The sequence below is a fragment of the Populus alba genome, chromosome 1, assembly GCF_005239225.2.
Source record: "Populus alba chromosome 1, ASM523922v2, whole genome shotgun sequence".
In the NCBI taxonomy this organism is placed as follows: Eukaryota; Viridiplantae; Streptophyta; class Magnoliopsida; order Malpighiales; family Salicaceae; genus Populus; species Populus alba.
In genome coordinates, this window is record NC_133284.1 from 2,810,765 (window position 1) to 2,954,007 (window position 143,243).

Genomic DNA, 143,243 nt, shown 5'->3' on the forward strand with positions numbered 1-143,243 from the left:
TTTATAAACTTAAATTATGAGTAAAAAGGTTCATAAATATTTAATTTGTTTATAGAATTCTATAAATATTTAGTTTTGATACATGGAAGAATATTTTTAAAGAAATTATAATTGAAGTTGTAGTATTGTTTGAGAATGTTATGCAAACCATGTTCTTAAAAAAATTAATTTTTTTTATTAAAATTTTTTTTGTATGTTTTGGATTGTTTTGATGTGTTAATTTCAAAAATAATTTTTAAAAAATAAAAAAATATATAATTTTAATGTATTTTAGCATGAAAATTACTTTAAAAAATAACCATAACTATACTTCTAAATATGTATTTTGATATATGAAAATATATGAAAGTTTAATGGAAACAATCTCGTATTAATTTTGGTATATAAAGAAATAATTAAAACAATTTTAAAAAAAAATCATTAATGAGAGTTAACTTTCCTGTAGTAAAACTATATTATTACTAAATATTCATGTTCAAAACAACAAATAATGTACTCATTAAAAAAATATTTTCTTATAATTTCCTTGTCCTTACTCGATAGGGATATTCCAACTAAAATATACTTCCATAAAAAATATTATGTACTCACAACCTCGGACTCCAATTTGAAGCACGTGGACACGCAGAACATGCCATTGCCTTGGGTCAATTCATTTATTTATTTATTTATTGAACTGACTTTAGTCAACGATGCTGACTTCTTAGTGTTTGTCGCGTGGTCATGAGACCATCGAGATTTTTGCCATGTGAGACTGGGGCCTATCGAGGAACTTTTCGTTCATTTTACGGTACCGTTTTGTTTTGTCGTCTTGTGAGTTTGCTACCAATATTTCCCCATCAAATCTAATTTATTGTATTATTTTTTAAAATATTTTTTATGTCAAAATATATTAAAATAATATTTTTTAATTTTTAAAATTATTTTTAACATCAGTATATTAAAATAATTCAAAATATATAAAAAAATTAAAATTTTTAAAAATATAAGTTAAACATGTTCCAAAACAGGGTTTTACTTAATGGTAAGATTCATATCAAAATGTTTTTTTGAAGAAAAAAAAATAATGATCGAGAAAAACAACAGAGCCCTACAACTGAGCTTATGGGCCCGGCAAAGCTGCATGCAGTTTGGAACTAGCCCTCTAAGGTTAAATCAAGTGAGGCCGGGCCACCTTATAAATGAAGACCCAGAGCCATTCTGTTAGGAAACAGAGAAAAAGTAATTTTGGGCCCCAAAATAATTTTATGTTTTCACAACCAAAGGCAGCAGAACACAAATGGGTCCTGTGAATGAAATCTCTCTCCTCGAAGATGCCCTTCTTGACCCTAAAGACTACTACAGTCATTGCATCAAAAAATCTAATGACATCCACGAATTATTATTTTTTTGGATAATGATCATAGAGAATGTTGAATTCAAATATTATTTCAATTAATACACCTTTTCTAATATATTTTTATGGTTTTTTTTGTTGGACTTTGACCACGTAAGATTAAGATTAGTTTGCAGTGAAGAATAATATTCATGGCACCATTTTTTTTTATTAATAAAAGTGTTTGAGTTAATTTTCACGTAACTCGACTAATCTTACAAATTTTGAAGTTAATAACCATGTAAAGTTACAATAACTATTATATTAATAACCACAGGACTCGAACTTAAAACTACAAGGGTTTCATGGCACCATGTTGTTGTAAAAAGAGATGGTTTAGAATAATAATAATAATAAAAAAAAAAAAATTAATCAACCAAAGTTGTTCAAGTTTAGCATGTTTGGTAGTATGATTGCGATTATTTTTTTAAAGTGTTTTTTACTCAGAAATGCATCAAAATGATATTTTTTTATTTTTAAAAAATTATTTTTGATATCAACGTATTAAAATGATATGAAAACACAAAAAAATATTAAATTGAAATAAAAAATTTTCAAAATTTTCTAAAAATATTTTTTAAAATGTAAAAACAAATAGGATCAAGTGATTAAATATATGGCTAGGTAAATAAACAGACTTTAAACCAATTACCATAACTGATTGATGATATAAAACATGTATCGTTACCAAAGTGTTTGAAATTTTTTAAAAAAATATTGCGTTCTATATCATCATTATTAGATAGAGTTTAGTCACCGTGTGTTGATAAAAAAGACCAAATAGTTGGATACAGAGAAAATACACTTATATCATCTTTATGTTTTGTAATGATAAAAATTCATTTAAAATTTGTTTTGTAGACAAATTATATACATGTTTCTAAAATAATTTTAAAATGAATTTTTAATTTTTTAAAAAAATATATAAGAAAACATGGTATCTGTTTTTATCGTCTTCATCTCTAAGTTCCATGATGAAATTTGAAAAGGCAAAAAAATCAATAAAGCAATCTGTTGTGTTTCGTTTTAAATGGAATCTTTCTCTTAAAAATAAATAGAAGTGGTTGGGGTGAATTGAACTATATTCTTTAATGGCGTGATGCGACAGTATAGAATTTAAGATTTATAAAACAGTTCTCGAGTTTGGGTAAAAATATGTATTTTTTATAAAAATTTGGAATAAATAGTGTTTTATTCGTTCATTTAGATTCACAAAATATACTTTTTAAAGAGTGGGGTTTCCTCAAATCTTAGAAAAAAAAAATGAATTGAACTAGGCTTTTTTAGCCCAACATAAAGTATTGAAAAATTATCAGTTTCAAATTTTCTAAAGCTCCTGTGGATGCCAAAAATCTCAAACGAGAAGACGAAACATGACCTAGACGGGAATGCCATAAATAAAAACTAGAAGATGAAATACTCAAACGAAAGGAAGACAAATCAACTGTAGTAGTAGCAGCGGCAGCAGCATCAACTGTCACTTTTAACTCATCCAAAATATATAGTCCATTCTCCCTATGGCCTGTCCCAATCAGCTTCTGAGACTGCAGATCCTGTATACAACAAAAGGAACCAGAAAACATGACTAAATAATCACCAGAATCACATATTTGACCAACAGACGCAAGATTCAATTTGAGTTGTGGAATAAGATAAACATTAGGGAGAGACATGTGAGGTGTGACAACAGAACCAACATCTGCTAAGGGCATTTGAGTGCCATCAGCAGTCATAACAGGAATGGAGGATAAAGGGGATACAAAGGTAAAAGATGAGGAATCTGGAGACATATGATGAGAAGCACCAGAATCCAAGACCCATTCAGAATGTGACATACCTGAGGAACTATGAGGCAACTGACCTATGGAAGAAGAAGCGGACATTGCTTGTGGCTGCAAGGAGAGAAACTTCTGAAATTGCTCAGCCAAAATATTAGGATCGGTAATAGAACTCGAGGAAGCTACTGCTGCAGTATTGTGGTGTTGTGGTTTATAACCCTGAGGTGGTCTATGAGCATTAGATTGTGACTGATTTTCAGGCTTCCAAGATTGATTCTGATGTCTCAACTTAGGACACTAAGCCTTCCAATGACCTTTCTGCTTACAGAAGCTGCACTCATCGAAGCCAACCCTTGTGTGAGACTTATTCTGATGATTAGAGAATGACCTAGAAGGTACTGCTAGTACTGAAGGATTTGAAGCATAAAGAATTCCTTTTTCAGAATAAGACTGAAAACGTATTTCTTCAGCCAATAACTCACTGACAACAGAGTCAACAGAAGGCAGTGGAGAACGATGCAGAATTGAACCTCTAAGTCCTTCGAAATCACTACGAAGTGCTGTTAAAAACTGTACCAATCTTTGCTGCTCTCTACGCTCAATATAGGCACCACATGCTTTTAATTTTGTCGATTCAGTAAGAGCCAATTGATCCCAAAGATCTGTCATAGCAGAATAAAACTCTTGAATACTCATATTCTTCTGATGAAGAGCTCGTATATCATTCTCTAATTGATACTGTTTTGCAAAATTTGATTGTGTGAATAACCTTTGCAGATGATCCTAAACCTCTTTTGCTGTCTCATATTTCGCCAACTGCGTACCTATTGAATGCTCAACAGAATTGTTGATCCAAGTAATGATCTTTGCATTATTTGCTTCCCATGTATCTATCAAACCAGCATCCCCCTCCTCAATATTCTTAGGTATCACATAAGTTCCACTAACATACCCCCACATCTTCTTACCCTTAAGGAAATTTCTCATTACATAACTCCAATATGAATAGTTCTTCCCATCCAACCTCACACTCACAGACTGAAGCGAATCATCTCTTTCAGTAGCCATAATCAACAATCACAAATAACCAGAATGCAAAAGCAGCGGAAGACAAAATACTCAATTGCAGAAACTAAACAAATATCTTCTCGAAATTATACGATTACTCCCAAAACACAAAACAAATTTGCAAAAACTGAACGCAGATACCAAATTGCAGAAGCTAAAGGGAAGACGAAATACCAAAATAATTGCAGAAACTGTCGAAATACCAAAATAATTGCAGAGACTGTCGAAATACCTAATTTTGCAGAAGCGGAAGACAAAATATCACTCCAAAAAAAAATTTGGGATTAAGCTTCGTTCCATAAAACCAGCTCTGATACCATGTTAAACTAATTGAGATCAAACACAAAAAGGAGGCTAGAATTCTGAATAAACTGTATATTATGAATGCATAGTCTTAACCTAATTAGAAATAAAGTATATATAGGTTAAACTGAAAGTACTATTCTACCCTTAATAAATAAGACAATATAAATATTATTTAACAAAAAATTCATTTAAAATTTGTTTTGTAGACAAATTATATATATGTTTCTAAAATAATTTTAAAATGAATTTTTAATTTTTTAAAAAAATATATAAGAAAACATGGTATCTGTTTTTATCGTCTTCATCTCTAAGTTCCATGATGAAATTTGAAAAGGCAAAAAAATCAATAAAGCAATCTGTTGTGTTTCGTTTTAAATAGAATCTTTCTCTTAAAAATAAATAGAAGTGGTTGGGGTGAATTGAACTATATTCGTTAAGGGCGTGATGCGACAGTATAGAATTTAAGATTTATAAAACAGTTCTCGAGTTGGGGTAAAAATATGTATTTTTTATAAGAGTTTAAAATAATTGATGTTTTATTCGTTTATTTAGATTTACAAAATATATTTTTTAAAGAGTGGGATTTCCTCAAATCTAAAAAAAAATATGAATTGAACTAGGCTTTTTTAGCCCAACATAAAGTATTGAAAAATTATCAGTTTTATATTTATGAAGGTGAGATGTTAGGTTTATTAGTCTATCTTGAATTTATATATATATTTATATATATATTTGAGTTTAATATATAGCTAAATTTAAAAATATTAGATATAACAACTCACTAAATTAAAATATATTTAGATTTAATATAATATATCTACAAAACACGCAAGCAATACCTTATTCATCAATGTATTGGATGAACATAAGATATAATTGTTGATTAGTTTTAGCAAAGCAAAAATGAATGCTTCCTGTGGTAATTCACAACGGGACTAATAATGGATAAATCCTATTAGCTTGATTTCCATCTTTCACAATTAATCTATAGAGCATGTATGCGTCAAAAATAATGAAAAAAAAAAAGAAGAAAAAAAGTTGGAAGATCTACTGGGATCAGACAACTTCCAAGCCATCATTGTATCTTGTTCTTGTTCGATCTGGAGAGTTAACAATTTCTTCCATGCCCTTTCTCTTGTTATTGGGTTGATCTTCTTCTTCTTCTTCTTCTTCTTCCTTGCATCTTCCCTTCATTAGATGGGGTCTAAGCTTGTTGACATCTGATAATTGAACCGGCTTCAAGAAGAACTCTTCAGCTCCTTCTTTTAGGCATCTGATCAATAAAAACCATCCATAACCCAAGTCAGACTGGTGTTTAAATATTCCAAGTTTCATCTTTGAAACTGGAAAAAATCATCAATCTGAGTTGCCTCACCTGTTGATTCTTGATGGAACATTCTCTGAGGACATGATCACAACTGGGATGTCCTTGAAATATTTAGATTCCTGAAAAAATATGCAGCCACATAGTCAGATTCTAGCATAAGATCAATTGGACAAGAACAGATTAATACCTTGAAGCACAATCAGATTGATTACCTTGATCTTTTTTAGAAGATCATAGCCTGTCATTCCTGGCATACAGTAATCTGTAATGATCATATTAATTTCAAGGTGCTGGTGATAGGGGTCAGGGGAAACAGAGGCAGGTTTTGAATCTCTCAGCTCATTTTCTCCATTCAAACCCAAAAACTCCAAGGCCTTGCTTCCTGAATCCACTGCCGTGACTGTAAAAATGACCCAAAACCAAAAAAATTGTCAGCAATCAAGAATCCAAGATCAAAATAATATATAATCCAAGAAACCCATGTACATGGCTGTGGTTGTACCTTGATAAGAAGAGGTTTTAAGGAGCCTTTCAATCAACTTTCTGTCAATAAGGCAGTCGTCAACAGCAAGAACATGAAACTGAGTCTCAGTAGCCATGGTAGTAGCCAGAGCCATTTCCACAGCCATTACAATTCCACTGGCGATGTGTCAAGCCAAGAAGAGACGGAGAAGAGGAGAGAATATTGAGACCAATAAAGCGGATGAGGAGAAAGAAGGGAAGGTAAGGGACTTTTAAATGGGAAGCCATAGGAGGTGCGAGTCACTGTAGAAAATCTGGACAGTTTGGAAAGCAAGATCCGGCAGATTTCCTAGAGAATCTTAAGGATCTTCTACGTTGATTTTTGAATTAGACAACAAGCAAAGATGATATGTGTTTTATTTTTTCCATTTTAATAATTGGACCTCACTCGTTTTATTCTTTTTAAATTTTGACCCTTCGATTGTTAAAGTTTGAGACAAACTATTCCAGGAAGGTGCCCCCAACTTGACCCTTTCAATTACAGACAAGGTACGGTTTGAAAGTTCCATGCACGTGCATAAACTGCTGCCAGATATGCAATTGTTTTTTTGCCAATAATATTATTTCACCCTATTTTGCCCATTTTCTAAGTTGCGGAAAAAGACCGTAATTATCGAGTTAATCAGATGAATTAATTTTATTATAAATTTCTTTTAATTGACTCGGTTAGATGAACCAAATTTTATTCAAATTAAAATAAGGTTTCGGTCAAATTTTGAGTTATAAATTTTCTAGATCAACCTATAATTTAAAATTAGTATTGTGGTGAATGTTAATGTATAAGAAAATATTTGAAGGATCAAATGGTTTTGAAAGAAGATTTTCATGTTCATCTAACTTGATTTATTTTAGATAAAATCAACTAATTTGATTCTATAAACAATCACACATTGAATATTGTTTAGCATGTGTTTGATATTGTATGAAATGTTTTTTAAAAGTATTTTTTATTTTAAGATATATTAAAATAATTTTTTTTATTTTTAACATTAGAACATTAAATCCATAAAAAAACATTTAATTTAATATTTTATATATTAAATGCATTTTTAAAACACATCTTACTACAAACACGAGTTGAAACTCAATGCCATGATTTTGGCAAGTGAAACTTCACATCTTAATCATGTTTGTTGCATAAAAACGTAATTAATTATGATCCATGGGAATTAATTTGTGGGGTCTTTCTAACTGTTCTTTCTTTGGATTTATTTATGTTTTTTTTTTTTTTGAAGACATTGCATCTTGCCTTGCTGTGTTTTGTTTTGTTTTGTTCGGTGTACCAAATAAATTAGGCACTCGATTGACCCTAATCTTCTATTACCCTCAATAAAAGCAATTTGTAGCTTTCTTTCTCTTTCTACATTGAAAATCAGATTTGCCTGTGGTTTTTTTTCTAGGGTTTGGCATTTGTGATCAAGGCTATAATTATATCATCAAAATTCAAAAGCAACGGGCAAACCACCATCATAAAAGAAGCTCCTTCAAATATACAAGTGTCAGCACGAGCAATAGGCAAATCGCAAGCAACCAACAATGACACAAAGTTTAGAACCCACAAGCGAGGCTCGTTAGTTGAGAAGAACTTGTAAAACATAATTCAATCCTCAACCTCTAGCAAATATATCAAAATCCTCTAAATTTTAGTATTAGATTATCATAAATCTATAACCTGAATTACAAATTTAATAAATTAAAAAATATTAATCCCAATAAATCTAATATATTATCGTTATAATTTTTTTAAAATAAAATTGTATTGATCATTTGAGTCAAACTATATTTTTAACAATTATTTAAATTATCTCTAAACTTGCCAAATCAACCTAGTTATATTACCTTAATCCTTATATATATATATATATATATATATATATATATATACTACAAAATGTTAGTAGTGTTTAACTTTTATATCTAAAATCCTTCATGAAATCAATTCTAAAATAATCCCATCAATTGAGTGAATGGATTGCACAAAATCCAATGATTGAAATTTCTGGAGAGTGATTCAAGGAACAATTTTTTCAAACAATCAGCATCATTCATAAAAATTTAATAAAGACATGAATCGGTGATGCTGCAATAATAATCCAAATTTAAAAAGAAAATTAAATAAGAGACTTTCTACGTTTTAAAAATATTTTTTTTAAAAATTAAATTTTATTTTATTTTTTTATTAACTTCAAATTAATATATTTTTAGTATTTTCATATTATTTTAATGTCATAATGTTAAAAATAATTTTTTAAAAAATTAAAAAAATATTATTAACATATATTTTAAAATAAAAAATTATTTAAAAAACAACGCAATTACATAACAATCAAACTCAACCCCCTATTTGGAAACAGCTATACGGATTACAAATACCAGATTTTGGGCCAAAATCAAATACAACGTGAAGATCTCCATTATTCTATGGGCGGAAGATTTGTTTCTCACACATATAATAATATCCTGGTTGCTTTTAAGGAGATTTCTGGATAAAGGGTTGATTGCTATCTTGCTTGGGATCTGCTTTGGTTGTGTTTGGATTCTATGAGGTAACACTTTGGCTGCCATGCTTTTATGCATGATCATAACTGGAAACCCACCAGCGCAGAAATCGACACCGAGGGCCACCTAGCTACAAAGAAGTACAAGGAATTTTGCTAATTAAATGCTAATCACCAAAGTTAATCACCTTTAGTTAAGCATAAAGCAAGCATCTTGTTTGTGTTTTGTTCTTCTTAATTCTTTGGTGCTTGCCTTTTCCTTAATTTAGAGTATTAAAGTTGAATCATCTTTCTCTCCTACCCATTCCTCTTCTATTTACATTGTATTTTTTTTATACTTATTCTAGTTTAATTCACATGCAAACTAAATTAAAAGTTAACGTCAATTAATTTAATTGGTATGATAATCAATAAAAATTATAAAAAAACAAATAAATATACATCACTATAGATGTAAGACTCAATATAGAATTGATCCAATCTAATTTTCGGATCACGAGTTAAGTCATAAGTGATCAGATAAACTGATTTAAAAAATAATTTTTGAAATAATATTGTTTTAGTTGTTTTTAAAAATAAAAATAATTTTTTTTGGTAAAAAAAAGGGGTTTAAAGTAAAACTCAAACTCTAGATAAACAAATAATTGATACAACTTATCAGGATTTTATAACTTGAATTTCTTATAATAAGTATAGAAATATAATCCTACTACACTGGGATTATGTGACATCATGAGAAGTGGGTTTTTAATATATAAAAAATGACAACTAGTAGATAAAAAAAACATTAAATCCTCGGTGGATGCGAAGTAGTTGTATGTTGCACCAATTTTTTTATTTGGAGGTGGAAAGAACAGAGCCTGTCCAGTTATAACCAATGTAAAATTCAGAAAATGGCAAGAGATAGAGCCCAGGGGATGGGAGGTGGGGGACGTGGACCCACCAAATCACCATGGGAGATATGGAGCCACCATTCTCCAGTGGCAAATCATGTGTTCTTATCTTCTTCTTCACTGGTAATGCTGATTTTTCTTTAATTAAAGAGCTCCTTCGTACCTACGGAATCCCTTCGTCACTGTTGTTTAGAAATTCGCAGTATCTTCATGGCATCAAGGATCTTGTTCTTGTGAGATTTCACGTGCTTCATTTCTTTTAATCTTCCACTTTGCACCGCACAAGTCTTTTGTTTTGTTTACTAGCTTCTTGATCAATGTGTGAGTGTGTGACCTTGTTTGGCTTTATTAGTATTTTCTTTTTTCTCTTTTTTGCTTATCAATCAACTTTGGAGTTGCATCTTAAGGGAAAAAAACCTTATCATTAATTAAAGTTTGTTAAAAGACCATAATATCCTAGAAAAAACAACTACGACACAAAAAATCAATTTAAAAAGAAGTCTAACCATGTATTTATAAATAAATAAATAACTGAAATTATCCCTAAACATCAAATGTATATATTTTTGTATTCAAAATATTTTTGCTCTTCATAAAATGTTTTTAAAAAAATTATTACCTTCGTCAACTAAGTTAAATGTTATTTGATTAAGAGACAAAATTATCATTTTAATATTGTAATTTATAATAAAATAGTTTGGTGATACAATAAAAATACTATTTTGAACCCCCTTTCTTATAGTTTATTTTGTTATGTTATTTAATTATTGTTATAAGCAAGAGGTTAATTAATCAACTTGTTGCTTCCAAGTCTACATTTTAAAATTTAAGCAGTGCTTTTAATTAATTGTGGAGGTCCACTATGTCCACTAACTAATAAAAGGAGGAGTGGGAAAATGCAGTTGCTTAGAGGGAGGCGTCGAAGACGGAAGGACATGGTCTATATTTTATAATTATATTTAGAATTATGGTAGAATTTATTTTTTAAAAATTTATTTTTAATATTATCATATCAAAACAATTTAAAATATAAAAAAATTAATTTTTAAAAAACTCACAATAACAAACACAACATACAACGTTGTCTCAGGTGCCAGTAAGAATTCATGTGATTGTTGTCTTACTAATTTTTTATTTTGGCTTGGATTAAACTACTTTATTTAGTCCCTGTATTTTAGAAAAATAACTAGCTAGTCCCTCTAATTGAATAAATCCAATATTTAATGCCTCTCTCTCTCTCTCTCTCTCTCTCTATGTATATGTATATGTGTGTGTGTGTGTTAATTTAGTCATTCTGTTGCTTTCCATCATGAAAATATATATTTTCGCTAAAATGTTCTTTATTTCAAGTCAAATTTCTTAATTCATCTAATACAAAAAACACTAAAGGGCATTAAAAAGGGCAATTTAGATATTTTCAAAAAAATAACAGTCGACTCTAGTTAAGGGGCTAATTTATGATTCTCAAAACTCAAAGGAGTAACATAAAAAATCATAAGAAGACATGGATTAAATCATAAGCTATCCTTTATCGTGTAAAGAAAATCCTTTAAGAATAAGTATATATTTGTCATCCAGCTATTAGACCTCGACCAATTAGGTCAGCCACTACAATATTTAACAGTTTTATCGACGAACATAGTCCGTCAATGTAAGATTGCCACTTCATTGGTAAATTTTTTACCGACTAATTTACTGATGAAAAATGTCCATCAGCATATCTTTTGTCGGCAATTTCATATTCTGTCACTAATTATGTCGATAATAAATAAAATAAAATATTAATGGTTTTACAGACGAAAAATGTGCGCAAAAAAAAAAAAATACTGACAAAAATATTTCGTCGACGATGGTGGCATATGAAGTAAATATTTTTCAACTCTTTGTAAAATACCAATGGAAAAATTATGTCTAGAAATCCATCGGTGGTGTTTTTAATTTTTTTTTATAAAATATTTAGAATAAATAATATAAAAATTATATAAATTAATAGTAAAAAAACCAATAATGCAAAGAAAATTGTATTAAACATAAAAAATGTAAAAATAAAGTTAATTAATATTCATCCAAATATTCATTACAAATTTAATGTGTTTTCAAAAAAAAAAAAAAACTAGAACAATGGCGGAGCTTGAAGAGGAGGAGGTTAGTTGTTCATGAGACCATAAGGCCAAAAAAGGGTTGCACATGTACATCCATATGTGATCTAATATCCATGATCATTTGGCGAAGTTGTTCATAATCCGCCGAGAGTCAATCGTATTGTTGTTCAAGGCCATGAACTCCTTAGATTAGGTGATCGATACTGATTGGGAGCTCTCAATGATATAGACACTACGAGCTTGCCGAAAGTTCTCGGTTGTAGTGTTGGAGAGCCCATATATCTTATTTTTATCGGGTCCACCAGACAATCCTATCTTCATCCATAAATTTAGATCAAAATCTGAATGGGTCAAAGGATCGTCCTCATATCTCTTCTTTAATCGGCTATTATAGGTCTCCTGAAAATTAAAAAAAAAACCATCATATTCAATTCAAGAAAATAATAACTTACAAAATAAAATGGTTGAATGACCATACCACAAAGTGTTAAGCATGGTTGTCAATGAACTGTTGCACCTCCTTTTAGCGGTATTCACTTCGCACATACATCTCTACAAACACCCCCTTAAAGAAAGATGGCTTGTGATGAGAAGATGGGGATATTTTTAGGGGGTGGTTCTTTGGAATTTGGGAGGGGAGAGTTAGGATACGGAAGAAGAAGGAGAAATAAGGAATGAAAAGATTGGTAGAGTAGTGATATATTAACTTTTATTGATGAAATCATTGACAAAATACTTCCATCGGTAATGCTGACGGTGAATTGATCACGTCACTGTATGGATATCCCAGTTTGAATCCCTCGGTCATCTGTCGATAAAATCACCCTAAAAAACTTCCATGTCGTCGAACTGCTTTTTTTTTTTTTTTTAATTCTATATAGTTCGTTTGTAATTCAGCCGATATATACCGACTAAATTACAGATGGAATAGTGGCCGTCGGCAATGATCACCATAATTTACCAACAAAATTATTCTTTTGGTAATTCCGTTGGTTTTAGGTGAATTTCTGGTAGTGACCAATCAATTAATTTCGTAAATTTAATCCTTAATGTTTGTAATTGATCCTTTCTTTTCAATTATTTTTAAAATTTGATTAATGGAATATATTATGAAAAAGAATAACAATTTATAATTTTATATGATATTCAAATTTTACAAAAGTCTCTTAATCAAAATGATTGAGTAGCATTATCATATTTTATATGTAATTTAAAATATTGAAGTCAACTTCATGTTTTCAAAATATAAATAAATATTAATTAGTAAATATGTGGTATAGTAGTATTCTTATAAAAGCAAAAACAGTGAGATCATGACTGAAAGGCTAAGTTTTATTAATCTATAGCTTAGCAATAAAAAGAAAATTCACGATAAGTATTATTATATCAAATTATATTTAAATTTAGGCCTATTTTGGATAAAAATTTAGAGTACAGAAAAGTTTTGTTTTTCACAAAATAAAAGGATTTCTTTTATTAAAAAGTAGGAGCATTTATAAATAAATAAAACATATATATATATCATGAAAGACAAAACTGGACTAATTGCATAATTACATTCTATTATTAAAGTCTATTGACAAAAACATTTGTGGAGCTAACAAATACTAATACAACCTCAAATTTCTATATACTATTTAGTCAGGCAACAAATTCCTCGAATTTCCCTTCAATTGCAAATTGCAAATCAGTACCATTCAACTTAGTTTAAGACATAAATGATATTTGGTACAAGATTAAAAAATGAAAATTAATTATTACAAGAGTAATCATTACAAAAGTAATTTTTAAAAGTATAAAAACTTATTCTTAAAAATATTTGGCAAAACCAAAGGGTAAGCTGCATTACAATATTGATAGTAACTTGAGAGAGAGAAATAAAAATTATTTGATTGTGTATTTTGATTTAAAAAGTAAGAAAAGAAAAAAAAATAATTGAGGATGTTGAAATTTAACCTAAAAAGAAGGGGTGGGCATTTTCGGTTTGGTCTGGTTTTGGGCCAAAATAAACAATCAAACTGAAATTATTTTTTTTTCAAGTTTTTGAATCGAACTGAACTAAAAACCAGTTTGAATCGACCATATTCAGTTCGGTTCGGTTTTTTTCCCTTCCAAACCAATTTAAACAAAAAATTATTTCTGGGTTTTTTCACTAATTATATTTTTTCAGGGATTCTATTTTCGTTTTATTTCTAATTTCACAGATAGTGCTTTCTGTGCTTATTTTCTGAGAAATCTTGGCTTTCTCAACAAATATGGCTCTTTTTTTAACTGGTTGGGCATGCATGATATCCAGAAATTCAATCCTGATTTTCTTTTTGTTAAATCTTTTCCAAAGAATTAAACTTTGCAAAAAGATACACAAAACAAAATGAAAGAGTAGAAGTCATTTGATTGGAGGGGAAAAAAAAAAAGAACAGATGAAAAGATATCTGTTATTAAAATGTAAAACCGTCAAAACATTATTATTTGAACAAGAGGAAACAAATCAAAGAGGAAGGGCTAAACCCTTACATGCTAGTTAAAAAAATTCCCTCTTTTCCTCTTCAATCTTCCCTCCAATTTGTTTTTGAGCCGCCACCACACACCTGCAAAGAAAAAACCCTAAACTCGCTCTTAATGACGACCGATCCAACTCTATTGCACCAACTCATTCTCCTTCTCCAATCAAAGAGGAGAGATGCAAAGAGTAAGGGAGGGGAGAGATGCAGAGAGAAAGGAAGGGGAAGGGGAGAGATGCATAGAGAAGAGGGGGAGGGGCGGTTGCTTTTGTGTTTAGGGAATGCAAAGAGCAAAGTTTAAGCTTTAGGTTTAGGGTTATAAAAAACATCCTATTTATATTTGTTTTTTTTTTAAGTGCTGGTTTGGTTGAACCAGTTCGGTTCAATTGGTTTCAGACTTTAAAAATCAAAACCGAACCCAACCAGAATTTTTTTGTGATTTTTTAATTAGTTAATTCAGTTTTTTTTTTTTCAGTTATTTTTTTTCCAGTTTTTTCGGTTTATCGGTTTTTTTGTTCACCCCTACTAAAATGATCCATTTAATTAGAGAGTACGAAGGGTCTATTTGGGAGTGTGGTTGCGATTGCTTTTCAAAGTACTTTTCTTGCCAAAATGCATCAAAATAATATATTTTTATTTTTTAAAAAAATTATTTATGAAATCAGCGTATCAAAAAAATTCAAATTATATAAAAAAAAATTTTAATTTTCAGCAAAAAAAAATTAATATTTTTAAAAACAAGGGGTACAACCATGTTTCCGAAGGCTGACTTGCCCTCCTTGCTTTATCTTTATACCAAACATATTCATCAAGTTAAAATATATCTTTTTCTAAACATATTTTAGTTAAATATATTCTATAATTTTTCATGATAGTAAAATGAAATTTGTTATTTACTATCTCCAATATCTCTTGTTTTAATGACTATGAAATATAATTTGATGATATATAATATTTAATTAGATTAGAGTATCATATTTCTTGAGATTCAAGAGTTTAATCTATATGGAAATTGAGTTTTGCATAATTTTATTTACATAGTGTTATGTGTTTCAATTTGCTGTTTTAAAAATCAGTATTTTTCATAAACGAAAGAGGAGCAATATCGATGCCATGTACTTATGATATTAATTAAAAACGAAAACTATGTGAACAATAAGCACTCCATGAACTAAGTTCACGGGAGAACAATGCAAGAGATAAAAGGAAGGAAATCTATGTGCTAGTGCTCAAGAAAAAGAAATTAACTAATCTCACTTCATTAAGCTACAACACACACAAAAAAGAGTTTATATAAGGAGTTAAATTTGGAAAATTCATGTTTCAACAAATACAAAACAAATCATTATTACGGTTTACATTAATAACTCAAAACATAACTTAATTTAATTTTTATTTTGAATTGATTTTTGATATTAACACGATCAAATCTTTGCTGACTTAGCCAAACCCAATGGGAACTCTGTCAAGTCAAAATCATGTAATTAAAAAAATAATTAAAATAACATCATTTTAAATAAAAATAATAGACTCAAGTTGATTCAACAACTCACAAATTAATATGATAACAGAATGATTCGAGTTCTAAATCAAATAAGATGATCACGGAAAAGTTTGACAATCACAATAATTAAAACTCAATGTTATTAATCAAATTAGCACTTGTATTTTTATTTGGCATAATGGTACGGTGTGGTTGGAGATGTTTTTGAGTTGATCATAACTTTAAAAATTACTTGATTTTTATTGTTTAAACCTGTTTTTTAAATTTTCACCTGGTAAGAGTTTGAGTTTAAAAAAATCTATAATCTATAATTTTTTTTAACCTGTTTCTTTAAAAGCAACCATAATAATTAACAATATCATACAGTCTTATTACAAGACTTTAACACACCCATTCATCGTATAATCAAACAATGAGACGATAATAATGATAAGATTATATATAGAAGTATATGATCATGTGGTGATCAATCCCATCTTGGTTGTGCTTTGGATCGAATTAAGACTCGGCAGTGGTTGAAACTAGCTGGCAGTAATTTCAGAAATTAAATTAATGCAACTTGAAAGTTTAATTATATGAGAGAGTTGATGAGGGTGTAATTGCAGTCAAACGTAAAAATAGCCCTTAAACTATAACTCAAATTTCAACCAGATCCTTTAAGAATTTTTGTTTTAATTGGATCTCCAAGCATAAAAAATAAAACATGGCACCAATTTTCAACGAGAAACATCAAGCTCATTAAGAAAAGCTATGGATTTTCAAGTATTAAACCACAATGTTCCTCACACAAACATTGATGACATCTTATAACACTATCTATTCAAGCTTTAACATAAACATAAACATTAACATGCATGTAGTTTGAATTTCTACTAGATTTAGCACCATTTATATGGTCCCATGACCTCATGTTTTCGCATCTAAATGCTCAGCAAAGGCCAATTCCCTGCCCTCTTGTGGTTTCTCACCTTCAACTTTTTTGTACACAAAACCATGAGCAACCCATAAATAAACACAAAAATTTAGAGCACTCAATGCAGCCAAGATCCAGTAGAAGTAGTCAACATGGGCACGGTTAAGATTGTTGCCAAGCAAAATGCCACTGGACCTCGCTGTAATGGCCTGCACCACGGTTATAATTGCAGTGTTGAAAAAGCTCCCAAGCCCAGTTACACTTATATACGCTGCGGCTCCCATGCTTCTCATCGATTCCGGCATTTGATCATAGAACAATTCTTGTAATCCAACGACCGTGAACACATCTGATATTCCACTGATCATGTACTGCGGAAGTATCCACCAGACACTCATTGGTATTGTTGCTTTTGGGATGTCCATGAGGCCATGTTCTCTTGCAATGCTAACCCTCTTAGCCTCGACTAGAGCTGCCACTACCATTTCTACAATAGACAGAAACAGGCCAACGCCAATCCGTTGCAGCATTGTTATACCGGAGCTGTGCCCGGTTATTTTTCTCGCTGCTGGGATGAAAACACGCTCGTAAAACGGGACAGTAAAGAGGATCGTGAGGCCTACGAGGCTTTGAAATGATGCCGGTGGAACTTGGAAGTTTGGTCCTATGGACCTGGTCATTGTGCTACCTTGCTTGATGAAAAGAGTGTGTGTTTGAACTATCACTACAGTGAACATTAAGCAACTTAACCAGATGGGGAGGAGGCGCAGGACAAGCTTTACTTCTTCCACTTGGTTGAGTGAGCATAGCCGCCAAGGGTTCCTTGTTTTGCTCGAGGCATCTAAATCGTCAATGATCGTGGCCTTGTCCAAGAACCTGAATGATCAACATGTTATTTATGAGCACAACAACTCTAGAAATTGTGGATATAAATGATATGCAGTTCTCAGCAATTTAAAATGAGATTTCCTTAATTTTCATACCACTACGATTTTCTATTATTAACCTAATCTCAGCAAGTCATAATTGATCGCATATATTTTTTTATATATAGTTTTCGGTGTTATATAGTCTGGCGTATCTTTCGGCCAACCTACGCGCAAAGACTAGCTAGGTCCCTCTCTGATCTGGAAGGTCTTGATTTCACTGGAGGTTGCCCTTGATTCTCTTTAAGAGAAAGCAGAGAAGCAAACCTGGAAAGTAAGCAAACAAAAAGGACTTGATTCTACCTAATGGAAAGAAAGAAAGCTATCAGTGATTCTATAGATTGCAGGGCTTGATTCTGTTTTAGAGAAAGAAAAGATTAAAGTTGCTAATGGTTTTTGCAGAAGCCAGGCTTGATTCTATTTAAGAGAAAGCAAGGCAAAAGGGCTTGATAGCTGAATCTACCATAAAAATGAAAGTTTTAGCATCTTTGGCTGAAGGGAGGATAGGAATATTTGCTTGCTGTAAGCGAGTGTTCGACAATCCAAAAAAATATATAAATATAAAAAAGAAAAGGATTAACAGGCTAGAGTCTTAAACTTAAACTCGAGGATTCAACTGAATTTTTATTGTTACGTAAACTTTTTCGTCGGCAGTGACAGACGCTTGGTCTTGAAGAAATTATTATGTTTTTGTAGTGTTTGAAGTCAGAACAGTGAGTCATTATGCAGGCAGTGAATCTCATCAATCCATACATAAGATGCTCTGCATGGTTGCGTTTTTTTCGCCTACAAAGCAGCAGCACCTTTTCTGATCAGAAAATCCAAATAAATCGCTGCCTGCACCCTTACTATGAGAATTTTTAGGCCAATGAATCTAGCCTGTTTAATCCCAGTCAAACCCATTAAAGGTAGCCATGTTCACTGATATGACCCCAACCAAAACCATTACCCCCATTGTTCTTCAATTCAACATAGCAATTGAGGATGAGAGCATACTCTTACACTAAAATAAGAAAATAAAATATGCTTGCCTTTTGATGAATGGACCCATACCTGAATTGATTAGTGGCTGCCAAAGTTCGTTTCCGGGGTTGACCCTCGATGTCGGTCCCACCTGCCTCACAACATATGCCCCACCCTTGTCGCGTCTGGCCCACGCGCCGCTTCCTCGTGGCTGCCACAAATACTTGTGCCACCATTGTGAAAGGGCTTCCCACTGGAGCTTGTTTCCTGTATCTCTTAATTCCTATCAAGAAAATAAACAGTGCCACCCCTAAAGCTCCTGTCAGGATTCCAATCCCTGCTGTCCATCCGATGTTGTCCTATTCACGTACTCACATTTGAAAACATCGATTATTAATCAATTGCACGCATTTGGAACATTAATGAATTTAGTTCAAAATGTCGGAAAACTTGACAGAACTCGAAAGATTAATTTCCGCCGATAGAATGAATGTGTTAGAAGTCAAGTGACACTCTCATTTTGAACCGGAAACCTTGAAATAGTTCAAGAACTTGGTTACCTGGATATAAATAACCACCAATATAGCTGAAGATGCACCGACCACTATGCCTAAGTACCACCAGTTGAAGAATGAGCTCTTGGCTGCCTTCTCCTCTGGCTCCCCCTCATCAAACTGATCCGCGGCGAAGGTCTGCACACTTGGCTTGTGACCACCTTCACCAACAGCTAGTATGTAGAGAGCGATAAAGAACACAGCCTCCCTGTAATGCGTAGGAATCACTGACACTGATAGGGTCAACAGAACCATCCCCTGTGATATAAAGTCATGTGAGCAAAATCATCAACGAAATCAACTACACAAATGAACATAATAAAGAATAAACCTAGAAAACAAGGTCAGTGAAGTTAGCTAGCGGATGTGCTTTGTACATTATGACTAGGTTTTAAATCCATATGCACAAGGAACAGTTAGTTTAGGCAGGAACTGTCACGCACCAAGATTCTTCAATGCAAAGAGATTTATTTTTTGTTTGACAGTGATCAGCTTATTTCTGGGTTACAAAGAATCATCAATTCCTCAAAATCAGGGGAGTTAAAAGTGGTAGCTAGCTAGCTAGCGAACATACGATGAAGTAAATGGTTGAAGACAGAAGGATGGTCTTGAAGCGGCCAAGTAAAGAGTCAGCTACAATAGCTCCAAAGATAGGGAAGATCGCCGAGACACCAACCCATGTATTGATGTTCTTGATGGCCGTAGAAGTGGACTGATGAAGATCATTTGTGAGGTATGTTATGAGGTTACCAGCCAAACCATAGTAGGCAAATCTCAGAGCCGCTTCAACAACTGCAGACATACATAAATAATGAAATGAAAATCTTAAATGTTAAGAGAGGATGAAATTTTATTCAAAGAAGAGAAAGATGATGAAGTAGTGAGCTTACAGATAATGAAGATGGCAGCATTCCAGCCACCTTTGGAGGGTTTTCGTGGGGTGGAGACAACCTTGGTCTCTGCTCGGCCATTTTGTGTCATGATGAGAGCAACGGTGCTATCCACAGAAGGTTGTGAGAATTTGGACATGGCTAGGTGGGGGATTGATGGTGTTGGGCAGCTAGGCCTTAATTTTACATGGAAACTCTACCTCATTACTTTAGTATTTATAGATGTTTTCAAACTTATTGCCACCAAGATGGGGGTGTCTGGAATAATTTTTGTTTTTATTTTTAGGTATTTTTTAAAAGTATTTTCAGCTTGAAAATAAATTAAATTGATTTTTTTAACTTTTTTTTTATGATTTTGATGTATTTATATTAAAAAATAATTTATTTTGATATATTTTTCAAGTGAAAAGTTATTTTAAAAAAAACTCATGCATTATAATTCCAAACATCTTTATAATCAGACTAAGAACTTATTTGTTTGATGAAAAATATTTTTTTAAAAAAAGTATTTTTCTGAATTTTTTTACTATATTATTAACTTCTCAATGAAATTCACTTTACGTTTAAAAAAAAATATAAGATTTAAATGGAGAAAAATGTTTTTCAATTTAAAACAACGAAAAACAGATTACATGAAGGATTAAAAACTAAAGTTGTATAATATTTTATTATTCTTTTATATATATATATATATATATATATATATCTAATACTTTAAAATGTAATATTATTAGAAAATAATAAATTATGGTATATTTATATAAGAAATAATATATTAGGATATATTGATACAATATAAAAGTATATTAATTTGATATATTAGTACATATAATACTTTAATTTAGATAATATTACCAAAAAAATATTTTCAAGTGCAAAACAATTTATATTATACAATAATCAAACATTTTGAATCATATAAATTATATTATAAAAATTAGGATACTATAGAAAAAAAAATATTTTCAATGTTCTACAAATAGAACAAATGTTTAATAAAAATGAAAATTCTACTATTTTTTTTTTAAAGTAATAACTCAAAATGTATTATTTTCCAACTTATTTTTTTTATATGTTCAAAATAAAAATGATTTCTAACTCACTTTTCATTAAACATTGGAAAGTAATTTATTTTCTTAGATTTGTTTTATGATGTTTTCAAATATTAAAAAATATATATATATTTTTCAAGAATTTATAAATTATTTTCCTACAAATAAACGAAAACAAAGGAAATTCCATTTGATCACAACAAAATATGAAGAAAGTGACCATCTAACAGCTGGCAAGAGCTTGGTTCCAGTGGTAAGATCAGGACACCATCCAATCTAGATTATATATATATATATATATAGTAATAAAACTTGAGTAACTTAAAACATAAAATTGAGAGGAAAAAAAAGATCGAAAAGAACATGAATCGACATTAATTTGTAAGGAAATGAAAAATGAAATAAAATAGGAAATAGATTTCTTTTTAATTTGAGTACGTAACTCAGAACATATCATTTGATCAAATGATTTTCTTTTAATTTTTCCCTTACATTTATAGAAAATTAATGGATTGAATTAGGGTATGGATTTGCTATCAATCTCATATATATATATATATATATATATATATAGCAACATGATCCACAAAAAGGGGATCTTGTATGGTGATATTTTGAATTATCCAAGTAATTTCTATAATTATATATATAAAAAAATGTTCAATCTCTCTGAGGTTTTAGATTTGAATTCTTCCACTATTTAATTCATTAAGAGAATATTGACCTATATATATTTGTGAATATATCTTTATAAGCTTTGACTTCATCACGGATGAAATCCTTATAAATCTCTGGACGGGAAACAGACAACACTTTACTTGGCATAGACAACACTTTACTTGGCATACAATCATCCTATTTAATTTCTACCCAAAAAAAAATGTTTGAAAGTATATTTACAGTTATGTTTTAAAATATTTTTTATATTAAAATAATATATTTTTTATATTTTTTTAAATTATTTTAAAATGATACAAAACATATAAAAATTATTTTTTAATAAAAAAATTAATTTTTTAAAAATCATTGATACAATTATATTTACATACGCTCACTGAGACATGGAAAAGTTTAAGATTTCGAGCGGTATTTCGATACTTTTCTCTGCCATTTTTTGTTAAAGGGTATTTATAGGTTAACTTGTGTGTTAACAAAGATTAAATATTTTCTTAAACAATTTTATGATCGTACATCTCGCAATGACTTGGTGTATTAAAAACATTTAGGTGGTGGTCCAGTGATAAGAGTTTTGGACCAAGAGGTTTGCTCCCTTTCTGGTCTTAGGTTCGAGCCCTAGATTACTCATATGATGGCCACTGGAGGCTTACATGGTCGTTCACTTCAGGGCCCGTGGGATTAGTCGAGGTGCGCACAAGCTGGCCAGGACACCCACGTTAAACGAAAAAAAAAAATATTTAATAAATTTATCCGAGTGTTTTCCTCGTGACTTAAACCTAGAAAAAAAAAGAGAAAGAGAGAACAAACTTATTTAACCATCACGCCAACCCTTAAAAATTGTTTATATATAATTTTGAGGGGTTACTTAATTAGTCGGATTTTGAATTTGTTTTTTAATAATTACGAGTTTGAATTTTCTTAGAATTACTGGAGATTTTCATGGTCGTTAACTTCAAAACTTTTGAAATTAGTCGAGATTCGCACAAGCTGGCCCAAACACTCACATTAATAAAAAAATTATTAATATATACCTAATAATCGAACCCTTCTCATTAATTATGTAGTGTTTTGTATTTGGTAAACAATTAGATATATTTATGTGTTTATGTGTGTTTGGTATTATAATATAATATGTTTTTATTTTAAGATTATTAAAATAATTTTTTTTCATAATTTTTTATTTTTAATATTAATCAATTAAAACGATAGAATCACATCAATTTAATATTTTTTAAATTAAATATATATTTAAAATGCATTGAAATACAGTTTTAAACGCAAAAAACAGATTGTGCTTATGTCCGATAAGATACTTTTAGATTAATATCAGATGCAATTCATGATACATTATTTTCTTTTTGTATTTTGGTTTAAATTTGTTTATATTTTAATGGGTGAATGAACTATGAGCATATTATTTCAATTTGTTGACCGTTAATCAGGTGGAGTGGGCATGAAACCGATGGGGACGTTGGACCATAGGGTTTTGGTCTAAATACATGTAGTGTATATGAAGAAGCATATGTTAAACAGATTCTTTTTGGTCTAAGTGGGATGTGTATCGTCCCATTAAATCAATTTTTTTTATATAAATAATTAATGGTATTTTAAACTAATTTCTTACATCAAAATTTTTCAATGCCATAAAACAGTAGATACATTGATGTGAAGACCAATCTTTTTATAGTTCATTTGAAAGTATGGTTGTGATTATTTTTTAAAATATTTTTTATTTTTAAAAATTATTTTTAATATCAGCATATAAAAATAATTTAAAAATATTAAAAAAATATTAATTTAAATAAATAAATAAAATAAAAAAATTTAATTTTTTTTACAAACAATTTTAAAATACAAAAACAACCATTACATTAGTCCATTACATCACATCAAAAGGGGGCTATAGTACAAAAAGTTTTTTGGGCTATCCCAAAATCCTGCCCTTAATTATGGTTGGTATATTTATTATGTTGATTTTTTTAATAAGGTAAGAAAACGATTGTTTATGAGTACAATGGCTAATGGCGAAATGACTTTTTTGCTCTCCCACGAATAACGATGTTTTCTGTGTTTAGATTAAAATGCAATATATTTTTTAAAATATTTTTTTATTTAAAAATATATTAAAATAATTATTTTTTAAATTTTTTTATTTTTAATATTAGTTCATCAAAATTATTAAAAAAACTTAAAAAACACTATTTGCAATATTTTTTTAAGCTAAAAACAGTTTTGAAAATAATCTAAAAGCAAAATTATTCTCAATAATTCCTAATAGTAATCTTGTTGCATTGCCCTGTATTATTGAGAGTTTGGTATTATCCTGCAGGTACTTTTTAAAAGTTTTTTTATTTAAAAATCATTAAATTAATGTATTTTTAGATGTTTTTAGATAATTTTGATGTGATGATATAAAATATAAAAAAAATTAAAAAAATTATTTTGATGTATTTTTAATTAAAAATCACTTTTAAAAAGTAAATTGCGTCTCACTTTGCCAAAAAGCTACTACAATTTTTTATATAGAAAAAAACTATAAAACCTTATTAACACTAAATGAGAAAAAAAGATATTCATTTCAAATAGAAAAATTAAAAAATTCTAGCAATAATAAATAAGAAAAAAAAATTCTAAACTGAAAAAGAAGAAATTAAAACAATTAAATAAAATATTTGTTTTCCTAAAAATCTCATGCATTTGTATTTTTGGGTTAGAAAACACTTGTCTTTAAGTTCAAATTATTCGTGCGATAGATCCTTGTTAGTTGAAAACCATCATCCATCATGAAAATATCCAACATGATGTTCTTTAAGCACAACCTCTCTAATCGAAAAACCAATAATCTTTTGGTGTATAGGTTGCTCCATCATAAATCTCATCACTAGAATTTTTAATAACAACACATAATAGTTAACCACTAGCTAAGTAAAAAAACAATATGAATCTTTATTAGATTATAAAACCCATGATCTAAATCATTTGATCGAAAATATCAAATATATAAAAACCACAAAGTTCAATTTTCAAAAAACTTTAAATGTCAAAGGATAAAATTAAAAAAAAAATTTATTCACACAAAATGATTCAAAATAAAAAAATAACAATTAAAAACAATAAAATTAGAAAAATAATTAAAAAAATATTTCCTACAAATAGAAAAACTATAAAAATCTATTAATACTGAATAATAAAATAAAATTTCTAAATTAAAAAATTAAAAAAATATTTATTTTTCCAAAAGCTCTTATATCAATTATTAATATCAAAATATGTATTTTATAAATTAATTAAACAGATATGTATTTTCTCTCTCTTAATTATGAGTTTGTCTTCTTATTTTACAATGGAATAAATTTTGTATATTGAACTTTTATTTTTTTTTCAACACAAAAATTATTCTTATTCTACTTTTAATATTTTTTTAATAGGAAGAGTCATATGTAGTTTGGAAAAAAAAAAACGATTATGTGCTTTTTTTATAACACTAATTAAATTTTTATTTGCGTTATTAGAATAGTAAATATTTTATGAAACATTAAAATACTAAAATTTATTAACATGTAAGAACATTAATAGTGAGATGCATTTTTTATATATATAATACTGATAAGTTATTAAATGACTTAACTGGAAAATTAAAAAGTATTTTTAAATCCTCCACGGATGCCATGTAAGATTGAGGTTAAGAAATAAAAGAAAACTAGAGTAAATGTGAATCAAGTCATCTCCCTCCTTACCCCACCCCCCTCTCGTCTTCATTGCCCACCATATTTCTTCTTCTGCTTAAGCTACTTTCTCATTGCCAATGACTACAACCCAGTAATTTAGGTCAACATCTCTGACCATCCACATCAGAAATGAAAATTATAAGAGAAATCAACTTCTTCTAGTGGGGTCTAACATTTCTTGATGGATCACTTTTATATATATATATATATATATATATATATATATATATATATATACTAAAAATAAAGTTATTACACGGGTTTGATCCATGACTCAATTCAAAACTATCAATCTAAAATGATATCTTTTTAATTTTTCTAAAATAAAAATATCAAACTAAATTTTTAATTGAATTGATCCAATCTGACTAGATTAAGTTTTATTGACATAATTTGAAAATCAATTTAAACTAGGTTATAAGATATTGTTTGGGAACACGGTGCAAACGACATTCCCAATAAATTCATTTTTTTTGCTAAAATTTAATTTTTTTTATGTGTTTTGGATCGTTTTGATGTGCTGATCTCAAAAATAATTTTTTAAAAAATAAAAAAATATCATTTTAATATATTTTAACATAAAAAATATTTTAAAAAATAACTACAACTACACTTCGAAACAAACCCCGTAATGTTGAAAATGACCAAAATTTCATTATCTTATTAATAAAATGCTCCCCAGCGTGCTTGCCGACATGTCTGTGGAGGTTCATATTTTGCTCTCTAATCTTAAAAGATTTGTGTAGAAATCCTTGATAACCACGTCAGAGTTAATGACATGCTTCAAATATGTATATGTGGACTTTTAGACTTTGGTCAAGTAATTAATTCTCCATATATCTCTGTCTGCACAAGTCAAAAGATCAGGATAATGGAAGCCATCAAAATTAAGATTTTCCTTCACTCTTTTCTTTTTTAGTTTTATTAGCTGGTTAAGTTTTAATTAAACATGTAATCCACATTCTGAATAGCACACGAGATAATGACTTATTTGTGATAAATTAAAACAATGATGCCGAATTTGTATATAAGGTTTAAAATTAATCCAACACTTCCCAATATATACCTTCTTATAGCCACAACTAATTGAATGCATGTTTTCATTTTAACATATAGAGTGTTGAAGGACCATGCATTTTAAGATTTAGGGTTTATAGCAGACTCTTACACAACTTGAATTTAATAGATAATGAATAGAAGGAAAATAGAAAAAAGAAAAAACAGGTGAAAAACCCTAGAAATGATTTTTTTTTCTCACACACGAGGAGAAAGATTGCGCTCAATTTTATTTTGTCAAAATTGATATGAAAAATACATAACAAGTTGTTTTTATTTTATTTTATTTACATAGGTGTCCAGACTAATTTATACGCACCTTGATTAATCTTACATGCCCTAAAATTAATGACAATATGAGTCTCTAGTAGTCTTGAGATTTGTGAGACTCGAACTAGTAATTTTTAGAGAGTAAATCTAGAATCTGATCAATTAAATTATACTTTTTCAGAATTACATAACAAGTTGTTTGTGTAAATACACGTTGAACCATTCTATTCTAAACATAAAAAGACAAACCCTAGAATATATTAAAAACTAAAAAACAAAATCTTTCGAGTGTAGTTTGAGAAAGTTTTAGACCTTAACTGGTTATAACACATTGAATTACAATAAAACAACGTGTAAAATGAAATTTGAGTGTGATTTAATAATTAAATATAAAATTATATTCATTTGTTTTTATGAAAACAATGTTTGATGGATGTGTCTTTCTTTTGTTCTTAGACTTTTACGTAGTTTAATTATAACAAATTCATACCTGACAGCTGAGTTCCCCAAAATCTCCTGCATTAAGGACTTATCCATAAAAAGAAATGATTGAAGTATATATATATATATATATATATATATACACTATTTTCTCGGTTACAAAATGGTGTATTAATTCTTGAGAATTTCTTTATCGCGACCATGAATTCTGTAAGTAGCAAACCAAGCAAGCACCCGAGCAGCTCTTGGAAGATTACTAGATAATTACGTTTACCCTATCTGGGATACTATAGGTCGACAGAACTCCTAAAGCACCACTCCTAAGTGAGTGCTGCGATTTTACTAGTGGAAAATGCACTCCTTTTTGTAGATGACGATAAGCTCTAAGAAATATTCTATACCGACTGCACTACCTTTGCGTGCATCATCGATGACAAGATCAGCAAGAAATTATTCCAACATTTAAGCAATAATTTTAAAATCTAGCTTTCCATTTGGCAAGGATCGAGCATTTAATTCATAGAGCTCATGATTTGGACGATTGATGATCATCTCACGGATCACTAAATTAACAGTTGAAGAGGTGCGTGATTACCAACAATCCGAAGTGCAAATGTTTTGAGCAAATGGTCATATAATTATAAATTGGGGAGAAGCTAGCTGCTAGCTAGCGTCTTCTCTTTGATGATATCCTAGTCAATCGCCATTAAAGTACCCTTGTTGTTGTCAAAGGATGGAAAGCAAGAGTGCTAGCTAGTAGGGGTTCATTTTTAGCACCATTGGGCCAAAACGAGTAGTGAGATTAGCTTTGATATCACTGAAAAATGTTGGGTTGAAGTTATTTTAGGATCATTGGCCTACAGCAAAAACTACAATATATATATATATATATATATATATATATATATATATATATATATATATATATATATATTGCCCCATTTGCGTTACTGATGTGAATCATCATAATAATGATATGCTTTAGAAGAAAAAGAAAAAAAAAAAGAGCACCCATTAGTCATATTTCAACTCAAAACTTGTTGAGTTTATCCCACGTTGGTTGTGGAGATTAAGGGCCGGTGAAAGGTTTGTGAGTGTAAAGGAAATCCCCACCTTGCAAGTTGGCTTTTGAAGCGGAGATAGGCTCAAGAACACCGAACAATTGGCATCTGAGCTGATTTGCCGACAGGTTTGGACCCTACAATCAAGGCGAGTAATGGATTATCGCAGCTCCGACTCCTTTTTCAGGGGAAAATATGCTCGACACCACCTAACAAAACTTTCTTTACATTTTTTCAATCTAGCATGGCTTGCCCAACCAAGTCACAGCAGAAAACAAGGGGGGAAAATGATACGGACTTTGAACTTTAGGATCACCAAAACAATTCACGAAGCATTGATGAACTCTTCCACTACTGGTCTCCTGACTACCAGGAAGCACTCTAATAACATTACTCTGTGAATTTATGCTGTAAGTTATTGATGAAAAGATTAATCATATTGTAAAGAATTGTATCTAATTGGCCAGGGATATACCGACGTGCACAGAGGAAGATTGACCCCACCACGAAAGAATGAGAGTTAAATAATTTAAGGGAAAATTTTTCAAAATGATGGAATGTTTCTGAAGAACAACTTCCACTATCTTGGAGGTCAAAAAAATTAAATAAATGATCACTCTAGTTGAAGATGATCTAATTACAAATCATCATGGCTTAACCTACCAAATCTATTCAGAAGAGTCTGCAATTTATTTTGGGTTGAAAGGAAAGGTGATGTGAATTATCACTAAATTATATGTAATATTAATAATAATAAAAAATACACAATTCACATCAAAGGTTCATGCATGTGCATAAAAGCTGGTGGTGAATGAAGTTACATAGTAATGACATGAATCGCATTTAGTACTGGCTACTGTAAGTTGGTCATGATAGAAATATACTCTCAGGTGAAAATTGTTTGAATTTAAAATTTATTAAGATTTATATTATTTTATATTTAATATTTTTAAAATAAATAGAAATAAGAAAATTCAATCTTGTAAATTATTTGATTATTAAAATTTTAATATTATATTAAAAAATTATCTCAATCTAATAATTTAAACTATTAAATAAAATTTATATTATTTTTTATGATCCGCAACATTATATTGCTCACAAGCTGTTCATGTAAGCTTTAGGAATTTTGGATTGAGCAATGCACAATTCCACAGTATATTGTACTTCTGGCAACAAAAATACCAAGCATCCGGCAATGTTCCCCCAGCTTTTGTGGTACATAAAAGTAAATAGACGAAAAACAACATAAGAAGATAGCAGGCAAAAGAAAAATAGAATTGTGGCTGAAAATGGTTAACAACATGACAACTCTAACTCTTATTTTATTGTTGAATTTTTTTTTTAATGTAGTATGTTTTTTTAAGAGGTTTATAACTTCAATAAATCAAAAACTTATAAAAAAAATCACAATTTCAAGTCAAATAAGCAAAAACAAATAATTAAAATTGAGCTAAAAATCCTAAAATAAAAAAAAAATAACAAAATTAACTCAAATATTATTTTTTAAACCCAATTTAAAAATTTTTCAGACCTCGATCGTGTAGTTATAACACAGTCCAAGTCCTTTATAGAACCATGACTATAAAATCTTTTAGTAAAATTTAATCACAGTCTAAAATAATCAAATTGAAAGCTATGAGCTTTTGTTTATTAAGTTGTTTATCTAGTATAACTCTCAAACTCAACTCTCTCTCACTGATTAATAAATAAATATGCAAGACTTTTTGCATAATCTACGGGCAAGATTCGTTTCATTATAAGATAAATAATTTTTTTTAATATAAAAGAATTAATATGTAGGTATTATTAATGTGTTTTTTTATATTAAATAAACAATATAATTGTGAATCAAAGAATCAATGCTTACATATTATAAAATATAATAAAGATCATATGCGTCAATAAAAATATGTAACATTTCAAGTTAGTTTTTAACAAAGCAGAAAAAAAAAAAACAATGTTGCAATTGCTACAGTGAAATATTATTTTTTTTAATCTTTGTATAATAATTTCTAAAAATAAGTGTGGAGAAAAAAAAAATTACAAAAGAATAAAGATAGAAACAAAAAAATTGTGAAAAATAATTTTTTTTCCAAAAAAATTGTAAAGCAAAAAAAAAGGAAAAACTAAAAAAATATTATTAAAAATAGTAATAAATATGTCAAGTGCAAAATAATAAAAATATCAAATATAAAAAAAAAATCATGAAAAATTTTTTTTTCTTAGTAAAAAAATAAAATATTATAATTTTATCACCGTAAAAATATAGTAAAATTTTATAATTATACCATTTCCTTTTATTACATGTATAATTAGTTTTAATTCATCTCCTGATACAGGATCACTCCGAGCAGTAATTGAATAGCAATTTCCTGAAGAAGTTGGCATCTGGGTTGGACTGGAAACAGCTTCAAAATTGCTGTGCAGAATCTGTCCACGTTTCCAAGTCTTTATTCACACAAGCTTCGAAAGCAAGTCAAAACGCAGTGATGCATTAAGCTTTTTGAATTTAAGCAGGAGACTTTGACGATGCCTTTTGTCAAGTTGTGGCCTTGACAATCTACCACTACTGTCACCCTGCAGACGAGGGCCATGGAATGAGGAAACTGCATTTCAGAATCGTGTTTTCAAATGAAAGCATTCTGGTTTTTTCACGACTGTTTCTTGCACACTATCATGATTCTATCTCTAGCTAGCCTCCATGAAAACTATATCGCTGTTGATAATGCCCACATTGTTTCGCGATTTAATTTCTTTTTTCTCTTACAAACTATATATAATATGTCTGTGCATGATTCCGTAAGAGTTCTTAATTACTATTTAAATCAAGCAGTTATATCATCAGAAATATGAGGAAAAAATGACTTAAAGAAAGATAAAATTGATGCCGAAAAAGGTTATCACCGCAAGAATCCTAATTATGTGTTTTATTACTCAATAAATTTGTTTTTTTAAGCGGTTAACAACTCCATACAAATATCAAAAACTAATCTTTACAAGGTATAAAATTCAGAATTCTGAGTCAAGCAGAGAAAACGGTATAAAATCTAAAAGTAAGATAAAAATTTAAAAATAATGAAATTGATTTAAATAATATATTCTGTGCATAATTTGAGGATTTTTCAGATTTCAGCCGGCTATAATCTACCAACCCTATATATATATAACTAGGAATGTAGAATTATCTGGTAAAATTTGAGCTTAATCCGGCTATGAGATCGAATGTTATAGACTTTTCTTGATATATTTTTTATTTGGCATGAACAAATCTTTTATTAGGTTTAGTTCTGTTCTACGAGTTCATAAACAAGTTTGCTATACTTTTTGCATGATTTGCAACCGACAAATCTATAGTTAGCTTTTCAGAACTATTAGATTTTACAAATTTGGCTCCATCACAAATTAATCAATCAGCCTTTTAAGAAACAAATTAATCAATCAGCCTTTTAAGAAAAAATAATCATAATTTTAATATATAAACTTTATCAAGAATTTCAGGGGTTGTTTTATCATTTTACAGCATTATTGATCAATTATCAACTCAATTGGTAACAATCCACTCAACAAATGGAAAATTAATGCTATCAATAGAAAAATAAAAGGTGGAAAGTATAAAGTTTTCAAAATAGAGAATGTAAAGTGTAATTATATCCAAAACAGAGAACGGCATTTTAGTTAATTTATTATAAATATTACTAATAATAATAAACAAGAGCAGAGACTATCGGCATTTACTTTATAGGCCTTAATTCAACCTATAATGTTGAATAGAAAATTGAAGCCTCGAACATGATCATTCAAATAAATCCATTCCTTCCTGAATGTAAGCCAATACCCTATGCTAGCTAGTCGTCGTAGGCAGTGGTTTTCATCTAATTCATCACTGTACATCAAAAGTGGAAGACTATGACGTTAATGGTTTTAATAAAAAGCTTGGTATAGCTTGGATCGACCCGATAATCAAGAAAATATTTCTTCATTATCGTCATTGAGATCTAAATCTCATTGGAAAATAAGAGAAATAGTTTTTCTGATAGCTGTTGTAAGATGATTTGCCTTTGATTGGACTGAAAGGTCCAGCACTATAACACTGGATTGTATAGCAAAGATAAATTATATGACCTGCCTTTGATTGGACTTAAAGCCATGGATCACATACCATACCATTTTTCTTCCATCACTCTGGTATGATTTTTTGAATTTAAGGTGAACAGTTGAAGAGTTTGGTTAGATTTTTTTAATTGCGCGTGTTCCTTGAGTTGGGAAAATATCAGAATATCTGTTTGAATTATCACCCTAAAGAACATGAAAGAGATTCCTGAAATTGAAGTTGTTGGTTCGTATCAATGTCGAAGGGTCAACATGACTCAAGAGAAGGGGACATCTATGGCTATTCCCAAATCATTAGACGAGTTGAAGAAAGAAATATGGCCATATAAATGGGGTTTATAACTCAAAGTAGCCTAAGCTTTATGGCTTAAACAAGACATCCAGTACAAGGTTTCTGATCATGTTGAAATGGCTACCTTGGATGTGTGCCTGCGTCACTGTGGATGGAAGGGCCACACACAGAGAAAACTGCAGCCCATCAGGTGGCTTGTCACAAAATAGTGTGTTTTGAATTGACTCCATTATAGTTTTCAAAAACGAGAGTTTCCATGGTGCACAGTTTCTTTATAATTTAAAAGTGAAGTAAACGAGTGCAAGGCAAGTGGGCTGGGCTAGAATCGTGGGACACATGACTGATCAACCATGGAAATGACTACCTATGGAGCTCATGGCTGATGGCAAGCTCATTTATGTTCTTTCTGGGCACGGGTATAGTCTTCACGTGACAGACCAATACCTGCAGTGCTTTTCCTATTGATTATCATGTGATGATGTGAAAGCTTTCAGTTCTTCTCAAATATTGTAATAAGTGGCATCTTTTGCAATGGTGGGTTCGATTTCAGCCTATGAAAGGTGGCAAATTTCTGATACAGAACCTAGCTACTTCTTCCATGGCGCTGGAGCTCACTTGCAAGAGACAACTTGATGATATATAGAGGGACTTGTAGAGCAAGCCTATGGCCACCATGGGATTTTTTTGTGGCAAATTAATGGGTGCTGAGCCATTTTTGGCATTAACTTTGCCACTTAAACCAGCCCCATACGCTCCCAACACAACCACCCTTCACTTGCAGGCAATAACCTTGGATGCTCTAGAAATTCACTTTAATAGAAGATGATCCCACCATTAATGAAATTAATGTTGTTTTCTCCATAAAAAAGGGAGAAGAGAGTGGAATTGTGGATTCACTGTCATCCCAAGCTTTGAACATTATTTTTATGATGTGCATCGAGGAATTTACAGGTTTGATGAAGTAATAATGTTGGGGGGCTACTTTTTAATTGCCTGGAGACTTGAGAGTATGCATGCAGTGTGCCTACAGTGTGATATTGGAGGGCCATATCCTGAGAACTCTGCAACTCGTCAGGTGGCCTGTCTCCCAGTAATGTTTTGAACTGACTGCACCAGAAAGAGTGAACTAGCTAGAGACTTCATACACTGTAATGAATCATAACTCGACTGTTGAAGATTCTATTCCATGACATGCACCTAGTTTTCAATTACACAGTCCATGACTTGAATATAGTTCTTTTCCTCAATTTTAATTTTCTTCATCTAGAGAATTCTAGGTATACAAGACACTCTAAGGCAACGGATCATGAAAAAGAAAAATTATAACTTGTTAGTGTTTAATTTTATGAGGAGGAGAAGGATACGAGCCTGGGAAAGCGAAAAACTAGCACAACCCAAGAGCCAAATCCAAGGGAATGGAAGCCCATGAAACTTGTCGTAAAAGAAGAATATTAGATCACCTATCAATAACAAATTAGGGTTTTGAGAACATCCAATAATTTTCATAAAAAAAAAAACCTAGCATAATAATAAAAAAAAGACTAATCTTGGTCGCTTGGATCCATTTTGGAGCCATTCTGCGGCGTAATCCCATGAAACACAGAGATCAATTGTTTCCACGGCTGCAACCACCATCACCAGCAGCCATAACAGGAGACAGAATTGAAAATTCTGCTTCCTTGTCTACAATATCTTCTTTGGTTGAACCTCAAGACAAACAACCTTCTACACCGTACATGTTATGAAAAATGGCAGCCATTACACGATTTGTTAGAACTTCTACAGCCTCAAAGACAGAAAGATTTTATAAAAGAAGACAACACGTATTGTTATTTCTCCCTAAGACATGAAGCTGTTGGCCGGGAGGAGTAATATAAAATTATTTTTAGAAAATCACTCACGAATTAAGTTTTTTAGCTATGATAGTCTTTTGAGATGATATTATACATTTAAATTGAAGCATTATGAGTATGAGTTCAATAACTTTCACTTGACAATTTTTTATAATTAAACTTGAATTTTTATTTTTTTAATAATAATTCAGTTCATTGGTTAAATTAAATAAATAAATCAACCAATTGAAAAATGATCGACCGGTTCAGTCAGTAGAATATAATTTTTATTTAGATTATGATTTTCTTGTCTTAGTTTAATTCTTTAATTATCTAGGACTTGATGTCCTAATAAAAAAAAAAACTTGTAATTCATCATTATTAAGCAGCATACAAAGAGAGATAATAGCTAGAGAGTTTAGAGAGAAACACTTAATAAAAGTATGCTTTTCTCTTAATGTTCTTCTTATTATTGAGTTTTTGACTTTGTATTACTGTTTTTGATCTTATATCACACCTATCTTTCTTCCAACAAGTAGTATCAAAGCTTAAATTTGATTATTTAATATGGTCAATCCAAACTTCTCACTTCAATATCCTAGGTTGATAAAAAAAAAAACTATAAAACTTGGTGTATTTGAGTAAAAGCTTGGTAAGGTTCCTTAGACATATGGGAGATGGTTGAAAAGGGCTTTAAAGAGCCTATAAATGAAGCAATGTTAACTTCAGTCCAAAAGGAGACCGTGCAAAAGGCAAGAAGGAATGATCAACAAGCACCAACAATTATCCACCAATGTTTGGATGATGCCATTTTTTAGTGGACAACGCAACCACCATTAGGTAAGAATGAGAAGTTTTGCAAGAATCAAATTAAGAAACTAACAATGTGAGAAAAGTATGTTTACAAAAGCTACGTGGTGATTTTGAAAAGTTACATGTACTTGAATCAGAGAATGTTTCAGAATACTTTGCAAGTGTGTTGACTATATTCAATCAAATAAAGAGATATGAGAAGAAGATTGAAGAGACGCATGTGGTAGAGAATATCTTACGCTAACTATAAAAGAAGTTCCATTATATGATGGTCACAATAAAGGAGTTACAAAATATGAATGTTATTTCAATACAAGGTCTCATGGGAAAATTACAAGCTTATGAGAAAAGAGTCAATGAGATTCAGTAAGATATGGGTGCACAAATACTTTTTTCAACGCAATATAGTTTTGGATATTTCTAAAGAATTGAGTACGTAGACAAAGCAATGGAAAATGAGTAAGAGACAAATTTAAAAGAGGAGGTCTTGACAACTTTAACAAGTCAAACAGTTAACTGTATGAAATAAATCGGTCGACTAGTTACACTAACAATGGCAATTTGAAATCCAGGTTTGACAAATCAAAAGTTAAATGTTATAATTGTCAAAAGGTAGGTCATTATATTAGAGGTTGCTGGAGTCCAATAAAAAGGGTTGGGGGAATGAAAATCTAGTGATAGAAAAGGAGAAGGAAGCTATCCTATTACCAGTACATGATGAGAGAATTCAAGACAAAGAACATGTGATATCTATATAATAGAGCAAGTAACCATATGTGTGGAGATAAAAACAAGTTCATGGAACTTGATAAAACAATTAGATGTAGTGTCACCTTTACGAATCATTCAAAGGTTATCATCAAAGAAAAATATGCAATTTTGATTAAATTAAAAGATGAAAGTCATCAATTTATTGGTGATGTCTATTATATACCAACGATGAAAAGCAACATATTGAGCTTATGACAATTGTTGGAGAAGGGGTATGAGCACTACCATAAATTCGCTTAATAGCAACGGAATCACCGATGGAATATTTCTGTCGGTAATTTGAGGTTGAAATTACGGACGGAAAGTTCAGAATAAAGAAAAAAAGGGCAGGTAGCTGACATGGAGGTTTTGGCGGGTGATATTTTCGACAGAATCACCGACAGATTCAAAACGGTCGACCCGTACGGGTGACTGGACCGATTCACCATCAAAAATACTGACGGACTCACCGACGGATTTGAAATGGCAGACCAATACAGCTGAGTGACCGATTCACCGTCAACAGTACCGATGGAATCACCGAGGGATTTGAAAAGCATGTTCGTACGGTGACGTGTCTATTTTCTTGTCAGAATAGCCGACGGATTGAACCCGTCGGTGAATCTGTCGGAAAAAGTTAATGTATGTATCCTCTGCCGACCCTCTCCTCCCCCATTTCTCCTTCTTCTTCCTAATCCTAACTCTCCCCATCTGCAAATAACCAGCCCCCCTCGCACCCAAACAAAATTCTTTCTCATCTCAGCACAACAAGTTGTATTTCTTGAAGTTTTGTGGTCACAACATCCGTGTTCTGATTTACCGATGAATTTTATCAATTTTTGTAAGTAATTCTATCTGTTTAAATTTTAACATTTAAATGTCAATTTTATTGTTTTTTTAGTATATGTATTTTTGTTAGTAGATGTACGTGTTTTATTGTTATTTCTCAAACAAACTTGTAGTATATGAATGTATAATTTTATACTTGTTATGATTTGTTTTAGATTTTTTTACAATTGTATTTGTTTGTAAATTATTAAAACTTTGTGGAATTACCGAATTACATGTTCTATTTTGAAATAATTAATAGCTTGCTTAATGGGTCATTTTTAAGTTTTATCGATGGTATTGCAGAGTGGTAATTTTTGTTTTGAAATGATAATGAATATTTAATATTTATGAGAAGTTGTGATTGGTTTGTTGGATAATCTTGAGGTAATGTAATATTTTTGCAAGTTTATTTACCTAACATAGTTAATTAATACACGATGTCATTATAATTTTATAGAGGTTCGATAGAAGTCATGGATGATCGTTCATGGATGTATCTAGATTCACCCCAAGGATTGCGAAGGATGGATTATTGTAATGGGGTTCAGGGTTTTATTAATTTCGCAATATTTATTCCCAGAAATTTTACTGGAGGCGGTATTAGGTGTCTATGCAGGAAGTGTCAAAATAAAAAATATATGCATCCAGATGTTGTAATGATGCATCTTCTACATAAAGGGTTTATAGAGGATTACCAGTGTTGGTATGCACATGGAGAGGTATTTGTTAGTAATAGGAGAATGAGAGAAACGGTGGTTGGGTCAACTTTTAGTGTTAGCAACGTGCATGAAGCGACAAATGACAACACTAATCCTTACAGAAATATAGTTATAGATGCAATAAGAATGAATCAAGGTAATGTTAGTCAATGTCCAATCGTAGAAGAAGAACCTAATGCAGAGGCAGCTATGTTTTTTGATTTGTTGAAAGATTTTGACGAACCATTATGGGATGACTGCACAAACCACAGTAAATTATCGGCCGTGGCACAGGTGTTCACCATCAAGTTAGATCACGGGTTGAGTGAGGTCTTTGATGACAAAATTATTGATTGGGCAAGAAGCATTTTACCTGAAGGGAACAGGCTGAAAGAGAACTTCTATGCTGCGAAGTCCATGATGAAACCCCTCGGTTTATGATACTAGAAAATTGACATGTACCATAACTTCTGCATGTTATACTACCTTGAAAATGCTGAGATGACCGAGTGCATGACATGCGGGAATTCCCGTTACAAACTCAGAACTGGCAGGGGAAAGACTCTAGTGGCGTATAAAAAACTTAGATATTTCCCGATCACACATAAACTGCAGAGGTTATTCATGTCACTAAGGATTGGTGAGCACATGACATGACACCAAACACATGATGCGGTTGATGGTGTGATGGTGCATCCTTCTGACAGCGAAGCGTGGAAACGTTTTAACAGTGTGCATCCTGACTTTTCAGCTGAATTAAGGAAAGTCCGTCTTGGGTTGTGTACAGACGGATTCAACCCATTTGGATCATTTGCTACTCCCTATTCTTGTTGGCCGGTTATACTCACAGTTTATAACTTGCCACCGGGAATGTGTATGAGGCCGGAGTTCATGTTTTTATCTACTGTCATACCCGGTCCAAGCAGCCCGGGACGAAATATAGATGTTTGTCTTCGACCGTTGATTGATGAGCTGGCACAGTTGTGGTCCTTCGGAGCTCTGACTTATAATATATCGAGGAAACAAAATTTCCTTATGAGGGCGGCTTTGATGTGGACTATCAATGATTTTCCAGCTTATGGAATGCTTTCTGGTTGGAGCACACATGAGAAACTCACATGTCCATACTGTATGGAAAACAACAAGGCATTCACGCTAGCAAATGGAGGTAAAGCTTTTTTTTTTTACTGTCACGTCGCTTTTTGCCACTTAATCACAGGTTCAAAAAGAACAGAAAAGATTTTTTTGTTGGCAAAGTTGAAAAAGATGTTGCATCCCCGCGTCTTTTTAGTGAAGAATTGCATCATGTTGTATCAGAGTATGGTGACAATGTGTTTGGCCTTCAATCAGGTAAGCAAAAGTTTCCTGGTTTTGGTTTGACCCATAATTGGGTAAAACAAAGTATCTTTTGGGAGCTTCCTTATTGGAAGACCAATCTTCTCCGCCATAACCTTGACGTCATGCACATAAAAAAGAATGTGTTTGAGAATATTTTCAACACCTTCATGGATATGAAGGGGAAGACAAAGGACAACATCAAGGCTAGAATGGATATAGCTTTATACTGTAACCGTAAAAATATGGAGTTGGTTTATGAGGAGTCACGGGTCGCAAAACCAAAGGCAAGCTTTGTGTTAGAGAAAAACACACAACTGCTAGTCTACAAATGGCTTAAGAGTCTGCGTTTTTTGAATGGACATGCATCGAACATATCAATGCTTGTTAACATAGAGGACTGGAGATTGTATGGAATGAAGAGTCATGACTGCCACGTGTTTATGCAAACACTCATCCCATTAGCTTTTCGTGATTTGTTGCCAAAGGGAATGTGGGATGCACTGACGGAGATCAGTCATTTCTTCAGAGATATCTGCTCCAGCAAGTTGAATGTTGAGCACATTGAGAGGCTTCAAACGAATATCATCGAGACACTATGCAAACTTGAGATGATATTCCCTCCTTTATTTCTTGACTGAATTGAGCATTTCCCTATACATCTACCATTCGAGGCAAAAGTTAGAGGACCGGTCCAATATAGATGGATGTACCCATTCGAACGGTTAGATATTACAGTTGCAATGGAATTCATATCTAAAAGTATTTTATATGTTTTTTTTAATTGGAAATACTTGAATTGTAATTCAATGCAGGTATTTGTTTAATCTCAAGAAAAAGGTTAAGAATAAGGCGAATGTAGAGGCTTTGATATTTGAGGCCTATATTGTTGAAGAGATCTCAACATTTATCTCGTACTATTTCGAACCTCATCTGAGAACAAGAATCAATCGCGTTCCACGGCATGATGATGGCGATGAAGTGCCTTCCAGTGGGAACTTGTCAATATTCTCCAATACTGGATGACCCACACCTAAAAATGCCGTAAGAGAAAGATATTTGTCGGAAATAGAATTCAAACAAGCACACAACTATGTTCTATTTAACTGTGATGAGCTGAGACCATTTATTCAGTAAGTTTATATATGTGCAATACAAATTAAACTTTGTCTGTAATATACTGCTAATTATATATTGTGAAATCATACACTCATTATCACTTGCAGGCAACATCGACAATATTTGCTCTCCAATAACTCGCAGCTGACCGACTCCCAGATATTTCAATTACAAGATGAACAATTTGTCATATGGTTCAGAACACATGTAAGCACTATCACAAACTCATTCTAACTTGCAAGATTACTATACGTATGCATGTCATTACGAGATTATCATTCATTTACCATTTATTGATGTACATTACATGTATACAAGGTTTATCAAATAGGAAGGAGTGCGTCTAAGTCATTGTTTTCACTAAGCCTTGGGCCTAAAAGAAAAGTTAAGTGCTACAATGGGTATTTTATCAATGGATATGTTTTCCATACTGAAGAATACGGGCAAGAAAGAAAGACATACAACTGCGGTGTTTGTGTTAAAGGATCCACAAATAGTGAGTTAGAAGTTGACTACTATGGTAGATTAGAAGAGGTCGTTGAACTACAATATCATAGCGAGCAGAATAAAGTGTTTTTATTCAAATGCTATTGGTATGACACGACGGACAGAGGAATTAGAGTTGATAGGCACCATGGTCTGGTCGAAATCAACTCAAAAGCTAGACTCCGCAACATAAACGATGTCTTTGTTTTCGCAAAGCAATGTCAATAAGTTTATTACACATACACTCCTTCATTTAGAAAGGATCAATCAAGAGTTGATTGGTTGTCTGTTTTAAAAATGAAACCACGGGGTCATGTCGAGGTTGTTCAGGATGAGAACGAAGACACAAGTGTGCGGAATGAAGTCTTTCAAGTTAGTGAGTTGGTTGAACCATATCGAGTTGCTCCTTCGATTGAATTGGAAGAAAATTCAAATTTTCATGTTTATGATGATAGTCTTATTGATGTTGATGTTGACGTAGTGGAGTTGAACGTTGTTTTGAGCTCTAACAGACAAGGAAATGTCGATAAAGAAGATGATATCCATATTGAAGATTGCAATAAAGGTGATGACTATTCAATTGGTGATGAAGAAGAAGATAATTTTGACTAACTATCAAAACGAAGCCATGTGTAAAACCCTTTTCTTCATGTAATTTACATTATGGATGATATATTTTGTAACACGAAATATATATTTATTGTTTAAGCATTGTTGCTATTGTTATGTGCGATGGACAGTTTAACATTGATTTTTTTGCAGGAAGGTAAATAGAAAATACAAACACAACATCTCTTGTACATTGAACATTCCACAGAGAGTTGACGTCCATACCGACGGACATAGGTCCGTTGGCATCTCACAGAGAGTTTGAAAATAATTACAATAAAATACCACAATCACCGACGGCCATACCGATGGGCCACCGTCCGTCGGCATCTCACAGAGAGTTCGAAAATAATTACAATAAAATACCACAATCACCTACGGCCATACCGATGTTGTTATCGACATCAATACCGACAGAATATATCTGTCGGTAAGTTGTCGGTGAGAAAATTTTACCGATAAAAATACCGACAGAATGCGCGAATTCCAAAGGATGTGAATTGAATACACCTCTGACCGTGTCAGCTTACTGAATCTTCATCACATTAAAGGGTGTGTGTTTTTTTTCTATTTCATTTTATTTTATTTATAGTTATTTTTATGCTTTTTATGTTTTTTGTTTTGTTGAATTTTTTTTGTAATGTAGATAAATTTTTTGTTTCAACACATTATTAAGATATGCATATTTCTTCCCTAAAGTCTATAGTTTTTTTTTAAAATTTATTGAATATTTTTTATTGTTGTATTGTCATAATTGTTATTAGTTAATTTATTGAATATTTGTTGTTAATGTTGAATTTACCTTAGAATTAGTAATTGCATATGTTGGAATAATTAGTAATTTTACTCTATTATTGCATAATTTGTGTTTAATTATTTCCATTGTTTTTAATTGTTAGTTTATAATTATTTTTTAATTTATTGAATATATTTTATTATTGTATTGGCTTAATTATTTAATAATTTGTTGAATTAATATTGTTAATGTTGAATTTACCATAGAATTAGTAATTGAATATGTTGGAAGAATTATTAATTTTACTCTATTATTGCATGATTTGTGTTTAATTGTTTCTATTTATTTTGAATTTATTGTTTTGTTGTATTGGCATAATTATTGAATAATTTGTTGAATTGTAATTGTTAATGTTGAATTTATCTTAGGATTAGTAATTGAATATGTTGAAATAATTAGTATAGATTGGGTCAATTGGTTATAGCTATTGTTAATATTTGCAGGTTTGTGGATTTGGGTGTATCCTAGTATAGGGGAGGTGCTGCCGAATTTTTTTTTAACATTTGAATTTAATTATATAATTATTTATATAAAATTTGTTAGATGCACATAATGAAAACCAAAGCTTCATATTCGGTCGCATCAAGTTCGTCTAGCAGCGAGGAAGATATTTCCTTAGGTGCCTCTCAAGAAGAGGAACCTACACCACTTGCGCCGTCAGCTGATGCTGCCTGTTCCAGCGTTGTTTCACATCGCGGAAGTGGCGTGCCTTCGCAGCGGAATCAATTTACCCGCAAGTACGAGGCACAATGGAAGGACGATCTTTCAATGTAAGTTTGTTAAGGTTTTAGTTTTTTTTTTTTTTTTAAAAAAAAAACAAATTTAAAACATAATTTATAAAGTCACTATTTAATTAATTTCATTTCTTTTCAGGTTCACAAACATTGAGGCCGCCTGAGTAATATCATCGGCGTTTAAATCATCGATGGAGATTCCATTGTTTCAATGGAGTCAGATATCTAGGCATCCTGAATGGATGCCTCAAATCAATGCATGGTTTTTTAAATTTCAAGTTTGTGTTAATATATAATTTTCAGCTTATTTCTAATAAATTCTTAATATAATTGTAAATAAAATATTAACATTTTAAAAAATTATTTTTTATACACAGAATCGATTCTGCTGGAACGAGGAACATAACACTGTTGTTAGGAGGGTGTGGGAAAATCACGCGGCAACTAGGTAACATCGAAAACAATACAACTTTTTTTTTACAAAAAAATTTATGTTTTGAAATGTAATTTTTGCTTGCGTGAAGTAGGTTGCGTGATTTTTGGTACGAAGCCCAAAAAAAGGCAAAAAAAACTGTGAGGGATAGAGGGTTTCAAAACTGGAACGATGCTGCGGTTTGGAGGGATTTCACACCGATATACATCCCGGAGGATACATGGCCGCACTATCTTGAGCACGTGACGTCTGAGCGGTTCACACGACACTCACAGTTCGGTGCTGGCAACCAAAATCGACTAATTCATGGCTTGGTGACTACGCACACCGGCGGCTCCGTTTCGTCTGCTGCATATACGAAACGGGTGGTAAGATTAATTTAAATGAAATATATCGTTCAGTTAATTTGTTGTTAATAAATTTTTTTCATTATAGGCTATGTCTCTTGGACGTGAGCCGAGCCCTATGGAGCTGTTTGTGGAGACGCATGTGCGGAGTCAAGACCGTCAAAAGAGGGTGCAACAGTTCGTTGACAGCCGTGCTCAATATTTTATGGTATGTTTGTTCAACCATTTTATTTTGTAAGTTATTATTATGTTTATTGAATTGAATATGATGATTACTTTTTTTATTTTCAGGATACCTATAATAATCAGTTGAGGGAGAGATATATGGACGATCCTTTAACCCATCCGGAATTCAATCCGGATTTGTGGATGGAGGCTGGATCGTCAGGTGGACCCGATAAAAATCGGGTTTACGGGCTCTCCAACACTACGACCGAAAACTTGCGGTCGGCCCGTAGTGCTTCAACCGTCGGGAGCTCCCAATCTAAGGAGTTCATGGCTTTGCAGTAACACATGGCTCTGCTCACCGAAAAGTACAACCACCTATCAGAGGCATACACACAACTCCTATCAGAGGCATACACACAACTCGTAGAACAAAAAAGAGTGGCGTCCGAAAGACAAAGAGCGGAGTCTGAACAACACCGAATGGAGTCTGAACGACAAAGAACGGCCTATGAAGAGCTTCATCAAATGGTCATGAACATGGCACAAGGTGGAACATGTGCACCAAATTCTTTTTGGTCGCATAACAGCCAGCCTCCTCCTCCTTCTCCTCCTCCTCCTTTATATTAATTTTTAATAAACATTATTTACATTTAAAATTTCATTTAATGTTTTTTTGAAACACATTCATTTTGTAATGAATATTATTTATTTTTCATTTTTCATTTTTGATGTTTAATATAAATTTTATTTGCATAATTGGTTTTTATTACCATTAATTTATATCATTTTTATATATTATGTATTAAAAATAATTTAAAAAAATAATAAAAAAAACATTACAGAGGGATTTACCGACGGAATCAATCCATCGGCATTAGACAGTAGCCGAGACCATCACCGACAAATTTCCAGACGGATAAATTCGGTCAGTTTTTTTATGACTCACCAACAGATTTACCGATGAAATTACTCCGTCAGTGTTTTAACTTACCGACGACGTGACAGACATATATATTCGGTCGGTATTTCAACAATTCACCGACTAAGTTACCAATGGAAAGCAACCGTCGGTGACCTGTGATATCACCGATGGATTAAAATTTTTCGGTATTGTTCAAGCGGGAAACTTTTTTTTTTGGCGTGCAAATTCCATCTGTAAAACCGTCGGTAAATGTTTTTTTTATTTTTCCGACCGATATAGCGACGGAATGTGGAATCACCGACGGACGTATTCCGTCGGTAATTTAGTCGGTAAATAATTTACCGATGAACTTCTAATCACACATCGACGGAATAGTTCCGTTGGTAAAACTGTTAATTCTTGTGGTGGAGATTAAGATAAAATATCATACTTTAACATTACTTGACACTAAAGGAGTTATGATTGCAAAGGCAACCATGATAAAAAAAAATATATATATAATATTCTTGCTAAACATAAAGATGGATATGACTAAATGCCTAAATGCATGTGTGAAGAATAAGACTTGGCTTTGACATACGAGACTTGGACATGCATGTAAACTTTGATAGTTTGAAGATTATGGCATAAAAGAAGATGTTAAATGGTTTACCATCCATTATACATCTAAACCAGTTGTGTGAAGGATGTTTAATGGGCAAGCAATATCGAGCTTTTTGAAAAATTCTACATCAAGAGCAAGTCAATCCCTACAAGAAATACATGTCGATGTTCGTGGTCCTATTAAGTCATGTTCATTTGGTAAACATCTGTATTTTTTATTTTTCATTGATGATTATAATAGAAAAACTTAGGTGTACTTCTTAGAAAAAAAGTGTAATGTGTTTAATTGTTTTAACTAGTTTAAAGCATTAGTTGAAAAAAAAAATAGTTATTCTATAAAATCACTTAGGACAAATTTTAAACGGCAAACTAAAGTTTGTATGTCACTATTTGTAATAATTTTCACCAGATGAATGTTAAAAAGACGAGTTTTGAAAAGACTTTAAATTTTCTCCATGGCTATGTCAGAATTGTCTCTTTTTCTAGACAATTTCGACAATTAATTTTAAGGTAACTTTTAAAATAAAAGGATACAACTTTCTAGTTTAAAAGTACACAAATTCTATTTCAAGTAGAGTTTTAACATGCACAACTTTCCTTCCATACCCTAGCAGAATCAAATCTCAAAATTCCTATACTATCCCCAACAATCAACCTAATAAATAAGAATACAATAAGGTTAGTTTAGTTAAATTTTATTGGCAACAAAACTCGTGACTAACAAATAAAATAAGTCAAATGCCTTTCATGTTGACATTTAGGCCACACATTTATGTTGTTATATGTATTTTGATGATAACAATAATATGAAAATTGAATTAATAATATATTTGGTTAAGAATATGTTTTAAATAGGTTTATACAATGTCATGTCAACAAGCATAACAGATTTTATGAATAAATCAAGAAAAATTCCAAAAAGAAAGCATATTAAAGACATATTAAAATGAATGTGCATACATTTACTGTGCATACACTTAGAATGATTAATTTAAAACTTGATAGACAATTTTAAGAATTCAACAAGATATAAATTGATAAATTTAAAATTCTGCATGAATGAGTTGACCATTTGTTCATCAATAATGAATAATAGGAAATTCTGTAAGAACTAGTCAACCAATTAGCTTGACCAATTTAAACCGGTCAACTATTTTAGTTGTCAGTCACTATAATGGCTATAAACAACTAATTTTTGCTAAAAACATATACATAGCTTCTCTAATTTTAAAATCAGTTAGAGAATCTGAACCTATAACATACACAAGATAATTTAAGAGCAAAACAACGTCTAAATTATAAATCATTGATTATACTTTAATTGGTGTTGTTAAACCTTCATATTATAGCACAATAGTATTTTATCACATTCTCACTACACTTAAACACCTTTAAATTTTTTAAGTGCTATCTTGTGAGATATAGAGATATTATAACTTTGAATTGTGTTATCCATTTTATATAGATAGTTATTTGTGACAAAAATAGCAACACTTGTAAACCTTTAAGAGTTAGGTATAATCTCTTGACACTGGTGATGTAATTTCACAAAGAAAAAACCTTGAAGAAGACATATTTTCAAATGGAAGAAAAATATAGAAGAGAAAAAATATTTAAGTGGAAGAAAAGTCTTAAAGAAGAAATATATTCTAGTGGTGTAAGAATTTTGATGTGGATTCATTAAGTGAATATCATACACATGAACTTTGACTAGTGAAGGATACAATATTAAAAAACGATTTGGTATTTGAGGTATGGATATAGGCTTACCGAACTATGTTAAAAATTGAGTTTATAAATTTTCTCCCTTGCTTATTTATCTTAAATACTTTAATTATATTGTTGGTTATTGTGCTTATTTGAATTAATTTATATTATTTTATCAATATTAGTAATACATTTAATTTACCCTCATATTAGGTGTTATAAATGACTTAATCCTATAACGACACCCCTTAAATCTTGACTTGGTGATGAATTAGTTTCTCTAAATCACATCATTTTGGCTTTAAATATATGAGAAAAAAATAATGCAAGGAATTCATGAGAAAATGTATAAATATCTTAGTGACTTTGAACAACAATAATAAAAAGATGGTAACTTTTTTTTTTAAATATAGTATTGAAACCTAAAAAAACAATGTAAGAATTTCCTCTCTATTTTTATGTACTATCAGCTGATTAGTATTGTTTCAACATAATGATACGCGTACCAAGTACCTACTTCAGATAAGGTTTCATGTTAAGCAAGTTAAGAGTTCACCTACTCAAATTCAATTAATCTAGTGGTTTAATTTATAATTGACTAATCTGTTCAAAATATATGTAAGGTCCAATTTGATTTTTTCTTTCATTTTAAAATAATATTTTTTTTTATTTGACTCAAATCAACTTAGATTGACATGCCAAATCTATAACCTGAGCCTTAGACTTAGACCAAGTTATAGGTCATGCTAAGTTTTATAATAAACTTGTAACTTCTATAGTCTGAAAACTAGATCATTGGCATGTGCTACATTGCAGATCAAATAAAATTATTTAATGTAAGAAAATATATAGGTGTTACTAACATATTTTACAGTATAAGAAAATTTAAACTATATAGGGGTTGACTGAATGTGACCCGGTTAACTTGACGGGTCCAAATATAACCTGGATGACTGTTAAAAACATAGTTTGACGAAAAAAATTGAAAACAAATTTTTTCTTAAAAAAAATATTGAGATGAAAAAAAATACTAGATCAACTTAAGTAAACCCAAGTTCTCTTGCTAAATTCATGATTCAGATCATGAGACTGAAATAGCTCTATAAAAAGCAAACTGAAATAAATTATAAAACTCAATTCCAAATCAATCTAATATTGAAAGATAAAATTAAAAAAAAAACTATTTAAAAAAAGACAAAAAAACAAACAATTCAAGTCAATTGAGTTAATGTAGCAAGTTTGTAACCCGAGTCATGTGATTGAGATAACTCTATGTAAAATAAATCAAAACAAGTCATGAAAGACTAATTTTTAATCAATTTAATGTCAAAGAATAACATTAAAAAAAATAACAAATAATTAGAATCAACTCGATTTATCCGGCCAAATCTATAATCCAGATAACAAAATAAATAAACTCATAGAAAATAAAATGAAAAAATTATGAAACTTGATTCTAAATTATTAAATAATGAAAAATAGTTTTTTTAAAAAAAATTAATTAAAAAAATAACAAAAACCTAAATTATATTTCAAACTCGGAATTTCCTAAGGGGTGTTTAGAAGTGTGGTTGTGAATGCTTTTCAAAATACTTTTTAATTGGAAATATATTAAAATAATTTTTTTTATTTTTTTTAAAATTATTTTGATATCAGTGTATTAAAATAATTTAAAAATACTAAAAAAAAATTAATTTATTTTTTAAAATGTTTTGGAAACAGAAAACAAATAGGACTAAATGAGAGCAAACAAATATAATATTAAAATTTTAAAAATGAAATTAACAAAAAAATACAGTGTTCGTGCTTTATGAGGAATAGTAAGGCCATGTTTGTTTCCTGATAAACCATTTTCCAAACTTTTATGTGTTTGTTTGCCATTAAGAAAGTTGGTCAATGGAAAACACTTTCTAGTCAACCGGAAAACACTTTCCGGTCAACGGAAAAATATTTTAGTCAAAGAAAAATTTGGCTTGGTTTTCAGGAAAGTATTTTTCTTTAGCTGTGTTTGTTTTCCAGAAAATGGTTTCCGGGAAATCACTTTCCAAACTTTCTTCTGTTTGTTTGCCATTAGAAAAGTTGGTCAACGGAAAACACTTTCTAGTCAAAGAAAAATTTGGATTGGTTTCCAGGAAAGTTTTTTCCTTGAAAATTTAGACGGAAAAACACTTTCTGAAAGTTGTGAAAAATTTAGAAATGTCATATTATTTGCTGATTATATCAAATTTGGTCCTCAAACTTTTGATTGCTATATATATATATATATATGAATATTTATTTTTCAATTTCATCTCTTAAAATTTAATTTTTATATTAACTTTGGTTCTCATTTTTATAATTGTTATTTTCTGTTCCCTTATTATTTTTTTATTGAAATTTTTTATCTATCAAATTTGGTCCTCATTCTTTTAATTGTTACTTATTTTATTTGAAATAATTTATGAAATGTTAATTATTATTATTTTAATTTTTTCATCTTTTAATTTTTTAGTTTGATCTCTATTAGTTTAATTATTATTTATTTTATTTGAGATAATTTATGAAATTATATTTTTTTTCAATTTCATTCTCATTCAACTTTTTTATTTATAAGATTTGTTTCTTATTATTTTAATAAACTTAAAAAAAATAAAAATTTAATAATTTATTTTTTATTACATAGAAAATAATTTACTTTTCTAAATTTATTTTTTTAAAAAAAAAATTATTTTTCAGTAAACAAAGACATACTATTTGTACTGAGAGACAAGTCAACTCCAAGGACAGATATTTATGCATCTGGGGCTTTATGCTCGGAGGTTGCCTTGCGGTAGAAGAAGGCTGCTGGGGCTAAAAAAAAATATGCGAAAGGGATGATTCTGGTGGATTGGGTTTGTTAGAAACATTTCCAGCAAGAAGTCAGTTATACATATACTGTATATTTACTTTGAAAGCAGTAAATTCATCCCAAAATTACTAAAAATATAAATTTATTTTATGTTTTTATCTTTTTTAAAAACACATGTAACCCATTTGCAATTCTTTTATATATTTTATTTAAAAATTTTAAATCTTTATTTATTTTTATTTTATTTTGGCAACAAATTTATTTCTCTCCCTGTTATAAAATTCCCATTTGTGGCAGGGCCTGAATTGAATATACAGTTCTGACGTGGCAGTCACATCCATGCCACCGACCACACAGCACTTTTTGATAGGAAAAGGCCAAAAAGACAGAAGGGCTAACTACATACAAGTACATCAATTACCATAAAAATTTTAATTACATCCTTAATCTAGCAGAAGTTTCAAACACATCATTGATTTATTATTACAAGGACAATAGTCATTAACATAGCTCAACTTGGTGGTTGACCCAGAGTAAAGACTAGATCAAAGGTTATACAAATTAATTAAAATTAACATTTTAAAATAATATTATTTTAATTTTTTTTAAAATCAAATGAATTCTTACCAGGATTAATCAAGTTACGAGTAAAAACTTAAGTTTTGATATAATCAACTTTTTTATTTATAGTAAAACTGGCTAAACATGTCTAGTTATTTTCTTTTCTTTTTCTATAAGATAATTTCCTTTTCTTTTTCTATGTATATAAAAGTAGTTGCTAGTTATTTTAGTAAATGAAAAGCTGACATTACATCAATAAGGATATATCAATGGTGGAACTGAAATATTTGGTAGATTGAGGCCTAATCAAAACTTATACGATAATTAGAGAGCCAATGTAGTTTGCCAAAAAAAATCTGACGCTTGTCAAAATTTTATCTACTCTTCACTGCCCCCATATCATCTACAACGTTTTTGTCATTTTGAGTTTCTGTTTCCTAGTTCAGTTCAGTTCAGTTCGTTGGTATTTCTTCTTCGCTTCTTTCGTCTTTCTCTAACACATAACACTGTGTCTTAATGTTTGATCCTTGTTGACTGTTTGTAGTGTAGGCTGTAGTGTTCTTTATAAGGTCTAAGAATGACATCTGTGGGAGCACAAGTGGTCTCTCCGGTGGAAACTGGACATAAAGTTTGGCAAGATCAGTCTTTTATTAAGTGGAGAAAGAGAGATCCTCATGTCACTTTGCACTGCCATGAATCTGTTGAAGGTAAACGGAGAAAAAAAGTAAACTTTTAGACACCCTTTATCTTGGAAATTTTGGTAGTATCCGTAGACAGTGCTCTTTTTGTTGCCTTTAATGTTATAATTGATTGATAAGTTGATTATTTTTTTGATGAGATTGATTCTATGATTTAATCGAGTGGGGTTTAATTTGAACTGGGTTTTGATATTTTGGCTTGGTTTTCAGTTTGATTTCCCAAAATTTTGGTAAGACTGATTCTGGTTCTTGCATAGACAATACTTGGTCTTCTCAGGAGTTTTTTTTCCATTTTTTTACTTCCTGGTTTTGATTGATTTAAAGTTTAATGAAATGATTCTCAAGGTAAATTGTAATGTTGATTTTAAGTTTTTTCTGTGTTGTTTCTGTTTTGTTTAAATATGATTGTATTCTATCCTTTGTGTTTTTAATTTATTTTTCAAGTTTCTGATTTTGTTTAGCATCTATTTTGTTGCTTGAATGGATGATAAAGTGATAATTTTGGAATTCTTGTTTCCTCTTTCATGTATTTTGTTTGAGTTTCATTGATTGTAGAATGGCCTTTATCTGATTTTGCTGAAGTGCTTGTATCTGGTTCAATTCTCTCAGTTTTATGAAAATCTGGCATCACCTTGTTTGTAGGATCTCTTAGATACTGGTATCAACGCAACAAAGTGGATCATTTGGTATCTAATTCTGCTGTTTGGAATGATGATGCCGTTCAAGGAGCTCTTGATTGTGCAGCATTCTGGGTTAAGGATTTGCCTTTCGTTCAATCTTTGTCTGGCTTATGGAAATTTTTCTTGGCTCCAGACCCTACAAGTGTTCCTAATAAATTTTATGGCACTGCATATGAGGACTCAGAGTGGGAAACTTTACCTGGTAATTTCCATTGAAGTTGAATATTCTCTGTTGATTTTCTTGTTCTTTGTAGTTTTGAACTGTATAATTGATCAACAGAATAGAACCAGCCCCATCCCGCTGAAGTAGGGTTCTAGTAGGTTGCAATAAATCATAATAACAACTGCAACAAAAAATAATTTCTTTATTTATCAATTTATTATTCTGGATTATCTGAAATGTGCAATACCTGAACAAGTCCTTCCATGGTGATATCTCATAACTTTTCTTCCTCATTGGAACAGTCCCTTCAAATTGGGAGATGCATGGATATGATCGGCCTATTTATACCAATGTAATATATCCATTTCCAGTTAATCCTCCTCATGTTCCTGATGATAATCCTACTGGCTGCTACAGAACATACTTTGATATTCCTAAAGAATGGCAAGGTATGATCTATTTGTTATGTATTAGCAGTCTTAGCTGATTATTGTGTCTCCAAATTCTACCCATTTCTGCTGCCTTTCAATGTATATGAATAGAACATTAGATTCCTGGAATCTCATATAATTTATCTGTCTGCATTATGTTAATTGGTCTATGACAGGTCGAAGGATTTTATTGCATTTTGAAGCTGTTGATTCAGCATTCTGTGCTTGGATAAATGGGGTTCCTGTGGGATATAGGTATCTAATGCACACTTCTTTGTTAATTTGTTTTTTCATTTTGGAACTTGCATGTCTTTAGGTGACCATAACTCTTCTTGTATTTATCACTTTTGGCACTTAATGAAATCTTCTTAGTGTTAACTGTTTCAGTAACATTTTATTGAGTTGAATAAATATTGACCTTGCAAGTGATTTGTGTGGACAATTTATTCAATTAAATTATGTTATGTCACCTATTCCATGAATTGCAGAGATTAGAAAGGAATGGGGGAAATCCCACAATTTGATTGTTCTTTCATAAAACCCAGTAACAAACGTTTTATTATTCTGTCACCTCAGCCAGGATAGTAGGCTACCTGCTGAGTTTGAAATTACAGATTACTGTTATCCATGTGGTTCTGGCAAGAAGAATGTTCTAGCTGTTCAAGTCTTTAGATGGAGTGATGGGTCTTACCTTGAAGATCAAGACCATTGGTGGTTGTCGGGTGTTCACAGAGATGTGCTGCTTCTTTCCAAGCCTCAGGTTTTTTTTTCCCTTCCCTTCAATGTTGTTAGAGCTTGCTGTTGTTTTGACTAGAGTGAACATAATTAGGGACAGTGTTTGGAAAATATTTGATATGCAGGTATTCATTGCAGACTACTTTTTCAAATCAAACCTGGCTGAGAATTTTACTTATGCAGATATACAGGTTAGTGCTTATTGATGAAATATTAACCTGCACCTCTTCTTGCTGTTAAAAATGTAGGCAAACATACTTATTTCCATTTTACTTTGACGATATTGCATACTGTTGAGTTATGCTTACATTATCTGAGTGAATTTGGAGTTAATACTCAAGGGTGTGCCCCTTGAATCATGTTGCATGCTTATTTACTCTATTTGATTCATATTATCTGGAGAGTTCTGATAATAATAATATACATTAAGTGATCCTGTTTTTGGTTGGCTGGGGGAGAAGAGGGTTGGAATATTATAATGTTACGGTTTTCTGGCCACCTTCTGCGGCTGACCATAAGTTCATGATATGTGGGGTTTTTCCTCTGGAACTGTTTGTTAGCCTTTCTACTTTGTGTTAGGTAGCTGATAACCTATTGGTAATTGGGAAAGGAGTACGCTAGCTTTGTCCCATTTTATTACAGTACCATTGTTTTTGTAGGTTTAACTGGGAACAAAGTTGTTTGTGGGAGGAAAATTTGAGTTTGTTTCTGTGAGCTTACCATTCAGGTGGAAGTGAAAATAGAAAGCTCTCTAGCAATTCCTAAAGAAAGAATTCTTGCAAACTTCACCATAGAAGCTGCATTATATGACACTGGAAGCTGGTATGACAGTGAAGAATCTGCTAATCTGCTTTCATCCAATGTGGCTAATTTAAAGCTCACTCATTCCCCTATGGGACTTCTAGGATTTTTGGGTAATGTTCTTGAAGGGAAACTCGAAATGCCCAAGCTTTGGTCTGCAGAGCAGGTGAGGAACCTCAATTCACTTGGATTTTCTGGCAACTTGATATGTTTCACAATTTAGTTCTACCATATTCTTGTTGGTTGTACAGTGCACATTATATTTTATTCTTTAGTTCTCCTTTAGGTGGTTGTTTGAAGGTTAAGAAGATAGATTACTTGAGCAGAATATTAATAAGAAGTTTGAAAGAATAAAAACTGTGCTTTTCTTATTTGGTTTTCAATATAATTTATGGACACTTCACCTTTTCTCAACAATCTTTTTAGATTTACAACTTCTCTCATTTTTCAAGAGATGGCATGGCTTCCTCGCCTCTCTTTTCTTTGTATGATGGTCATCATCTGATCTTGTGGATTTTTGTTTTTGCTTGTGTTAATAAACAGCCAAACCTGTACATTCTTGTTCTCTCCCTCAAAGATGCAACTGGACAAGTAGTTGACTGTGAATCATGCCTAGTGGGCATAAAACAAGTATCAAAGGCTCCCAAACAGCTACTTGTTAATGGGCATCCAGTTATAATAAAAGGTGTGAACAGGCATGAACATCATCCACGTGTAGGGAAGACAAATATAGAGTCTTGTATGATTAAGGTCACTTCTTCTCCTTCCTTTCTAGTTAGTTACCTCTGCTCTATTGGTTGGCGATTTATCTGGTTTATAATGGTGGTGATGTCTATTCTTCTGCTTACAGGATCTGGTTCTAATGAAGCAAAACAATATGAATGCTGTGAGGAACAGTCATTATCCCCAGCACCCTCGTTGGTATGAGTTGTGCGATCTTTTTGGCATGTATATGATAGATGAAGCCAACATTGAGACACATGGTTTTTATCTTTGTGAACATCTGAAGCATCCTACTCAGGAGCAAAGTTGGGCTGCTGCAATGATGGATCGAGTGATAAGCATGGTTGAGAGGGACAAAAATCATGCATGCATAATTTCTTGGTCCTTAGGAAACGAGGCCTCATATGGACCAAATCATTCTGCTGCAGCTGGTATCATATGAAACTTCTTTTATGTATATCTTTGAGTTGTGCTAGCTATGTCCAGAAGTCTAAGCAATTGCAATATTTATCATGTAGGGTCATCTAGTGTCAGATTATACTCGTGTCTCTGTTCATGTGTGTGAGACTTGAGCATCTGTGCACTATTCAAGAAATCTTGGCACCTAATAACATTTAGAGACACTAATTGTTGTTTTCTGTTTACATTACATTTTAAATGCTGTAACTTAAGCTTCTCATTTATTCACATGGAAAGATATTGAAACCATGGAAATGGTTTGCTAAAAACAGTATGGTGGTCTTCAGCAATTAAAATTTTTCATGGATAAGAGATCGTTGAGGTTAATTTGCTTTTATATTTCTCATAAGTTGTATTGTTGAGAAGACTTGAAGTTTTACATAAATAATGACTTGTACTTTTCAATTCCTTTTTTCTCATTAGTTTTCTACTTCACTTACTGTTCTCTTTTATTAGGTTGGATTCGTGAAAGGGACACCTCACGACCGGTGCACTATGAAGGAGGTGGATCCAAAACAACATCCACTGACATTGTGTGCCCGATGTATATGCGTGTTTGGGACATAGTGAAGATTGCAAAAGATCCTGCTGAATCACGTCCTTTGATATTGTGCGAGTATGTGCTGTTCTTTTACATGAGTTACATTGACCCCTTAACTGTTCTTAGATTACTTAATTATACTGTGTAGTACTTTTTTTAATCATGGTAGTGACTTCATTTTGTATATTTTTGTGTCCTTGTGATATTGAATTGTCAGGTATTCACATGCAATGGGGAATAGTAATGGGAATATACATGAGTATTGGGAAGCAATCAATAGCACATTCGGTCTACAAGGAGGCTTTATCTGGGACTGGGCTGACCAGGTTTAAAATCCTTTTTAGTCCATAAGAAATATGTCACAAGATTGACATCATGTGAGAAATTGATTTTCTTCCATCTTAGGCTTAGCTAAAATCTTTAGTTTTTATTTTAAAAATCATCCGCAACTTGCATGAACAATCTTTTTTCTCTTAATATTGGTTCACCGTACCATGCGCAACATAATTTTAAAAATAGGATGAAGACTACAGTATCTATTATGGAATATGCACTAGTTTAAGAATATGAATTCATTGTTCACGTTTTCGATAATGTGCTGTCCGTTTAAAAGCCTCAGTTCGTGATAAAGACCATAAATATTTGCCACAATATTTATTTTTGAAAAAAATATTTTCAAATCTTTTTTATTCATCAAATCTAGTGTTTTCATTTTTCCTGTAGGGGTTATTGAAGGACAGTGGAGACGGTACTAAACACTGGGCTTATGGAGGTGACTTTGGGGATACACCTAATGATCTAAACTTTTGTTTGAATGGACTTGCATGGCCAGATCGTACTCCTCATCCTGCAATGCATGGTAAATTTATTTTTCTCATAATGAGTATGCATCTCTGTACTTTATTTCATCTTCTAAAATGATACCTAGACCTAAAATTTTGTTCAAATCATGAATCATGTTAGTTATTGTTTGCAGAAGTTAAGCATGTGTATCAGCCAATCAAGGTTTCCCTAAAGGAAAGCAGAATAAAGGTACTTGCATGTTTCACTCAGGTTCTGCATATCTTATCCTTTGCAAAATCTCAATTTTGTATCTAACTGAAATTTGAATCTGCAGATAACCAACACCCATTTCTTTCAAACAACACAAGGTTTAGAGTTTAGCTGGGCCACCCAGGGTGATGGATATGAAATTGGATCTGGAATTCTCTCTCTTCCACTGATAGAACCTCAGAGCAGTTATGAGTTAGAATGCGAGTCAAGTCCTTGGTATCCTCTTTTGGCTTCATCAATTGCGGAAGAAATATTTTTAACAATAACTACTACACTTCTGCATTCCACACGCTGGGTTGAAGCTGGTCATGTTGTTTCATCATCACAAGTCCAGTTGCCTACCACAAGAAAGATCTTACCTCATGTAAATGTCTTTCCTGTATACTTAATTGGATAATATCATTTATGCTCAAAGATTTTTACAGCTATGCTTTCTGGTTTGCAAATGGCACTGGCTTCCAGGTTATCAAAACTACTGATTCTAAAGTCTTAATTGAAACTCTTGGAGATATGGTTAGAGTCAGCCTGCCAAGCTTTTGGGAGATAACATGGAACATTCAAACAGGAAGTGTTGAGAGCTGGAAGGTATAGCATTGCTTTTGTGAATTGTTCCACTGTATCATATTGAGTACATTGAAGCTAGATACATAAATAAATGAATTCATGGTTCTCTTCTTTTTCGATGTTTTCCCCTACAAGTGGAGCCTAGATATATCTAACTACTTCTGGTACGTGCTTACTTTAATGAAACCACTTTCACACATGAAAAACTCATTTGGCAAGAAACATCTTCTTACAGAAGTGCATTAAAACAACAGAATATCAAATTGTAATCAAAGTAATCATAAACTAATTTTGAAATTCATCTCGGAGTGCATGTTGTCAGTTGACCTCTCTATTATTGAAACACAAGGTTGTAGCGTAATTTCTTTTAATGCTTGGAAGAACTATTCTCTGATATGGAGCAAATGAAAATGTTGCAGAATCTTGTTTAGTAGTTCATATGAACTGTAATGCTCTTTGTGAAGAATGTGTGTTTGGCATCTGCGTGTTCTATCATTTCTGGCTGTTCCATTTATAATTGGAAGGGCAAGTTTTCAGCGGACCTTAGGTCTCCAATTTAAGCCAAAATGACCGTTCTTTTATTGAACAAGCTGTGGTGTAGTTTCTTTGTAATTCATGGAACATTTATTCTCTGATATCTCTCTGAATCATGTGTTGGTAGTTCATAGGAGCTTCAAGTTCTTATTTTCTTATGACCACATAAGAAGTTTTTGGCTAAATCATGTCCCTCCCTCCCTCCTATTGCTTCATAGATATGAACAAAGCTCAGAATGCTATCTAAAGATTTCCATTTGAATTTCAAGTTTTCAGGTTACCTCGAAGACCTCATATAAATGGAATGAAGCACATTATCATTACCTAGTAACAACTAGATATTCTTAACATTTTTTCTGGAACAGAAGTTATATTTTATCCTGGACCTTGCACAGATAGGCATTTTTAGCTGTTTAACAAAACTGAGTTCCAAAAGTGTGGTGATTGTAGGTTGGAGGAGTTCCTGTTATGAATAAAGGCATATTCCCATGCTTCTGGAGAGCACCAACAGATAATGACAAAGGTGGAGAAAAAAAAAGTTATTACTCCAGGTGGAAAGAAGCTTGTATTGATAGCATTGTATACCACACAAAAAGTTGTTCTGTTAAGAGCACAGCCAATGATATTGTGAAAATAGAGGTTGTTTATGTCGGTGCCCCAAGTTGTGAGGAGGGCTCATCTTCACATTCAAATGCTTTATTCACAGTTAATATGATCTATGCAATTTATAGTTCCGGGGACTTGATTATTGAATGCAATGTAATTCCAAGTTCTGAGCTTCCACCTCTGCCTCGAGTGGGAGTTGAATTGCACTTGGAGAAATCAGTGGATCAGATTAAATGGTATGGAAGAGGGCCATTTGAATGTTATCCAGATAGAAAAGCAGCAGCCCATGTTGGAGTCTATGAGCAGAATGTTGGTGACATGCATGTTCCTTATATTGTTCCTGGAGAATGTTCCGGTAGAGCAGATGTTAGGTGGGTGACGTTTCAGAACAAGGATGGAGTAGGAATCTTTGCTTCAACTTATGGCAGCTCCCCACCTATGCAAATGAGTGCTAGTTACTATTCCACAGCAGAACTTGACCGAGCAACACACAAGGAAGAACTTGCTCAAGGAAATGACATTGAGGTAAATTACACTACCGTGATTTCAGTTGTTGAATCTATATTTTAATAAACTAGCGAGTATACATATACTGGACTGGTCCATTCCAAAAATCGATCTATATTTAATTCTCTTAACTTCACATGCATGCATGGCCATGCGCTTAAAATTGTCATTGGATTTGTAAGTTAACGTTTCCTCAACAAACAAAGATGCTCTAGGAGAATAAGTTTGTTCTAGCTGACGTTTTTGGTTCATCTGCTTATTTTTGCCGCCACTTGTTTACCATTCTAGTTTTCTTTCTTATGCCACTATTTGGTCATATGTCTTGGATTATGTATTTAACTTAATGTGTTTGAATTTCAGGTGCATCTTGACCACAAACATATGGGAGTAGGTGGAGATGATAGTTGGTCACCATGCGTCCATGACAACTATCTTGTTCCAGCTGTGCCGTACTCCTATTCTATCAGGTTGTGTCCTATTACTTCAGCTACATCTGGCCTTGAGATATACAAATCCCAGCTTCCGAACTAATCAAGTGGAACTTATTGGATTGTATCACTAAATACTTGAATGGAGATTGATTATGTAGGTCTCCGTTGATAAGAATAAGATATTATCCAGAAGATCATGATTTGTTTGATTAGGCTGGCTTCTAATGCAGCGCTAGTTGAGTGGTCCGCTGCACATTAAAGTTGTTTCCTCAAGTTTATTTTCCCTGTTATATTGGCCTCCCGATCCTTGTTTTAAACGTTTTGCTTTAACTAGAAGACAATTTTCCCAAATCAATGAGGCCTTTAGAACCATTCATCTTGTCCATGGAACTAAAATGGTTGATGCAGCTCGGTATAGTTCCATTCAAGTTGTTATAAGCAAGATCCAAAACTTGTAAAGAAGCTAGATCACAAAATTCTACAGGTATTTGGCCATCAAACTGATTTGCATGAAGATTTAGAATCTTCATACTTGAAAGTTTCCCCATCCATGTTGGAAGGTTCCCTCTGAAATTGTTTACAGTAAAATCCAGTGTGACTAATTGGGTACAATTTTTCAGTGACAGAGGAACCTTGCCAGAGAGGTGGCTGTTTTGAAGATGCAATGACTGTAGAGAGCTTAAAGTTCCAATGGAGTTAGGAATATTGCCACTAAATTAGCTGTAACTTAATTTTCATGGCTTCCAAATCTCGCCAGTTCTTTTAACAATCCAGAATCTCTCCAGACAAGAAGTAGTTTCCAAGAGCATTCAATTTCTGCGGCCCATCAATTTTGTAAGTTAAAGAATCATCACAACCTCAAAACTTAAACTATTCAACTTGTATTTAATAATATGTTAAAGAACCAATATTATAACACAAGAAATTGGAAATGTACCTTCAAAATGAATTAATGAAAAGATCTAATCCAATAACGCCGGACGATATATGATGCAGCGGACCCTTCAAATTATTGGAACTCCTACAAGTTTGTTAGATGAGAGGTCAAGGCTAGTCACAGGTTACCGATGGCACTTGAATTTTTACCTTGAAAATAGTTGTCCCCAAGTTCGAGGAACTCAAGATGGCTGAAAGAATATAACCAGTTGGGTATTGAAGAGATAACCTAGTCAGAAAAAATATGCGTGGTTCTGCTAAAGAAGGAAAAATGTTTATAACCTCAAGCCAATCAAAGGCTTTGCTATGGGCCAAATTACTCAAATCAAGAAATTCTGGCGAAGAAAGACCAGTAAATTTGTCAGCATAGGTTTCAGGATCATTACCTTGGAGATTAAGATGTTGCAGATTAGAGATTCCCAAGTTCATGAGGGATCATTCCTCCTATTCTAGAATGAGAGAGACTAAGGTACCTTTGATTCCTCATGGAGCCAAGAAACTTAGGGATGTGAATTCCTCCAAAATCTTTGTTGCTTAGGTCCAAGTACCTCAAATATTTGAAGTGGAGCAAAGAAGAGCTAATCTCGCCGTCGAGCTTTGATCCACGATTATCTTCCAAGTCAACAGAAGCAGTGGAGGCTTAATTTACATCATAAGAAATGTGGGTTCCAAGATAGAGCTCAAGAACATGGCCAGTTAAGTTGTTGCAAACAACTCCAGACCATCTACAGCAATCCTCATCACTAACCCCGGATGCAAGCCGGTTTGAAGAGCCGGTGAGATCGTTTTTGAACTTCAAAAGGGCACCTTTCTCACTCAGCCTGCATCCTGCACTGGAGCACCCATAGCAGAATCCAACACTAATGGTAGCTATAACAACTAACGAAGTGCAACCAGAACATTGGAGACAGAGAAGTAGTCTATCTTTTCATGACTTTCGATTATATATATACACTGGTCCATGCAAATGACATTCTCTCATTGTAATTAAAGGTGAAATAAACAAGACTAGACGGTGAAGTATTTGACATGGAGCCAACGGACCACCTAATGACGGGATATTCAAGGTGAATCCATAACTGGTTTAGTAATTACACAAGGTCCATGTTCATAAATTCTTCATCTTAATTTCTTATTCGGTATTCGGTGAAGTACGTACCAGTTCAATGGATAGAGCAGATTCTAACCGGATTTTTGTAGGCAGGATGTTCTGTAGACAGCAAAATTTTATAAAATAAGTTATGAACAGCAGGGCGGAAAATTGAAAGAGATTAACAGTCATTTATCCATGCCATATATATATATATATATATATATATAAACACTCGCTGACGCGATACAAGGATGGACGACTACGCTCAAGAGCTAAATTACAGGGGAGAGCCTGTTAACTTAAAGTTCTCAGTCGATCGCACACTGATGTATAGGTTGAGAAATGCAAGTGATAAGATTCGAACAAAAAATATCCTCTTCTTCTAGTTGATTGCTAGCCTTTCTTTTCCTCCCTGTGATAGTTGTGTTTACAAATGTTTATTTGAAATCTGCGTGCTGCAGTAGCATTCAGCTTTAATCCTGAACCTGCAAAGGCTACTCAACATTGGCTAGACCTTGGCATCTGGAACAGTTTACACTTAGATGACTTAAGGCTTGCATTATCTCTGGTAAGCATGCATATGATGATCTTCTCTGGGTAAATTCTCTACCCTGTTTTCTGTTCATGTTCCAAACAGCTAGGAGGGAACTCTGATACAAGGTGTCTGGCTAGTACTCATTCTTTTTAATTTCTCGGGAATGCTTTTACTGAAAAAATAGCTATCCCGCGAACATTTTTCATTGGCTGAGTTGTTCTGCTCGAATCCAAGATCAAAGAAGCTCTGCAATCACCTCTGTTTCTTGTTTTCTGCCAATAAATAAACAAAAGTAAAATATTTGTGTCAAATAGTATATTCATGATACCTGATTTTGAGTTCGATCCCGTTCAAAGTTTAGGTTGCAGGTCGAGGGTTGATAGGATCAATTCAATTTTTAATTTTTTTTGAAAAAAAATTCCAAAACAAAGTTATTTTGGTAAGAAAATAATAATATCGGGTTCTTAACTAACCCAAAATTAGAGTAATTCACATCATGGATATTCATCAATCAATGATAAAAATAACTCGTTGAAAACAAAATATATATATATATATATATATATATAAAAAGGAATAATACAGTAAAGCTCCAATTTTCTAGAAATTGGTGTTGGGAAAAGAAGAACTAGAAGTTCATGTTCAAATATGATATTTCTCCATCCAAAAAATTAAAAAACTGATTTTTAAAATTTATATTGAATTTGAAAAACATAATTTAGAGGCTTCTCCTCGGTTTTTCTTTGCCATTTTTTAAATGAAGAAAAAACTTGGAAAATACTTCTTTTTTTTTTGTATATAAGCGCTTTTTAGCAATGTAAGAAATTAATATTATTTTTTTATATGTTCTCATTTTTAGTTAATGTCATAAATTTAAATTTTATTATAAATCTAATATAAATATAATTTTTTTAAGTCATGATAATTTTTAATTTGAATGAAATAAAATTTATATTCTACAATTAGATTTTTACAAATACAAAATATTAAGATGATGGTTTTGATTTTTTATGAAAATAGTTGTAATCTTAATGCATTTCTTATTTTTTGGTGGAAAATATGTCTTCATGGAAAATATGTCTTCATTTTTAACAAATAAAAATGTATTTAGTTTTTATTTAAAAAACAAAAAAATGGAAAAAAAATTATTTTGTATTACTCAACACAATTTTAGATTTTGATGCACACTACTATTTCATAATATATTTTTTTAAAAAAAAATAGAAAATGTCAATGTTGCACTCTTGAGACAAATACATTTCACCGTGAATTAGAACAATGAAATAATAATTTTTCCTTTCCCAACAAAAGTTATTGGATTAACTATTAGAGGTAATATGATCTTTTCATATTGGTTAGGGGTATATTTGTCTTTTTAACTTTTATAGTATAGTAGAATGACCAGGTTATCCTTAAAAATTAGATTTTTTTAACTGGTGTCCAGGGGTGTTTTTTATTTTTATGTTTTTAAAGCACAATAAAATAACTAAATTACTCTTAGAAGTAATATTTCTTTAATTAATGTCCATAGGTATTTTTGTATTTTCAGCCTAGTCTTTTTGTTACAATCAAATTGATTAGTAGGTAATTAGATATTTTAATAAATATTAAATATTATTTTAAAAAGCAAAAGTAATTAGCGTGTTCATTGCACGTGTAATCACGTGGGTTGTTTTCATGCTATTCAAGTGACATTGGGTTCTTAGGCAGTTAAACGATGGTTTTTGAAGTGACATTTGAATCATCTTGGCAACACTTTTATCCATAGACGATACTTGTGGCTTATTGATCTCTGGTTTGATGACGACAACCTCCCTTTCTTTTCACTATTATCCTTGATTTTCGCTCCAAACCCTTTAAATTTTCAAAGCGGCCCTTCAATTTGTTTTTCCTTCAGAATTGGTCAACATTCTTTTGATTACTATTTATTTTATTTAAAATAATTTATAAAATTAGAAATTTTTTTCAATTTCATCCTCCTTTAATTTTTTTCACTTGTCAAATTTGATTATTATTCTTTTGATTACTATTTGTTTTATTTGAGATAATTTTTAAAATTAAATTTTTTTTATGATTTCATCCTCCATTTTTTTTTTCTTTCAGATTTAATCATCATTTTTTTTTATTGCTATTTTTCTTTTACCTTGATAAATTATTTAAATTGATATTTTTTTTATTTCATCATTCAACATTAAATTGATAGTGAATTGAGCTTCTTGATTGAATTCAGATCTAAAATTTCACTAGTTACAAGTTTGGGAGATTGATTCAGATTTAGAGGGTGTTTGAGAGTGTGGTTGCTGTTACTTTTTAAAGTGCTTTTTACTTAAAAAAACATGCCAATAATATTTTTTTTTTTTTAAATTATTTTTAAGATCAGCACATCAAAATGATTTGAAAACATCAAAAATATATTAATTTAAAACAAAATAAAAAATAAAAAATTTCAAGAAGATTTGTCTAGGTTTGTTTGGTGTTTTTTTTTTCTCTTTTTTTTATTTAATTTGAGATTGGGCTCTATTGTTTTTTTATTTTCTTTCTATAGAGTTTTTTACTAATTTTAAAGATTACTAGGGTTACCTTGGGTTTTTTTTTTATTTGTTGTTCTTTTGTTAAATTTTATTTTTTTTTTAAATTTTGTTTTTGAATTAAATTAAATTAATTAATTAAATATAAGTTACTTTACGATTTTTTAGTTTGATTTACTTTATGGTTTGTTGCGCTATCGATGCGTATGGTCTCTTTCAATATCGTTGTGCAATCTTTTACAGTGATATTAAAACTATATTGGTGAGCTCTTTCTGGTAATGAGGTTATGTCTATGACAGAGTAATAATAAGTCTTCAATAGATTTTTTTTTTTTTTCCTTTCAAATATAATATTGACAGTTTATTTTTTTATTATTAATTATTGTTTTTTTGTTCAATTTATTTGTTGTCAATGTTTTTTAATCAAAATATTAAATTAATAAAATTTATTGAACCTATTCACTTATCTAGATCTTTATTTTATTTTATTTTTGTTTTTTTGAAAAAATATTGCCATTGTCAAATATCTATTTTTACATTAAGAAAAAATTAGTGTTAGAGCCATTTATTTAATATAAAATTAATAGATTTTGTGTGGTGCATTAATAAAAATCAATTTCATTTTCCATTTTCATAAAAAAAATCTTTCCATTTTCCAAATCAAAACTCCTCTTTTAAACCACTAATAAATAAAAATCAACTTTATCTTTCTTTCCAACATTTTCTCTCTCTCACTTGAAAAGGTAGGTAATGTAGTTGTTCACATAATGGCTGCCATTGCTGCAATTTTATCATCAATACCATCTTCTTCCTCATCTTCCAAGTTCTCAAAGTTCCAATCCCATCCTTCTGCTCCTCCTCCTTGCCGTGTGGTTTGCCGTGGAGGATCCCAACCTCCTCCCCCGGTAACAACTGACTTCCAATTTGCTTTGCATGATGCCCTGGATTCTTCTGGAATCAACACCACTCATGCCAGAGTAATTACTAAATGCCTTTCAATTTCTTTTTCTTTTTTCTAATTTTGTTAAAAAGTTTTTGTTTTTTTGGATGTTAATAGAAAGTTGCCAAATAGGTTCTTCTTGCTTATTAAATTTGATACAGTTTTAATGAAGTATGAGATTGTGTTTTATTTTTCTATGTTTTTTCTTTTGTAGAAAATTTAGAACCCATTTTTTGTTTTTTTTTTCAATTATGTTAAAGCTTACGAATTTATCTTTGAATTTGGAACCTTTGTTTCTAGCTAAAATTTTGATATGGGATTTCTCTAAAATGGTGAAATTGATAAGTGATTGATTGTTAATTATTTAGGAGGCAAGGCAAAATTTCATGTCACAAATTAAAAGATTGTCAAGCATTGAGAGGGAAATCAGCATTAGCATTAATAGACGTGTTGATTTGGCGAAAACGGCACTTTATATAGCAGCTGAGGATGATTCTCTCATATCACACTCTTCGGTTGCTCTCCCCGTGGATGCTTTCATTGAAAGATTGGATGATCTTTCCATGGGATTCTGCACTAATAATAGCTCTGCATTGAAGTCATCGCCAGAGATGCTTCTGGATAGCTTGGAGAAATTTTTGTATGCCAAGAAGGTAACCATTTTTCTTGCATTTTTTTTTCCTTCTAGGTGTTTAGTTTTTTCGGTGTTCAAAGGAGCATTATTGCAAGTACAGGGTTTATGTGGAACAAACTGTTTGATTGATTACTTAGTGTAATGAACCCCTGTAGGGTGGTTGGTTTGCTTGGTCCATGTAATAATTTCTTGTGTCTCAGTTGCTGATGTCAAAGAAAGGAATTAGGTTGTTGATGAAAAATTTGTTTAGCGAAACTTATTGTATTAAAGATGAACCGAAACTGTTATCCTAGTTTCATCCTAAGTAAGTTTTGACTAGGTTTTTAGCTTTTTTATAACTTACTTCCTTGCACTTTGGTATGATGCAACTGTGATTTATACAATCTGGTTCTTTACTTCTTTCTAATCAGGGCTTTCGAAGGAGCACTATGAAAAGTCGATTGGAGCCACGATCTTTGTATCTTCATTCTGTATAGAAATTTGCCTTCCAGCTTATAAATTCGAACTCTCTACAAGAGAAGAATATTTTTTGTATCTGGGACTTCTTTTTTTACTATATTTTAATATACTGTATTGAGCAGGTTTTGACACATCGATCAGGTTCTGCTGTTATGCTTGCACTTATATACTCGGAAATCCTGAAAACGCTTCGGTTATGGAGCCTGTTGGATTTTGATTGTGAGATTTTCTTCCCACATGACAACCATGGTCTTCCAAAAGGCTATCACAAGCAGAAAAGTAAGGAGTCTGACCATCAACACATTTTGACATCACTTACTCTGTTGGAGAAGGTGGGTTGTGTTTTTTCCTGTTGTCTTTTATCAGTTCCTCCAATATGCATGATGAAAGAGCACAAAATTGGGACACCCACATGGTACCAACACAAGTCCAAAGTGATACTTTTTTACTGATGAATTCATGAATCTTGAATAGTTTGTATTCAGCAACTTCTTTCATTTACAGATGGTGTGTTTTTGTATCATGTTGGTATCATGTGTGAATGTCTTTAGTACATTAGGTTAAGCATGAGGTTGTCTGCTGCATTTATACATGTGCAGCATTTTCGAGCTTGATTTTTTTTCTCCTCCTTACATTATATCACACATGCAGATTTTGAGAAGCTTAAAGGAGGCTTTCTGGCCATTTCAACATGATCATACCAAGAGTTTATTCTTACGGGCAGCACATGCAGCTGACTGTGTTGATATATCAAAAACTTTTGAAGGAAGGTATTAACAGTATCTTGCAATGAATTTTGTACTTTGTGTGCATTATTTTTCACTTTTTAACTCCGTGAAGCCTTTCTCTTTCTCCCCCTTTTGTTTTAGTTGAGCTTATACTTTTTTCTTTTTTCTTTTATTTCTCTCCCTATTGCAGTGGTGCTCAGCTTGCATCTGCAAAGGCTGCTCAACATAGGCTAGACCGTGGTGTTTGGACTAGTGTACACTTTGGGGACATGAGACGTGCATTATCTGGTATGTATCTATAAGATGAAGGTGCACTTGTTAAATTATTTTTTTCTGTTTACCATCGATGTCCCAGGCAGTTTGATGGGACTTTGTATTTGAGGTGCCAGACAGGTAATGGCAACATGTTGACATGTGAAACCAAATTGTTCTTTTGCGTTGGCTTCCCAGTGATACTGGATCCATGCATTGTAGTCATTTTTTATCCAATCATCATTATTCACTATGGCAGAAGTTTCAAATTCTGGTGTGTGTGTGTGTGTGTTTTCCTTAGTGTGGCTTGGGGGTTGCACACTCTCTTTAATTTGTTGGAAGAAAATCTTAGTCCTTGCCTTACCAGGTTGGGCGGGTATGCTGTCTTCAAGTAGAATATACAATGGCCATCCAAAATGAGCAATTCATTTGAAGAGTTGTTTTCATCGTGTCTCCCTAGTCCTTCTTTGGTTCTCTTTTTTTTATTTGACAATGGAGAGACTTGTGTGATGCTTCGCATCCTCCCTCTGTCTGTTAACTTCCTCGCCCTTTTGTTACCACAATGCTTGGAAGACAGTAGTTTGCTGCTCCTCCTCCTCCACTGAGTCAAGTTATGGAGCGAGTTACTAGAAAGGTGTGTTGTGGGACCTCCCCATATCCTTGATGCATGATGCTTCATATGCTAATCAACTTTTTTGGTTTCTCAGTTTTAAAAACTTAATAATGGGCTTCTGATTTGGGACGGTTACAGACCAGTGAGCTATATTTGATGCAAGTTATGGCATAACTACCCTGTACACTGGTTGTCTGCTTACATCCCACTTGTATGGTGTCGTGACACACAGAACTTAGAGAGAGAGGAGGGGATGAGTGGCCTTGTAGTCATGGTGTGGGCCAAGATGCAACATAAGTATCTAAAATGTTAAAACTACAAGGATAACTATCATTTTTGATATCGCATTAACTTGAGTGACAAATTGAGCCATCACTTCCCTTTACTCTTTTCATCAGGGGGCAGAGGGAGGAGTGTCTGGGAAAATCACAGACGAAGATAGAACACAACTATTCAAAATGTTAAACTATTATTATCTTGAGTGGCAAATTGAATCATTAATTTCCATTATGGGATAAGAAATGGAAAGGGAAGAAAGATAGCCATGGATTTTGATACACAAACCATCACATAATCACTGGTTCAAGCAATTGCCACATAGTTTATCACCGCGAAAAAGATCCTCGCAATTGCTTTTAAACTTTTATTCACGAGGAAAGTATTGCTTTTGTTGCAGCTTGTGAGCGTTTAATACTCCTTGAATCCGACCCCAAGGAACTAAGAGACTACAGTGTTCTTTTATACCATTGTGGGTTTTATGAGCAATCGCTGCAATATCTCAAGTTGTATCAAGAGAAGGTATGTTTTCTACCTGGCATACCATGACACTTCCATTCTTCTAACAAACTGAAAAAAGAGTCTTGGAACTTTTGCAGGGTTCTTCCTTACAAAAACAGGCATCCAATAAATTAAGCAGCTTGGAGGAAGATGCTGTGGAGAAACTAATGATACGCCTTAACCTCATTTCAATGGAGGAGGGTTGGAGCAAGCCCTCACATGTTAGAAATTTTCTTGGAAATAACTCTGAACCTTGGTAGAGCCTCATATCAGAAAGCTCAGAAACAAATCTCATGTTTCAGCACACTAAGCAAGATAGTTGAATTTGGTTCATGCCAACTGGGAAGAAGATGGTTTGTCTGACTTGATTCTGTATGTCCCACCCACAAGGAGCGGGGAATCTTTAGGGTTTCATTGCTCATCATACTACCAGATCACTCAGAAACTCAGGCAACTGGATCTGGATGCGGAGTGTTTCAACTAATGCTCCTATTTTTGAGACCTGGCATCCATGAGGGAATGTTTTCATCTCAACAGTTAAATTTGGGAAGAACTTGCTTTTTGATGGAGGTGCTGTGTATCTCTCGCGTTGCAAAAGTTCTAACCACAATACTACTAACATGTGTCATTCGCGTATAATACTGTGTATAATACTGCTTAGTTCCATCAAGGGTAACAAGTATAAAAACACAATGTAATGAAGTTGCTATGAAATACGACAAACTCAACACTTGAGATTGAGCGGCTATGGTGTACATCATATGGTTAGTTGTCTTGTTTATACTCCCTCGTACTTACAGGTTGATCGCTTCAGGATCATGGTGCTGTGTGAAGCTTTGTTGTGGGTACATAAATCACTTAATTACATGAACAAGATTAAACGCAACTCCTAAGAATTAAAACAGTGTATATTGTGGAAATGATCGACAATTTGAGCCCTCCTGGATCACGTAAAACAGAGTAATCAATGGCAGAGGAGATTCCTTCCTTCGTCGCCTAGGCTTCCCCCATCTGGTCTGGGTTAATACTCAAAAGCAACCGAGCCCACACGCCATGGCCCACCCCACCCCACCGGCCACCATGTAATGGAAAGAAGCCACAGCAATCGGTTACCGCGGTGCAGCACTTGAAAATCATTGTGCCCAAAAGGAGTAAAAAACAAAAAAAAAAAAAAGCAAAGGCATCTGAGCAGATGCCTACTGTGCTAGGTTGTAGCCTACATCTATGGAGCCATGTAGACTAGGCTTTTAGACTCTAAACTTGGACTCATAGACTAGGCTGGGCCCACACCACTCCTTTAATTGTGAGAGTTTTCTACACGTCAGAGAAACCTTTCTATAGTGCCTAACACCTTGGCTTAAATATTAAAAAAAAAAAACACATATATCTCCTGATCATGATGTAGATGAAGATTCAAATATCTAATATTTTAATTTTTATAATTATTACCTGCAATCTTATAATTATTACTTGGAATCCTGTAACGACAGAGGAGGTCACCATTTTTTCCACCGCCTCACCTGTGCCTGCCATCTATAGTGGGTGCTGCTGTCATTCCACTGTATTAAAAGGCTACGGGTAAGTAAGTAAATAAATTGAAGATGCATCATTACAATTAGGATAAAAAGTTACTTAGCTTTTATTTTTTTGTACTTTAAAATTAACAGGCAATTATTGTTTCTTCGATTTGGTGGATTAATTATGAGAGGAGAAAAATAAAGCCATAAAATTTTAGTTTGAGAAATATAAAATGAACAAATATTTAACATTAAACTCCTATGAACTTGGATGTTTAATTTCAGAATAAATAAAAATATATATATTTTATTTGTTCATTGATTAAATATATTATTGAATCATTTTATGTATTAATCAATATGTTTTTGAGTGATTTTAAAAAACATATTCATTTGTATTAGTATAATATATTTAGAAAAACTTAATAAAATTGTATGACGTTTATGAAAAATAAGTTAAAAGATTTTCTAATGTATTTTTACACGAGGAGATATAATTTTTAATGATTGTTTGGGAATGTGTTTTAAAAATATATTTATTTTGAAAAAAATTAAATTAATATTTTTTTAGTATTTAATTTTAATATATTAATATAAAAATATAAAACAATTATTTTAATATATTTTTAAATAAAAAAATACTTTTATCGATGGATATCTCTCCTCGGAGCTGCAAGGCAATAATTTCTTAAAAGAAAAAAAAGAGTGATTTACAGTTAGAAACAGAGGAATTTCAGTACACAGTAGTTGACTAGTACTAGTAAAAGCAACTCTGCAACAAATCTCTCTCTCTGAGCAGCAATAATTGCCTTCATGTTGTACACTTCTATATCATTGTAAGCTTAGCTAGGTAGCTAGCTCATATCCATCACCTAACTGCCATTGCAAGTCTTTTCTTTGTAGAAAGCACAATCATCCACTTACATTCTTGATACAAACCATCAACTGTGGCCACTTCAACTCCTAGTACCCTCACCAGCGCCAAAACATGGCCACCACCGCCACATCCAGTCACCACCACCACCACTACCTTCCCACCTGATCATGCAAACATGTTAGGCCTTCACAACATACTCTTTATAGCTCCACCACCTTCTTTTCACCACCACCAGCCTCCACACATTCCCTCTACTCACCAAATAGCCAACACCAATGATCAATGTAACATTGCAAACAATCAAGAATCTTGGACCACTCTCAATAAATACCAGCAAAAATCTAGTTTTCTTAAAAGGGGTGATTTAAATGTTGTTGGGGATAATGATACTGGAAGGGATATTGGTCCTGCAAGAGCTTGCAGGGACTGTGGAAACAGGGCAAAGAAAGAGTGTCAGTATAGGAGGTGCAGGACTTGTTGCAAGAGTAGAGAGTATGATTGTACCACTCACATGAAGAGCACATGGGTGTCTGCTGCGAGGAGGCGAGAGAGGCATGGTTGTGGTGGTGTTGGTGGTGGTGACTCTTCTGCTTCTTCTGGTGGTGGCTGTGTTGGTGGTAAAAGGCCAAGAGAAAATGTGACTACTACATCTAATAGTTTTAGTACTTCTAATAACAATGCTGCTGCTTCTGTCAATTTCGATACAGGCTCTAGTTATCAGGGTACCTCTTTCTTTCTCTCTCCATCTTTCTTTCTGATATATTTGTTCTATGATTTGTAAATTTTAGTGACCATTAGGACATTAGTGCTGATTTGCAAGATTGAGTCTCTCTTTCTCTGATCTTCGTTTAATATATTTTTTGACTTGAGGATGATATAGTTATAATATTGCATCAAAAAATAAGCTGTATTTGGTGACGGAATTGATCTTTTCGTGAACAGAAAAGCAGAGATCTTACCCTTAATAAATAGATTCCAGTGATCCAGAGATCACTTGGAATTCTTCATTTTATATTGATAAAAACTTGAGTTCATACACTGATGGTATAGGTTTGGTGAACTTGAATTTGTTGAAAAGTGGGAAATGGTTAGCTTATTTCTCTTTGTTCCCTGGAATTATAGATGCAAGCTTCAAACTGTCTTTACCTGGCCAAGTTCGTGAACCGGCAGTTTTCAGGTGCATTAGAGTAACAGCCATTAATAGTGGTGAAGCTGAGGTTGCCTATCAAGCTAAGGTGAATATAAGTGGCCATGTTTTCAAGGGCATTCTTTATGATCAAGGGATCGACGAGAAAAACCTGTTTCCATGTGTTCCAAAAATGCAGTCTGGTGAAAGGACTAGAGACTCCACCTCGCCAATTCTTGAACCATCCGTTGCCTACGCAGCCACAGGGAACCACAGATTGCTTGAAGGTACAAACTGCACCACCTAGTGACTTCAGTTTTCTTAAAGGTCATTGTTTGATTAAGGATTAAATGCAATTGTAGTTTTTAGTTAGTTCTGCAAGAACAGAAGGTGATGAGAATAATCAATGCACGGTGAGAAACTATGAGAGGCTTGATCACTTCATTTTGTTACATTTTAATGGAATTCTTTCAACGATGAACATTTACTTAACTCTTTTTTGTTCCATCTTATATCATAAATAAGCCGACGAGACTCTACGTTGTGCTTAAATTTACTACCGGAGCTTGCAGCAGAAAGGATAATCTCGATAATGTTGGGTAGCTACTTGGCTACTAACTGCAAGGACTTAAAACATCTTGTTTTCTTTCACAGGACCCTTGCTTCATAACCAAGCAAGGGTCATTGTTGCGATGTCACCATCATCTTGGGTAAAATAGAAAAGGCATGGCATGTGAATTACTTCCTCTCTACTTTAAAGTTGCATCTGTCTCTTCGATTCAAAAATAATACGAGCATTCCATCCATGATGTCCTTTCTTTTATTTACTTTTTAACGCAAAACAGAAGTTTCTTTAAGACTTTTGGGATAACGAGCTGTTTCCTGGCTGTGTTTTTTTTTTACTGTTCCATCCATTTCATTATATTTAATTCATTGCAAAATTCTACTGATAAGCGTTTATTTTATGGGAAGACATCAATTATGGTTGAAACATGCTCATCTGACTCCTTCATGGTGTTCTTAAGGTTATGCTTTTCCTTTTTGATGGAGTGGAAGGATATTTTCCTAGTTATAAGATCTAGCCTCGTCCGATAGGTGATTTGTCAACCCGGGTACTGGCCTAGCCAGGTCAGGGGAAAATCCTTTTTCTTTTTGTTTTGGGGGTCTAAACAACATTGTTTTAGGTTTTTTTATACAAAAAAAAAAAATCAAAGATTGAGTTGACATAAGTCAAACCCTCACTTGTAAACTAGGCTTTAGATCGAGTTGAATCTTATAACCATGTAAAATCCCCTTTTTAATTATTGTTTCGGATTTTTTTAAAGCTAAAAAAAATATATTGGGTTGGCCGTGTCAACTCCTCACCCATGACCCAGGCCTTAATTCAGACCGGGGGTCTTATAACTATGATATTGTTTTCCCTGCTTCTTGTGTTTGTTGCTTTACGAGTAAAACATGACCTGTTTCTGTCCATTTAGTTATTGCACCAGTACTGATCCTTTATGGCCTCATAAAACATATTTTGAAGTGCGATCGTCTGGCTCTTCAATGGCTTTTCAACCTCATGTTAATCCTGAAATGAACATGCAGTAGTAAAGATTGTAAACTATGGCCTCATTCTCATTTTTGCTTTATTATGTTGATATTCTTTTGTAAAACGTAGCCTGACATGGGACTATGAATAATAGAAGGATATGATTGCTATGAGACAATGCTTGCCTAACTATGATTTCTTGAAAGAATTAGAGCATCAAACAGAGTGAAATCGAACCTAGAATGCTTAGGGAATGCTAATGGAACAAGTTAAAAGTTCATCAAATGTGATTTTTTGCCAAATGATGCTGATGTGATTTTAATTCTGTCCGGAAAGTGTTTATGCTATCCCCTTACTGCAGAAGGCAGAAACATGCATTTTCACAGCCTAACCAGTTTCTCTAAATCTCCAGGTAATGGATGAGATCCACTGCTGTGTGGTTTGGCTTCAAGGCAGAAGGTGTGAATCCACTCTTCTCTTAAATTGTATGTACTGGAAAGGGATTTCATAGTTTTTCCTAGTTTTGCTTCTGAGGTGAAACTCCTTTTGCTGTTCTTAATGCCTTGTTCAGTTCGAATTTTCCCTCTCGTTAATGGTGGACAGAAAAATTCTTGGAAGAACACATTTCTAAAAGTTCATTTTAATGGCAGAGAAATGGCAAAAAAGAAAACAAGAAAAGATTCACTAGACTGTATAGAAAAGGCCCAGCAGGAGGCCCTTATACTACGTAATGAGGGCAAATCCCTCCTCCAAACCCAAATTCTGACCACACCCTGTCTAATAGGTGGTGTTCTTAGCTTTGTTTGTTTGAGCCCTTCGGCCCCTTTTGTAACAAAAGTTAAAACAATGGATGGTACTAGGCATCGGATATTCACCTTGGTTTGTCAAAAAATTTAGTGTTATTTTTGACGAAAACAAAACTCGTTTTTCTAATACATCCTCTTAGGTTTGACTAATTTCCAAGATTTTATTATTTGTTCTTGGACTTGTATTCTCTCAGACAATTTTTGAAACACCAAAAAAACAAAACATAGGTGACGCCTCAAAAGTTGCCATGGAGACTCTACGGCTACTGCCAAGCCTGTCGAACAACGGTTTCAGTTTCAGATCGTCAATTCCTGTAATGGCTCTCTTTGTGTACGTGAATCAAGTCATCGATTACTTGTTGTATCATAAAGATAGTATACGGATCATCGTTATTTCACGTATTAAATCCCATTAGAGGAGAGTATATGCCTCTTCCGTATTGTGAAAAGCCAAAGGGCTTTCAAGAGGTCTCATGAGGACTTTGGTTTTTGCCCCAAGATCAACCCAGTTTAAGGTTGTTAGAGTATTCTACTAGTCGCATTATGGAAATGATCAGAGGGCTGGTCTGCATGGCATGGTATAAACAATTGGGACTGTAACTTGGAGAATTAGTAAGGCAGTCAGGGAAGTTTTCGATACTATAAATATATAAATATATACTATGTAATTCTATTTCGATATAATGAAAAACAAAAAGCTTTAAGCTCCTTGTTCATATGTATACAAATACGTTGCCGAATCAAGTTAAATCTTGTATTCTTTTTAGTTTATTTTCTAATGTGATATTCATCAATAATTGCTATATGTTTTTTTCACAACACTGATAAATATAGACTCCAATTCTTGCTGTTATAGATTTCATTTGAATAGGAAGACTGAAGACTTGCTCTGTTCATCTTGAAGTGATTGTCGGTAACCATATAGAAAATTGTAAAAGCTTAAGCCGATGGCACAATGACCAACTTGGCAGGGATCCTACGTGGAGCGTTCTGTAAATGCCTCCATTCTGGCTGGACAACAGAACTTTTTTGACAAGCCATGTCTGAGAAACAGGATCTTATAGGTGGTCGAGTTTTGTTGACATGGTACCTTGCAATCTATGAGAGGCTGTATCCCATAACAGCGATATATTGGAAATTTTGTCAGCCTCAACACTACAGATTGATATTGGTGGGCCAACTGTGTTGTCTACATCGCCTTACATGATCTGTTTCTATCCAGCTACGTGCGGCAAAGGCACTCCTGATGTCTTTGAAAAGTTGACAGCAACTAGAGATGGATAATTATCCTTAGAATGAAAAGAACGACAGAATTGCAGCCTTAAATTATATTGTGTGATAATAATTAGGCAAACGCGCACACGCGCGCACAAGTGAAAGGATCAAGCAGATCCAGTAGTCAGTAGTCACACGTATCAGGAAGGCAAATGTGTGGACGAATAGGATTTGCGAATTTCGGTCTGCTGTAGTCTCTAGATTTATCAATCTTGAGTCTCCCAGTGCACTCAAGGGCCTTTTCCAGAAATTATCTATTGAAAGTGGTTCCAGTTTATCAAAACATTTAGTAAAATCCATGTCCATGCTTTCTTATACGGGAATTTGTTTCCTTGTTCTTCTGCTTTTACCTATTGCGTGCTTTTGTATGTATTTCTGATGTATTAAGCATGATCTGGCTGCATTTTATGATGTGATTCTACATAATCTAAGAATGACTGTTCATGTGCTGACAGAATATCTATCATTAGTCTGAAACTGTATGTCCACGAACGACTGTTTACATCAATGTGTGAACAGATTGGATGGCGAATTTGCGCTTAGATTGAGTTAATGATTAATCTAGAGTATCTGCTCTTTGATTTCAAGACAAGTCTTATGTTCCTGCAATTTTGTTTCTATTTGAAAATAACATAAATTGTATTTTAAAACCTCTCCTAATAGTTTAAATTATTGTGTTAAGATGATTCTTTGATATGATATTATAGCCTTGATGACCAAGCAGTCATGAGTTTGAATCTCAACATTTTTATTTATTTGATAAAAATTAAGAATAATATCCTTATTTATTTGATAAAAATTAAGTATAAATAATATGGATTTGTACAAGTTTCAAGATAAAAAATCAATGTGTTAAAAAATAATATAAATTATATCCTGAACTTCACTTAACAACTTAAACTATTACATTAGAATAATTCTTTAACAGTGTCCTCATTCCTTCCGTTCTCGGAACTGTTGTTTGAATGGTATGATCACATTTTCTACTTCAACTTCCCAGTTTCTCTTTCAAAACTTTCTGGCATAAAGAAAACAATTGTTTTTAGGAAATAAATTGTTGATTTTTCATCCATAAAGTGGATAGCCTGGATTGATTATAATTTTCATCGTATAAAGAAAAATCTTATGATGATCCATCTTCATCGACAAAGAGTTTCATTTAAAGATTCAAAGACTCTGAAGTTAGTTCCATTTCACTTTCCTTCTGTACATAGTTTGATTCTGAACCCAGAAACTTCTCGCCTTGCAGGGAAAAAAATTAGGTCCAAAAAGAATCAATTTCAATACATGTAAGTACTCCACCTGGTTAACTCATTTACACTTGAAACAAGCTCGAGTAGCTCTGGTATATACCTTTCCTATGATATATCATATGTAACTAAATTAGTAGATATGATGGTGATGGGAAATATACAATGCCCGATTTCAGAAAACCTATTCCCAGCTGCAACAAATCATTCCCTGCGGTCAAATAGATGGTGAAACAGTAACCTTTAGTCTACATTTAAGTACTCTCATCTCTAGCCAAGCACATATATGGCCACGGGTTGCGATATGACGATTCTAATCAATCTATACCCTTCAAGCGTCTTCTGCAAATACTCTGAAGATGAAATCCCGAAAGCGTTTTGAGTATTGCTTTGGATCAACAGCAGAGATTGAAGTTGGATCATACTGCATGGACTTGTATGCGTGCTCGAGCTTTTTGCTTATATCATAGTCTTGTAGAATGTCTATGATACCGAAAAATAGGACAACTTCATACAGCACCCCAGTTGGTTCTCCAATTAGCTGAGCTTCACCATCTCTTCTCCGGGCTGTCTTTTCAACCCTTGCCGGCATGTTTATTCCTAATTTAATGGAAGCCCACCTGCACAAAACATTCAAAATGAATGAGAAAAGCCAAATTATGGTGTTTGGATTCAAGATTACATTAAGCGCCAGGAAAGTGTACTAATCAAACAATCTGGTATCACTTGGCGGTTGGGACTCTGCAAGACGTTAACAGTAAAGACAACTTTAGCTCGATGCTTAAGATTTATTTTACCGAGTGGGATCGATGAAAAGCTTATCCAAATCCACTCCGGAAAGGCGTGGAGCTCCCGATTCAGTTTCATCTCCCATTCCTAAAGAAGATACAGTTTCATTCATTAGGCAAACATTTATTCTAAAATTAGAATTAGCAGTGAATTTACATATGACAAGAAATACCTGTAGGACTGTGAAGTCCGGTGGGAGTTCGAAGTCCATTGGGAGTCTGAACTCCAGTAGGAGTGTGAATTCCAGAGGGAGTCCAAACTCCAGAAGTACGAGGGGGTGTGAGGGATTCCCTGTATGAAGCTTTTCGAAAGTGGAGACCAACCAAAAGACTGTAGTCCATTATCCTCTCCTGTTCAAGGAAGTCACAATCTCTGTCCACTTGCCTGCATGAAGGGACACTTCAGGATACTGGTGTAAAAAATAAAAAAAAAGTTGAATGGTTCACACAAAGCTATTGTGATCAGAAGATTATAGGATAAAAACAGAATTTGAACTAAGAATAGAGACATCATTTCACCTGCAAAACTCTTGGAACCAAGATTTCTGCAACCGAAATATGTAATTGAGATCAAGGTCCTTGAGGGTTGTTGTTGGATCAATTTCTGAATCCGGTTTCGAAGTCATGCGACCATGGGACGAACCTTTCAAGTCAAAGCGCCGATGAATAGAAAATTCAGAACAAAACAGATTCCCCATAATGACAAATCGCACCTGTCCCAAATGAAGATTGATTTCATCAAAGATTCAGGAGTTGGATAAATGTTTCTACCAAAAATTGGAGTTCTATGCCCTTCACATTACCTTCTTCTGATTCGGCCCTGTTAATTTTACGCAATGAAGACCATAAAATTTGGTTACCAGAGTGTTCTCAAAAGACCGAACATGATTATAGTAGGCTGGCAGCATCCTCAAGAGGACCTGCAAGTACATTAGCCAGAGAAGGCAAAGCATAAGAATCCTTGCGTTATAGAATCACGCAGAATAACTTAGAAAATGGAGGATTCATTCTGAAATTGTAGACTAAATGTGATACGATGGTAAACTACTTAGAGCCTGTTTAACATTGTGATAGCGGCTGTTTTTCAAAGTGTTTTTCGCTTGTAAATGCATTAAAATAACATTTTTTTTAATTTTTAAAAAATTATTTTTGATATCAGCATATCAAAACAACCTAAAAACACAAAAAAAAAAAAAATTGAAGAAAAAAACATTTAATTTTTTAAAAAAACGCTTTTGCACCATAAAAACAAAACATGCCCAGTCATGAACGACAAATTCAGGATACACCATAAAGTTGTTGCAAAGATTGCAAATTGTCGTAGAACTTGATCATGGAAGTGGAAATTAAAGCTTATATATCTCAAGTTCAAAAGGAAAACAAAGTGAAGAATGATGATACTAACTTTTACTTCTGCCTTCTTTATTGTCTTTATCATGTAGCGATCATCATTTGTCAGGTAAAAAAAGCTTCCACTTTTTCCCGGGGATGAGAGTTCCCTAAGCGCATCATTCCCACATATCGATAACATGTAATCAGCTGCATCCACATTGAACAATTTCCTAAGAGTCCTGAAAATAGGATCATTAGGAACTGTCAGCCCTTATTTACACCAGCTGCAGAGAGAATGGTGATGCTAAGAGATTAGCGTGCCAGGCTAGGGCAGTCAGCTATCCAATGAAACGTTCCATGAATCACAAATATATACATGCAGGATTAAATTGAAATCATTTTTCAGGTCTAATTAACCCTAGCTAATTTAGTCCAGGTATGTTTAGCATGGCGCTTGTGTAAAAAGAACATGACCTGAAAACTACAGGGCAATAATCCTTCCATTTGAACTCGGAAGACTGGTGAGGTGGGGTGTGCTTGGATCCCACAGATGGAAATTTAGTCCAAACTTTTTCTTTGGGATCAAATGCCGAAGACTTCAGATCAAGAGATATAGCTGGAGCAGGCCGTCCGACCGAATGTCTGCCCAATCACAAATGTTTTATCAGGATAGCGGATGATCTATTGATCGCCACCAACTGGGAGTTGGGAGCATGTCTAAAAACCAGGATTATGTAAAACATAACAAATGCCACCACACGCATGCACATTGAGAAGCAGAATAGAGCAGGAAAAGAGCGTTTATGGAAACTTTGCAACAGAACAATTTGCTAGTACAGATTAGCTATCAAGAACACAAAATTTGTGAAGCGCTAAACTATATGCCAAGCAAAATTTGATATTTAATACATTACCAACAGAAGAAAAGCATTAGTTTTGGCATACATAGAAGAACGCGTTTGGACTCTGAAAAAGCATCATACCAAATTGCTACAGCCAATGCCTCATAGAGCAGAGCAATAAGATAGAAAAGAGAAAACAAAGAAGCATTTACCAAATCCCAAGTACCTTATTCCCAACTGCAGATTGAGCATGAGTTCATAATTCTTATGCCCTTTTGATATTGTTTCCCCTTGCTTCTTCACGGGCTGTGTTCTCCATTTAGATATTTTTGGATCCAATTCTTCAACTTGGAGATTTCCAAAACCTTCGTCTACATCCCTCAAATCCCCATCAACCCCACCGCTATAAACATCACAGCCATCCGATGAAGCCACGCTGTAGTTGCTCAGCCTCCCATCCACTGATATCCTCCTGAGCCTTCCTTCACCGCCATTTCCTTTCATTGGATTAGCATTCCCTTGATCAAGAACACCAGGCCAATTCAACATCTTCTGCGATGGAAAAACTGACATCTTTTCACAAGTAGAAATCTTGCAATCGTTCAAATCCAAAAACACCTCCTGGGGATCCCAATCCAAATTCCCTGACGCGGACCCAGATGGATAATAAGTCCCGTTTTGCTCACTAGGATCTTTACTCCAGAAACCCACATAAAAACTTTCATCTGACCATCTAAAACTCCCATTTCCTTTAGGCAGTCCATCTTGCCAAAACCCATCATACCTATTCCCATTGCTCCAAATCATAGTTCCATTACCATTCATCAACCCTCTCTTCCATTGACCAATATAACGATTCGAAGTATTCCATTGGTACCTTCCATGTCCATCTTGTGAACCTCTTCTCCAATCACCATCATAACAATCACCATTAGCGTAACTCTGTGTACCTTGTCCATGTCTCAAATTCATAACCCAATAACCTCTATAAGCATCACCTGAAGAACCTGTAAAGGTCCCTCTACCATCCATATAACCCCCCTTGAAATCACCCTCGTAAGTAGCACCAGAAAACCAACCAAATTTACCCTTTCCCATTGTCTTACCTTTATACCATTCACCAAGATACATGCAACCATCTGTCCAAAGATATTTTCCATGTCCATGAGGGAGGTTGTCAAGCCATAGGCCTGTGTAAAAATCACCATTACAAAGGGCCTTTTCTGCATGGTATACAGGTTCTTTACAAGGAGGATCGTCGTCATCTACATGAGCTACTGCTGCTGACATCATGGTGAGAAAGACACTGTTGTTCTTCTTCTTCTTTGTTGCTTTTGATTTCCTAAGTTTTGCTTCCCATGCCTTTATTATGCCAATGTTCTCTATGCTCATTTCTCTCTTTCTACCTACCTACAAAGACTCATTCTTTGTTCTCTCTCCTCCCTTCTCAGTCTCTCATTGTCGTTGTTTCGTACTAGTTTTCAAGAACAACAGCTGCATTTTTGCAGCAAACCAAGAAAAGGGGAGACTTGGAAGGGAACCATCAAGACAAAGACAAAGACAACAAGCTGTACCTGTTTTGTTTTGTCTTGATTTGTTTGTTTCTTGAGATTGTTTATGTGTTGTGTTTCCTATTTTGCTGTGATGGTTTGGTGAAATGGGCTGTTTCTAGTTTTTTGAAAAGAACAGTGTTTAGAGTTTTGCTGTTAGATTGAAGGGGAGAGCAAAAGGAGAAGTTGGTGATCAATGCTTGCCTTTAATTTGTTCCTTCCACTTTCTTTCTTTTTGGGATTTTCCCTTCTCCTTTTTTTCTTTCTTTTGTTTGGGTAAAGATTCAACAAGAACAGGTTTCTCTGATGCCGGGTTTGTCTCCTAAAAGAGCTAATATGCCAAACAATTGGAGGTGAGAGAGGAATGGTGGTGGGTGATGTTGTTAATTCCATTTATAGTATTAGTTTCATAATTATCATCTTTTATCTCACATTTTCAATGTAATGATTCTACAATTCTATCCTTACATTTCTATCCAGTCTCTATAGTGTTACACCATGCTATTTTTGGAATTTAATTTGTTTTTTAATTATCTTTCAAGTGTCCCACATTTACTTGTTGTAACTTATATATTTTTTATAATTGCCTTGGGAAAATGTTTGGTTTAATTTAATCAACCTGTGACTGCTCTCTTTTTTTTTTAAAGACATTTGCTTTGTCTTTTATTTTTTTTAATAAAAATTTAATAGAAATGACTTGGTTGGTTTATCTTAGTCAATGATATTAATATAAACTCTATCGAGTTAATTAAGTTTTATTTATTTTCTTTAATTTAATTAAAAATTTAAACTGAAATCAAAGTTTTAGGTTTTTCAAATTAACTTTTTAAATTAAGCTAAGTTTAATCCGAGTATAATAATTAATTATTAAAATATTATTTGTAAATAAATAAAATTACTAAAATACATCTAAAGCTAAATAAAATTTAGCACCTTTACAAACTAAAATTAGTCGGGATACTTTTACTTTGATTAAAACAAGTTAGTGTTGGTTATTTGATTCGTTAATTTTAGTGTTAGAAAATAATATAAATTATATTTTAAAACTTCACCTAATAATTTAAATTATTGAATTGAGTTGATTCTTTGACATGATATCTGTAACGGCCCGGGCCAACTTGCCATATATTGTCCGCTTTGGGCCTTACCGTCTTCACGGTTTTGTTCCTGGTGATGCGAGCCTATTTCTGAGCCTGACGCCCCAAAACGCGTATAACAAGTTGGCAACCAGCACCACTTATAAGGCCAGCAACACACCCCTCACCCACCGATGTAGGATCTTACAATCCACCCCCTCAAGGAGCCCGACGACCCCGTCGGCACAATCGGACAGCCAGTGAGGTTGGCTTTGATATCAAATGTAACGGCCCGTCCCAACTTGCCATATATTGTGCGCTTTAGGCCCTACTGCCCTCACGGTTTTGTTCCTGGTGACGCGAGTCCATTTCTGAGCTTGACGCCCCAAAACACGTATAACAAGTTGGCAACCAGCATAACTTATAAGGCCAGCAACACACCCCTCACCAGTCGATGTGGGATCTTACAATATCAGAATCTTAATAACCAAATAGTCATGAGTTTGAATCTATTCATCCTTATTTATTTGATAAAAAATTAAACACAGGGTAATATGGTAATGTATAAATTTTAAATTCAAAGAACTTTCACTTGAGGAGATATATTAGAAAATAATATAAATTATATCCTAAAATTTTATCTAACAACTTAAATTATTGAGTTAATTTAGTTGGAGTTATTTCTTTAAAAAAGAGTTGCTAAAAAAACAATTAAATCAATGGAAGTTTTTAGAAACAAGTGTACGTGGGTTTGGATTTCCTTATCCTTGAACAAGGCAACTATCATATCGATTAGAAACTTCAGAAAGTGACAGCAAGTTCCCAAAAGGATAAAAGGGGGAATATAATTTATTTTTTGCTTGTGATTTCTCTTTCAAGGTTAAACACAATTATAAATTTTTGTTTGTTTTTTTAAATATTTTTTATTATTAACATCAACATATCAAAACGATATAAAAATAAAAAATAATAATAATTAATAATGTTTTTAAAAAAATACTTTTAAAATATAAAAACAAATAACATTTTAGTTTATCTCTTAATAAGTTGATATAAAAACTAGTCATCTAGAACGTGATTTGAACCATGTTTGAGATTAAACTAGAAAAAAGAATGATTTGATTAAATTTGATTGAGTAAGAGAATTAACTTGATTAAACTTGGTCAAGTTACCATTAAAATTGTTTGAACCAAAAAAACCAACTAACCCAATAATTCTCCGGTCAATCCAATAATCCAAATCCTTTTTGGATTGAATTCTAGATCATGTCGAGTAATAGGTTGTTTGGGAGTGCTTTTTAAAAGCACTTTTAAAAAAATTTGATGTTTTTAATATTTTCAAATCATTTTGATGTATTGATTTTTTTTTTTACTTTCAATTAATATGTTTTTTGATGTTTTTAAATTATTTTAATGTACTGATCTCAAAAATAATTTTTAAAAAAATAAAAAATATTATTAATATGTTTTTTTAAAATAAAAATTACTTTAAAAAAATAACAACAATCACATTTATAAATGAACAAGAAGGAAGAGTGGCATGGAGAGGAAAAAATCAAGTACAAGGGGGGGATGTGGAAGGTCGAGGAAAGAAATGGGCATGTCTGAAAATAGGTTTATAATAATAATAATAATTGGAAAAGATTAGGTGTGTCTTAATGGGCAACATTAACTATCGAACTCCGCGTCCGGTGGCCTATATAAGAAGCGCAGCCTGCTAGCTTTCCTTTCCTTCAGACAAGGTCAAACACAAACCCTAAGTCCATAGATCAGTTCATGCCCTGGTTGGAATCTAAAGGTGACACTTGTCCTTTTTGAAGACAAAAATCACTATTAATTACCTCATGATATGATGTTTCGTAACAAAAAAAGGCAGCCTCACATCGTCTACATTATTAAAAAAATAACTTTTTTTTTTTAATTATTATTCATGGTCTTGAAAAAGCTGAGATCTCACATCGTCTATTTATTAAAATATCACTTTTCTTTTCTTTGCTATTTCCCAGGTGAAATAAAGTAGTACTACCTTTCTAATTTTCTATTTTCCTTGCTAGCCTTTGAATAACATCCGTCTATTTATTAAAATATCACTTGTTGTTTTGTTTATTATTCATGGCCTTGAAAATATTTATATTTATAGATTTTAGATCCATCTTGTCTTGTCTTGCCTTATACTGTTTGTTTTTATATTTTTAGAAAAATTTAAAATTAAATTTTTTTATTATTTTTTTATTTTAAAATAATATTTTTTAGTATTTTTAGATTATTTTAATATGTCTGATGTCAAAAATAATTTTAAAAAAATAAAAAAATATATTATTTTAATAGATTTTCTAGTGAAAAACAATCACGACTACACTCTTAAAACATGCTTTAATTCATCGATTCAAGAAATTTAACATTAGAAGTCCGGCGTAGGTTCAATTCTAAAAACATTAAAATAGTGAAACCAATATATAGAAAATTGTTTTTTTAGAGAAAAAACCGATATCGTTTTAATAATATCCCTTGATCTTACAAGTGTGTGTTTGTATCTTAAGAATAAATGATCAATTCCAATTCTATATACTTTGAAATAAGGTAGTGATTAATCGAACAATTCAAAATAAAATTGAAAAAAATATATGGAATGTTCATAAAAAAGGAATGGGACAAGCAAAGCAGGATGTGTGAAGTGTAATTTTTCACAGATTTTAACAATGTGATTTTATAATATTCTGTTTGTGTGTGTATCAAACAAAATAAAAGGGTGAGCATGTAAGGACTCTAGTTGGCCAACTGAGTCATTAAATCTCGACTCAGATGCTAGTTGAACAGGTATATATCTTTTTTTTTTCCAATGAATATATTTAATGTAAGATTTGCTAGTCCTTCATCAAATCCTGAAACCATCAGAACGGTTGGTATACTGTAAATCAAGACTTCGATACATAGTTATAAACATTTATTTGGGATTCACGTGATTGGTTGGGTTAATTTATATTTTTTATTAAAATAATATTATTTTAAAAGTTTTTTCTTTTTTAAAAACAATAAAGTCGTTAATAATGTCGTTTGATTTAGAATAACCCAATCTACTCTGTATTGGTAAACAAGTATTAAACTAGGTTTTTTTTTTTTAACCATGAATATTCAAGTTAGCTTACGCGTATCTTAAGTAATTTTTTTAAAATTCTGAAATTAATGATCATATAAACTTTCAGTAATTCTGAGATTTATAACACTCGAGTTGATAACGTCTAAAAAATAAATTAAAAAACTAACAAGTTAAATCATAGTTTTGAAATCAGACTTGATAGTCGACTTAGTTTAATAATCGGATCATGAGTTAGATGGGTTGACCCGAGTTAATTCAAGTCAACGAAAAAAAATACAAAAAAAAAAATTGTGTTTAGACTCGTGTCAACCCGGGTTAGTATTTAATTATTTCTTTAAAAAACTCTTTTTGGACATATTGAATCAAACTAAAAACTTTATACTAGTTGTTTAACTAGAATCCAAGAAAAACAAGAGCACCAATCATCAAACACCCAATTCAAATGCCAATAAAATGTACAATAATAATTTAGAAATTACTCGTGTTTTAAAAGACCTACTTGTATAAGTCAGCCAACTGGAGAATAGCAAAGAAACAAACAAATAACAGCTAAATACAATGGAACATGTAGCTCAAAATCAGTAAGCTGAATTCGAACATTTTCAGCCATAAAATGCAACAAATAGTTCAAAATTAAGAATTTCTTCGAATGCCATTTTCTTCATTATTCGGTAGCAGAAAAAAAATAAATATTTTCAATTGAAACTCAGGAGCTTATTTGATTTTTCATTGTTTAACAAAAAAAAAAAGATGTCAATTTATTTTTACAAATGTTTAATTATTTTTTAAAAACAATTGTCAAATTAATCAAATTCGTTCTCAATAGCAAGAGAGATTAATTTTTTTGAGCGGAATTCATCATTTGCATGAAAATAAATTCAGTTTTGCTACGTTTCCAGGAAAGTAAACATAAACAAGTTGGGAATTTTTATTTTTATTTTAGGTTTTTTAGCATGATAATCAAATAGAAAGTAGTAATTAAGAAAAAAATAAGAAAGTTAAAAAATATGAGAGAAGAACCAACCTCTGATAGCAATATATAGAAGGAGAATAGATTGGAGAGGGATAGTCAAGGAGGCAAATAGACAAGGACTAAAACATTTTAGTTAACGAGGAGATTAAAGAATCAAACGAGATCAATAATGTCCTGCCATGTAAGGCTGCCAATAAGGGTAGAGCTCATTTACGAAGAGGATGCCGTGTTTGGGGTGAAGGCATATTACAGACATAGGAGCTATACGATTGAAATTGTTTTTTTTTTTAATTAGGTTTTCTCTTTGTTCGTGATTTTACATCATTTATCTTCATCGTTTTGATTTTTTAAAAGACCAAAACTACATCGTTTTACGACTATATATATATATATATATATAAAAGAGTTAAACTAGGTTAAATTGAATTTCAAAACTATGAGCTAAACTACACCCATAGAATTACGTAACAAACTAGGTTTATATCCATGCTTGGGTGTGCTTGTTCGTGACGATAGAACTATAGCGAGGTCTCGCCAATCTATCAAAGTAGAAGTCCAAGAGGAATGGAGGAATGGGCAGACACGAGCTTGTGTGGTAAACATAAATGTCGGCAACTGTTCTTGATGGAAATCACACAAAGCCCACCACTGCATCAAAATTATATCCCTCGTAAGTTTGATAAATACCATGTTAAATGGGTGGTCTCCTGCTCAGGCAGCAGCTGTCAAAGTGATATAGCCTTTTGTCTTCTCCTAGTTAATGGGGAACATCTAATCACTGCGTCCATGACAGTAATTTTATCGCTAGCTCCCTAATAATATACAACTCTCTCTATAGACGTTGCTGTCTGTATAGCTTGGCTCCACAGTTTCAACCTTTTGTGCTCTGTGTTTGAGGAGTTTGCAAGACCGAAGACATTAACACTATAAATATTCCGAGGTAGATCGATGTTACCTTATTTTCTGCTGTCCTGTTTTTTTATTTTATTTTCATATATTAATAAACAAAATATATTTTAAAAAACAATAAATCCCGCAATATTGACAACTTCCCTACATAGTTTTTGGTGTCTGTCTTTCAAGCTTTTCACGTGCTGACCAATAATAGTATTGTAACTTTCAGAGGTACTGGTCCAACTCATGTTTCCCATAATGCCTAGGCCAGCCAATTCAGCAACGTTGGTCTTTCAAGCCGTGTTTGGATTTTGTCACGAGAAACTTCGTACCGAACAACTCACAAGAGTTATTATTGAGGTACTCGGAGTTAAGAAATATATTTTCAGACTATTTATATCTTTTATATTAATATATCAAAATTATTCATTGAAAAACATCTAAAAAGTTAATTTAACATTTCTAAACAAAAAAACTTCACGGGATTGGAGTTTGAAAATATGATAAATTCTCTCAACGTCAAAGTCCAAGTCTTTAGGCTTGAGCATAGGACGAGTGCAGAAATAGGCATGCATCTTCACTAAATTTTAGGTCAACACAGTCGTGGAACCCTAATATGGGACTCAGAGAAAATGCAGAGAGTTTTGCTTGTAAAGCTATGTTATTGAAGCTGTTTTAACATATTTCAAATTGCAATTCACACAAGACAGAAAATATCTGGATCATGTGAAGTGTATCAGTGCAAGTTGTTGATGTTTTTTTAGGTGGTGTAAATAGATATAAACCTTTTCATGTTTCATGGAATATATATATAGAAACTATCTATCATGTTTCATCTTGCGTTTAAATAGTTTTTGTGTTGATTCGGATCATTGTGTTGGTATTTTTTTTTTTTTAATATTTTCTGGTGGTTATGACATTTTTGATGTAAAATATAAAAAGAAATTACAAAAAAATTTATTCTAAAATATTTTTAAGTGATAAACAGTTTATACTATATACTAATAACGCACACAAATGATGTAAAACTTTTTAAATATTGTCCCAATGGTTATTCATGGAATGTTTAATAACCTCTATTTGCTAGGGTTAATTAATGTATAGATAATATAAGTTATAGAGTGTATTTGATAGTATAATTGCAGTTGATTTTTAAAGTATTTTTTACTTGAAAATATATTAAAATAATATATATTTTTTATTTTTTAAAAAATTATTTTTGACATTAGCTCATTAAAATGATCTAAAAACATTCAAAAAAAATTTTAATTTAAAGCAAATAAAAAAATTTATTATTTAAAAAAAAAAATTTAAAATGTAAAAACAAATAGTGCTATATAGTACTTGAAAGCTTTGTTTAGATAATGAACAAATTTATTTCTTATTTAAATCTAAAAAGCAGAAATAAAATAAAATAAACTTGAAAAGAATTTCAATATTATTCTGGACTTTTTTTATTTAAATTGAGCCACACAGATTATTGATGATTATTGAATTTGACATGTTTGATTAAAACGAAAATTTTCCCAAAAGAACACTTACCTTTCCTGCCAGATAAGCTTCTATGAATGGGCCTAGCCCACTATGAAAACCAGAGATCTGAACCAAAAGCCCAGACGCCGGTGAGTTTATTTTCTCGGCAAAATCACAATCCTGCTCTCTCCGAGAAGTCAAGCATGCAGACCTCGAAAGGGATTTGATTCATAAAGAAAACAAGAACACTCTGTCAGACAACAGATCAAGACAGCAGCTCACCGAGAGCAAGAAGGTGAGGCTTTCAAAGCCAAACAGAGTGAGGATTCGAGCATCACAAGGTATGGAAGCACAGTTTCCAGGAAAAAGAAGGCATGTCCTGACAAGTTAGGTTAAATACAGAAACTAGCTCACTTCTCAACACCTCAGAATCTTTATATCATTAATTATAACACTGCTGCAATTTACAAGAAACAAGAAAAAACCCAGGTCCAAAAAGCCTGCAAAATCCTCCATTCTACCGACTCTGATAGCCCCATTGTTGCAGACTCGAAGCAGTGAACACGATGCACCCTTATGGATATTGAGTGGAATTGAAGAAAGAAACGGGAAAAAAAGCCGGATTCTTGGGCTAAAAGAAGATTGAAGGAGCTAAATAAATGCATGCTGCCAGCTCTCTCATAAATTCAAGATCTTGTCGTATCAAAGAGACTGACAGGCTGATTGATACGCTCGGCCTTGAAAGCTGCAGATGGATTGATGGAATTGTCTTTCTCTTTTTAGCTTCAAGGATCAGGACGTTGATGAAAGCAGTCTTTTTTGTTGCTCTGTCTGTCCCTTTTATTCGTGTAAGATAATTATTACATTTACAATTGTCTAACAATACAATATTTATTATTTTGCTTTCTGTTCATGCTTGTAAAATTATCCCTACATTGGAAAATGCAGAATTTTCTATAATTTGAAATAGAACTGATAGAATAATGAAGGAAATTATTAAAAAAATATTGTTAATGAAGTGAATTTCAAGAGAGACCCCAATTTGTTTGAAGCTTAAATCTATTTGAAAATGTGTTTATGATTATTTTTTAAAGTGTTTTTCATTCAGAATATATAAAATAATATTTTTTTAATTTTTTAAAAATTATTTTTGACATTAACATATTAAAATAATTAAAAAACATCAAAAAATATTAATTTTAAAAAATTAAAAATATTTTAAAATTTTTAAAAATATAAAAATAAACACGATGATGAAAGGTGTCCTCGTGCACCACCAACATCTTCTAAGGTCGTTGCGATTGCAAGGTGGTTTATCAGCCCAAGCATTTGGGGCTCTTGAGGCCCAGTCGATTGCAGGTGCTAGAATGGAGGGGAAGAGAATAGATATAGAGAATTCGAACTCATGTCTGCAGTGGTAAAGCCTTTAATATTCAAAGTTTCAAATTCACATTAAATATTAAACGATTGTAAAGTGAAATTTACTAGATCTTAATATGTTTCTTTAAAAATATGATTGTAATTATTTTTTTTAAAATCAATGTATCAAAACAATTCAAAATATATAAAAAAAAAATTAATTTTTTTAAAAATACAAAAATAACCATGTTTCCAAATGCTCTTTGAATAGATTTGGACACCAGAAAGATGAAGTTCTGCTGCTTCAATGAGGTGTGGAGTACGTGTGAAGAACCATACAATTCGAGGTTTAAGATTTAAAACGTGATCGTTAAACATGATTGATGTCTGGAATGGTTGCTAACTCAGTTATCGAGAGAAGAAAATCTCCCTATTGATTAAATTACGTAACTCTTGTTACTGTATTTGAAGGTGGGTCCCAACATCTTTTATATGTATTTTACATATATTTTGGGAGATCCGATGCATCCGAATCACGCGCGGTTCTCTTCCAATTGTACAACCGAACATGATCGGTACTCCTTCCTTGGGATTTTCATAGGTCATCGGGGAAACAGTGAACACCGTATGACACGCGGTTTTCTGCTGATGCTTGCTCTTGTTTGTTTTTGAATTTTAACAATAATTTAAAAACAAAATTATTTTTTTTTTGTTTTAAATTAATTTTTTTATATTTTTAAATCATTTTAATGTACTGATTTTAAAAAAAAAAAAAATATTATTTTAATATATTTATAAGTGAAAAATACTTTGAAAATATAACCACAACCACACTTCTAAATAGATCTTCTCATTGAATGTGTTGGCCCTCCGACTTATTATATGGATCTTGTCTTAAGTCAATTCTCGAGTTAAATTTTAAAATTATGATAATAATTATTTTTATTTATGTATTAATTCGAGTTAACTTGTGTTAATCCTTCTAATTTATAACTTGAATCTTTTTTCAGTTGGCTTTTTAAATTGGATTTTAAAATTATAATAATAATAAGTTAAATAATATTATTCACCTCCAATCTCTAGTAATATATTTTAGGTTAGACCAAAAAAGATTGAAGGAATAGATTGCGGCCTTGACATTTAGAATATGAAAATTATAGAAGGAGAAAATTATTATCAAAGGAGAAAATTCAAGAGCATGAAAGGAAAAAGAAAAAAGTGTTTTATTGTGTTCTTGTTTCTCATTCCAGGAATATTTACTTTTTAGAATATGTTTTATTTAAAAATATATTAAAATAATATTTTTTATTATTTGTAAAATTTATTTTTAACATCAACACATTAAAATGATTTTAAAATATTAAAAATAATTAATTTAAAATAAAACATGAGTTTTTTTTCAAAAGTATTCTTACACCAAAAAAAAAACGATGCATTAATCTCTTACCCTCAAATTTGCCTGATTTAGTATTTGTATTAGTCTTCGCCCTGGTGTCATCCCTCAACTCCTTTATGATTTATGTTACTACTTACTACCCCTTTCAAGCTTCTATCACTGTTCACTAAATTAGTGCTGAATGGGCAGTGATGCGTCACCATATATTTTTTTATTTTGAAAATATATAAACTTACCTTAAATAGATTAAAAAAAAATTATTTTATTTTTTATTTTATTTATTATTGTGATTGCGATTTAAAAATGTTTTTTATTTGAAAATATATTAAATAATATATTTTAAAATTTATTTTTTATATGAGTACATCAAAATAATCTGAAAATATCAAAATAATTAATTTAAAACATAGATTAAGAAAATTTAATTGTTTTCAAAAATATTTTTAAAAAACAAAAACAATATTACTTTGAGCATGGTCTTGTGGACCTGGGTCCAGTGAATCGATTAACTGCAAGAGAATTCCTATCTTCACAGAAACGATGGGCCATTGAGCAACCACCATTTTCCCGAAGTGAAAAGGTTGAGCAGTTGAGCTTTCTCTTTGAGAAATGTCCGTTGATAGCCTGTGGCGTCTTGCACCGGTAACCCCAAAAAAGTCGTCGGAGATGAGGACCTCTGCCTAAGCATCTTATCAGATTTAGCACTAGAATTCTTTCTTCTTATCTGTTTAGTGTCATGCTCGTGAAAGCTTCTTCTACATTTGAATCAGACAAGCTTAAGAATCAAGGGCCTCAGATTATTTCGACGAAACTTGGTTATTTAACATTCTTAGACCAAAGAAATGAAACATAGCTTGTAACACTGAGAAAACTAAGAGTTTTGATACATTGGCACATGAGTGGAGGCCAAAAATAGGAATGAAAACAAATTAATTCTGAGTTCCAAATGCAAAAGTACACGGAAAATAAAGGATCAAACAGGTGAAAAACCAACAAGATGAAGCTCCAACAGCACATTATTTTAGCACTGACCTTTGAGTCGCAAAGTGAATGCAAGCAAACTTAAGAGAACTTCCTTTAGCCTCTCCTTGGACGGCGGATCAATCAAGTTGCCATCGCTATCAAATTTTGCAGGAGGTGCAAATGCATTCAAGTAAAACTCAGGTTTGTTGATGAAATGAAGGTCAAGATAAACTCCAATTTGGCGAAGATGGTATTGTGCTCGTCCACCGCCAAAACTTCCTCCGGCACTTACAATGGCAGCAGCTTTATCAGCCCAACAGTTCGGAGGTCTGGATGCCCAGTCAATAGCATTCTTCAAAGGTCCTAGCAAGGGGGAGCAGAAGGTAAGAGTGAATAGAAAATCCTAATTGTTGAGCAAGACTCGATCACTGAATTCAAGTTTCCTGTTCTAAAAATAAAGCACTTTACCGGTTCAATTAGCCGACCGTACAAATTCGTGTTAATTCATCGGCTACTTAGCATTGTACATTTCAAACATCTTGGTAATATTTGCCATGAATGCATGGTCAAGAGAGTTTCATGAAGAAAATTCTCCGAATAGTTTCTTAAGAGTTCATTTCCATGTAAATGGTAACTTAACTCTTTTTACCAGAATCTGCAGGGAAGTTTCAGGAGCCCAAAAATTATTTTCTGCAACATCATGCTAGCTCCGAAGTGATTATTTCTTGATTACAATATAAACACATTATAATTTTCTACAAGAACCCAAAAACTATATTAACCTCCACAAGATGAATGATCCAAGATAGAAAAACAAACACAGTGATCATTTTTTTTCTGCGTCAATATATTTCTGGTGTAAATTCAGGAAAGTTCCATTCTTGGTTAAGGCTTCCATTAACTGGTTAGTAAATCTGGCTAGTGTGGCTCCCTTGGTGCTACAATACCACTGCAGGAAACAAGTCACATGCAGATCAAATATGGCCAAAATCACCAACCACACTCTGTTCTTCTACCGCGGTAATACTGTAGTCGCTTCATGTGATACCAATAAATAAGAAATTACTGCACAAACTCGGTCCATAAGCTAAGATCATAGACCAAACTGATAAATTTTTACAAATCGCTAAATTTATCGACATAATTTTGTGATTAGCTATTATAAAATAAAATAATTAACAATAAATTGAACATAAAATATAATAAGTTTAATTATTTGTGATAATTCTGTTGATTTAACCTATAGTTTTAGGTGGAGGGTCAAATCTCATGTAATAATTTATCTCAAGTAAACAAGGAGAAAACTGGCACCAAGAACAAGTTGATACCTTAGGACAGTGTACCCACTAGCAACCTCAGCCTGTTATTCCTCTTCAAAGAAAGATAGATTGGCATTCTTCAATCTCCACGTTTAGTTTTTTTCCAGATTATAATCATTAATCAAACAGTAATAAAACTATTTTACGCACACTAAATGAGGCCCACTTACTTCTTTCGATAAAGCTATAAACAAATCTGAGGGGAGAGAGGGATACGATACCGGTGACGGAAAAATTGTACTCAGGCGAGGCAAAGAGGACACTATCAGCTTGAAGAATCTTCTGACGGAAAGCTTCAACAACAGGTGGGAAAGTACCATTGACTTCAAGATCAGTATTAAGCATTGGCAGAGGTGAAATATCTAAGTACTCAATTTCCATGCCGTTCACTGACTCTTTACTTAACTGGATTGCTGCAAAAACAAAAACAAAAACCCACCTCAAAAATCAAACCAAGAATCCAAATTTGTCTACCTAGAATGGTAGACAAGCAGAGAGAGAAAGATGGGGGTGTTTTGATTACCGGAACGAAGGAGGCCACGGTTGAAAGAACCTTTACGAAGAGACCCACAAAGAGCTGCCACTTTGATCGCTGGTTTCACTGCCAATGTTTCCATTTCTCTGTTTGCCTCTGTCTTTTGGTTTCTTTCGACTTTTAAAGGCCTCTTGGCTGCTGTACAAACGTTTGTTTATGTAGAAAGAGAGAGAGGAAGAGATGATGGAATGCTGTGATAGGATTCGGTAATTAACTGGGGTCGTAAGCTTAATTTGGAAGTACTTGGTTTGAGTAATGGTTAAGAACCCCTTGATTTTAGGAAATGTTCTTTTTCATAAGAAAATTATATTAGGAAAGCCCAAAGCATGCCACTTAAAAGATCATTGCCATGAATGCTTTTTTTTCAAAATATTTTTTATTAGTTATTAAATTATTTTTCATGGTTTGTTATATTAAATAAAAAAATCTGAAAAATAAATAATAATAATGAAAAACACTTGTTTATTGGACCTCTTATTTGGAATAAAAATAACTTGGGTTATCAAGTCACTAGATCAATTCACAAGTTATCATGTTAATATAAATCAATTATTTTTATTAAAAATAATATTATTTTAAAAAATAATATTGATTTATCTGAGTTTAATTGGGTTAATGTATTTAGTTGAGTTGATGTTGAAATTACCGGGTTAAATCTAATTCTGCATTTCTATGATCTCAACATTGGTCCTTCAAGTATTGGAGAAACTTGCAATTTTCATAGTTTCATCGGTAATGAGAGTGTCAATGACTCGATATTTATGAATCGTGACTAACAAAATAAAAGAGAAAACAATACCGCCATTGAAAAATTATTTTTCAATTATTTAATTGCACTAAATACCTCAAATTCTGAAAAATACTTAATCCCAAACCATACAAAAAGTTTTGCTATATATGAACTGGAAAATTGGCTTCAATTATTGAAAAAATCAACTATGCAAGCTAGTTTTAATTTAAGGGTGATTATTTTCGGTTCGATTTGGATTTTGTAAAAAAAAAAATAATCAAACTGAATTAAAAAAAAAAACCTGTTCAAACCAACCCGTTTCGGTTTGGTTTTTTAGAACAAAAACCGGTTTGACTTGTTTTTTTTGTTTTGGCATGGTTTTTTTCTGGTTTGGCTATGTTTTTTCCGGTTTTTTTCGATTTAGGTTCGGTTCGATTTTTTTAGTTTCAAACTTATAAAACAGAAACCAAACCGATCAGTTTTTTTAAAATTCTAATTGATTTTATCGGTTTTTTTTACAGTTTGTTTTTTTTGTAAATTCTAATAGGTTTAATTGGGTTTTTTTCACGATTAAGTTTTTTTCTGATTTTCTTGGTTAAATTGAATTTTTTTATTTTTTTTACTCACCCTTAAATTTCATGATGTAAGCCATGAGGTCAGTAGCACACTAATAAATAATTTACTAAGTTTGTACTGTATTATAATTTAATCCTTTTAGTCTTAAAAATCATCGAGTCGTTGACATATATATTAGGGCAGCGTTTGGTATGTAGTTTCTTAAGTGTCTTTATGGAAATATGATTTAAAATATGTAATTTGTTGATATGATTTTTTTTTTTTCTAAATAATTATGGATATAAACACATAAAAAATATATCTTATTTACATTTAGAACCAGTTAGTCAACGTGATATTGTAGAAGGGAATTTGTCAGCACAATATATTATATAATATACTGATTATATTTAAGACTATGGGTTAAAGTGTCAAGTAATTGTGTTGGTATTGATAAATGTGAAGGCATCTTAGTTCATTTTAAATAAATATAAATGCATCTTAATTCATATAAAATAAAAACAAGGGCATCATTAAATTCTATATATATATATATATATATATATATAAACATTCCCTCCTACCAATAAATACAATTTCTCTTATTTTTAAAAAAATATAAGGAAAAAAACCTGACTAACCTATAAAAAAAACTCAAGTTAGTATACCAGACCCGATTATCAACCAATTTACTTGTTTTTAATTTTTTTAAAATAATATTTTTTTAATTATTTTTTAATTATTTAATTGCACTAAATCCCTCAAATTCTGAAAAAATACTTAATTCCCAAACTATACAAAAAGTTTTGCTATATATGAACTGGAAAATTGCTTCAATTATTGAAAAATTCAACTACGCAAGCCAAGTTTCAATTTAGGAGTAATTATTTTTGATCCGATTTGGTTTTTATAAAAAAAATAGTCAAATTAATTTTTTTAAAAAAAAAACCGATTTGGCTTGGTTTTTCTAGTTTGGCTCGGGTTTTTTTTTTTTTATTTTTTTTTATTTTGGCTAAGTTTTTTTAGTTATGGCTTGGTTTTTTTGTTTGGATTTGGTTTTCCGGTTTGACTCAATTTTTTCCGGTTTGGGTTTCGTTCAATTTTTTCAGTTTTAGGTTTATAAAACTGAAACCGAACTAAACCAGTCGTTTTTTTTTTTAAATTTAATCAGTTTAATTGATTTTTTTTCATGATTTGATTTTTTCAATTATTTTTTTTAGTTTTTTTAATTTAATTGGTTTTTTTACCTACTCCTAAATTTCATGATATAGATCATGAGGTCAGTAGCGCACTAACTCATTAAGGAAATAAAAAATAATAATAATTTACAAAGTTTGTACTGTATTATAATTTAATCCTTTGAGTCTTAAAAATCATCGAGTCGTTGACATATATATTAGGGCAGCATTTGGTATGCAGTTTCTTGAGTGTCTTTATGGAAATATTATTTAAAATATATAATTCGTTGATATGATTTTTTTTTTCTAAATAATTATGGACTTAAACACATAAAAAATGTATCTTATTTACATTTAGAACCAGTTAGTCAACGTGATATTGTAGAAGAGAGTTTATCATATATATATATATATATATATATATATATATATATATATATATATATATATATATATATATTATGGATGTTCTAGTCAGTTTCCGCGTACTTTGACTAATCTTATGGATTCTAAAGTTAATGATTATGTAACCCTCTAATGATCCGAGATTTGTGAGACTCGAATTAGTAATTTCTGAAAAGCATACTTAGAGTCTGACCAGTTAAGCTATACCTCTCATGGTTATAATAATTATATTTAAGATTATAAGTTAATGTGTAAAGTAATTGTGTTGGTATTGATAAATGTGAAGGCATCTTAGTCCATTTAAAATAAAAATAAATGCATCTTAATTCATATAAAATAAAAAATAAGGGCATCATTAAATTCCAAATAAATAAAAAAACAACATTCCCTCCTGCCAAGAAATGCGATTTCTCTTATTTTAGAAAGGTACCATATTCTTAGCTTTGGAGGAAATTCTCAAATATCTTTACGTTTATTAATTTTATTTTATTTTTGACAAAACATGCACAAATATCTCTTGCATCTAAAATTGTTATGCATAGGATATCTAAGATATCTCCATGCCAAACACCTCTTAGATGTATTTTAAATACTCAGACCACGCTTTTAACTTGTACAATTGTGTTTTTGACTTTTTATTTTTATTTATTTTTATTATTTTAAAACTCAACATGATTAATGAACCAAAAATTTAAATCGATTCAAAATTAAAAAAAAATATATAAAAAAATAATTTGACTAACCCGATAAAAAACTTAGGTTAACTCAGTAAATTAGCATACCCAACTATAAACCAATTAACTTGTTTTTAAATATTTTTTTATTAAAATAATATTATTTTAATTTGTTTTTTTATAAAAATAATCTAAATCCCTTACAACTATAACCTATATTTTATTTTAAATCAATTTTTTAGTTGGATTTTAAACAATATGATATTATATTGACGAGAGTACTTTTTATATTTTTTAAAAGGAGGCTTCACAATCAGTGACATAATAATCTTATTTGTAAAGTACCCTACCATGTGAGTTGCCATTTCTTTAACTGAATTCCCTATCAAGTGTCTTTCGTCAACAACTTTTTTAATCATTTGCCTCTCCATAGACATACCACCTTCCATAAATCTTGGGTTTATTACTTCTTCCAATGCCAGTCCACCACTTCGATCTTCACCTCGACAAAAACATGTTTCCCTGTTTTTTTTAAGATTATTTGAAAGTGTTTGAAACACAGTGTAAAATTATGTTTTATTAAAACTTATTTTTTTTTTATTAAAAATTATATTTTTTGAATGTTTTGAATTATTTTAATGTGTTAATCTTAAAAATAATTTTTTAAAAATAAAACATATAATTTTGATGTATTTCAGTACAAAAAACACTTTAAAAAATAGTTACAATCATATTTCTAAATATACAAACTTATATGTATGTCCGAGCTATGCTCTTGGAAACCTTAATTTATTTTAAACATGAAAAAAATATACATAGCTCTTAAGAAATTCTTAAATGTTGTCATTAAGCCTTGAAATATAGTTATTTTGATTTTTTTTTTATAAATATAAGTTTTTTCAATTAAATGTATCTTTTGTTTAGCTTGAGTAAAAAATATTTTGATAAAAAACTGGCACTGTAATGTAAAACACGCTCTATGCTAGACTAAAAATTATAGATTTTTCGGATCAATTCGTAAGCTGGGTTTATTAATTTCTTATGAATATATTAGTTTAGCTAAGACGGTTTGATTATAACATGATGGGATATAAAATCAGTTTCGAATGACTCAGAAATTTCCTGTCCATAACAAAAAAATAAACAGCCATGTAAGTAATTTAATAAATATATCCGTACTTTTTAACTAAAATTTATTCAAAGTGAGATGATATTTATCACATAATTTATTTTTTAAAAAATATCATAAATATAAGGACAATTGTTTAATTTGGTTGATGCGTTTCTCTGTTAATAAAATATTCAGTAAAAAAACTACAAGAATCTCTATATTACTTCGAATAATGGCGAGTAAAGACCTTTGTCAAATTAAAGAGTATATGTGATTATTAAAGAGTTTGCTTTTTTTTTTTTTAAAAAAAGAAAAGACATTATCCTAGAAAAACAGGTAAAAACAATCATGAAAGAATTTTTTCTCTTAATTTTCTTAATATATACAAACTAAAAAATATAACTTCATTTTATTTCACATGTGAAAACTATAAAGTGAAATAGGGCTTGCTTGTAGGGGTGATCAAAAAAACTGGAAAACCAATTAAACTGAGAAAACCAGAAAAAAATAATAAAAAAAACCAAATCGTAAAAAAAAAAAAAAAATTGATTAAAATTTTGAAAAAACCGACCGGTTTGGTTTTATAAACCTGAAACCGAACCAAACCAAAACTGAGACAAAACCAAGCCAAACTGAAAAAACCGAAGCAAATCGATTTGAACCGGTTTTTGTCCTAAAAAACCAAACTGAATTAAAACCGATCGTTTTGAAAGTGGTTTTGGTTTTTTTTTTTTTAAAAATTCAATTTGGTTATATTTTTTAATAAAAATCAAACAGAACTGAAAATATTCATCCCTAGCCACTTGTGACATATGTTTATTAAAAAATAAAACAAAACCTCTTAAATTAGCATATTTTTGGGGAAAAGCTAATGCACATTTTTACTACTTGGCTCAAGACGCCACAAGAGATGGTAGTGGGCTGAAGATCTGGGATTCTTCTTTTCCAGAAACGGGGACGTTTTTTTAACGGACACCATGGGCTGCCTCTTTATTAGGGGATGTAGCTTATTGTTAATTATTTCTATTCCATGCACCGGAAAAAAACATATTTTTTTTTTATATTATTTGTTTTGAAAATATAAAAAATACCATAAAACTATTCTTAGAAATAAGTTTATTCTATGTTCATGTCTCTGTTTCTTTAATAAAATATGTTTTTATTATTTTTATATTAATTTCTTTATCCTAGAATATTAACCAAATGAAACCAATACTTTTGTCGTTTAACATTTAGATTTTAATTAAGTTATTCGTAATATTGGTTTAATTTTTTTTAATGATATTAACTTTAAGCGATTTGTTTAGTAATTAAGGAGATACACTTCTTTTTTTTAAGGTCCAAATATTGAAATTAGTATCCAAGAAAATTTATTATTTTATATATATATTTCAAGAAAATGTGATACGAGCTTCGATACAAGAAAATTGGTGTCCATACAATGAATATATTAATTACTTCGAAATAGAAATAAAAACTAACATGTCGCTTTTTTTTTTAAAGAATAAGACTACTCTAATAACAATATCACAATAATTTAAATATTTAATTAAGTTAAGAATCCATTTTAAACAAGTTTTTTCTGGTCGGATTAATAAAGTTATAATAAAAAAATTGATTTTTTTTTAATTTTCTATTTTACATATATAATGAATTTACCAACTCCAATAAATGATTTTCTTTTAATGTTTCTAAGAATAGATATTGTATTAATGGAGTGTTAAATCTGTTTTTTAAAATATTTTTTAATTTATTTTTTACCCGAAAAAATATTAAATTAATATTTATTAGATTCAAATTAAAAGAAAACTTTAAAAAATTATTTATATATATTTTTCAATTAAAAAAAATATTTAACACCGCATTATCAGCGGACTCTAAATGACATTCGTTATCAATCCTTTTTTTTTTTTTTTTGTGTGTATATATAATTAATTAATTAATTTTTTTTGCTGCCATTTGTGTATAAAAGCTGCTGCTGCTGCTATTTCAGTGCAAGAAAAAGACACAACAGATACTGAAAACAAGAAGCCACACGTCTCTCACATTAGCAACGAATCTCTCTGTTAAATCTAGCTAGATCGTACGTTACTCTCTGTCTCTCTCTTTATCATTGTCTGTGGACATTACATCACGATCCACTCGTGAGTTGTCAGATAGATAGTTTGTCTTTTCATGAGAATTAGAATAATGATTGGTTAGCAAGTGTTTCTGCTTTACGCTTTATTCAGCTACAAGATACCTTCTTGGGTTCGTTATCTTTATTTGCTTTTTAGTCATTTCTTTAACGTACTTATCTTGCTTTAATAAACCCTGTTTCTGCTTTCTGTTTTTTCATTGTCTGTGATGTGTTCTTCTGGTTTTCCTTTGTTTTTTTCCGGTGCCCATTGGCTTCTTTAGGTGCAATTCAAATCCCCAGTTCAGAATTTGTTTACCTGGATTTAATTTTGATGATTTTTGTTCGTTTTGGCTAGGAATTGGACGACCCTTTAATCATTTACTTTCAAAGGAATTATTATTGTGTGTGGTTTGGTTGATTTTGTGTGTCTCTGGCCTGCTTTGAATCTTTTGGCTTGATCTGACATAACTAGGTTGATTTTAGCTCTCTGTGATCATCAACGTTGCTGTCGAGAGTTAAGTTTTTGTAGTTTTTTTCTAGATATTGTTGTTGGAAGGTAGTTTTCTGGTGGAAAACAGAGTTAATTTGCGTTCAAGTGTTGCACTGGAGGATTTTGATATGTTTATGGAATGAATTCGATGAGATCATCTGCTCTTTTTTGTTTCGGTCCTTATATCTCAACTTAGAAATTTCTTAATCTTTTACGGAATTTTCTTTGATCAATTGTATTTGATTGTAATTTTGCTCCGAATTTGAAGCCACATTAGTTTGTAAACTTGCTGGTCGCAGTAAGATTTCAGTGGTGAACATATTTGATCTGATATATGCAATAAGTAGTTCAAATGTGTTGGTGATTAGCTGCAATCCCTGTAAGTTGCATCGCATCCTTAAACTTGGTCATAATTTAAACTGATATTCTCTGCTAATTCTTGTGCAGGTTAACTGCTAGAGATTGAATTTGTTTAGATTTTCTCCTAAGAGGGAATGCAAAGTTGTTTTGTGTAATTTAGTTTCAAAATATAAATCCTCTGGTAAAATGAAAAGGGTAGGTGTTTAGACTTGGACACTTGATTTATTACTGGTTCGGAGAATCTGGGATTTTGGTTTGATTCGTTATTGATAACTGGGAGAAAGACGATGGGACGGGCTTCGCTGTCAGTTCTGATTCTATTGACTATCGGCTTTTTCTTTGCCACATATAATTTGGTTGCCATGATAATGCATTATAGATCTGTTGGGAAATGGGCAGATGACGATTCGGATGGTCAGATGTTCTTGGATCCAGTCACTGAAATGCCTGAAGACGTGAAGAAAGCAAAGAACACCAAAATGCCCTTCCATGTTGCCCTAACAGCAACTGATGCTCCTTACAGCAAATGGCAGTGTCGCATTATGTACTACTGGTATAAGAAGAAGAAAGACCTGCCCGGGTCGGAGATGGGAGGCTTTACACGGATTTTACACTCTGGAAAACCTGACAACTTGATGGATGAGATCCCCACAACTGTGGTTGATCCTCTTCCAGCTGGTCTTGATCAGGTGAGTTTCCTGCATTCTTCTTTTTCATTGTGGATAGAGCCAGCATCTTTTGTTGTTAGTTACTTCTAGCTTCTCCTATCGTATCTCATCTTGTTCTTGAGAATCTAAACATCTTAGCCATGCGGTATTCTCATGTACAAATTCAGAATATGAGGTCAGATATCCTTTAGGGACACGTTGATGATTATAAATTCTGGAGCTCTACAAATACACCTACACCTATATTATTTGGTTTTTTGGAAAGGAATGCAAGGGAGCTTATTTGAATGAGTGCTTTCTTTTTTCTTAGTGAGAGTTATTTGGCCTGCATGTTCAAGTAAAGTGCAAGTTGTCCTGTTGGAACTGATTCAGATCATCGGCACAGCAACGAGTTCACTATTTAATGGAAGGCAGAACATGAACAAAGTATATAAGGAATTTTAATGGTTCATAGCATGTGTAATTGCTTGTAGACATGATTCATTTGTAATTCAGAACTTGTACAATGGTTAGGGAGCAGAAGAAGATTGAGCACAGAGAACTTTTTCTCGTCAAATTCTGTCAAGGAATCATATCTCCATGGCTGCTCTCTTTATGAGTGATTTCTAGCAGTGAAACAACCAGTTATTAACTTACACATGAAACTTACTGCCTCTCTCATCGTATCCGAGGGCTTGATTTCAATCTCTATGAAGCTCACTGACTCGGTGTCGGAAGTCAAAGATTGAGACATCAAATTAAATCATCTGTTTGTTTATAACGTATTTATCTCGAATTGAACCATTCTGCATCTTACGTCTCTTGCGAGTGCTATCTTTTTTGATTTGATCTTTTCATTTTCTTGTGTTGATTTTGATACTCTTCACTTCTTACACAAATCTATATTTTCAGTAGTTGTGACATAGCTTTCCGTTCTGTAAACCAGGGTTACGTTGTCCTAAATAGACCCTGGGCCTTTGTGCAGTGGCTGGAAAAGGCTTCTATCGAGGAAGAGTGAGCTTTCAAGTTTTCATGATTTTTACTTGACATGCATTTACCTGCATGTTATCCTAATGGAGGTGAAATTCAATCTGTGCAGATATATTTTAATGGCAGAGCCTGATCACGTATTTATAAATCCCCTTCCAAATTTGGCACGCGGAGGGTTGCCGGCTGCTTTTCCTTTCTTCTATATCAAACCTGCTGATCACGAAAGCATCATACGGAAGTATTATCCGGAGGAGAAGGGTCCGGTGACAAACGTTGATCCAATCGGCAACTCTCCTGTAATTATCAAGAAGGTGTTAACTCTCGAGATACCATGTCTCTTAGTATCAAACTTGCCTGAAACCTACTGTGCACCGATCGTTTACTGCAATGCTTTTCTGTTTAAATGTTAACAATATTACAATTCTTGCATGCGTTGAAAGTGAATTTGTAGAGCTTTATGATCTTCAGGAATTGCTGGAAAGGATTGCTCCTACGTGGATGAATATCTCCTTGAAAATGAAAAAAGACCAGGAGACTGACAAAGCTTTTGGATGGGTACTAGAAATGTAAGTTCACAGTACAAGTCATTATGTTCTTTGTATTAACTCTCAACCAAAACCAAGTTTTTCACTCTCCCGGTTTTGGTTGCTGGACTCAGGTATGCATATGCTGTGGCATCAGCTTTACATGATGTGCAGCACATTCTTCGGAAAGACTTTATGGTGCAGGTTCGATCTTGACCTTCTGTAGCTCTTTGTTCCTCAAGTTGGTTTCCTGTTCTAGTTGCTTCAGTTGGATTTTAGATGGGAAAGTTCATCTTTGTAAGGCTCTGAAATGTTCATCCTGCAGCCTCCATGGGATTTGGCAACAGGGAAGAATTTTATCATTCATTATACTTATGGATGTGACTACAATTTGAAGGTAAAACTAAATAACATCATATTTAAGAATAATTTTAATTCGAATTATGACCTTTTGCCTGCAAATTCTTGGCATTCCATTTAAAATTACGAATTCTTTTTTTTTAATCTTTTTCACCCCTTCATCATCATTATCAGTATTTTCTTATCAGCCTTTTAGTTATCTGAGGTCACCTCTTGATCTTCAGGGTGAGCTGACATATGGAAAAATTGGACAGTGGCGGTTTGACAAAAGATCATATCTAGGTGGACCTATGCCAAGAAATCTCGCCTTGCCCCCTCGAGGGGTTCCGGAAAGTGTGGTATGTTTTAGGCAATATTATGATATTTTTGCAGTGTTTTAGCTCTATTTCCTCAAAGTGGGTTTGGATTTGGAAAATTAGATTACAAAGTAACACAGGCTGCCAAGTTGCAAGTGCCCAGGTTCTGTCAAATTTCAGTTCTGTTTCATGTTTACACTGAGAATTCTGAAAATTGAGAAGGATTAGAGCGAAAGATTCCCCTTTTGTTCTTGCTTTAAAGTCCTCTTATCTTGCTTTACTTAAAGCTGACATTGGCCCCAACTTCAAGTCCCGTGGGATGTGAACTGATGTCCATCAAGTTTTCTGGAAATCAATAATGTTTTTGAGCATGAGTCTGGCCAGACATTTTGTACTTTGAAGTTTTTTGGACCGTCCATTAGTTCATCTCGCTGCCGGTGCTGCCTGTTGAACTGGTTTCCACTAGTTCACTATCAGCCTATTGGCTGCCATGATCACTATCAGCTGGTTCTGACTTCTGACGGGTCTGAGTCATGTTCTTGTTGCAGCAAATAGAAGCATGAATGTATGTAGTTATTACCCTCATTGATGTTGTGGAGTTCAATTGACTAGAAGTTATAATCTGTCACCAGGAACACCATTTCATGCACCAGAGAAAACAAAGAAATACACGTCACCCTCACAGATTACTAATAACTCCTGCTCAGTCTCTTCATTTTGACGTGTTCTTCTGCGTTTTGCCTGTTGTTTTTGCAGGTTACCCTTGTAAAGATGGTCAATGAAGCTACTGCAAACATTCCAAATTGGGACACAGAATAGCCATCTGCCGCGACAAAGCTGAGGAGCTCCATACATGCTTTTTGTGCAGATGGGAATTCTTGATCCACAGCCATTAGAAACATTGATGTCCAGAAACCTCAGGTTAATTATTTCGAATTAAGGAATTGAACTATACAAATCAAAAAGGTTATTTAGTTAGGAATACATGTTATTTAGGCCACCACAACACCTTTTTTTTTCTATTTTCAACACATCATCAGATTGAGAGTGAGATCAGAATGAAGTTAACCTTACTGCTTTGTTGATCTAGAGGCAGATATGATAGCAATATTTGGCTGTCCATTCAAATACAGCTATATTAATTAATAAGGCTTATTACTCTCCTGTTTCTTGTAGTTATTGCTCTTAGACTCGACTCGAGATCTCGTCTCGTCTCAACTGATTTCCAACATAATCCATTCAAATTGTGTTACCCGGTATTATTACTCGATTGGATTATTTGGTTCAATAAAAAACTTGATCCAAACTAGAATTTGAAATGATTGGGTTTTTATATCAAATCGAATGATGAAATTGAATTTAATAACTTATAAATTGAGAAAAAAAAAAGAAATTTCTTGTTATACTGTTTTTGTTTGTAGTTAGTATTGTAATATTGGTTGTTTTTTAAAATATTTTTTGTTCGAGTATGTATTAAAATAATATATTTTTTAATTTTTTTAAATAATCTAAAACATTAAAAATTTAATTAAAAATAAAAAAATTAAATTTATTAAAAGCACGTTATTTATTAGGCTCTTGCTTTTGCGTTTGCTATGTGTGGTATAACATTCCACAACACAAAACGTAATGCTTTTGCTGCTGTATTTTTTATTTTTAATGGTGGACCTCGTCACTAAAAATAAAAGCAGAAATCCTAGAGAAACACACTCGCAAATGAAAGGTAGACCATCAATCATTCCGTGTGGGCTCCACTACTTAAGTGCATTTTGATAAATGAGCCCTAGATCAGGCCCATACCTGACAAACAGAGCCCACGAAAGCTCAGTACACTGAACCATGAGAAACTTCCATTTAGACATATAGGTTGTGGTCCCTTTCTATATTTCTAGTTAGTGGATTGGTGGGCCTCCTAGCCCATTACTTTCCTCAACACGGTTGTTTCCTTTCTATTTTCTAGTAGTTCTTTATATATATATATATATATATATGATTATGACCACAAGATGTTGCCCGTTTGGTTTTTTTTTTTTTTTTTTATTATTATTATTCTTTGCCCATGACATCAATCCACAAAGCATTACAAAGAAATTATCCACCACGAATTGCTTCGTAGGATCTCTTTCATGGGACATTCAAAAATCTAATAAGGAATTATTTTGAGAAATAAAAAAAAAATTGATTCATAAATTATGTAAGCTATAGGATCGTTCTAATTAAAAACAATTATTGGGAGTTCGTACGATCTCTTTCATGGGACATTCAAAATCTAAAAAGGAATTATTTTGAGAAATAAAAAAAAATTGATTCATAAATTATGTAAGCTATAGGATCGTTCTAATTAAAAACAATTATTGGGAGTTCGTACGATCTCTTTCATGGGACATTCAAAATCTAAAAAGGAATTATTTTGAGAAATAAAAAAAAATTGATTCATAAATTATGTAAGCTATAGGATCGTTCTAATTAAAAACAATTATTGGGAGTTCGTACGATCTCTTTCATGGGACATTCAAAATCTAAAAAGGAATTATTTTGAGAAATAAAAAAAAATCGATTCATAAATTATGTAAGCTATAGGATCGTTCTAATTAAAAACAATTATTGGGAGTTCGTACAATCTCTTTCATGGGACATTCAAGATCTAAAAAGGAATTATTTTGAGAAATAAAAACAAATTGATTCATAAATTATGTAAGCTATAGGATCGTTCTGATTTTAGTAGTGACCCTAGTCAGGGGTGTAATTAAAAAAATTTATTGGGATTGTCATCATAAAAAAACTATAAAATTAGTAAGAAAATATTTTATTTTTGAAGAATTTTAAAAATTAAAAACTAAAATTAAACCCCCAACTTCTTTTTATTATTATTTTTTTATAATTTTTACTGATATTAAAAATAATTTTTTAAAAATAAAAAAATTATTATTTTAATGTATTTCTGAATAAAAAACACATTTAAAAACATTCATTATTACATTTTCAAATACTCCTTTAATCAAGGCCATGCTTTTAAAAAGTACAAATAATTTATTAATTAAATTAAACTTCACTTATTCAATATGGTCAATCTAGTACATGTCCGACTTGTCTTTAATTTAAGACAAGTCTAAAACAAATTAACCTGATTTGATTTAATTGACTATGTAGGTTAGTTAGTAATAGTATCAAAACCAATTGTTTTTTCTTAATTAATTTTTAAAATAATATTATTTTAATTATTTTTATTAATTCAATTCAATCAGGTTAATCAACTTAACTTTTGACCCAAACCTTGCATGAGATTAACTCATTTTAACTCAAACAACATTATTTTTTTCCTTTCATGAAATGGCATTTTTTTTTCTTTTAATGAAAAGCCAATTTTATAAACAAAAATCCGTGTGCAGAAACTTCATATGTGAATTTGGAATTGCCACAAACGAGCATGGTGATGAGAAAACCACCAATACATCAATTTCCTTCCTTGCCAACATACTGAAGACGCTCATGATGACGTAGAAAATGCATGAACACAGCACATGAAAGCCTGTGAGCTTGTGTCGGCAAAAGAAGAGAAAACCCGAAACCACCACCACCACACCACCACCACTCATATGCCATCAGCTCACGTGACACCAGAACTCCACCGCAGCAGCATGAGTATCTTAATTATTTATTTTAGCATCCAACAAAAAATAAAGAAGGCAATGAATAATGGGACAAAGAGTGAAAAACAAACAAGCCTGCAGAAAGTTTCCTGGAAGAGATGGCCTTTTCTGCATCATTCACGAGCACACACAGTGTTCTTGGTCTTTTCCCTCCCGACTTCTATTCTCTTCTCGGTCTTTTTCTCCCTTCCTTTCTTACTTCGGAGCTGTAGATTTTCGCTTCCTTAAAGCAAGATGCTAGGTTAGTGCAACGCACAGATTCACCTGTCTCTTTTCCCGGTGTTCTTGGAACTTCACCGATTGATAGTTAAATCAACCATGCCTGACTGATTAGTTGATTCGGCCGTATCGAGTCGGTTAAACCTCATTCAAATTAACTTGATTGGATTGGCATCGAGATTTTTTTTTTTTAAAACAGAATAATAGTCAAAGTTATATCTTTGCAAACAAATATTTTGTGGGAAAATTCAGTTCGATAACTATACAGGCTTGGATTATGGCAGCATTGATTTGGCTAGCGAGTTCTAGGAGGCAAAATGCACTCTATTTAATTTTGTAGAGTCATCTCAAGAACAGTCAACGATGACTTTGATTATAGAAAGTGAGATCACGGGGTTAATTAATCCATTCTGATAGCTTAAAATGGCTTGAATTTGTAAGAATTTTTCAATGATGAATTCATTCACTTACAATCATAACATGGAGTCCACATGCCAGCGATGGTGTTTTATTTTTTCCCTAAAAAATATTACCTTGGACCAACAGAATCCTACTAATTAAGTTTTTTGATTAATCGTAAAATCCGATCCAATTCAGTGCTAAATCATAATATTTTAGATTAATCATTAATCAGACTGAGTTTAATAGTAATATCCAATCCAGTCCAACTCTAAATCATAATATTTTAGATTAATCATTAATAAGACTAAACCGAATTTAATAGCAATGTTGAAAACTATGCTAACAATGTTTTGAGTACTTGAGGGTTGATTGCATTAACTAGTGGCTGTAAACTCGTGCGTTTACAACTGGATAGCTAACCAATTAAGGATCAATAAGTTATTGGTAAGAATTTTAAGGTATATTTCAACTAATCAGGTTTTATGTTTGATCTCTAGAGATCAACAGTTCAAATCTTACAAATCTCAGGGTTATTGAAAGTATATATAGTCATTAATTTCAAGACCTGTGAAATTAATTGAGATATACATAAATTAATCAAATATTTATGTTAATTAAAAAAGAAGAAGAAGAAGCTGTCGGTAAGACTCAATAGTTCTGAGAGATTAATTAATGGTCAAGAAAGTGTGGGTGCCAGTCAAGAGGCCGGAAGTTTGTTCACGAGAAGAGATATTATTCAACATTCACGTGTTGTCCTACCATCACTGCCACTCTCGATCCCACTTTAATTATTCCATGGTATAAAGCTGTGTTACTTTTTAAAGTGATTCATATAAATTAATAGTAGATAAATCAATATCCCAATTAATTAAATAAAATATAGAGATTTAACAGCTAAATCAAAACACTTTATTATATAGTTGAAATGGTTGGAATCAACAGAACGAAAAGAATATTTCAACAGTGTGAATCAAAATAAAGGTATTTATTTATACATTTTAATATATTAGCCCCTAGATCGATCATACTATTTGAGTTTAATTATGTGCCTTGTTTGGATTCAAGGAAACAGACATCGCTTTCTCTGGCACCAGCTTGTTTCCAGTTTTCCTCAGGACGGGAGATTAGGCACAGTACCTCCACTTCTTGGCATGTCTCTATAATCACTTTAATAAAGCTCTAATGGCTTCTTTCATCGTTTTTTTTGTTATAATTTTAGGATGAGAAATTTCTTCAAATCGTATGTTGTGATACCAAGCTCCAAATTGGTGGGTGAAATATCTTTCAAAGTTTTAACAAAACAATTTAATTAAGATTTTTTTTTCTATATAGTTATCAGGCTTAATTATTCGAGAACTAATATGAAAAAGAATCTGAGTTATTGTATCAACTCGAACCGATTATTTTTATTAAAAAATATTATTTTTTAAAAAGATTATTAGAGTTAAGTCGGTTAGATTTGAATTGAGTTTGATCAAATAACCAAAAACTTAAATGAATTAATTAGATTAATTTTACCGAATCAGAAAATCCAACTTTGATCATAGCTCATATCATGAATTTTCCAAATCAATCCGACAGGTAAAGTTGAGTTAAACAACTATGATGGTATCATTAACCAATTGTGTTCGAATTATGATTACCACCACTAAATGCTAGTTATTTTTGTTTTTTTTTTTTCCAGTCTTATCTAAACTACTGCATGCCATAACCTTAATTTAATCTAATGAACTTGAACTCACAAATTAACACAGTGCCGGCATCAATAATAGGAGCAATATTATAGTACTCTTTTTTAAGTCTTAATGGAGCTGTTGAGTCCATCTCCTCAGTGCTCGATCCCACCATTAAATAATTACAAAAAGATTAGATTCACAAAATCTATTTCATCGATAGAAATGCAATGATCCAAATTTTGAAGAGCACAAAGAAGTGTTTTGATTGTTCGATCCACTCGGAAGCAGGCACATGCAATTGAACCTATCATGCATGAGATTCATGTCAATTTCCAGTGGACAGAAAACCAGCTAATGGCTTGACTGTAACAGAGCTGAGAGCGACTGAACTTGTAGATGGGGCAATGTTTTCTTTCCCGTCCAGCAAGCAAGCAAGCAAGAAATTTTACTTTCAACGAGAAGAAAGAAACACGATCGACACGCCATGCTCAAATTAAGGAGAATCTGCCCATGCCCATATCTTGTTTTAGAAATTCTGTGGATTATATATTGTGGCTGTTTGCAACTGCTCATTTCCGAGTTAGTTTGCGTACATCTTGATTAACCCATATGTTTTGAAGTTAATGATTATATAAGTTTTCAGTGAACTTGAAGAAACTCAAATTCATAATCATTAGAGAGCAAATTCAAAGCCTGACTAGTTGAGCTTCCTCTCATATCCCCATAACCATTTTTCCATATCATCCACCGTCATTTCTAGACTAACCTGTGTCAAAGAATTATTTAAATCCAATAGCTTAAGTTTTTAGGTAAAGTCCCATGATTGATTTATATTATTTATTCTCTAACACACCTCCTCAAGTAAAATCTCTTTATGCTTGAAACTTGTACAGACCCACATTACCTTGTGCTTAATTTTTATCAAATAAATGGAAGATGATAAGATTCAAACTCGTGACCGGTTGATCATAAAAACTCTGATACCATATTAAAAAACCATCTCAACCCAATAGCTTAAACTCTTAGTAAGATCTCAGAATATAATTTATATTATTCTCTAACAGCCTATAAATTTTTTTATATAAAGCAAAGTTATAAGAATATTGAGTTCAAGACTTAGATTTTGAGATAACTGAGTTGATTTACAAATAAATACTCAATTTTTTTTATATCAAAATAATATTAATTTTTATAAGAAAAATCTAATACCCAACCGATTTTTATTTGATTAAGAGATGTTTTTGGATGTTCTGCTTTATCTTACCCCAACTCTACTTTCCACTAGTGGAAAGTTGGGGGAAGGACTGCAATTATCTGAAGAACCGACAAACCCTAGAAAATGTCCAAGCACCACGCACAAGAATCTGTATTCATGATAAAACAAAGCATTAATGATTCAATAGAGGTAAAAATGGTACAAAGATACTAAAAACTTGAAAATAAAAAAAAAAGTGTACCTGGCAAATCTCTTGTTCATAATGCTGTAATGTCCATCAATCATTTTTTAATAGTGAATTTGCATGTGACTGATCTTGGAAGTGTCGTGTTTTAATACTAAATGAAGTATATTAATCATTTTTCAAACAATCTGGTAAAGAATCCGATGTGTTAAACCAGCCAAACAAATTGATTAAAATACTTTTTTTTTTTTTTTAACTATATTGTAAAAAAAACCTGAACTTTAATGAAAAAACAAACACCCCTAAACAAGAAAAATCTCTAATTTTGTTCTCTAAACAATATGATTTTTTGAACGTGTCCCTTCGGTTAGGGATATGCAGAGAAAATTGACAAAAAAACCCCATAAAAATTCTCCCAATTCCTATCATTTTTCTACCAACTTGGAAAAAATGTTACTAATATATAAAAGAGAGGGTTTTTTTTGGTTTTTTTTTTTGTTTAAGGATTTGCTAACAATTTTCTCAATAAAACCCCAACCGAAGGGACACATTCAAAAAGTCATGTTGTTTAGAGAGCAAAATCAAAGATTTTTTTTAGTCCAGGGAGTATCTATTTTCTCCACTCAAGTCCAAGAGGGTATTTTACGATTCAACCTTTAATTTTTACAATGTCGAAATTCCCTATCAAACAACAGTAGATGCCAAGATATGGTGATCATGACAGAGACCAGCTGTACTGTTTGTGTTCTTGTCTAGAACTCTACTCTCCCTGCAAAACCCTTTCCACACACTTTCAGACTATGAGCGCAAGAGTTTCACTGGTGTAAGAACCTTGAAGAAAACCAGGGAAAATTCAACTCAAACAAAGCTGCTGGCAGCCGTATTGTCTTGAGGGGATCCATGGCGTCTTTTCAAGGAATTTTTGTGTATTATAACGTAAGAAATCCCAACATCTTGGCTTTGTTGCTAACTTGATTCCCTTAATTTCGCATCATTAGCGCAGCTGCTGCTGCATCATCTCTTTAATTAGTCATGATGTGATCCTTAAGCTAGCTATCATCCATATCTGTCTATAGATTTGCCTATAAAGCACATCCCAAATCTATCTCTAAGTTCTCAAATCTAATATATTTTAAAAAAACAGAAGATATTATAGCTAGCTAGTAGGAAACTGACAAAGGCAGGAGAGGTCCAGCCTACAAGAGGAAATGGAATACAGTCTGTTAGCATACAACCCACTTACTCTTTACTTTTATTTTATGTTTGTTTTTGCGGGGACACCATGTTTGTTTTAAAAAATTATTTTGATATAATGATATTAAACATAAATTTTAAAAAATATTTTTAAAAAATTACCATCACAATTTCTCTGCACTCTACAGGACACCCCACTAGACATTACCCTTTCCCCATCTATATATACCGCACGTTACCTCTCACTCCCTGTATCCTCAAGGCTCTTTTACTTTCACAACCATGAAAGCCTACCTCTTCTCTCTAGCTTACCTATTCTTGTCCCTGGTCCAAGGGCTAAACACCAGAGGCCAAGGCACAACCGTCAAAGTCTTCCATGTCTACAGCCCACAGTCCCCGTTCAGGCCCTCAAAGCCAGTATCATGGGAAGACAGTGTGCTCCAAATGCTGGCTGAAGATCAAGCCAGGCTTCAGTTTTTGTCAAGCTTAGCGGGCAGAAAATCCTGGGTGCCAATTGCTTCAGGCAGACAGATTGTGCAGAGCCCAACTTACATTGTTAAGGCAAATGTTGGAACACCAGCTCAGACATTTCTCATGGCTTTGGATACCAGCAATGATGCTGCTTGGATTCCTTGCAATGGCTGTGCTGGGTGTTCCTCTACTGTGTTCAACTCTGTTGCGTCCACAACCTTCAAAACCCTCGGTTGTGATGCTCCTCAATGCAAGCAGGTAATTAAATATGTTTGCAACCTTTCTTTATATTTTCCATTACTAGGAACATTAAATCTTAGATTTTGTGTTAAGAGTTAACTTCCTCCCTTATTAAGATCTTAGATCACTGTTAGAAAACATGTGGGGCAAGATGGAGACGACACGTTATTTATTTCTTGATCAGTGCAAAAGCTTGGAAGTGATAATTGACAGGATCCTTCACGGGACAAAAATCACTAAGAAATCCACTTTCCCGAATGAGAGATCATTGCCATTCATCATATGATTACATGTAGATATACTAACTTAAATGCTTGAAAAATTGCAGGTACCAAACCCCATTTGCGGTGGCAGCACATGCACATGGAACACTACCTATGGCGGCTCCACCATTTTATCAAACCTCACACGGGACACAATTGCTCTATCTACTGACATTGTCCCTGGCTACACTTTTGGTTGCATCCAAAAAACCACAGGGAGCTCAGTGCCTCCTCAAGGACTTTTGGGCTTGGGGAGAGGTCCTTTGTCATTTCTGTCTCAAACCCAAAACCTATACAAATCCACATTCTCATACTGCTTGCCTAGCTTTAGGACTCTCAACTTTTCTGGGACATTGAGGCTTGGACCAGCTGGTCAGCCCCTGAGGATCAAGACCACACCACTGCTCAAGAACCCAAGGAGATCATCATTATACTATGTGAACTTGATTGGAATTAGAGTTGGTAGGAAGATTGTTGATATTCCTCCTAGTGCTCTGGCATTCAATCCAACAACTGGTGCAGGGACCATCTTTGATTCAGGTAAAGCTTCACTCATCAATTATTTTCTCCCTTGTTCTTATCAAACACTCCTTGTCTCGATGTCCCTTTTGGCATGAATCTTTTAATTTATTGTGTAGATCCTGATGCTAGACCAAAAACTGAAGACATTTCTTTTAATTATCTAGCTAGAATAACAATAAACTAAACCCAAATGGTAAAGAGTAACATTTAATCTCAGTTCTATGAAGATCTTGCCAAGAGGCTGTTATTGGCACATTGTGTCTTCCAGCTTTCACATCCTAGGAGGTACAGTTGAACTGTGCGTGGTCTTCAATCATCAATTGTGGACAAGAAAATAGTGACATGAAACAGAACACAACATTAGTCAAAAGATATATCTAATAATTCTTATGTGGGCCAAGAGTGTCCTTGTAATGCTTTACAAATCACATCCCAATGACCAAAAACTGGAGCTTTCTTCCCTTTTTTTCAAAATTTCTTATGGCTATTTTGACGTGATCTTAACCAATTTATGCAAAACTATAGTGTCATCAAAGTTCTTAACGCCCATTTTGCTAGGATCACAATTGAAATCCATTTCTCTTGATTTCAGGCACTGTTTTCACCAGACTGGTGGCCCCAGCTTACAACGCGGTCCGTGATGAGTTCAGGAAGCGGGTTGGCAATGCAACCGTGTCGTCCCTAGGTGGGTTCGACACATGTTACACAGGACCAATCGTCGCCCCCACCATGACATTCATGTTCTCAGGCATGAACGTAACATTGCCACCAGACAACCTACTAATCCGCAGCACTGCCGGTAGCACCTCTTGCTTGGCCATGGCTGCAGCCCCTGAGAATGTGAATTCTGTGCTGAACGTGATAGCCAACATGCAGCAACAAAACCATAGGATTCTTTTTGATGTGCCCAATTCAAGGATTGGTGTGGCTCGTGAGCCATGTTCTTGATTTTGTTAGCTTTGTTTTTTTCTCGGATGTGTCGTGTGATGTGAAGGTGTCTTTGCTTGATGGAATCTTATTGCTTGGACTTGTCACTAACATAAAAAGAGGGAAGGTGAGGTAGCATGGGATAAAATTGGTGTCCTTTTGTAGGCTTTTGTGTACTTTGTGTCACGGGTTCTCTGTATTGGTCTATGTGTTTTCTTTTCTTTTTCTTTGAAGTTTGATGATATATCTTAAACGGCTGTATCAGTGCCACGGGTTTCCTGCAGGTGTTTCAAGTCTTGCCCTGTAGATATTGTTCTAAAACTCCATCAATAATTATAGCTGTTTAATCTAATGTTTTTTTTTTTTTTTCTCGATTTGTGATTGAAGGTCCAATCTTATAGTTTATCATGTGATGACCACTCAATCCCATACTGAATATGAATGTGATAAGATTTAGAACACGAACATGACAGCATAACTGTCAAATTTGATAGATAAATGACCTGAATAATCGAGTCACATGATCAATTGAGACAATTATTTTTATTAAAATACTATTGTCAATTCAAAATAAAATTTGGCCGGATCAATTGAATTTCACTATATTCAATGGCTTTTTCGCTCAACTTAAAATTGAAGTCTAGATCAGGTTCGGAAGTGTAAATTTCTTGAATTAATTTGCTGGTTGAGTTTAACAGTGCATTACCAATAAACTATAGTTCAAGCCTTTTGAGTCATGAAAAACATTACAAATGATACAAGTGGGACTCTAATTACACGGTTCTTGTCTTTGGAGAGTGTTAAACTAGGATGTTTTTTGTGAAAGCATCCTGTGGCGAGGTCTAAACAAGATCAAAGTTCGGGGCAATCGAGAGGTTGGCTCAAGAACTCTGGTGCATTACCAATAAGGGAGCTGGTTCGATTTTCCTACCTTCGTTTCTAACGGTTTATGGGGTTATGGGATATTTCCTCAAGCACAAAGAGGGACAAGCTCAATGTTGTGTTGTTTCGGAATAAACCTCTCGGGCTTCCATAGCTAAAATGAAGAAGAGAAAATTCTTTTTAGTTTGAGATCACTGACAAGCTGGAGTTTATTAGAAAACAAAAGGAGATCTTGTTTTAAAAGAGGTAGCTCGAGGGAAACCAAGACAGAGATTGCAACAACTTCTTTAGTCAATGAATCATCTGTTTTTGGGAGGGGTTCTGACAAAGAGATGATAATTGAATTGCTGCTAAATGAATGCGATCGAAGTGGAGATGAGGTTTCTGTGATCCGAAGTCAGCATTTTGCAGAATCAGAAGATATACTATACAGTAGTGGTATATGGGATTTGCCAAGCGAGAAGAGTGATATTCTACCCTACTTGAGATATCACTCTCGCTGTGATGCAAAGATATCACATGCCTCCCCATAATTTCCAGGTTTTGAGAATTTTTTGAAGGGGAATCTGCCCATGCCAACCTAAAAACATCGATAATCAATGAATGGGAGAAGCTCAAATCATTACATGACTTCTCTTGAAGAATTACACATAAGAGATTGTTCATGTTTGATGGCCTTCCTGGAAGGAGGCTTACCAACCAATCGTGTATCATTTCAGATCGAGAATTTTGACCATCTCAGATCTTTCCCAGAAGGTGGTTTGCGAAGGAACCTAAAATCACTCCGACTTGCAAATTGCGAGAACCTCATCCGCTGCATTGAAATGGAGTCGGACAGGCTCACATCTCCAAGAAACTTCAGCATTCGTGGATGTCGCTCTGTGGTATCATTTCCAGGAGTTTGGCTGTTGCCAACGGCTTTAACTTCTCTGTGTATCCACGTAATTCCTGATCTCAGAACTTGACCGAGGGAGTTCTACATCTCATGGTTGTAGAAAAGCTAGAGATTAGGGAGTGCAATGAACTACTTTCTTTGCAAGAAAAAGGGCTCCCAGATTCATTCTCTTTTCTGGAGATGTGGAAATGTCCTATGTTGACTAGGAGGTGCTTAAAGAAGAAAGGAGAAGATTGGGCCAAGATCGCACGCATCCCCTGCAAGAATCTTGACTACAAAGTTGTATTGTGACCTGCTTAAGAAGGTTATAATTCCCTGTTAGGCACTTAACATTTCCTGCTTTATTTTGCTGAGCAAGAAAGACCAGAGATGTTCATCAGGATTCATGTTTGACTTCTTGCAGCTTCCTTTTCTTTTTTCTTTTCCTTTTCTTTTTTCTTTCTCTCTGAGCGCTTTGTTTCAGTACTCGCCCACTGGTTTGGCCATGTCAATTCTTCATTCCTGTGCTTTTGAAGCATGGCAAGGTTATCACAAGATTTTCTTTCGGGAACTTTCACAGATTCCATTCAATCTATGAATTTGAAACCTTGCTTGCAGATTCTTCATTTGCATGATGGTTGGGTTGCCGTGATTATTCCAAGAGAAGGTCAAATCACCGGTGCCATCAATGGAGCTCGAAAAGGAAAATAAACAAATTGAAGATACTGATCTTCGTTCTTCTTGCAATAAACTTCACTTTGATGATTATCACATTTCTAAGCATAATTAAACTCATATTCATCCATAATCTAGATTTAGAGCTTCAATTTTTTTTCAAGCTATTTTGAAAATTAACCTATCAAATTTAAATGAATCAACAAGTCAACCATAATTGGATTGACCAACTATTTTTTAAAATATATTTTAATTTTTATATTTTTATTCAAAATAAAATTATTTTGAGATATACCATGATGACCCACCAACTCGTGGGTTGACCCGATAAACATATTACCTGGGCTATGGGCTGGTTGTAAATTGATAGACGCTATATCCTGTAGAAAGGGCTAGGATTTCTGTGGACTAATATGGGTCGTTGACGAACCAATGGGCCAGCCACAATGAATGGACCAAATTAGCACCCCAAACATGGGCTAAGATGGGCTGCCTCTACTTGCAATTTATATCTAGGCTTGCAGAAGCCCAGTCCAAGACCAATTGATTCTAAACATTAAAGGTGACTGAAAAAGATTTAGAGGAATAATATATATTTTTTTATTTTTTTAAAATTATTTTAAATATCAACATATTATAATAATTTAAAATAATAAAAAATAAATAATAATTTAAAATAAAAAAAGAAAAGTTTTAAAAAACCCGTTTAGAACGCATTCACAAACCTCCCTTTCTGATCGTGTGTGTAAAGGGTTGGCTTGTTAAAGATTCCTTAATTATTAAAATAATTTCTTAGAACAACCCAACTCTTTACGATATCTTCTTCAAAGAATTCTTCCATGTTTACCCCTCCTTTCGCAAATGTCAACCTTTTAAAAAAATCATATATATATATATATATATATATATATAAAATTGTCCAAATTATCACATTTTATAATATCTACATGCTCATACCATGGATTAACTCGAAATTTGAGTTAACTCAAGACTTATTTTATATTTATTTTTATATCAAATTTAATGGGAATTAATCTAATTAATTTTGATTAACTTAACGGATTAATTTATAATCTAGTTAAAATTTAGATGAGATTTAATTTATTCTTTTGATTTTTAAAAATATTTTGATTTTTTAAAAATTAAAATAACATTATTTTCTATCAACTCATTCGGTAATAACAACGCAAACCGAGAAAAACAGGGGAGTTTTTTCTTGACCATGGGAAACCAGTTTGGTGGCTTCAATTCCGTTGACAAACCAACCGACCAACCTTAATTGAATGCCCACTCATCTTTAATTTTCAAAGTCCCTCTCTAACCTGATCAACTTCGTTAACCAAACCTCCGCAAACTTCCTGTTCGAGATCAATCTGTGTCCGAAACACAATCCTCTAGCATGGAAGTGAAGCGCAGGACAGCGCGTTTACTAGTTACAAGGCTAGGTTCTGTCTCTGAGCAAACACGGTCTGAATCCTTAGCTGAACTTCGCTTGATGACCAAAAACGATGCCGAATCACGTCCGATCATTGCCGAAGCCGGTGCAATCCCGTATCTAGAAGAAACCCTTTACTCTTCTTCTCACGACTCACAAGATAACGCAGCTGCAATTCTGCTGAACATCTCTATCTCTTCACGCGACGCCTTGATGTCAACGCGCGGCCTTCTTGATGCAATCTCTCATGTCCTACGCCATCATGCGACCAATTCATCCCCCTTCGCTGTCCAGTCATCTGCTGCCACGTTGCACAGCCTTCTTGTTGATGATTCTTACCGACCCGTTATTGGGGCTAAGCGTGATATTGTTTACTCCTTGATTGAAATAATCAAGAGGCCTAATTCGCCGCCGAGGTCTGTAAAGGATGCGCTGAAAGCCCTTTTTGGGATTGCTTTGTTTCCGTTGAATCGTGCGAGTCTGATTGGTTTAGGTGCGGTGGCGGCGTTGTTTTCGTTGGTTTTGAAGGATGGGAGAGTGGGGATTGTGGAGGATGCGACGGCGGTAATTGCGCAAATAGCAGGGTGTGCGGAGAGTGAGAGAGAGTTTTGGAAGGTTTCGGGGGTTAAGGTTTTGGAAGATTTACTGGATGTTGGGACGGGTTCGAGCGAGAGGGTTAAGGAGAATGCGGTGGGGGCTTTGTTGAATTTGGTAAGGTATGGAGGGGGAGGAGTGGTGAAGCAGGTAAAGGAAATGGGACCGGGCGCGGTGGAGGGGATTAGGGATGTTGTGGAGAATGGGACCGCGAAAGGGAAGAGCAAAGGGATTGAATTGTTAAAAGTTGTTGAGGGTGGAGCAAAGGAATGGGATTTTGCGGTTTGATTCTCTTACATGAGCTTTGATCTTTATGAACTAATGGTTGCCTGGATTGTATTTTTAGCTAGTTTTTTCTTATATAATTCTTTGCTGTTACTTGTAGATGAATACGCGTGAATTACCTTCTGTTGAATGCTAGGGATACATGGAAAGGAACAAGATGGAGTGATAGTGGGAAGTGAATGGTATACTCTGTTGAGATTATATTGTAGTGTGAATTGTCTAACAGTTTACTTCAATAACGAGAAGGAAAAAGTTTTCTAGTTTGTAGAATTCTGTTCATTTCTCATCTGGGATTGTAGAATTCTGACTTCATTTCACAAATAAAATCACGACTTAGTGTTCTATTGGGATAGCCCTAATTCGGCCATTACTGTCTTTTTGTCCTTCCTGCTATCTTTTTTTTTTTTTTTTCTCCTTTCGCCAGCATCAACTTCCCTTTATTTTCTTGCTTCCATTTGGAAATAATGCTTCTTGAATTAGGGAAAAGCAAGCAGAAAGTAGAAACTGTATTTGATTGAGAGTAGAGACCCTGTAATGCTGCTTACTGTGGGAGGGGAAACCGGCATAAGTTTTCAGATTGATCATTGCTTTTGCATGACGGGGTAGTGTTTTAGATTTTGGCCGTCAATGGGAGGAGGAGGAGGAAAGGTAGGGGCTCAACAGTTACCTGGATGACATTGTCAGTGTTAAATCCTCTAGGCCCTCGGAGATCAGGCTAGAATCAAGCTATAAGCTAAATACAGGTCTTTAGCAGTAAGCTGTTCTTAGGTAATCCTACTTTGTGGAATTAATGTGGTGGATTTCATATCATGATTCGTAAATGCTTGTCTATAGGCAGTCTGACATGGCTGTGTTAGTGCCTTGCATTTTCTATGAAAAATAAATAAAAATATCTGTCTAAAACCAATAAAAAAGATTTTAATATTGATATGGATTGAAAGTAGTTTAATCATAATAAAATAAAATAAAAATAGACTCGGTGATTAAAATAACCGATATAAAATTAACCTGAAAAACTAGCTTGGGATATCAAACTAAAAAACTGATTAGAAATTATTTTTTAAAAAATTTGATTTCGGTGATTTCAGATTTAGATTTGAGAAACTGAAAAAATTAAACAAAACCAAATCAAAAAGATTTTTTAAATCAGACAATTGAAAAATCCCATTACATCCAAGCATGTAAGAAAAACACTTGGGCCCATAAGGGGCATAACATGGTGGCAAAGAGCTTAAGATCTGCACAGCAGGTCTCGAGTTCGAGTCAGGGCGTGCACCTCTTGTAAGAGTCTGGAACAGCCGAGGTTTTACTCATTCACCTGGACCCACAAAGTACGCTTTTCAAGGGGTGGAGTTTACTTGAATCCAAAAAAAAAAGTGTAAGAAAAAGCCCAACTATTTATTTCATATTCAATTCAAAGTTTTCTAGTTTGTAGACTTCTGTTCATATCTCATCTGGGATTGTAGAATTCTTTTCTGATTCTGATGTTTCAGTAATAAAACTGGGTTCCCTATCCTGAAAGAAAACCTTTGAGCATGTGCTTCTGTAAAAGGCAAATGCACAATTTGAACAGACATTTCTTTTTAGTTTCTCCTTGCCAGTTTATGCAGTATTTGTTCATCTTTTCATGTGTATAGTGTTGAGAGCGATTGATTGAAGAATCGGTGGTTTACTAGTTTCAGAAATTTAGATGCTAGAAATCCCCTTAATTTGCCGTTTATTGAGGAAAATTTTTGCAGTCTGCTATATATTAGGAACTTGTATTGTCACATTTGCATGCCACTAACACTTGAGCAACTCATAGCTGCTGTTCGGCCATGAATTTGAGCAAGCCAATCCTTTCTTCTGTAAATTTGACTATGATTTACAGAGCATCCAGGTATTGAATTTGCTAGAACTTAGTTCTCTCTACGTGAATGTAACCAGCTAAGAGGTTATACAGTTATGCTGGCAAGCAAGCAGATTAACTGAGCTACAACTATTTCAACTGAAATGCCCTTGATAGGTCAGTCACTGCAAGGTTCAGCCAGAAGTGAAACCCCTTCAAACTAAAACACACTGTGAGTTTCACTACCTTCCCTTAATACTATGATTGGATGGGTTTGCTTTGATTGGAAGGTTAACATGATGATCATACATAGTTGCTCTTGGTGTTGGATGAGGCATGTGTCACTAACAAACACCATAAGCTGCTAATGAATGGATTCGCTCTGCTTGTTGTGGATGCCAAGTGGTCAGTCATATGCTTTTTCTGTGTGCATGAGTAATAAATTCTTGTACCTGTTAAATCATCATACAATTTGGTTTTGGAGAACTTTCTTTTATGATGAAACGTTCAAGCATTAGGAGTTTCTGGGACCAATCCTTTGAGGAACTTTTCGTTGCACCAATGGCGACTGTGGGGCTGTAGGGAAGTTATTGCGTTGAGCAGTCAATGCTCAAATAACATGCCATTTCCTGGCAATCCCTGTCTGGAGCATTCAGTAGTGGTTTGAAAAGGTCAATATTGCACTATGAGAGCTGGCGAAAGAAACCATCGCCCGTGGCTATCACTGAATGCTTGGAAGCTTAAAGATTTTCTAGAGAAATTGAAGTAGAAAGTTGTGAGGTCGCATTCCATTAGCAGTATTTTATTTTATAGGGAAGGAAAATAACACAAGTCACAAGGGCTTTCAAGGGAGGGGACCCTTTCTCTATCCTTTTTGGTAGATAATTCATAATCGAATTTACTTTGCTTGTCTAAATGGGGAGGATATATTTCAAAAGGTAAATTTCATGCTACTTGCGCGCAAACCCATGAACAGGTTCTAATTTTGTTTCTTGGAGAATGAATGAAGTTGTTCTGTGCATAGCTATTACCATCAACCCAGAGCTTGGTCTGGTCTGGTAGGGTCTGAGTTTCTTTCCAATTGAGGTGGATGATCATCTAGTTAAACCTGGGTGACATGATGAGTCAACCGGTAATCCAAATAACTCTGTTGAACTCCAATGGGTGGTTCCAGGTCAATTTCAAAGATTTTTTAAATTTTTTTATTTTCAAATAATATTGTTTCAATTAAAATATTAAAACGATGATGTTTCAAAGTTAATTAGGCAAACCACGATATAGACCTTGGACCGGGTTAGATCTGGGAACAAGTATGACACTTCCGGTTTTCTGTAACTTTACTTTATTTAGTACAAGGGTGTTTTTGGTATTGCAGTTGCTGTTGTGATTGTGGTTTTAAAAAAGTTGTTTTATAAAAAGTACTTTTAATTGAGATTGATTTGAAAAAATATATTTTTGGTTAAAACTGTGGTTGAAATTGAGGTTGAACAAAAAATAGTTTAATGTGTTTGGTTAAAAAAAATACTTTTCAAATTGAGATTATAAAATAATTAAAAAATATTTTTAATTTAAATATTGTAGATTTAACTACTATTATTATATCATGAAATAAATAATATTAATATCAAATATTTTTTATTATTTCATTAAACTATATGCAATGTCATCACATATGAAATCTATCCAACAATGACTATATTTTTCATGGTTTCTTAAGCACACAACAACAAAAAATAAATTTTTTGTTATGTCATCAAGTGATATCCTTCTAATTTTTTTGAATAAAACAGAATTAAAATAAAAATAAAAACTGAATTTTTTTTAACTGGGTCGGACCCGGCAAGAACATAATTGGAATTGCGATCGAATTCCATAAATGCTATGTCATCATTCGATATCCTTCTAAGTTATGTAGTGTTATTAAATAATATTAAATACTAGTTTTTTCGAGTAAAAGTTAATTTTAAAAAAAAAAATACAATTTTATTACGTACAAAATTCATTCGACAAGAACTATAATTTTCATGATTTTTTGAGCGTGCAATAAAATTAGGTAAAATATTATCATGAATAAAATAGAGATTATAGTACGAGTAAATTTAATTCACCTTAAACATCCTTTTTTAACAAACAAGAAAAAATATTGTTTACGTTCACGTGAATAGCGCAAGTGAAATCAGTTAATTGCACTAATTTTTCAGAAAAAAAAAACTAAAGTTTTCATGTGAACAGTGCGAGTGAATTAATTTACTCGCAGTGGTTTTTCAAAATTTTATTTAAAAAAAAATTTATTTACTTTAATGAATAGTGCTAAAATGAAACATGGCTCCACTGTTGATGTTTTTTCCAATGAGATGCTGCTTCTCAGAAACCTGCAGTGCCACGTGGGTCCTTCCCACTAAAAGCAATTATTTTGGTTACCAAACGAGTACTAAATAGAAATAGCTGGTTTGAGCTAAATACACTTTTGCACTGTGTCAATTCTTCTCAGAAGCACAACCAATAGATAAATTTTGTAGTGTTTAAACTATAATTATTAATAATTACATAACATTAAAGAGATTAGATCAGAGCCAATAGAGCCTTGAAAGAGTAATCCTAGGAAAATTTCTTCGTACATGAATTGGTTCGGCTGTTTTATGTGTATTGTGTAGGTTTATGAGAATGTGATCCGTGAGATGATATGGTGATGACGAGGTATATAGGCCCTAAGCTCTTTCAAATGTCGTGACGTTAGGTAAGGTTTTGTTGGTATGCGAAGCATTTTCCCACTTGAAAAGAAGAAGAAAAGAAAAGACACCTGCAAAATCACGGCCAAAAAAGATGCTGTCATGGTGAGATCTTGTTTGTCTGCGTAACTGTTGTCGCCATTTATGGATTCAATAACGTTTTATCCAAGGTATCGTCGTCACTGTGGATTCAGCAGCTCGAAAGACTAGCATGCTGGGAAATTATCAAGCTCGAGTTTTATGGATGTGATTTCTTGCTTTTCAAGCAGATTACAGCTTCTGGTTCTTAAGAATGGCTCGTCAAGCAACAATGGTGGAAATGAAAAGGCAAGCCACTTGTTTTGCTGGTACGAGGAGTTGAAGAGTCATAGATATCTTGTTGTTGAGATTTGAGAAACTCTAACATTACATGACAGAGACAGGGCTCGCGTACGAGAAGGAAAGTTGAAGCCCTCTGATGAGGGAACTGCTGCGGTGAAACTCTCACCTGTGTTTTGTGAAACTGTCACCTGTATTTTACTGTGTTTTTAGATTGTTTTGATTATTAATATTATAAAATTATTAAAAAAAAAAAAACATTTTGAAAACAATCATTAACGCTGTAGTTTGCTTGCTGAAGAAAAGAAGTAGAAAACTGGTGAAAGAAAGCTACCTTTCAGATAAAGTGGATCACAGGAAGTCGGTCAATAAACCAAACTGGCCTTCGAAGCAACAACATCAGCGCCATTAAAAAAAAAAGGCTACATGTAGAGAACACTTTTTATGTAGCCTGCTAGTAAAAATTGAAGGTTATGAACAGTCTTATAGAATTTTGTCACTACTAAAACAAAATAAAAAAATATGTAGATAACTTAACATATGTATTTATAGTATTTATAGATGGTGTTATGATGTTAAATTCAAGAGAAAATTTAATTATATCAAATTAATATAATAATTATAAAATATCATAACTTTTAATTTAATTATTAAATCGAATTTTTAAGTGATTCTACACATTTAATTCTATAAAAAATTTAATTGTGATAACCATCCGAGTCTAAAAATTTTTTATATTCGACCATGCAGTTGATATTTGAGTGTTATTTTCCCTTGGTTTTCATGTTATTTTTAGATTTTTAGTTATTTTTTTTTTTATTTTAAGATTTAGCTCTTTCCTATCATGTAAAAGAGATGTAAACTCCTAGAATCTAACTTCATTTGGCAAAAAAAATTGATATCAAATTAATCTAAAAAACCACCTTGGGATATCAAACTAAAAAACATTTTAGAATTTTTTTTTTTAAATATGATTCAATTTGATTTTATTTTTGGATTTGAAAAGATGAAAAAACAAAACAAAACCAAATCAAAATAATTATTTAAATTAAAAAGTTGAAAAATCCAATCACATCCAAGCTAGTAAGAAAAATCACAACTAAAACACTATATTCAAATAAAAAACAAAAAAAATCAAATTGTTTGGTTTGTACTGGTTATTCGATTTATTTCAATTAATTTCTTAAAAAATTCAATTTGTTTGGATTTTTTATATCAAATTAATCTAAAAAACCACCTCAGGATATCAAACTAAAAAACATTTTAGAAGTTTTTTTAAAATATAATTCAATTTGATTTCATTTTTGGATTTAAAAAGATAAAAAAACTAAATAAAACCAAATCAAAATAATTTTTTTAATTAGAAAATTGAAAAATCCAATCACATCAAAGCTAGTAAGAAAAATCCAGACTAAAACACCATATTCAAATAAAAAAACAGAACAAAACAAATTATATGATTTGAACCGGTTATTCTGTTCATTTCAATTAATTTTCTTAAAAAATTCAATCTGTTTGGATTTTTTTTTTAATCCCAAGTAAACCGAAGCAACCAATCCTCACCACTAACATCTACCATCAGTGGCTTAGATGCTTTCACGTGAAATAATTGCTGAAAATTAGAGGGTCACCATCAGAGGTCGTAATTCAGAGAGAGATGCTTTGTTCTTGGTTGCAGGAAAACAAATGATGCTTGAATCTTACTGTTCATAAACAGTCCCTTCATAAAGAAACTGTGCGAGCCGTGACTGCCTGTCCCATGTTCATACACCTTTTTCCAATTTGACTAAAATTCATCTGTGTGGGGCTGCGTTTTAGCTGGATGCATGATGCCTCCCAGCAAGATACCTTTCCTGAAAGCAACCTGTCGTGGCTTCTGCAGCTTCTGCTGCTAATTCTTTTCAACTACAAAAATTTCGTGGTGGATTTTTGTCACCTTACATTATCCAAAAATATGTTTTTTTTTCTTTCTAAGCATTCATTAAGAATACTTTGAGAGTGATTTCACTGACAATAGTATTTGCAGGCTACTTGCAGGTGCAGAACTACCCTCTGTGATGATAGCCATGGCACCCACAGAATTTTGAGTCCTGAAAAAGTATATTTCGACACCTATTTAATTACTTGAACTGATTATTTATTATACTTTTTTTTTCCTGTTATTTTCATAGGAAATTTTCAATGTTATTTACACAGGAAGAAAATTATTTTTTTGTCAATGTTTTCATTATTATTTACTAATTTTATGGTAGAATTAGCTCATTCAACACTAATATATATATTGATGATGGAAATAATGAAATGATAATGTAACTTGTTGCTTGCTTAAGCAACACCAAAACTTGTTATTACTGCGTTATGAAGGCAATACACCCAAAAACATTTCCCAGGAATGCATTACAAAAATCTAAAACCTTATAACAAAAAAATTATTCTAAAACTCGACTCACTGGATTGCTAGGTCAACCAGCGAATCAAAATGATATTATTTTGGACGGAGCTTTTAAAAGATATTCTAGCTCTAGTTAAGTCTCTTCATTAGTTAATCTCACAAAGTTACCATGACACGATCCCATCAATGTTTAAGATGGTTCGAAATAAAACTCAAGCCGAACCTCCGAAAGTAATAACTATGGAATTTTATAGCTATTTATATATATTATGTGGAAAGGTGGGGAATGGCCATCTGTGGTTTTATTCCATTGTATTTGTATGCTCAATCTGATACCAAAAAAATGGAGTAACTATCATATGATTACTTGGTCCAATATCTCTGCTAGGATTTATTCCAATATTGCCAAGCCCTCACACCACCACCAGACTGTCCAGAAAAAAAGCTTAAATGCCACTCGCCTTTTCCTTTTCCAACGACCTCCAACCACTTTCCAAATGCTTGCAAATGGCACTTTCAACTTTTTGATGCTGTTCATGATTCTTGCTTTCAAATCTTGGCTTGAATCTTAACCTTTTTTCATAACATATCGGGCCCAGACTGAGGTTTACAATCTCTGTAAAAACATTATTGCTCTGTTTTCCTGTTTTTTTATATACTTAATGGATTCGGTTGGATGACAACAGCAAGAAGCTGGAATAGCTCAGTTGGTTAGAGCGTGTGGCTGTTAACCACAAGGTCGGAGGTTCAAGCCCTCCTTCTAGCGGTTTTTTTTTTTTTTTTTAATTTGTTATAGGAATAAATTATAAATCACTCTCTATTTCAAGAAGTAAACTAAATGATAATTAAAAAATATGAAAAAACAAGATGATTTTTTTAAAATAAAATAATATTAAATTAAAAACAATCAAGGCTAGCTGATCGAAAGAATAATTGACTTGTTCTTAATAATAGAAAGACTATTTAATTAATATATATTTTTTTAAATCATGAAATTTAAAGACAGAATAATTCATCTTGAGGTCCACACAGAAAGCTATTTATCTTTGTAATTCTTTTTTTAACGTGAGAATTTTACAAGATACTGCCACGAGCTCCACCACATGTTGATATTGTCAAAGATGCTTTACACTCCCCTCACTTTAACACATGTCTCCTCAAAAGTCAAATTATGCCCTAGCTATGAGCTTACGTGTAAACAAATACTGCTTTAATTCCCTGTTATTCTCTTATGCCGTGGAACATCATCATAGAGTCCAGGTCCCAATTCCTTCACCAGCTTTTGAAAGTAATATAGCACATTTTTCATGTTTAATTAGCTCTAATTATATATAAATCCTGGATTAGTTTAATTAGCAGGTAAATTTAAAACCCGGATTATTATTGTTCCGGGTCGGATCCAATAATGTTTGGTTATGAAAGATGGGGCCATTTCACTATTTTGATTTGGTGTGGTGTTTATTGTTCAACAACAATGGATTGGAAAAGCACGAGCATTGAAGTTGCAGTCCACTCTTTCTTCCCCAAACCTCACGGCATGAATTCGAACCATGGCGGTAGACTCACGCTTGTATCCTGGCGATGTTTTTTTATTTATTATTAATATAGATATTTAAACAGCTTAAATATATCTTAATTAATTTTATAAATTCTAAAACTAGTGATTATTTAAATTTTCAATGATCTTAAAGGGATTCACACTCATATTCATTAGAGAACAAACTTAAAACTTGTTGAATTGAACTATCCCTTAGAACCTATGCTTATATATCATGCCATCATCCAATCTTTCTAAGAAGGAAGGAGTTAGTCTTGATAATCATCAAGTCAACCAATTCGTCAATCCATGGAATGCGATTTTCTGAATTATACATGAAATTGTTCAAAATATAGCAGAAGAATATATATATATATATAGGGATTAATTAAGATATAGATGTAAAGTTCTTATTAATTAGGGGGGCCTAATTCCGCCATTGAGCTATCATCAAAGTTATTAAAGCAAGAATTGGATAGCAAATCTTGTACACAATCGTAGTAGCTTTCTTGAGAATATGTCTGATTAACAATCTTGATGTGGTTGGCAGGGCGCAATTGGCCCCTCAGCCAGAATGAGTACATCAAATCCAAAAAGCTTTCGAACAAAACTATAGCCTATATATATATATATATATATATATATATATATTTTCAATTAATATACATAGTCTACTGGGTGATGAATCCACCGATGCTTTCTAAAGGCACAAAAGGGCAAAAAACAAAGCTAAAAAGGAGAAAAGATGATTCAAAAGGGAAGGCTATGAGGTCAAGTGACCGTAGCATATTGCTAAACTAGTGGTGGTGGAGAAAAAAAATATGGTGGTGGTGGTGATTGATAGAGTGGGTGACAGCCCCACGTGACTGTCCCACCACCACCACCACCACTCTTCCTCCCATCTCTCGTGCTAGCCAGTGGGCTTCTTGGTTGGCTTCAAATTAACGCTAACAGCCAAAAAAACCCAACCACAACAACAGAACCAACATCCACAGATAAGATAACACCACCCTCCCTAGCTAGCTCGCTCCAAAAAGTGTTGGGAAAAAGGTTAAGAGGTTACTATCATTAACTCATTTGACAAAGTGAACCACTTTCTTCGATGGCAGCATTGCCTTTGCCCACTAAAATCTAGCCCTACCGCCCTCTCCTTTCCTCCCTCAAATGCCAGTGGCTCTTTCTCTTTACTTGGTTGGCCACTCATAACATTACTGCTATCCTTTCATTTTCTTTCCCCTCCTCTAATGCTAGTGGTGACCTCTCTTCTTCTATCTCGCTCTCCATCTTCCTTTCCTCTTATGTCGTGTTCTTCAACTTGTGAGACGCAATGAAGGGCTGTTATATTCATGTTGGCCGCTAAAAAAAGGTAAGGAATTTGTTTAGCATGGAGAGAGATGGATAAAGAAACTAACCAAGAATGCCCATCTCTTCGCCCTAACAATTCCACCGCCGTCAAGGAAGAATCTCCAAGAAAAATACCTCGGGGTCCTGGTGCTGCTGGTGTTATTGTTACTGGAACTGGCGGCGGCGGCGGCGGGGACAGATTAAAAAGAGATGAATGGAGTGAGGGAGCTGTTTCGACCTTGCTTGAGGCCTATGAAAGTAAATGGATACTTAGAAACCGAGCTAAACTTAAGGGGCATGACTGGGAAGATGTTGCGCGCCATGTATCCTCGCGAGCAAATTGTACTAAGTCTCCAAAGACACAAACACAATGCAAGAACAAGATTGAGTCCATGAAGAAAAGGTATAGATCAGAATCTGCCACTGCAGATGGCTCCTCTTGGCCTCTTTATCCACGTCTTGATCTATTATTACGTGGAAATAGTGCGACAGCTGCTGTAATCTCATCACCACAACATCAACAACCATCAATCCCAGCTTCTTCTAATCCTCCTTTAATCTTGTTAATGGATCCAACCTTGGGGGTGCCACAACCGCCACCACCATCTATGACTACTCCTCCTCCACCACCACCTCCATCTCCTCCTCAAGTTATTGTGATTGCTCAAAACTCACATGGATCTAATGGTGTTGATAGGGGGCAAAAGGTCAGACAACAAATGCCTTTTCTTGTGATTCTCTTTGATACCATTTAATTATCCTTCACCAATGTATTTCTTTCAAGACAGCAAAACTTCTGATCAACATATTAAACTTGAATTTGTCTTACAAGTAGATTTTATGGACCACATATGATTGATCCCCAGTGAACTCCTAGTTGTCTCTTAGGAAGTTCAAGGTGGCATGGCTTCTGTAAATGTTGTTGACATAGTTTATGCTTTATGTAAAATTAAATCTCTAATTAAGTTGCGAGTACTGCCTCTTATGTGGCCATGAAAGATCAACTCTTAAGTAATAGTGATCATATAAGCTTCTAATCAACCTCTTGTTATCAGGAAGATGGAGTGGATACCAAGCTATCAAATCATGTCTCGGACAAGAATGCCATGGACGTCACAGATAGCAGCACTCCGGCCCTGTACAGTGATAAGAAAAAAACAAGGTCCAAGAAACCGAAGATGAGAAAGGAGAAAAGAAAATGGGGGAAAAGAGAAGAGTGGGAGATAGCAGATAGCATCCGATGGCTAGCAGAGGTGGTGGTGAGGTCAGAGCAAGCAAGAATGGACACAATGAGAGAAGTAGAGAAGATGAGAATAGAAGCCGAGGCTAAGAGGGGCGAGATGGACCTCAAGAGGACTGAGATCATAGCTAATACTCAACTGGAGATCGCCAAGCTCTTTGCCGGTGGCGGTAAAGGTGTTGACTCTTCCTTAAGAATTGGAAGAAACTGATCGGAGGATTAGCTAGCTAGTGGCAGCGTTGAACCTGATTATACACGATGATTATGTATAGACTTGTGATATGTATGGATTAATTAACACTGAAAATTAAGGAAGAGAAGAGAACCTTAGGAAGTGATTAAGAAAGGGTGAGGGAGAATTTATATCTTAACTTGAATATTTAGGGCAGCTAATTAATTATAATTAGTATTTAGCAGATTAAGCATGCAGAAGAGTTGCGGTAGGTAAAAATAATGCCCCTACCTCATTGTAATGTTCTCTTTTATCGAACAATGCAGTGTTTTATGTTCATATCGTCAGCTAATAATGGTTGATATATGTACGCTTTTATGATCAACTGAATCGTCATCAAGCAACTTGTAATCTTGTTTTATATATACTGGGATTACTACTCATTTTTATCTTGAAAATATTTTGAATTAATATTTTTTAATAATTTTGATTTGATAATATTAAAAATAAAAAATTATTTTAATGCATTAAAATTTAAAGTTTTTAATAAGAGATATTCAAAAAAAAATATTGGTGTGCATTCAGAAATTGAAAGAGTGCTTTGATTTGTTAATTAATGAATCCCATAAACACTTATCATTTTCTTAACTAAAAAAACAAAAGAAAACTATTGACACTAGAAGAGTTGTAATTTGTAATATGTAACATGAGATTATAATCATAGTTTTGAAACCCGGTCCAGTTCAGCATATCGACTTGAAACCCGACTCATTCAGGGCTGCAATCAGACCGGATTGAAAAAAAAAAAAAACCTAATATGACTTGGATTGGATCTAAAAACTATGATTATAACTATAATTATTAGTTTTTTAAAGGGTTGACTTTGAAAATCTTTAATATAGAATGTACTCTAAATTAATTTTTTTATTTGAAATAGAAAAAATAATAACTAAGCTAAAGTTGATTAACTTGGTGAATTGAAATTAAACTAATCTATCCAAATTCAGTCAGTATCAAATAATTTTTTTTAAAAAAGTTAAATTCAATTAATTTCATGGTTTAATTAATCTAATCTAGACATGTTAGCATTAAAGATATTTTTGAAAAACAAGAATAAAACAAAGTTATTTTAATAAATAAAAAAAAGATTAAAATGAATTCACTTTTGAAGAAATATAGTTCATTACCAAATAGGTCCATGGGCCTTGAAACAGGATTTTTTTTTTTTTTAAGAAACTCTCCTAAGCTTGAAAACAGGCATGTACTCAATCCTCACAAGTAATTAGTGAAATCCAACCAGCCAATCTAAGATAAAGTTTAGGTTATGTAACTTAAAAGTTGTTTTGATATTTTAAAAAAATCAAAATAATAATATTTTAATAAAAAATAAAATGTTTTCTAAAAAATTAATAAATTAATTGTATAGCTTTGATCGGATCAAGATCAATCAGGTAAACTAAATTTTCTGACCAGTTTACTTGGATATTTTATTTATTTATTATTTTTTTCTCAAGTTTTGAATTAATCAAGTTCTAAATTAATTCATTGTAGGAGTTCGAGTTTTGTAACGCCCACAAGGCCACAACCCCTTTGAGAAATATGCTCGAAGCCCATCATAGAACACAAACGAGGCCCATTCCTCTACAGGTGCAAGGTAATCCAATTCTCGAACGGTGAACATACTATGAAGCATCCAAACAACCCCAAAACCAAATCTCCAAAATCCTGCAAAACTTCTCTAAAACCCCTTTGCAAACTCTCTCCCTCCCTATCTCTCACAAATGGCCTTGCTCCAAACCCACTCACTTCACATAAGAACCCTACCATCCACCTTCAAATCACATTCTTTCTTACCTCTTTTTTCATCTCCTCAGTTTTCTTTCAAAACCCATCAAGAAAGTTCTCTTTTTTCTATCACTAGCACACCCAAGACGAGACCTTTTTCACTCTCTACACAACAAAGAAGACTTCTCTGCAGACCCCCTCAAGGAAAGTACATTAGAGAAGACTATCTTGTGGTATATACCTTTTAATTTTTCTTCTTCTTTTTTTCTTCCTTTCTATAATCTCATGTTGTCTTTGTTTTGTGTTGTTGGCTTGTTTTTAGCTTGTATTCTGCTTGGTTTCTGAGAAATGTAGGGAAAAGGAAACGTAATTCCATGAATTCTTTTTTTTTTTTTTAATATTGAGACTTGGCTTTAATTGTGTTATACCAACATTTGGCAAAGTGGTAAACAGAAATAAAGAGAGAATTGGAGATGCTAGTTTTTTTTCTAATGGCATTGTTTGCTTGTGGGATGTTGTTGAATTTTGTAAATATGATGTATCTGTTGTTTAATTGTGGGCGTGGCAGAAAAAGTTGTCAGCTGAAGAGATACAGGAGCTAGTAAAGGGAGAAAGAAAAGTGCCCCTTGTTATTGATTTCTATGCAACATGGTGTGGACCCTGTGTTTTGATGGCCCAAGAACTTGAAATGGTATGCCCCAAATCTTTATTTTGATGAGTTGGATGCTTTCTATTCTCAGTTATCTTGCAATTTCGTGCAAATTTTTTTTTTGTACCCAATAGGAATGGTTTTCAATGTTGGGATATGTTATGAGGTAGATATAGTTCTGGAATAGGTTTTCCATTTGTCAAGATGCGAATTTATAGGTAATGTCTTGCAAGTCCTATGATAACGGCAAGCCCAATTAGCTTGATAATGAGGCTTGGTTAAGTTGAGTTTAGTTTTAGTTTTGTAATGCATGTATAGAGTTAGGAAGTGCCTTCAAAGCCACCAAAGGTACAAACTTTTAATGGTGGATCATGTGTCCTACCATCCGGTCAAATTTAATGGACCATGACAGGATATCATTCTGTTTTTGGCTGGACTTCTATGAAATTCTGTCATGGTCCAGTAAAATTTGACTGGGTGCTACGACACATTCAGTCAAGCAAAGGCAAAGCCTCTATGTATTTTAGAAAGGGACTGAAGAAAGTGTGTGTAGAGTTATAGAGCACATGCAGTGATCACTCATAAGTTTTCTTGTTAACAGTCCAAATGGCATGGTGTTCCTTGTCAGGTGCCAATTAGAATTCTCAAAAAAGGTTTGGATTGCTTGATTCTCTGATAAGAAGAGATTGGATGGAGCATGTCAGATTTGATGTGGATATTTGATTTGAATATTGTAGACTTGAATTTACATGGTGCTTAATTTGCATACAAATAATGAGTTGGCTAGGAAGGTGCTCACAAGATTTGCCACCACATACTTAAATCTGGAGGGCATGTTGTGAAGAAAGGATTTTTATCAATTTCTGGATCATAAGAATGGGTTAGAAGTTCACTGCCAGGGATATAAAGGCAAGAATGCATTGGACAGTTTCAGGAAATCAAATTTTTGGAAATCCATTAACTTTTATTTATGGTGTGTGACTACACTTGTTAAGGCTTTAAGATTCTCCTTTTCAAGCGGATTCACACACTTTAAGAATTCCATAAACTTCCAAACCTTTTAATTCCTGAAGGCCATCTTTTGCACTTTCTTGCACATTATCTAATTGCATACAACTTGCAGCCCATGCATAGAATCCAAACATCAAGTCGAAGATAAATATTTCCAACATGTAGTTCAGGATAAGGAAAATGACCTCAAATCTTGTTAGAAATTCTACAGTAAAGACTAGTAGCGGAGAGTAGTAGATCATGCGGTGTGACCATTGCTATTTGAGTAATGAATGTGATACAATATCTCTTACCAAATAACTATATTTAATATCAGCTTAACGAAATGGAATCCTACCTCCTGCACAGTCTGCTTTGCAGCTGAGTCTGATTGATGAAAAAGTAGATAAGCAGATGATGTTCATGTTGTCTGCTGTTCCTTGCAGCCTTTCACTCACCGAGAACATGATGTTTGATTGTTTGCTCCTTTCTTGAAGCGATGCTTGTGGATAGCAGCACAAACTTTTTCTCTGGTTGTTAAAATTGTCAAATCCATCAAAACGTCTTCATCCTCCAAAAACTAAACTAATATCAGTGCCAGACGTGGTGTCCTTTTTACATGTATATTTCCATCCAAGTCAAACGGAGCTGCTTTATATATGGATTTCACTTGATTAATAATGTAATGTATGGAAATGACAGAGTTGTGATACTAGTGTTAATCGATTGCTTTCACCTTTGCAGCTAGCTGTGGAATATGAGAGCAATGTGATGATTGTTAAGGTTGATACAGATGATGAATATGAATTTGCACAAGACATGCAGGTACTTTTCAAACATCATTTTCATTTTCTTTTTTTTTTATCTAAGAAAAAAACCTGTAACACTCTGCTGCATGCACATTTTCTAGATGTGTGAATTCATGTGATCTTGTTAAATTTTAACACCAACCTTTTTCTTTGTGATGTTTGGAAATAACATTTCTTTTGCAATCAATGAAACCACAACTTATCTTCTAGAGACTTGGTTTTGCTCAGGTTCGAGGTTTGCCGACCTTGTTTTTCATTAGTCCAGATCCGAACAAGGACGCGATACGGACTGAAGGGCTCATCCCATTACAGATGATGCGGGATATCATTAACAATGAAATGTGAAGAAGAGAGGCACTGAATAGTCACAGAAACCCGTGATTTTTGTTGTTGGCGTTAGTTTACCTAATCCAGATCAACTGCTTGTTACATGTGCTGTATGTAATCTATTTTATATTTGTTGTATGATTTTGTAGAGATCTTTTTGCCCTAAATGAGATTCCCTGGATGGCGAGGATTTGTTTTTTATTTTATGTGCAAGTTTTTTGCTTTGCTGCATGGCGCCTCTCGTTGTTTTTTTTTTTTGTATTTTTCCTTTTCCATAAACAACTTTTCCCTGAGAAATTTTAGTTGGTTGTGACTTGTGATGATTTTTTTAGGACAACCTTGAAAAACACCCATTTATAGTTCCAATCAAACAGTTTTTTTTTTTTTTTTTTTTTGCGTCAATTTTACTCGATTTTTTCTTTTTAAAAAGAAAAAAAAAGTTCTCAATCGAGGCTGTTCATTCAAATTGTACTTTTTTTATAAATAAAAAAATAACTTCATTTTATAGGAAATTTATTTTTTTTGTTTAGTGATTTAAAAAAATCTTAATTGAGAAATCAAAACAGTTTGGAGATAGAACTGACAACAATTAATTTAGCATGTTCTTGATAGAATTTTATGATTTAACATGTATGAACTATAGTAAAAGATAGATTTTCAAATAAATTTAGTTTACTATTTCACCAATAAACTAAACCGATAAAATTAAGACAGCTAGATTATAAATCTGCCCTGTAAAACTAAAATTTCCTGTGGTAATAACTAGCATAGCGATATATTTACATGAAAAATTATTTACAAGCAAAAGGAAATATATAAATTGATGTTTCAATCAAAAGCACATGTCCCATATATAATTAATAATTGACCTTTCATTGAAAAAGTGAATAAAAAATATATTCCTAATCTTAAAATATATTTCCTCTCTGTCAAATATATTTGCTTTTATTTGGTTGTCTCATAAAGTGTTTCTTGAGAGACTTCCCGTCGTGGACTCGGACAAGCACAAGATTGTTCATGCAATAATTGTGAGTTCTTGTCTATATCAGTCGGTGGTAATTATATGAAAAAAAAAATCTTCATTTTAGAAAAATATGATCTTATAAATCTGCCCTGAAATTGAATAAGGTTCTTATTCATCAAATTTATATTTTATTAATAGAGAAATAATTCTGATGTATTCTTTGTTATCAAGAGATTTACAGTTCTTTTAAATATATTAAAAATCAAGGTAAATCAGAATCTTAAAAAAAAAAAAAAAACACAATAATCAATCTAAAATTAAGCTGAAAATTTAAAAATAAAAAGAAAGAATGACAAAATTAACTCAAATTACAATCTTTGGGATATAATTTTAAGGTTTTTTAAAGGCTGGTTATATCAAGCATAGCCTTTTATAGAACTGCAAAATTATAAATCAAGTTATAAATTTTTTTTATATCAATATATTTGTATGATATGACCAAGCTATTCTGTCTCATTGATCATAAAATAAATCCGTTAGGTGTGTCGAATGATTCATTGATGATATATCTATCCAATCTTCCGACCCGTCCACATGAAACTTAGTCAAGTTGTCTTCGGCAGCTTCCATATGATGAGTTGTCTTAGCTACTGGAAATGCTGCACTGGCAGAGCATATCTGTGCATTAATCGAAGTGTTCATCAACTCTTTTTCTTTCATTTTCCGTATGATTGGATACCTTATTTTCTCATCCGAGGAGTCTTCAGGACAGGGCCTCATATTAGGTTCGGAGGGGCCAAATTAGAAGAAAAAGATTTATGAAAAGCCAAGAGTTAAAATCTATTGATTTTAGGATTATAATTTAAAATTATTCAAGAGGGGAGACAGGGAAAATATTATTTGCCAAATTACGCGTCCTATTTTGTACTATTTGAAGCTGAATATTAAATTTGTTAAATTATTGTGAAGCTCAAGAAATAATATGTTGAATTGTTTAGATGGTGGAAAGGACACACTAACAAACTCTTTCCTCTTTTCAACAATCGCTCTTTAAAAATAAATATATACAACAAAAGAATCATTTTCTACTTAAATATATATATATCTTTTTTGTTTATGCTTAATTTTCCTTATAACAACTGAAGACAACGAGACTGCACTGCAAAAAAACCAAGGTGGGCAAGGAGAAAATGGCATCTATTTTAGCGATCGGCACTGCAAATCCACCCGACTGTTTCGGCCAGGCTGACTATCCAGACTTCTACTTCCGAGTCACTAAAAGCGAGCACATGACACAGTTAAAGGACAAGTTCAAGAGAATATGTAAGCAATACACATGCATGATTTCTCATCTTCGGATGGGTTTTGATCATTCTTTCCATTGCCAATCACACTGCTTTCACGAAGGGAAGAAGAGAGCTAGAGAGGACTGTACGTGGAGTGCTAAGAGCTCCAATATTCCATGCATGTCTTTCTGCCATTATACATGATAGCTCTGTAGCTCCCTTTTTTTTTTTCCTGCTTAAGTCTAATTACATCTGAGCAAATATTCCCCCCAAATGGCGAGGCAGGATTTATAGTTCAGAAACCAGAAATCTAGAGTCCTCGTAAAGGGTTACGTATACCTACAGGATTAGCTGATGCATGTAATGAAGTGAGGGTAGAGACGGGGCAAGTGGAGGCTCGGGTTCCTATAAAAAAAAATTATTTTTTTTAAGGTTATATTCATATCGTGTCCGTTATAAACAAAAAATAAAAATAAAGTGATATTGTAGTTAAAAATACTATATATTTTTTTTAAATAAGACTAAGAAAAATTAACTTTGATTCGAGGGATGCACATTAAAATCCATATAATGGGATCGAAGCCGATTTCATATATAGGTAACGTTACATGTATCTCACCGCGCGCTGATGTGCAGGTGAAAAATCCAAAATAAGGAAACGTTACATGTATCTCACCGAAGATACTATCATGAAGAAACCCTAGCTTAAGCACCTACGATGCCGCGTCTCTCGACGCACGTCAAGAAATTCTGGTCACTGAGGTATCCAAACTCGGCAAGGAAGCAGCATTGAAGACCATTGAAGAATGGGGCCAGCCCAAATCAAAGATCACCCACCTTTTATTTAGCACTTCTTCAGGTATCCATATCCCGGGTGCAGATCATGAGCTTACTAAGCTCCTTGGCCTTGAACGTTCTGTCAAGAGATTCCTGATGTATCAACAAGGCTGCTTCACAGCAGCCCAAGCCCTCCGCCTTTCCAAAGACCTTGCTGAGAATAACCCCGGGGCACGTGTTCTCATCGTGTGTTCTGAGAACATGACTGTTTGTTTCCGAGCACCATCTGAGACTCACTTGGATATTCTTGTAGGCTCTGCGATTTTCTCTGATAGTGCTGCTGCTGTCATTGTTGGGGCTGATCCTGACACAGCTACCGAGCGCCCTTTATTTCAACTTGTGTCAGCGGAGCAGTGTATTGTTCCTGACTCGGATGGTGGAATAGTTACGTGAAATGGGGATGTCCTATTACTTGCATAAAATGGTGCCCAAGGTTGTTGCGAAAGGCGCTGCGCAATGCTTGGTGGAGACATTCAGTGCACGATATGGGATCAAGGACTGGAATTCTCTGTTTTACATTGTCCATCCTGGAGGTCCAGGCGTTTTGAACAAGTTTGAAGAGCACATTGGCTAGACGAAAGATAAATTAAGAGCAACTCGGCACGTGCTAACTGAGTATGGAAACATGTGGAGTCCAAGTGTGTTCTTCGTTCTTGATGAGATGAGGAGAAGATCAGCCAAGGAAGGGAAAGCCACCACTGGAGAAGGATTGGATCCAGGTGTGCTGTTCGGGTTCGGCCCTGGCGTAACTATCGAGACCATAGTACTCCGTAGCTTCGCTACAGATTGAATGACTACTTGGGGAGCGGACTCGTCAAGAATACTGGAAGGATCATGCATGGTTAAGGTAACTCTGTGTCAGTTTTTTGTTTTTCAGATTTGATGATTCAATAAAGCATCTGTGCGGAGGATCCGGCTCCTGTGATAAGATCGGACTTCTCTCACGAAGTTCCTGTTGTTTTAGCATTTGTTATTTTTGAAATTGAATAAGATTTAATTATTATGTTATTAGAAGAGGTGGGATGCATCCCAGTGAGTTTCACTTGAATTTATTAATTTGATTCATGTTCTACAATGCCTTTGGAAAATCTCTGAAAGCCCTGCAATGGATTCTCCGAAGAACATTTCTTTCCGAATCGGCTCCCTTCGGGATCCTTTTTTACAACAGAAAAACCTTACGTTAACTAAACACAACGATTGATGGCTGTGTTAAGACACTAAACACAACGATTCTGTGAGAGAATGACAAAACCTTACGTTAACTATGTTGGGTATATAGAACACAACGTCCTCTGTATATCCATATGTTAGATTTTGAGCCAAGAGAGAAATCGAAGACAAAACTCGAGCGTTGCTCAAGATAGGATTGCAAGTTTAAACTCGAAATTTGAAATTGTGGATTATAATTGTCATTACAATGTTATAATCCATGTTTATATATACAAGTGAGATTACCAATTGCTATATATTTATCATTCTAAACTTAATTGTTTTATGAAAGACCCTAGAGACTTCCTTCCAATTCTTTTACTGAAAATTAACAATGCTTAGAACATATCTCTGGAATTAATAATGAAAGAAATCCAACTAAAACTTATATTTGCAATATTCTGGCATTACTTTTGCACTTCAATAAAAATATATTCAGAATGTTATTGAGCACACAATTACAAGAAATTTTATAATACTTAAAATCACGTTAGTTATTTCATAAAACATACTTTTAAAAAATAAATAAATACAAGTAGAAGAGAAATATTAGTTGATTATAATTTCTTTCATTCATTACTTTAAAAGAGCATGCATGATCCTTAACTAGCAGTTTACTAGGCAATAATAATTTAAATATGATAAATTGGCAATATTTGCCAAGATGGACCTTGTTTTTGAATAGTAAAATTATTATTACTAGTTTTTTTGTTTTTTTTTTACTTTGACTATAGACTCATCATCATTGTAGATTGGTATAAAAAATTTAATATTTTATCCTTATAACAAAAATAATTGTGTGTGGGTATGCTCGTGCTATTGGGGTGACATGCACTACATCATCTGGTGGCCAAACTCCAGTATTCATGATGACTTTGGTGCCGTTTGGTAATGCGGTAGGAACTGAGGTGCAGTCAAAACGCAATGTTAAGGTGTTTGGTTACGTTTGAAACGTGGGTTGAAAATGGTGGGACCCATCACCCGTACAGCTGAAGCTGTGGTTAGAAAAAAGTAGCAAGCAGCTGCTGCTGACCACCAGCAACCTCAAGTAAAAAAAATTCACCGACACTTTTTAAACATTAAAAAAACAGCCGTTGGATAATTAAAAAATTGCTACTGCTCTCCCAGCAAAACTCCTCTGTTACAATTTATTAATTCCAACGGCCTCACTTCTCAAAAATTCTCCTCCCCTCCTCCCCACTCATCCACTGTCAAAGAATTCAAGTTTCCCTATCTTGCCGTTCACTGTTCAGCATCCTTTCTTCCCACCTAGCAAATCCCTCCTCCATTGTTATCCTTTCTTGCCAAGCTCCTGAGCTGGTGAGGTTGCAGCAAAATTGTCCAGCCGTTGCCACTGTGTCCCTCCTCCCTGTCACATAAAAAACAGGGTGAGCTCACAAACAACACTCACGGCAAAAAAAAGCTATCATCTACTGTCAAATAAGAATTGCCCCTTCTGTTTTTCTACCCGAAATGGCTTGCCATGCGACTGATGTTGTAGATCCACATCATATAAAGGTATATCGCCATTTGTTTAATTTTGAAGTTCATCTGCAGCATTTTAATAATTTTCCCGTTTGTATTTCTTCTCACAATTTGTTCGGGATTGTTCATGTTATGCCTGCAGATCCGATTCACTTGAGAGGCAAAATAACAAGGGGACACTGAAATTATTTGGACAAAACGGAGACGGTTATGCAGTAGAGAGTATGTTTTCTGTTAAAATTTTACGCCTCCCTACAGATAATTATAGATATGTATATATGTTTAGGTGTTGTGTATTGTTCTGGGTTACAATATTTTATGAATATATTTGTGCTGTAAGGATTGTGAATTAAGCATAGCATTCTGCCTGCATTGATGCTGATATGGGAAAAAAAAAAAAAAGCAGGAT

General features: G+C 32.8%; 13 protein-coding genes, 1 non-coding gene and 1 pseudogene across 20 annotated transcripts in view; 11 read left to right on the plus strand and 4 right to left on the minus strand.

Annotated features, from left to right (window-relative positions):
* Positions 1–5,382: 5,382 nt before the first annotated feature.
* LOC118061244 (two-component response regulator ORR3) lies at positions 5,383–6,699 on the minus strand. Its single transcript, XM_035074665.2, has 4 exons — positions 6,357–6,699; positions 6,067–6,254; positions 5,903–5,973; positions 5,383–5,800 (listed from the first exon to the last, which is right to left on the minus strand). The coding sequence occupies exons 1-4, from the start codon at positions 6,481–6,483 to the stop codon at positions 5,584–5,586; spliced, it is 603 nt and encodes a 200-aa protein (XP_034930556.1). The 5' UTR covers positions 6,484–6,699; the 3' UTR covers positions 5,383–5,583.
* Positions 6,700–16,609: 9,910 nt separating this feature from the next.
* On the minus strand, positions 16,610–20,320 carry LOC118061242 (protein NRT1/ PTR FAMILY 5.4). The gene is made up of 5 exons (XM_035074664.2): positions 20,121–20,320; positions 19,805–20,022; positions 19,237–19,488; positions 18,767–19,035; positions 16,610–17,663 (listed from the first exon to the last, which is right to left on the minus strand). Exons 1-5 carry the CDS (start codon positions 20,257–20,259, stop codon positions 16,781–16,783), a joined length of 1,761 nt encoding a protein of 586 aa, XP_034930555.1. The 5' UTR covers positions 20,260–20,320; the 3' UTR covers positions 16,610–16,780.
* A 30,387-nt stretch (positions 20,321–50,707) lies between these two features.
* Positions 50,708–59,598, plus strand: LOC118061245 (uncharacterized). Its single transcript, XM_035074666.2, has 18 exons — positions 50,708–50,845; positions 50,932–51,089; positions 51,723–51,962; positions 52,226–52,372; positions 52,531–52,609; positions 52,931–53,114; positions 53,215–53,280; positions 53,817–54,056; positions 54,434–54,640; positions 54,741–55,044; positions 55,529–55,688; positions 55,831–55,939; positions 56,337–56,472; positions 56,590–56,645; positions 56,731–57,030; positions 57,129–57,251; positions 58,215–58,895; positions 59,238–59,598. The coding sequence occupies exons 2-18, from the start codon at positions 50,960–50,962 to the stop codon at positions 59,406–59,408; spliced, it is 3,333 nt and encodes a 1,110-aa protein (XP_034930557.1). The 5' UTR covers positions 50,708–50,845; positions 50,932–50,959; the 3' UTR covers positions 59,409–59,598.
* Positions 59,599–65,092: 5,494 nt separating this feature from the next.
* On the plus strand, positions 65,093–69,544 carry LOC118061246 (uncharacterized). 3 transcript variants are annotated; one of them, XM_035074667.2, is made up of 8 exons: positions 65,093–65,377; positions 65,709–65,993; positions 66,385–66,444; positions 66,556–66,765; positions 67,085–67,203; positions 67,352–67,449; positions 68,703–68,824; positions 68,902–69,544. In XM_035074667.2, the coding sequence occupies exons 1-8, from the start codon at positions 65,168–65,170 to the stop codon at positions 69,061–69,063; spliced, it is 1,266 nt and encodes a 421-aa protein (XP_034930558.1). In that variant the 5' UTR covers positions 65,093–65,167; the 3' UTR covers positions 69,064–69,544. The 3 variants fall into 3 exon arrangements, with proteins under 3 accessions (XP_034930558.1, XP_034930560.1, XP_034930561.1); XM_035074669.2 differs by having other exon boundaries at positions 68,923–69,544; XM_035074670.2 differs by lacking the exon at positions 66,385–66,444.
* A 1,494-nt stretch (positions 69,545–71,038) lies between these two features.
* Positions 71,039–74,501, plus strand: LOC118061256 (protein SHI RELATED SEQUENCE 6-like). Of its 2 annotated transcripts, XM_035074689.2 has the most exons (3): positions 71,041–71,919; positions 72,320–72,610; positions 74,270–74,501. In XM_035074689.2, the coding sequence occupies exons 1-3, from the start codon at positions 71,373–71,375 to the stop codon at positions 74,278–74,280; spliced, it is 849 nt and encodes a 282-aa protein (XP_034930580.1). In that variant the 5' UTR covers positions 71,041–71,372; the 3' UTR covers positions 74,281–74,501. The 2 variants fall into 2 exon arrangements, with proteins under 2 accessions (XP_073267223.1, XP_034930580.1); XM_073411122.1 differs by lacking the exon at positions 74,270–74,501 and having other exon boundaries at positions 71,039–71,919; positions 72,320–72,775.
* A 2,812-nt stretch (positions 74,502–77,313) lies between these two features.
* Positions 77,314–82,059, minus strand: LOC118061259 (phosphatidylinositol 4-phosphate 5-kinase 6). Its single transcript, XM_035074691.2, has 8 exons — positions 80,377–82,059; positions 79,783–79,950; positions 79,382–79,547; positions 78,780–78,896; positions 78,496–78,689; positions 78,150–78,361; positions 77,986–78,064; positions 77,314–77,808 (listed from the first exon to the last, which is right to left on the minus strand). Exons 1-8 carry the CDS (start codon positions 81,540–81,542, stop codon positions 77,520–77,522), a joined length of 2,391 nt encoding a protein of 796 aa, XP_034930582.1. The 5' UTR covers positions 81,543–82,059; the 3' UTR covers positions 77,314–77,519.
* Positions 82,060–92,835: 10,776 nt separating this feature from the next.
* LOC118061255 (NADPH:quinone oxidoreductase) lies at positions 92,836–94,994 on the minus strand. The gene is made up of 3 exons (XM_035074688.2): positions 94,774–94,994; positions 94,472–94,663; positions 92,836–93,294 (listed from the first exon to the last, which is right to left on the minus strand). The coding sequence occupies exons 1-3, from the start codon at positions 94,865–94,867 to the stop codon at positions 92,990–92,992; spliced, it is 591 nt and encodes a 196-aa protein (XP_034930579.1). The 5' UTR covers positions 94,868–94,994; the 3' UTR covers positions 92,836–92,989.
* A 6,411-nt stretch (positions 94,995–101,405) lies between these two features.
* On the plus strand, positions 101,406–106,224 carry LOC118061251 (hydroxyproline O-arabinosyltransferase RDN2). Of its 3 annotated transcripts, none has more exons than XM_035074683.2 (9): positions 101,406–101,521; positions 102,495–103,096; positions 104,001–104,068; positions 104,154–104,355; positions 104,513–104,610; positions 104,703–104,772; positions 104,894–104,965; positions 105,153–105,266; positions 105,981–106,224. In XM_035074683.2, exons 2-9 carry the CDS (start codon positions 102,695–102,697, stop codon positions 106,041–106,043), a joined length of 1,089 nt encoding a protein of 362 aa, XP_034930574.1. In that variant the 5' UTR covers positions 101,406–101,521; positions 102,495–102,694; the 3' UTR covers positions 106,044–106,224. The 3 variants fall into 3 exon arrangements, with proteins under 3 accessions (XP_034930574.1, XP_034930575.1, XP_034930576.1); XM_035074685.2 differs by lacking the exon at positions 101,406–101,521 and adding an exon at positions 101,729–101,838; XM_035074684.2 differs by lacking the exon at positions 101,406–101,521 and having other exon boundaries at positions 101,705–103,096.
* Positions 106,225–114,000: 7,776 nt separating this feature from the next.
* LOC118061265 (aspartyl protease AED3) lies at positions 114,001–116,540 on the plus strand. Its single transcript, XM_035074696.2, has 3 exons — positions 114,001–114,494; positions 114,805–115,279; positions 115,854–116,540. The coding sequence occupies exons 1-3, from the start codon at positions 114,048–114,050 to the stop codon at positions 116,207–116,209; spliced, it is 1,278 nt and encodes a 425-aa protein (XP_034930587.1). The 5' UTR covers positions 114,001–114,047; the 3' UTR covers positions 116,210–116,540.
* A 3,275-nt stretch (positions 116,541–119,815) lies between these two features.
* Positions 119,816–121,285, plus strand: LOC118061252 (U-box domain-containing protein 17). The gene is made up of 2 exons (XM_035074686.2): positions 119,816–120,930; positions 121,034–121,285. The coding sequence occupies exons 1-2, from the start codon at positions 120,019–120,021 to the stop codon at positions 121,067–121,069; spliced, it is 948 nt and encodes a 315-aa protein (XP_034930577.1). The 5' UTR covers positions 119,816–120,018; the 3' UTR covers positions 121,070–121,285.
* Positions 121,286–128,892: 7,607 nt separating this feature from the next.
* TRNAN-GUU (transfer RNA asparagine (anticodon GUU)) lies at positions 128,893–128,966 on the plus strand. Its single transcript has one exon. It is a non-coding gene; the product is annotated as a tRNA-Asn (tRNA).
* A 1,585-nt stretch (positions 128,967–130,551) lies between these two features.
* On the plus strand, positions 130,552–132,832 carry LOC118061247 (uncharacterized). Its single transcript, XM_035074671.2, has 2 exons — positions 130,552–131,788; positions 132,137–132,832. Exons 1-2 carry the CDS (start codon positions 131,132–131,134, stop codon positions 132,530–132,532), a joined length of 1,053 nt encoding a protein of 350 aa, XP_034930562.1. The 5' UTR covers positions 130,552–131,131; the 3' UTR covers positions 132,533–132,832.
* A 1,360-nt stretch (positions 132,833–134,192) lies between these two features.
* LOC118061258 (thioredoxin-like protein CITRX, chloroplastic) lies at positions 134,193–137,254 on the plus strand. The gene is made up of 4 exons (XM_035074690.2): positions 134,193–134,511; positions 134,847–134,969; positions 136,662–136,742; positions 136,955–137,254. Exons 1-4 carry the CDS (start codon positions 134,275–134,277, stop codon positions 137,069–137,071), a joined length of 558 nt encoding a protein of 185 aa, XP_034930581.1. The 5' UTR covers positions 134,193–134,274; the 3' UTR covers positions 137,072–137,254.
* A 1,953-nt stretch (positions 137,255–139,207) lies between these two features.
* On the plus strand, positions 139,208–140,930 carry LOC118061263 (chalcone synthase-like; annotated as a pseudogene).
* A 1,533-nt stretch (positions 140,931–142,463) lies between these two features.
* LOC118061254 (uncharacterized) overlaps positions 142,464–143,243 on the plus strand; it is a 2,962-nt gene continuing 2,182 nt past the window's right edge. For both annotated transcript variants that reach the window (XM_035074687.2, XM_073409098.1), the window contains exons 1-2: positions 142,464–142,867; positions 142,977–143,056. The gene's annotated coding sequence lies outside the window, so the exon portion shown is untranslated. The remainder of the gene's footprint in view (positions 142,868–142,976; positions 143,057–143,243) is intronic.

Bases quoted from the DNA above. Each gene is read 5' to 3' on its own strand.
- LOC118061244 (XM_035074665.2), bottom strand. From the start codon at position 6,483: ATGGCTGTGGAAATGGCTCTGGCTACTACCATGGCTACTGAGACTCAG. The intron at 6,255-6,356 runs GTACAACCACAG...TCATTTTTACAG, and splicing joins TAAAACCTCTTCTTATCAAG to TCACGGCAGTGGATTCAGGA. The intron at 5,974-6,066 runs GTAATCAATCTG...ATATTTTTTCAG, and splicing joins ATCTTCTAAAAAAGATCAAG to GAATCTAAATATTTCAAGGA.
- LOC118061242 (XM_035074664.2), bottom strand. From the start codon at position 20,259: ATGTCCAAATTCTCACAACCTTCTGTGGATAGCACCGTTGCTCTCATC. The intron at 19,489-19,804 runs GTATGTTCGCTA...TTTATATCACAG, and splicing joins CTTCAACCATTTACTTCATC to GGGATGGTTCTGTTGACCCT. The intron at 19,036-19,236 runs GTAACCAAGTTC...GTACGTGAATAG, and splicing joins TGGTGGTTATTTATATCCAG to GACAACATCGGATGGACAGC.
- LOC118061245 (XM_035074666.2), top strand. From the start codon at position 50,960: ATGACATCTGTGGGAGCACAAGTGGTCTCTCCGGTGGAAACTGGACAT. The intron at 54,641-54,740 runs GTCACTTCTTCT...TTCTGCTTACAG, and splicing joins TAGAGTCTTGTATGATTAAG to GATCTGGTTCTAATGAAGCA. The intron at 55,689-55,830 runs GTATGTGCTGTT...TTGAATTGTCAG, and splicing joins CGTCCTTTGATATTGTGCGA to GTATTCACATGCAATGGGGA.
- LOC118061246 (XM_035074667.2), top strand. From the start codon at position 65,168: ATGGCTGCCATTGCTGCAATTTTATCATCAATACCATCTTCTTCCTCA. The intron at 66,766-67,084 runs GTGGGTTGTGTT...TCACACATGCAG, and splicing joins CACTTACTCTGTTGGAGAAG to ATTTTGAGAAGCTTAAAGGA. The intron at 68,825-68,901 runs GTATGTTTTCTA...GAACTTTTGCAG, and splicing joins TCAAGTTGTATCAAGAGAAG to GGTTCTTCCTTACAAAAACA.
- LOC118061256 (XM_073411122.1), top strand. From the start codon at position 71,373: ATGTTAGGCCTTCACAACATACTCTTTATAGCTCCACCACCTTCTTTT. The intron at 71,920-72,319 runs GTACCTCTTTCT...CTGGAATTATAG, and splicing joins TACAGGCTCTAGTTATCAGG to ATGCAAGCTTCAAACTGTCT.
- LOC118061259 (XM_035074691.2), bottom strand. From the start codon at position 81,542: ATGAGCATAGAGAACATTGGCATAATAAAGGCATGGGAAGCAAAACTT. The intron at 78,362-78,495 runs GTGAAATGATGT...CCCTTCATGCAG, and splicing joins TGGTTCCAAGAGTTTTGCAG to GCAAGTGGACAGAGATTGTG. The intron at 77,809-77,985 runs GTAAAATAAATC...TGTTTTGTGCAG, and splicing joins CTTTTCATCGATCCCACTCG to GTGGGCTTCCATTAAATTAG.
- LOC118061255 (XM_035074688.2), bottom strand. From the start codon at position 94,867: ATGGAAACATTGGCAGTGAAACCAGCGATCAAAGTGGCAGCTCTTTGT. The intron at 94,664-94,773 runs GTAATCAAAACA...TTGTTTTTGCAG, and splicing joins CCGTGGCCTCCTTCGTTCCG to CAATCCAGTTAAGTAAAGAG. The intron at 93,295-94,471 runs GTATCGTATCCC...CCCCCTTGCTAG, and splicing joins GTACAATTTTTCCGTCACCG to GACCTTTGAAGAATGCTATT.
- LOC118061251 (XM_035074683.2), top strand. From the start codon at position 102,695: ATGGGACGGGCTTCGCTGTCAGTTCTGATTCTATTGACTATCGGCTTT. The intron at 104,773-104,893 runs GTTCGATCTTGA...TTCATCCTGCAG, and splicing joins GGAAAGACTTTATGGTGCAG to CCTCCATGGGATTTGGCAAC. The intron at 104,966-105,152 runs GTAAAACTAAAT...CTTGATCTTCAG, and splicing joins GATGTGACTACAATTTGAAG to GGTGAGCTGACATATGGAAA.
- LOC118061265 (XM_035074696.2), top strand. From the start codon at position 114,048: ATGAAAGCCTACCTCTTCTCTCTAGCTTACCTATTCTTGTCCCTGGTC. The intron at 114,495-114,804 runs GTAATTAAATAT...GAAAAATTGCAG, and splicing joins ATGCTCCTCAATGCAAGCAG to GTACCAAACCCCATTTGCGG. The intron at 115,280-115,853 runs GTAAAGCTTCAC...TCTTGATTTCAG, and splicing joins AGGGACCATCTTTGATTCAG to GCACTGTTTTCACCAGACTG.
- LOC118061252 (XM_035074686.2), top strand. From the start codon at position 120,019: ATGGAAGTGAAGCGCAGGACAGCGCGTTTACTAGTTACAAGGCTAGGT. The intron at 120,931-121,033 runs GTTTGATTCTCT...TGTTACTTGTAG, and splicing joins CAAAGGAATGGGATTTTGCG to ATGAATACGCGTGAATTACC.
- LOC118061247 (XM_035074671.2), top strand. From the start codon at position 131,132: ATGGATAAAGAAACTAACCAAGAATGCCCATCTCTTCGCCCTAACAAT. The intron at 131,789-132,136 runs GTCAGACAACAA...TCTTGTTATCAG, and splicing joins GTGTTGATAGGGGGCAAAAG to GAAGATGGAGTGGATACCAA.
- LOC118061258 (XM_035074690.2), top strand. From the start codon at position 134,275: ATGGCCTTGCTCCAAACCCACTCACTTCACATAAGAACCCTACCATCC. The intron at 134,512-134,846 runs GTATATACCTTT...TGGGCGTGGCAG, and splicing joins TTAGAGAAGACTATCTTGTG to AAAAAGTTGTCAGCTGAAGA. The intron at 136,743-136,954 runs GTACTTTTCAAA...GGTTTTGCTCAG, and splicing joins AATTTGCACAAGACATGCAG to GTTCGAGGTTTGCCGACCTT.